The sequence below is a fragment of the Coffea arabica genome, chromosome 2c (assembly GCF_036785885.1).
Source record: "Coffea arabica cultivar ET-39 chromosome 2c, Coffea Arabica ET-39 HiFi, whole genome shotgun sequence".
Taxonomy (NCBI): domain Eukaryota; kingdom Viridiplantae; phylum Streptophyta; class Magnoliopsida; order Gentianales; family Rubiaceae; genus Coffea; species Coffea arabica.
In genome coordinates this window covers 75,985,032-76,108,493 of record NC_092312.1, presented here as the reverse complement: position 1 = coordinate 76,108,493, position 123,462 = coordinate 75,985,032, and the positions used below count along the sequence as shown (strand labels likewise).

The 123,462-nt window shown below is 36.3% G+C and overlaps 13 protein-coding genes, 2 long non-coding RNA genes and 1 other non-coding gene across 42 annotated transcripts; 5 read left to right on the top strand and 11 right to left on the bottom strand.

Moving 5' to 3' along the window:
• Positions 1-9,475: 9,475 nt before the first annotated feature.
• LOC113728173 (jasmonoyl--L-amino acid synthetase JAR4) lies at positions 9,476-14,335 on the bottom strand. 4 transcript variants are annotated; one of them, XM_027252712.2, is made up of 5 exons: positions 13,914-14,335; positions 12,292-12,607; positions 12,072-12,173; positions 11,121-11,908; positions 9,476-10,200 (listed from the first exon to the last, which is right to left on the bottom strand). In XM_027252712.2, exons 2-5 carry the CDS (start codon positions 12,591-12,593, stop codon positions 9,662-9,664), a joined length of 1,731 nt encoding a protein of 576 aa, XP_027108513.1. In that variant the 5' UTR covers positions 12,594-12,607; positions 13,914-14,335; the 3' UTR covers positions 9,476-9,661. The 4 variants fall into 4 exon arrangements, with proteins under 4 accessions (XP_027108513.1, XP_027108512.1, XP_071932726.1 ...); XM_027252711.2 differs by lacking the exon at positions 13,914-14,335 and adding an exon at positions 13,368-13,904; XM_072076625.1 differs by lacking the exon at positions 13,914-14,335 and adding an exon at positions 12,858-13,251.
• Positions 14,336-33,131: 18,796 nt separating this feature from the next.
• Positions 33,132-38,234, top strand: LOC113728172 (mitochondrial adenine nucleotide transporter ADNT1). The gene is made up of 8 exons (XM_027252710.2): positions 33,132-33,515; positions 34,286-34,334; positions 34,541-34,704; positions 34,983-35,020; positions 35,554-35,666; positions 35,847-35,960; positions 36,741-37,085; positions 37,842-38,234. Exons 1-8 carry the CDS (start codon positions 33,358-33,360, stop codon positions 37,923-37,925), a joined length of 1,065 nt encoding a protein of 354 aa, XP_027108511.1. The 5' UTR covers positions 33,132-33,357; the 3' UTR covers positions 37,926-38,234.
• A 408-nt stretch (positions 38,235-38,642) lies between these two features.
• Positions 38,643-39,514, bottom strand: LOC113723754 (uncharacterized). The gene is made up of 2 exons (XM_027246733.2): positions 38,990-39,514; positions 38,643-38,835 (listed from the first exon to the last, which is right to left on the bottom strand). The coding sequence occupies exons 1-2, from the start codon at positions 39,379-39,381 to the stop codon at positions 38,817-38,819; spliced, it is 411 nt and encodes a 136-aa protein (XP_027102534.1). The 5' UTR covers positions 39,382-39,514; the 3' UTR covers positions 38,643-38,816.
• A 7,085-nt stretch (positions 39,515-46,599) lies between these two features.
• On the top strand, positions 46,600-58,152 carry LOC140003794 (protein SUPPRESSOR OF PHYA-105 1-like). Of its 6 annotated transcripts, none has more exons than XM_072076618.1 (12): positions 46,600-46,994; positions 47,079-48,481; positions 49,515-49,672; positions 50,842-51,694; positions 52,124-52,270; positions 52,927-53,244; positions 53,329-53,388; positions 53,917-54,228; positions 54,382-54,496; positions 54,594-54,677; positions 54,776-54,874; positions 56,608-58,152. In XM_072076618.1, the coding sequence occupies exons 2-8, from the start codon at positions 47,123-47,125 to the stop codon at positions 54,106-54,108; spliced, it is 3,087 nt and encodes a 1,028-aa protein (XP_071932719.1). In that variant the 5' UTR covers positions 46,600-46,994; positions 47,079-47,122; the 3' UTR covers positions 54,109-54,228; positions 54,382-54,496; positions 54,594-54,677; positions 54,776-54,874; positions 56,608-58,152. The 6 variants fall into 6 exon arrangements, with proteins under 6 accessions (XP_071932719.1, XP_071932720.1, XP_071932722.1 ...); XM_072076619.1 differs by having other exon boundaries at positions 46,601-46,994; positions 53,917-54,288; XM_072076621.1 differs by lacking the exon at positions 54,594-54,677 and having other exon boundaries at positions 46,601-46,994; positions 53,029-53,244.
• Positions 55,077-59,599, bottom strand: LOC113733279 (light-sensor Protein kinase-like). Its single transcript, XM_072076623.1, has 3 exons — positions 58,991-59,599; positions 56,659-58,589; positions 55,077-55,605 (listed from the first exon to the last, which is right to left on the bottom strand). Exons 2-3 carry the CDS (start codon positions 58,559-58,561, stop codon positions 55,466-55,468), a joined length of 2,043 nt encoding a protein of 680 aa, XP_071932724.1. The 5' UTR covers positions 58,562-58,589; positions 58,991-59,599; the 3' UTR covers positions 55,077-55,465.
• An 804-nt stretch (positions 59,600-60,403) lies between these two features.
• Positions 60,404-65,412, top strand: LOC113733276 (CMP-sialic acid transporter 1). Of its 5 annotated transcripts, XM_027259567.2 has the most exons (9): positions 60,404-60,561; positions 60,759-60,842; positions 61,292-61,506; positions 61,617-61,695; positions 62,356-62,525; positions 63,140-63,326; positions 63,520-63,597; positions 63,952-64,127; positions 64,890-65,412. In XM_027259567.2, exons 1-8 carry the CDS (start codon positions 60,511-60,513, stop codon positions 64,093-64,095), a joined length of 1,008 nt encoding a protein of 335 aa, XP_027115368.2. In that variant the 5' UTR covers positions 60,404-60,510; the 3' UTR covers positions 64,096-64,127; positions 64,890-65,412. The 5 variants fall into 5 exon arrangements, with proteins under 5 accessions (XP_027115368.2, XP_027115370.2, XP_027115369.2 ...); XM_027259569.2 differs by lacking the exon at positions 64,890-65,412 and having other exon boundaries at positions 61,424-61,506; positions 63,952-64,342; XM_027259568.2 differs by lacking the exon at positions 64,890-65,412 and having other exon boundaries at positions 61,306-61,506; positions 63,952-64,342.
• A 3,812-nt stretch (positions 65,413-69,224) lies between these two features.
• LOC113728171 (uncharacterized) lies at positions 69,225-71,165 on the bottom strand. The gene is made up of 2 exons (XR_003457987.2): positions 70,693-71,165; positions 69,225-69,510 (listed from the first exon to the last, which is right to left on the bottom strand). It is a non-coding gene; the product is annotated as an uncharacterized lncRNA (long non-coding RNA).
• Positions 71,166-71,717: 552 nt separating this feature from the next.
• LOC113728170 (uncharacterized) lies at positions 71,718-72,464 on the top strand. Its single transcript, XR_003457986.2, has 2 exons — positions 71,718-72,114; positions 72,215-72,464. It is a non-coding gene; the product is annotated as an uncharacterized lncRNA (long non-coding RNA).
• Positions 72,465-72,674: 210 nt separating this feature from the next.
• On the bottom strand, positions 72,675-79,978 carry LOC113728169 (mitochondrial carrier protein MTM1). Of its 2 annotated transcripts, none has more exons than XM_072076614.1 (10): positions 79,508-79,978; positions 78,760-78,837; positions 78,113-78,238; positions 77,449-77,508; positions 77,157-77,327; positions 76,677-76,776; positions 75,331-75,422; positions 75,091-75,240; positions 74,451-74,522; positions 72,675-73,611 (listed from the first exon to the last, which is right to left on the bottom strand). In XM_072076614.1, the coding sequence occupies exons 1-10, from the start codon at positions 79,763-79,765 to the stop codon at positions 73,522-73,524; spliced, it is 1,197 nt and encodes a 398-aa protein (XP_071932715.1). In that variant the 5' UTR covers positions 79,766-79,978; the 3' UTR covers positions 72,675-73,521. The 2 variants fall into 2 exon arrangements, with proteins under 2 accessions (XP_071932715.1, XP_027108509.1); XM_027252708.2 differs by having other exon boundaries at positions 74,464-74,522; positions 79,508-79,977.
• Positions 79,979-81,390: 1,412 nt separating this feature from the next.
• On the bottom strand, positions 81,391-81,463 carry TRNAA-UGC (transfer RNA alanine (anticodon UGC)). Its single transcript has one exon. It is a non-coding gene; the product is annotated as a tRNA-Ala (tRNA).
• Positions 81,464-87,075: 5,612 nt separating this feature from the next.
• LOC113728168 (ethylene-responsive transcription factor CRF6-like) lies at positions 87,076-88,766 on the bottom strand. Its single transcript, XM_027252707.2, has one exon. The coding sequence runs from the start codon at positions 88,517-88,519 to the stop codon at positions 87,383-87,385; it is 1,137 nt and encodes a 378-aa protein (XP_027108508.1). The 5' UTR covers positions 88,520-88,766; the 3' UTR covers positions 87,076-87,382.
• A 4,508-nt stretch (positions 88,767-93,274) lies between these two features.
• LOC113728165 (ubiquitin-conjugating enzyme E2 28) lies at positions 93,275-97,874 on the bottom strand. Of its 4 annotated transcripts, XR_011839687.1 has the most exons (6): positions 97,635-97,874; positions 97,340-97,437; positions 95,116-95,243; positions 94,236-94,340; positions 93,979-94,106; positions 93,480-93,575 (listed from the first exon to the last, which is right to left on the bottom strand). XR_011839687.1 is itself a non-coding variant. In XM_027252704.2 (5 exons), the coding sequence occupies exons 2-5, from the start codon at positions 97,407-97,409 to the stop codon at positions 93,432-93,434; spliced, it is 447 nt and encodes a 148-aa protein (XP_027108505.1). In that variant the 5' UTR covers positions 97,410-97,437; positions 97,635-97,793; the 3' UTR covers positions 93,275-93,431. The 4 variants fall into 4 exon arrangements, 3 of the variants coding, with proteins under 3 accessions (XP_027108505.1, XP_027108506.1, XP_071932714.1); XM_027252704.2 differs by lacking the exon at positions 93,979-94,106 and having other exon boundaries at positions 93,275-93,575; positions 97,635-97,793; XM_027252705.2 differs by lacking the exon at positions 93,979-94,106 and having other exon boundaries at positions 93,275-93,575; positions 97,578-97,740.
• Positions 97,875-101,007: 3,133 nt separating this feature from the next.
• LOC113724737 (NDR1/HIN1-like protein 13) lies at positions 101,008-101,724 on the bottom strand. Its single transcript, XM_027247604.2, has one exon. The coding sequence runs from the start codon at positions 101,722-101,724 to the stop codon at positions 101,008-101,010; it is 717 nt and encodes a 238-aa protein (XP_027103405.2).
• A 2,038-nt stretch (positions 101,725-103,762) lies between these two features.
• LOC113728164 (exosome complex component RRP41 homolog) lies at positions 103,763-107,622 on the top strand. Of its 4 annotated transcripts, none has more exons than XM_027252702.2 (12): positions 103,763-103,922; positions 104,052-104,098; positions 104,464-104,524; positions 105,389-105,427; positions 105,513-105,580; positions 106,024-106,102; positions 106,186-106,222; positions 106,383-106,499; positions 106,579-106,664; positions 106,825-106,914; positions 107,022-107,076; positions 107,195-107,622. In XM_027252702.2, exons 1-11 carry the CDS (start codon positions 103,869-103,871, stop codon positions 107,067-107,069), a joined length of 726 nt encoding a protein of 241 aa, XP_027108503.1. In that variant the 5' UTR covers positions 103,763-103,868; the 3' UTR covers positions 107,070-107,076; positions 107,195-107,622. The 4 variants fall into 4 exon arrangements, with proteins under 4 accessions (XP_027108503.1, XP_027108502.1, XP_027108504.1 ...); XM_027252701.2 differs by having other exon boundaries at positions 107,156-107,622; XM_027252703.2 differs by having other exon boundaries at positions 107,144-107,622.
• Positions 107,623-107,952: 330 nt separating this feature from the next.
• On the bottom strand, positions 107,953-112,634 carry LOC113728163 (putative glucose-6-phosphate 1-epimerase). Of its 3 annotated transcripts, none has more exons than XM_027252699.2 (9): positions 112,320-112,634; positions 111,235-111,767; positions 111,022-111,096; positions 110,797-110,853; positions 110,558-110,709; positions 109,445-109,579; positions 109,161-109,263; positions 108,599-108,698; positions 107,953-108,438 (listed from the first exon to the last, which is right to left on the bottom strand). In XM_027252699.2, the coding sequence occupies exons 2-9, from the start codon at positions 111,340-111,342 to the stop codon at positions 108,254-108,256; spliced, it is 915 nt and encodes a 304-aa protein (XP_027108500.1). In that variant the 5' UTR covers positions 111,343-111,767; positions 112,320-112,634; the 3' UTR covers positions 107,953-108,253. The 3 variants fall into 3 exon arrangements, with proteins under 3 accessions (XP_027108500.1, XP_071932710.1, XP_071932711.1); XM_072076609.1 differs by having other exon boundaries at positions 112,323-112,634; XM_072076610.1 differs by lacking the exon at positions 112,320-112,634 and adding an exon at positions 112,190-112,213.
• A 3,205-nt stretch (positions 112,635-115,839) lies between these two features.
• On the bottom strand, positions 115,840-121,949 carry LOC113728161 (common plant regulatory factor 1). Of its 6 annotated transcripts, none has more exons than XM_072076608.1 (13): positions 121,715-121,949; positions 119,558-119,760; positions 119,322-119,366; positions 119,091-119,186; positions 118,836-118,932; positions 118,462-118,518; positions 118,211-118,371; positions 118,037-118,085; positions 117,885-117,933; positions 117,479-117,696; positions 116,708-116,785; positions 116,469-116,594; positions 115,840-116,370 (listed from the first exon to the last, which is right to left on the bottom strand). In XM_072076608.1, exons 2-13 carry the CDS (start codon positions 119,602-119,604, stop codon positions 116,137-116,139), a joined length of 1,257 nt encoding a protein of 418 aa, XP_071932709.1. In that variant the 5' UTR covers positions 119,605-119,760; positions 121,715-121,949; the 3' UTR covers positions 115,840-116,136. The 6 variants fall into 6 exon arrangements, with proteins under 6 accessions (XP_071932709.1, XP_071932708.1, XP_027108499.1 ...); XM_072076607.1 differs by having other exon boundaries at positions 117,479-117,699; positions 121,715-121,947; XM_027252698.2 differs by having other exon boundaries at positions 118,836-118,916; positions 119,558-119,741; positions 121,715-121,946.
• Positions 121,950-123,462: the final 1,513 nt, after the last annotated feature.

Genomic DNA, 123,462 nt, shown 5'->3' with positions numbered 1-123,462 from the left:
GACATCATTTTGCTGGCACTCGGACAAACAGTTGAGAATTGCTAGCATGCAATGGATGCAATTTGCGTAAAAGAATTAGCATTAATTTGCTTGACTCCAATAAAATATAGGAGCATTAAGTTGCTTGACTCCAAGAAAATTCTTCACTTGTATAAGACCCTAATTAAACGACTGATTCCCAATTTTTATTTTTATAACATATAAACTAACAACTAGCCTAATCCTACTTCTGATTTGTAAGCATAAGATAATCTAGAAAATTATTGGCGATTAAATATACAGTTTATAGATGAGAAGAAAGCCTATTCTTTAAATCAACGAGGCCTTTATAACTAAGTCAACCGTATTGCAAGTCAACGTTTATCTCCAATATTCTGATATCGGGATCGGGGGTAGATGCCAAAAAACAGAGGGATTATTTAAGAAACCTCCCTTCAGGTTTTTGGTAATTTCACATAATTTTCTTAAACTTTTAAAAATTACACATATCTCTCTTCAGTTTACCGTTTTGGTAACAAAAACTATTCAATGGTCAAAATTTTGAATGAATAATCCAAAATGCCCTCATGAAATTGTGAAGTTCGTTTTACCTTCTTATAAAATTCTCTAAAAAATATATATGAAAATGGCACAAAATCTCAATTCCACTTTCAACTCTCATATCTACTATTTTAAACTCTTCATATTCCCGCATCTTAAATTAATACCATTATCGCCATGATCACCACCATAATCCATAAATTCTAAAACCTCAATTTAAGTTAAAAAAAAAGGGGAAATAAAAAAGCAATTCAGCGTTGTTAAACTCAAAAATGTTACTAATAACATCATATCCCTTAAATGTTGGAATATCAACATTAGCTCCATTTTTTTTAAACCTTCGGCTTACATCTTCTTCTATTCATTTCCAGATCCTCCAAGCAAAGTCAAAATTAATTTGTAATATGTTAAAATTATGTTTAGGAAATAATTAGTTATTCCACGAGTGAATCTTATTTTTGTTTTCATTAAATGTCTAATAGTGTGATGCATTCATACAAACAATATTAAGAGCGGATTTTTTAATTGCATGAAAAATATTAAACATATCATGGTTATTATGATCATTTTGTAGAGCCAAAGAAGATAAGTGTAATATTAAAAATTTCAAGGATACTAAATGAAATTGTCCGAAACCTTAAGAGAGGTTTTTGAAATTATCCCGAAAACATACTACTACCGTACGTATTTATATGATACTAGCATGCCATCTTTTACTCTATAGTAGTCTAGTTAGGACTCGGCATATTTTGGGGCAAAAGGTCAGTGATATATCCCCTAAGATCGGAGTTGTCATTTTCGTCATTTAATGAGCCAGCCTTGCTTCATCTCATTGGTTAATTATGATGGCCGGACACACAACTTGATAACGATATGTTGCATGAAAAGGAAATTCTAATATATCTCCATTTAATGTTTAAAGGGTAAACCAACAGAAACACAAATTGATATACGCTCAATGGGAAAAAAAATGATTGCAGGTGAAGTTGTGAGAAGCGAAAGACCACCTATTGTTCTTGTATTTCTCATCATGATAAACCCCAACAGGTTCTTCTGCCTGCAGGAAGTTAAATGCTACCAATGATCAGTAACCATTTATTATAGAAACTTCTATCATGGAAGGTGAGAAATTGCAATTGCAGGTGTACAATCATGCAACATTAATGGATGGACTAGATACATCTGCTTAAAAGTTAAAATATAGTACCTGAGAAAGAATGCACTGCTGCAATGGTTCCTAATTATTGAATCACCAATGAGGGCTAATGTAGGCTTAAAATCAAGGAGTTTCACGGGATCAAAACTTGCGTAAATCCCAGCCTCTCCCTGTATCAGGGAGCCCATTCTTGATACAGTTTTGGGGATCTTCAATGTGAGAGCATGCATGTATTTGTAGGTGTAACGCGGACCGCTTGGATCTGGAACCCAATCTCCTATGAGTAAATTGCATTTTGCTGCTACAGCCACACAGCTTGATCATCAGAAAAAGTAGCAAGCACAATTCGATCTTCTTAACAAGGGACGAAGATTTAGGTGCTTACTCAGTGGAGGTGGCAATGACTTGTTTCTACAGCAGATGCTGAATAGTCGGTGGCATCAAAGGCTAAAAATTGTACTACAAAACTCGGTAAGGACAGATGATAAATAAGCAAGTCCCAGTGACAGAAAGCCCAATCCTCTGTTCGCATATTAAATCAAGACTCAAAATTAGAAATTTTCTATGTTGTTATTTAGCAGTGTTTTAGTCCAAGCTAGAGTTTTAGTAATTCTATTGGAGTCAAGTTATGGTGGTTTTATTGTTTAGCGATTAGTATTTTATTAGAAAATTTCTTCTGGTGTAAGACTTATTTATCAAGTCATTTAATCTATAAATAGAGAGTCATATTATTGTATCTCTTGAGAAGAGTGAAAGATTGAGACTTTTTGTTGTTCTTGTGATGTGATTAATAAATCATTATTGGCATTATTCCTCTTCTCCCACACATATTTTATATGTGTGTAAATTACCTCCCCACATACTTTTTTTTTTTTATCCCATATATCTCCTATATATTTTTGGTGAATTTTTTGGATTCTACATCCTCAAATTTCAAAAAAAAAAAAAAAAAAAACTGATGAAAAAGGTTTCTTGTTGCTGAGGCTGTAACTCAATTCTTTCATCCACAAAACTCTGGTAAGAAAGTCCGTTACACGCTAAATAAGAAGAGAAAATGATCAAATTCGAGGAGAATTAACTGCAGCATCTAAAAATGTGGTTTTGTTTTTTCGTCCTCAGCTAACCAATGTTGTCGATCATGATCCGACCAACAGACAAAGAAGTTATAGAGAATTTGTTGGTACGTCATATAGCAGTATTCAAGTGACAAGAAGTTAGCATGGCGTAAGTTAATGATGAGTGGCAGCTATCTGAATTTGATTTGCCAATCCTTTTAATCATTGAGAGCTGATTAATAATGTCCATGTCTCGTGTTTGACCAGGAACTGTGAAGATATTCTGACTCCAATAATAGTTGGCATGCTGAGAATTCAGAACACTATATTAAGGTACTCTGTGTTTTTTGTGATGCTTCAGTTGGACTGGGATTTGCACTCAATTAATTGAACTCTTTGTCTCTTCAATTCATACTCTTGTTTTATGCACCAAATCTATTTGTCGAGTTGATAATAATATCCGAAGTTGAAATAATTAATCAGCACATCTGACGATTGAAAATATACACAAACGCACTCGAAGCTACAAGTATTTTATCTTATTTTTGAAACTTTATGGTCTAATTTATTTGTTCTTTAGATATATAATATCTATCACTCAAGTCTTGGGTGTGCGTATGTTTCATAATGTAACTTTTGTCATTAGTGCATATATATATATTTTTTGCCAATAGTGCAAATTTTAATAAAATTAGGATTTTTTATTTAAAAAAGAAAATCATATTCCCATTTTAATTCGTTTGTAATGGTAGCCAACCTAACTACACTACCATAAAATTTGAAACTGGACCGGACTTTTGTTTTTTTAAAAGTGTCAATAGCAGGAGTTAAATTCTAACCATTTTACTTATACTCCCCTCCTATGATGGCCTAACATTCCGTTTTTCAGTCCCCATGGGGGAACATCCATTATGAAAGAGGAACATTTTGTTCCAACTTGGCCCGATTAGTAACAGAGAGAAAACCACACAGTCGAGAAGAAAATTAAGTTCGGCCCAACTCTCAAAATTAGGGGCTGCGTTCCCACAATTTTGGGCTGGAAGTGACCTTAATCCATCATCAAGACCCAACTCTGTAGGTGGGAATATTAACCAAGTGCGAACGAGGTCTTTAATAATAAGTACTTTCTTCTTTCTAAAGTTAAAAAAAAAAAAAAAAAAACTTTTTCCTTTCTCCCATATAGGGATAATAAATAGGCGATGGAAAGGTATCTAATTTAAATTAGAGTATCCCATGAACAAAATAATAATAAAAATGGGTTTGTTTGGTTAGGCACATTGGCAAAAAATTTCTTTTCAAATTTGTTCTATTTATAGTGCGAATACAATTTTCAACCGTCTCTTTATTTCACATACATCATATTATAAAAAATATTGTAGTATTATTTCAAATAACGTTCTATCCAAACGGCCCAATAATTCACAGTATAAAGTTACGGTGCATATTTGCAGCAAGTTGCGTAAAAAATACCAAACGAGACGGTAAAAAAAAAAAATACACTAATTAAGCTACAAATTTTTGTTTTATGACTTTTATCTATCTTTTACAAAAAGCACATGAACCGAAATTTAGCCACAAGTGTGGTAGGGTCAGAAAACGACTACTGGATGATGATCAGTCCATTACAAGTCAACAAAGAAGGCAAGACTTTAAAGATCATTCTTCTTGCAGCTGCAATTGCAATTGTCGGAACCGAAGGAGGAGCATGATCAGCTGGACTAGTAGGAGAAGCGTAGCATGCAGCCGAATACCATGTTTGCTTGTGCAACGGATTGAGTGGGTTTCCACTTTGATGCACATTCTATAAAAAAGAAGGGGCTGACTGATTTTTTTGACATGAAAATGGGATGCTGAATCAGATAATGAATGTTGTCGCCGCTGTTATGCTGCGTTTCGTTTTTCTTGATAATGATATTCACCTATTCTTGATGTACTTAATTAATCAGTTATGCGTGCAGTATATAGCTTGAAAGTTACAAGAGATGGCAACAGGGCATCATCATCATCATCATCCTCCTCCTCAAAGCTAGATGACTTCGGCCAAAACATGGCTGCTACATTGCAAGTAATATATATATATATATCTCATCGCAGCTGGATCAATTGCAGGACCAGACATATCCATATCCGGCCCCAGCGCATGCTATCGTGATATCACATCCGGTTACCAATTTAGCATGAAAGAAACCAACCAATACCTGCGCTTTTATTTATTCAACCACATACTCAAATAGACACTCACCCTTTATATCCTATCTACGCACGTCTCCCAACCAACTTACAGCACCGTGGAAATGCTTGTCACGTTACAGTGTTGAATAATACCGTGAAAAAGGCTGTATTCCACTCCATAATTCGTACCAGCAACTAATATGATCATTAGCCGTTTGTTTGTTTGTTTTTTTTCTTTTGGGCTGCATAAAGTTGACGGACATCAGTTGCCAAAGTTCGTGGAAGTAACTTCTTGGTAATCTATACGTAACTTCTTCACTTTAGTACACTTGGTAAAAGGAAATATTGAGAGTTGAACCTAAACGTCTGCCTAAACTATCAAGGAGAGTTTCCAAAACAAATTACAAGATTAGAAAGAAAATGGGAAACTTGAAACGTTGCAATTTTTGGTTGTGCATTGATAGCACTAACAATGCTAGGCAATGATTTGCAGTGCATTGTCCATGCCCGTAGGCCGTAGCAAAGCTAGACAATGGCTTGAAAGATGTCTTATATAGTACATGAAACGATATATGGAAATATAAGAAGCAGTTACAATCATTTACCCTTAACCTGTTTGATTCATGTATCTCTCTACATGATCTGTACCTATTTCCTCAATGAATTAATCCTATTACAAACTCTATAAATCCCGCCATTGATCTTCACAGTCTTGGGCTTTTCCTTCATCTGCCCCCAAATCCTCCTCTTCCACGTACTCCTTTCCATTAACTTGCACAAAAAAGTCACTAAAACGGAAGACCTTCTTGGTTTCTTTGATGCAGCAGCTTCTTCAGTTGCAGTTGAAGGTGAAAACAATGATGGAATCACATGATTTGGTGCATGAGAAAATCGAGAGCTCCTTCCCTGTCTTGATCCGCTAAGAGATGGCAAAACCATGATATGTCTATCGATCACATGGCTAAGAGAAACCAGTTCATATGAATCATATAAAGGGCTCCCACAATCCCATATGTGAGGAATTGCTTCTTCATCATCATCACCATCATCTTCTTTTACCTCTGGTTTTCTTTCAACACGATCAGACGGTGCCCGTGACTCTTTCATCTTTGATTATGATGCTGATGATACTGCTTGAGTGGAGAGTGGAGACTGGAGAGTAGACTGTTTCTTCTAGTAATTCAGCGCCATGTTCTTGTTTCGGCCGCCTACAGGGACAATTTTTGCCAGTGGGAAACCAACCGTATATTTTTATTAGTTTAGGTGAGCATCCAGATAAGAAAAATAAGAGTGCAAAGTTCCATAACTCTCCCTACTCTGACGGCCTTGACGTTGTGCTTCCTGGCAAGTTAAATGTCTTTTTGCACCGGACGAATACTGAGTATTAGGCTAAATCAGGGGTCCAATGTATGTGTATCTGTCGAAGAAGATGACAGATCTGCTCATTTAATATTGGGAATAAGATAACGAGGTATACAATCAATAGCCCGATGCCTGGTAGTGTGTATGGGGCTAATTGCTTAGATTATAGGTAAAAAAAAAAAACATCCGCCAAATGCACCTCTGACACGGGGTTGTTCTTGTTCTATACGTGCCGTGCTGATTCAGCACGGCCCCAAAATAAATTTCTTAGAAGTCAGAAAAATGTCAGCTTGTGCAGTCTTGTGTCAGTCCGGGCCGTGCTGATTGTGCACGGCCCGGAATGACTAAAGACCGACGGATACTGCTTTTGTCAGTCCCGGCCGTGCACATTCAGCACGGCTCCATTGAAAAAAATTAAACCATTGGTCTTGCAGCAGGTGAGAATGCCGTAGGAGTGATCCTTGGTGGAATCTTGTAAGTTTCCTCGCTCCTCGTTCTTTCTTGGGAAGGGGGATGTTTTTGTTGGTTAAGCAAAATATTTATAGGGCTAATGCTTAATGACACCTCAAATGCCAAAAGAAAAATCAAGTCTTGGGATTCTATCATCTTTATAAATTATGCATTTATAATAATATACACTTATACATTTAAATATTGTATTTATAATACATTTATATATTTATATCAAAATATATAAATGTATTATATTATATATAATACATAATATAAATATATTTTTAAATGTATAAGTGTATATTATTATAAATGCATAATTTATAAATGAATATTATATAAATGTATAAAGTAATATATTATAAATATATATTAATATTATGTGTAAATGTATTAATATAATTAATATAAATGCAAAAATGTATTAATATTATGTATAAATGTAAAATTAATATCATGTATATTAATATAATTTATATAATATATAATATTTATATAAATATATTATAAATATATAAAAATACTTTTTAAATAAAATAAAATATTTATAATATGTATAAATAAATAAATATTTAATATATAAATATTTAATATATATAATATACATTAATATTAATTATAAATATTGTAATATTATAAATATGGTGTTTATATAATATTTCAATTTGTAATATTTATTGTACATTTCATTATATAAATATTTGTATAATACATAATATATAAATATATAATATATAATTTTCAATAATACATAAAATTGTGTTGAAATATCAACAATGCATATTCGGTCAACATTCAAATTCAAAAATAATTTCAAAGTTGACAAAATATTGATAGACCGTACAATTGACTGTAGCTAGCACCATTTGTGTCATGAGCAGTCGAAGACTAGGAATTCTAAACGGCTTCACAATTAACTCCCATCAGGGCCCCATTAGTTTATCATTTCTTTACTTTGCATTATTGGCATATGTAGTCCTTAAAGCTGCTGCGAGCCAAATTGGAAATGGCAAGGAGAAATCTCGTGCTTAATTTTTTTCAAAGGAGCCGTGCTGAATGTGCACGGCTCTGACTGACAAAAGCAGTATCTGTCAGTCTTTAGTCATTCCGGGCCGTGCACAGTCAGCACGGTCCGGACTGACACAAGACTGCACAGGCTGACATTTTTCTGACTTCTGCGAAATTTATTTTGGGGCCGTGCTGAGTCAGCACGGCACGTATAGAACAAGAACAATCCCGTGTCAGAGGTACATTTGGCGGATGATTTTTTTTTTTACCTATAATCTAAGCAATTAGCCTGTGTATGGCAACACATGATTATTCTTAGGTAAGCAATTCGAGTATTGATTGGACATTACGATGGTGCTTTTGGTGAGCATGCAACTTTGTGAATCTGTACCCTTCACTTTAAATTATGAAAAAATTGGCCGTTACAATTTGTGCTTACCTTGCAACTCTCCCAAAATTTTCGCAGTCCATGAGGCATGAATCGCTTCAAATCATCTGTCCCGAATTTTGTCTCTATCGTCCTGTATTTATTTAACTTCCATTTGTATTATGCCGTTGGACTTATCGTCCAATAAAATCTTAAGAGATATTGATTGTTGGAATTATTCACAATTGAATTCTAAAAATTATTAATCAATACACGTGATTATCAAACAGGTACGAGACTGCAGAGACAAAATCTAGGATTTCAAGTAGGTACGAATTTGTGTCTTTGTGCCTCACTTGCCTAAAGACACAAATTTGAACATAGGCTTATCTCTTTATCAGTATGATCTCCCACTCACTATTAATTCCTCTTATTACATATTTCCTGATCACTTAGACCAATTTCTTATCAAACTCTAGCGGATGATTTTATGGTTTTAATTTTCAATACTAAACACCGCTTGCATGTGGGTTTAGATTAAGCATCCGATACCCTCTATCTATTACTTAAACTTAGCAAATCATTCATGAAACCATAGTTTAACAATATTCCTCTCATATACAATTTAGATAAAAAAAAAAAAAAATCACTTCAAAGATGGTGTCCAAATAGTCAAAATAAAATGAGAACAAAATGATACGAAAATTCCTTACAAGACAAAATTGCATATGCTTATTTAAACTCCCGTCCCGATCATGAAATGGTACTTTTTTTTTTTTTTGTCGACACGGGGGTGTCCGGGTCAATCCTTACGGGGCCCGACTAATCCCCTGCGGCCTGGACCGGACGCCCCAGGTACATGCTATACATATATATATATATACTTCTATTTATATTCATATGTTGGGTATTGAGCTTGTTGAGACCTCTTACCCCTAATTCTATCGGACCACCTGGCGACCACTCCTTTTGGATATCAAACCCTAGCCAATATTCCATTAGTTGCTTATTATAAGGGTGTTCACAAATCGAATATCCAATCTGTGAAATTCACAAAAATGGGACGAGCCATTTTGTGATCCGTATCTGGATCTTCTAATGCAGATATCTGGACATTTGCATTATGTGCTGATTGGATTAATCGGATATCCGATCCATATCTAATTTTTAAAATTTTCTTTTAAAAATATAAATTCCCAAGATATGGAACAAGGGTAGTTCAATTTCAGGTGTGCCTCTCACTTTTTATTTTGCAACTAGACTTGATCTGCGTTTTGCCTGAGTGAAAAGGTCAGTACGAGAAACAAAAGAAATCGACCGTAATGAAAATGACGACGACGACGACAACTACGGGACTACGAATTTGTACAACTTGGAAGCATTTTATTGAGTAACCCCGTTGATGCCCAACAGAAATGAGTAACACGACCGACGACGGCATTACTAACTTCTTATGACACACACTCTGTCTCTCCCCCTCTTACAGTTTCAGTTACAGTTTGTACTACATATAATCAGGTCTGGCTGGCCGTAATTGACAGATTCAAACTAAAAGGCAGTACTAGAGTAGCTCTTAACAACGTTATTACACAGTATTTGCAGCACTTTGTTATTGGTGGGGCCGACACATCGCGGGGTCTTGAATTGACTCACAGCAGCCCCTAACCCCACGTAATGATCCAGTATCTTGTGGAAGGTTCCTCTCTTCACAATTCTGAGCTCAAGGGCACCGATTGCTTTAACTTTGCGGGAGCTTAGGTATCCAGCATCAAGAAATGATTTATCCAGACAATTGCAGCATTCCTCTAGAACCTCGTCGCTTGCTTCCCCACTTATTTCCCAGAATATGACGTAGTGCCCCGGTTCAGTTGACGAATCAATTCGGCTGGTGAAGTCAACCACTTCTAGCCTGTTTTCTGCTAGAACCTTGGCTGCAGCTTCAACCGCTAGCTGTAAATCTTTCTCGGTATTCTTGTCTATGTTGATTGTCAGCAAGAGATTTCTCCTGCAAATAAACTGCAGTTCTGGGGTGGAGTTGTGGAACCCTTTTACCTTCACCACATCCCCTAGCCTGTAACGGTACAGCCCTGCAAAAGTTGCACCACATGCAAATTCATTTCTCAATTACATCCCACACCACGCTGGGAAAAGTGTAGAACCAATAATGCCAAAGTAACTGGAAATCGTCGAACATAATTTGCATGGTTGAAGGTTTTTGCACTTCATTTTTACACTCCTGTTTCAACCATTTTAGTCAAATCATTTGTGTGACGTGACTGACGCATGTCATCTGTCTGATCTTTTATTATACTGAAGTTTTTTACACAATGTAAGAAGTCCATCTTTTCCAAGTTCCATCCAAGTGGTATGATGAGTTGGTATTCGTAGAAAAAAAGATTCTGCCGGACAAATAAAAAGGCACGTCCCATTACAGGGTTGAATGAGAAGAAAAATATCTTTCTTTTTTCCTAGTCACTTTACAGGGTTGTTGCTATGCTGTCTTCAATCACATGAATGGCATCCATAATGTCAAAGACAATCACTACTAATTGCTTCGACAAGTAAACAACGTTATCTGTAAAGAAGATTAAAATAGTGGCAGGCACACAAAACAAGCAATGTACGATGTCAATGGTAAGGCACGAGATCTGATGACCTTCATATATTACTGGACATGATGGGGCACATGCATGGTCTGAACGGTGAGTTTTTAAACAGATGCCACCTCCTACAAGTCTGCAACACCTCATGGGAACAGAGACTCCCCCCCCCCCCCCCCCCCCCCCCCCCCCCCCCGCGCCCCCAAAAAAAAAAAGAGATCTTTGCAAGCAGTGTCATTAGTACCGCAATCTAAAAAAATTCTAGCCACTCATGGGTTGTGCAGCTGGTTTAGCATGTAATAATAGAGACGAGGTTCTTCCTATAGCCACAGCCCAAAAAAAAAAAAAAAAAAAAAACATACAGGGCGTTAACAGAAATAGATTCATAAAAAAGACAAATTTTGTACCTGCAAAACTTGTAACGATAACTTCATACTCTTCACCAGCTTTAACTTCAGCGAGACCAACAGGCTTGGCTTCTAGGCCATCGAGACTTTGCCTCAGAGGAATAAACTCAAAATAACCAATATTTGGAAGAACAGCAAAAGTGGCCATCTCAGGGGGCAATTTTGGATTGACGTTCACTCCAATCCATCCTTCAGAAGACCCATAATCTGCACTTAGCAATGGTAGCTCTCCTGCATAATGCCTCAATTTTTTCAAATACGGCTCCATGGAACCTGTCATTATCCCATATATGTACCTGGTGTTAGGAAATAGCTCTGGGATCAATCCGTACCAATTGCTCAATCCCTGACACTTGTTATGGATTAAATCAGCCAACTCAGGATTTGGCTTGAGCAATTTTGACATTGCCGTTCTAACTGATGGGACAGAAATTCGGCTGCTTAACACTCCCTCCCTGATATCAGTACACAACTCCTCCCAGTCCTGCTCGAATGTTCGGAACGCAAACACAATGCTGTGAGCAAATGTAGAGGAAATTACTTGAACTTCTTCACGCTGGATGAGTCCACATAACAGATGGCAGTATAATGATTGGTGGAAATCCGGACCAAAAATCACTTCTTCAGGGCTGCAACATGGGCTATGCATAGCCTTCATTGTTCTCTTGAACAATGGGTTGCGGTATACATTAGTGGTGGCAGTCCCTGCTGCCAAACCTCCTTTCGTTTTAAACTGCCTGCTACCATAGATGAGCTGCAAACATTTCCCATTGCCAATTGGGAATTCCCTGCAAGGACAATTATGTTATTTTCTTCCATTGCTATCACTTCGGTCATACATAATTTAAACAAGGACTACCACACGACAAGTCAATGTGGCTACGGAAAGCCATGTAAGGAAAACCAGAAAACCAATCAAATTTTCTGCTCGCAAGGAAGTGAAGCACTTGCCTGTTCCTAAAGGAATAGGAAGTTTTGTATATCTGCATGGTGGATTCCATCAGTTCATCATTGAAAGGGACAAACTTGGGCATCCCACGAGTAGTACCGGAGCTGCAATAAAATTCCAGTTTATCCGAAGCTACAAAGAGCCATAAACGGCACATGTGTGTGCGTGTATATATATTGTTTCCATTTTCCCCATGAATGATGAAACTGAAAATTGATTTACCTTAAGGAGATGGTTGTTATTGGGTTTCCGGTAAGAATTGAAGAATCATCACCGTCAACAATCCTATTGATGTAAGGCTCCAAATCCTCATGAGTGACAAGAGGAACGCAAGATTTGTAACTCTCAGGATCAGTTCTTCCATCGAGACCCCATCTCTGCAAATACTCTGTTCGACCATTTTCTTCAAGAATTTTCTTCAGTGTTTCTATCTGAACCCTCCCAGCATCTCTAGTCATTGCCTCAAATTCAGCTATGACATCTTCTGGATCCAAAGAAAGAGGCATCTCCTCCAGCATCCCCATATTCCTTCTAGGAGCTGTTAAAACGATTTAAAATTTACGATAAGTTGTGAATCCAATTACTAAAGCAAGCCACTTTAATGACAGGGCTAACCAATCAGATAGTGACACAATTTAATGATGCTTCTATGCAATAGAAATGATTTGACAGAAAAAAAAAAAGAAGATAAGTATCAACCTATTAAATTGTTAAAAAAAAAAAATCTGTTGAGGTCAAAGTTCATAAAGAAAGCAAATATGAAATGGAGAAAGTTCACTTGTAGCCACCTCTGTCCCAATTCTGTGGACGGAAAGGTGTTCTTCTTTGACGCAAGTCAACGAAGCTCAATAAAACAAGGGCCAAAAGAAAAAGAAAAAAGAAAAACCCCTCCCCCAAGAAGAGCTAAAAAAAAAAAAGGAGAAAGGAAATTCTTAAATACTGCTGTACTAAAACAGGAGAAGGAAACATCAGAGGGGGAACATAAAGCAAGAAAGAGAAATCCCAGATACATACAAGGCTTGTAGTATTATTAGAATCGGATGAATCAGCAGATTCATGAACCTTTTAGGACAGTTTTAATGCACGAGAATAAATGAGAGAAAGTACACGATTTAGTTAAAGCTGAATGCATTTCCAAAAGTTTTGAGGGAAGTTTTAGCTTGATAAATTCATAAAGTAATCTAGTATTCTAGTCTAGTATAGTAGTAGTATATAGTAGTAAAAAACTAGCTCTGTATGTGTTGTATGTAGCAGGAAAGGAAGAAAAAAGGGGTAGGGGAAGGACATGAGAATCGTACCAACTCCAAAACTTTCTGCAGAAAGGTCCATATATAGTAACCACAAAAGCAGAAAAGAAAATTTCAATTCCAAAAGCTGGACAAAAGATTAAAGATGGAAAAATGAAAAACTTAATAAGATCTCTCGAGAGATAAAGAGAGACTTTAAGACAGAAGAGATAAATTCTTGGAAAAGTGGTAACCAACAACAACAACCAAAGAAGGGAGGGAACAAAACAAAAGGTTAAAGTCCACAAATGAAGTGGGCGTTTGATGACATGCATAGATAGAGAGAATAGAGCGATGACAGAGGGAATGAATGAATCAATCAGTGGACGTAATTGTCTGAGCCCAGTGATCAGAGATAGAGAGAAAGGGGTTTCAGGCGTGCATAGGATGGCCCTCGCCGGGGTTGGCAGTTGGGGGAGAGGGATTAAACAATAAAGAGGTGGGGACCTCCTCCTTTCCCCTGAATCCCTGGAGTTGCCTCTGGACTCTGGAGATGGAGTGAGTCCGAAAGAGAGAATCAAAGAAAGAAAGCGCTGGAAGTGGCGAGGCGAGCCTTACACGGTAAAGGCGGCTGAGACAGACGATGGATATCCTCCCGAACAGATGAGGTGGAGGGGGGCGAGTCAACGAGGAGGATTCAACTATTTAGGCGGCAATCAGCTAGCGAGTAGACTCGGTAATCAGTGCCTGACTACTACTGCTCCTGCTCCTGTAGTGTTGGACCGTTGGTTTACTTCATCTATCTCCTGTGTGTATGCGCGAAGGAAACAAATGAAAAGGAGGAAGAGGGATGGCACTTGGAAGTCTCCTCAGCCCCTTATAATATATATATATATATATATACGATTCAATTCACCCCCGGTTACTGCTTACTGAGAGTGAAATGAAAGATGTCGGCTCTTGAAAGGTTAGAAATGAATGAAAAATTAGTAACAGAGGGGCAGGGGTGAGAATTAGGGAGGGAGGAGAATGAGAAGAGGAAAGAGATTTGAATTGAAAATCGCTAATTGGTTGCTAGGACTGGACCTGGGGCTGGTTGATTGGAATTTAGGGTCAAATGGCAGCAAAAGTAGCACTCACTCTCCTCTCTATCTCTCTTGTGTACATTTGTTGTTATTTTCACTTTATTAATAGCCCTGTGAATTTTTTTGAATACTGCTTGTTTAAAATTTTATTATAATTTATAATAAAAATTGTAAAAAATTTATTTAAAATATGGAAATTTTTGAATATTTTGAGAAGGATGAGAAGAAACCAGCGGAGAATGAGACAAAATGAACTGGCCATTTTTTTTTTGGATCATCTTCACTTTCTTTTATCCTTTTCTCGGTTTTGCTTTTGGTGGTCACCTGGGTTAGAGTGGTCGGATGGTCGCTGATAATTTTTGGTATAAGCCTGCTGCTTGCTGCTTGTTTTTTGATTGATATAACTCCGCTCTCCACTCTCTTTTTCTTTTCGTCTTTTTGTTGGTCCCTGTCCGAAGCTTCAGCGGAACCTCCGGCTCACACTTTTCAGGCGTTGCAGTTTTTTTTAATAGCGTAAATAATCGGAAACATAGGAATGGAGACAGACAAAGAGAGTGGGATACGCGAGAAAAATACATCATAGACTAGACTGGGTACGGATTACGGAGAGACTTTGAGAGGCAGCCAAAGATTCCGTGAGCCAAAGGGCAGAGGTGTGGCATTGACGGAGTCGGACGACGTGGGAAACGCCAACCCTGCCCCAAATGTGGGGACCATCACACCAATAGTTGTTTTTTTTTTTTTCTCCTAAACTGAAATGCCCCGCGTTACAACTTTTCTGACCCGCTTTCAGAAATAGGAATGAAGAAACCGAGACCGGGAGTGACGTGGCCTTTCAATAATCGCATGTCTACAAGTGGAGCCGTACACCAGATCTACTCAAATTTTTGCCAGTATTCTTTTATGCATACGGTTTGATGGTCAAAGCTACTCAAACATATACATAGAGAGATGCGTCAAAACTTGCATACTTTATTATATTGAGGGTCAATTGAAAAATTTCCTCTGAGATTTAACCAGTTTTGCACTTACCCTTTTAATGTTTTTTTTTTTTTTGTTTAACTTTATGCCTCACGCCGTTTGTCAATTCTAACGCCGCGTAACATTGAAATGTCAAAAATGACCATTATATCTCAGGGAGAGGTTTTATGATTAACTATTATATTAATTTATTATGTGAAGGAAATTAACAATACAAAATAGAGCCAACTTCTAAGATCAAGTTTAAAATGAAAATGTGATATAAATGAATAATGTACCTAGAAAGAACAAAATATTAATTGATATAAATGAATAATGTAACCGAACTATATTAATGCTTTTATTTATACGTTAATTAGGCACTCGGGATCATAACTCAAAGACCTCAATACTTGAAAGATAAAAGAAAAAACCCTCAACGTTAAGGGAAGGAACAAGAACATAACCGTCCCTAAGTAATGTAACAATTTTCCAACGGATTATAATTTATTACAAATTAATTATGCATTTTTTCTCATGCTCTTAAATTTCACTGTTGTTGATACGAGAACTATATTGATGGACATTCGTTGGAGTAGACCCATTATTTTGACACATATCCTCATTTGTGACGATGGATGATTGAAACCGTACCCATCCAAATTTTTCTTTTAAAAAAAAATGGTAGCTCTCGTTTGGGAGGATTGTTTCTGAAAAGCCTCCCGGATCCTTTTTCCAAACTCGTAGGGCGTATTCCACAACGGGTCCAGACATCATCCTGGTTTAGTGTAGACGAATTAAAATTTTTTTTTTTCCGTGGAAGACGAATTAAAAGAGTCAAGCCAGAAAATATTCAAGGTATTGATTCGAGATGTCTCGAAAAGATTAATCGATTGCTAAAGAAATCATATCAACTCCATGGCTTTGCAAACCCAGAGGAGCCCTTTAGTCATGGGTTGCATTGTGGCTCTCCGACTTCCCCAGATTTTTTTGGGTTCTTTTCTTTTGCGCTCTCTCTCTCTCTCTCTCTCTCTCTGTGAGTAATATTAGGCTTTCATTAATATGCCTAAAACTGTTAATCTTTTTCTGATCTGAATGCTTCTAATTCATTATCAGGCATTTCAAAACTCGATTTGTTATTTTTACAGATTTTTTCGCTGTTGATTGACTACTGAACACTCATTAATACATCTAAATCAAATTCAACCCACCATATAAATGCACACGTGAGCACGACTTGTAAATATTTGCAAGTCAAAAATTCACAAGGACTAGAAACAGTAGCATTTCTTGGTAAGTATGCGTCTGTGTTGCTTTAGTGCATAAAAATGCATTTTGATACGATAACGTGCTTATTCTTTTGGCCGCTATTTTTTTTTTTTTTTTTACAATGATAATATTTTTATAATCTAATCTATCATAAATTACAGGGAGGGGAGGTTAAAAAGACCATATTATATAAAAGATTAGTAAGTATAAAAACTTGATTAAACGAAAAGGGTATTCTGACACCTCCTTTACATTTTTTCCACTGCAGGTGGGTTCGAACTCCCGTTCAAAGAGGAATTTAGTGACTTTCAGCGATCATATGGATCACATTCTTGTGACGTATCATTTTTAGTTCTCCTTCATTGAACTCAAATCATGAAAAACTTTGAATAGGGCAAAAGCAAACAAACAATTGCGTAACAGAGAGTCCAGGGAATCATGAAACGAAATGAAAATAAAATGTACGACAAATAGTGAAGACAAAAGGAACAGTGCAACATATAGGGCGGCTGCCACATATCCTAGCTAAAATGGACGTTGAATTTGTATCAAAGGAAGCGGCGCCTTCCCTTAACCCGAGAAATAGCAACAAAAGACAATCAGTAATCAAACATATTGTGGCTCCCGGTGGCTTCTTTCTATGGTTCTTATCGTTGCGACAAAAAAAAAATCAACAATCAGCAGTCAGTCAATTGTGCAATTTGTAAGAAAATGGATGAATACAGGAGTTAAGCACAACGTCATTAAGACTAAATGTTACAGAACTCAACATTATAAGTCCCACTTCTCAATATTAAGATCGAAAGTTAAAAGGAGTAATCAATTTTAGGTTTCAAAATGGTCGACATTGTCATGCATACCAGTGACTGAGACTCGAAATATTGCGGACTAATACGCAGCCAACACTTAACTGGTCTGTTTATCACTATTATTTAGTACTATTGCTGGTCAAATTGGCCAATCCTTTATTAATTAAATTTGGAAATTGACGTTTCAACAACAGAACAGACAGCAGGATCCACGCTCATTCAATGCATGAAGGTGAAAGGAGCTCATATTCGTCAAATTCCTTGTCACGTAGAAAGGGCAATTAAAAGAACTTCAAACAACGGCTGGAATTTGGAATAGATCCGCTTGGGTTTCTAGATTAAGTGGAGGAGAGCACTATTTAGAAGCTGCAGTGGAATGGCGCAAGTAGAACCAAAACTCGTATTATTAACTTCTTACGTTTCCATTTTATATGCTAACTAGTTTTGTACCCGTTCCTTGAACGGGAATTTTCGAAAAATAATAAACTATTTAGTTAATTTTGTAAAAATGTCGATATGAAATACAAACTTAATGTCTATTTTATGATAACCTTTCTTAAGTATATTACTATATGCGCATTGCAATATAAAGTATTCTTATGATATAAATTTGAACATCTAATAATTTACTTCGGTAATTAGTTACTTTTCTACTTCTTGTAGTGATAACAATTCTTATTTACTTCGGTTCCCTATGCCGTACACAAATTATTGGCATGAATTTGGAGATATATCTAATAGAGATATTTATATCGCATTACTTTCCAGTTCTTTTTTTGGGTAGGAAATAAGAATCATATAATATTAAGAATTCCTATAGGAAATAAGAACTGATATAAATATCTAAACAAAAAAGGAGCAAGGCACGTAGGAAACTACTTGCCGTCTCGTTAAGTCACGTAGGAAAGAGAAAACATGAATGGATAAGAATGAGAATACGACTTTATTATATATATATATATATGATAATAATTTCTGGGCTGTTGACGTTACGTCTCCAAAATCAGTGAACATATATCATTAAAAAACTATCCAGTTGGAAAAATAAAGCATTTTTAAGTAGTTAGTGTCATTTTCAGCCTGCCTTGCTTGTTTGGCATTACTTAGAGGTTCAAAGTAATTAACAACTACCAATCATTAATTAACCCACAAAAAATCAAGTACGAAGCGTTGCAGTTCTCTAATGACTTCACAAGAGACCCCACACCGGGATATAGACAGAGCATAATCAGCTCCAATCTTCACGATCACACTCAACTGTTGCCTGAATTACAGTGACCTTCATCCTGTTTCTCACTCATATATTTTATTAAGAAAGAAAGACTTTCGGCACTCGAATACCAAACCTTATCATTTGACCCCGTCCAATTGTAAGTGCGGATAAGATCAGTTTGGCATTGTAAACAACAGCGGTTTCTTGAGTTTCTTCAAGAAAATGTCAGAAAAAAAAAAACAACAGCGGTTTATACCCGCAACTGAAAGAGATTCATATAATTCTAGGGAAAAAAAGAAGGGGGATGCCCTTGTAATTGTAAGAAATTCCAGGAGGGCAGTTGTAAATTATGAAAAATACGTATTTTGTCTTGAGTTCTTGAATGCTCAAACGAGGTGGATTTGACATTGATTCAGAGCTCGAATCAACAAGCCTAACTTCACATCAGTCTGAGAGAGCCAAAAGAGAAAGGAAAAAAAAAAAAAAGAAGAACTGAACCACAGGAATTTGGTACCAACCATGTTGGTGCCTGTGTCCATCATCTACACATTATTATTGTCAAAGGCTGTCGTAGCACCAAGCACCAGTGTGAATCGGCTTAGCTGTCTTGTTTCCCTGGTTCGATGCCTTCCACGTTTGCGGGCTGCGGTCTAGTAATTTTGTTGACTTCCTGGACAAGGAGAATTCGAACCCCCGCCAAAGTCCCACCCTCCCAACCAAAGTCCACCCCTCGAATGTGGTTTCATTTAATCCCATAGCCAAATTCAACAGCCTCACGTTGTTGTGTGTTGGTGCATGTGCAGTTTACACTTTACAGTCGAGAATCTAATTGCTGCTTGAGAATGGGGGCCGGGGGAACAGGTTATAATCAAGCAGCAGCAGCAGCAGCAGCATCCGGAACTGATTTGCGTAGATAGAAAGTTATGGTGGATACCAAAGAGAGAATGCAATCCGCTGCCGACATGATTTGCTGTGTTGGTGATCTTTAAGAACCTTGCAAGTTATACTCCTAGGACATGCCGTAGTAGCCTATAATGGCGATCGAGTCAAATCTTTCCAAACTTTTTCAAAGAAAAAGAAAAAGCATCTTGTCAATGTTGTGGTAACTAGCCAGGAATTGTTTGTTTGGAGGATAATGAGGTCACACATATATTTATCAGTAAAGTTTCTGATCACCGCTTGCACTTCGCAGTTTGCTTCATTCTCTCAATATGTTGCTTTAACCAAGTGCTTAAAAGTAACATTTTTTGATCGTTCGCATTGCCATACTTTTCTTTCTGTCCGGTAATCAAATGAAACCAATAATTGGAGATCCTGAAAATCATAAACTTGTGTAGAAGCAATTCCTCAAAAAAGTTGACTTTTAGGAATCACACAATTAAGAGAGAGTATGGTTAAACACACTCAATGAATTTCGTTCTAAACATGACTCTAATTCAACAGCTAAAAATTCTACGAAATCAAGGTTGACCAAATATGTTATTTGTAGATTCATCAGTACATATATACTTGCAGGAAAATAGATAAACCTTAAAAATGAGCTGAAAAAAAATAAATTTTTTTTTTTAAATTTGCAGTCACAAATTTCAACAATTAAGAAAATTGGACTAACAAATTTAAAATTTTTTCCACCTTTGCGCATCCTCAATCTTGTAAAAATTTGCTTTAATCTCACATTACCTCCTATAAAGATTAGGGGGGAAAAATTTCTTACTGATGAACTAATTTTCTTTGTAAACAAATAATTAAAACTCAGACATATGCTATTGATTCAAATGATTATTATTGCCCCCACTAATAGCTGGAACCTTACTCCACCACAACCAATTCAAGCATTTGAGAGCAAAAATGGCCGAAATGGTCAGTGTAATGATCGAAATGTAGCGCAGATATGTCACGATCAGGATTCAGCTCTCAATTGGAAGAGAAATAGAATGTATACAGGCAACGGAGAAAACAAATATCCAGTTAGTGCAAGTAAGATGTATGTGTTCTAATTCACTTCTTCTTGTTATTATTATTGGCAGTATTATTATTGTTGTTGTTGTTGTTTTGGCTATCTCCGGATGCATTAGCCACCCTTTCTCCTGCGCCAGCAATATTCAGTGCTTGATAATAACATGAATTACATCAAAAATCAAAACCAACAAACAGCGCAGCAATCGTAGGCTCCGTTTGGATTAGCTGTTTTTGGGGTTGTTTTTCAAAAACAGTACTGTAGTATTTTGTCTTTGAAATATAAATCCGTTTGGATTAGTTGTTTTTGGAGTTGTTTTTCAAAAACTATATGAAAAACTTTTACTGTAGATATTTTTTGGATTGTTTTTAGAGGTATTTTTAAAACATATTTTTGGGTATTTTTATAATTTATAATTTTTATATACATTTATGCATTTATAATACATTTATAAATAAATATATTTATATATTCGCTAAAAAATATATAAATGTATTATATTATATATAATACATAATATAAATATATTTATAAATATATAAGTGTATATTATTATAAATGTATAAATTATAAATGAATATTATATAAATGTATAAATTACAATTTATAATTTATAATTTTTATATTTTGATATAAATATACATTTATGCATTTATAATATATTTATAAATAAATATATTTACATATTTATATAAAAATATATAAATGTATTATAAATTAATTATATTATATATAATACATAATATAAATATATTTATAAATGTATAAGTGTATATTATTATAAATGTATAAATTATAAATGAATATTATATAAATGTATAAATTATAAATTATAAATTATATATTTTTATATAAATATACATTTATGCATTTATAATACATTTATAAATATTTATAAATAAATATATTTATGTATTTATATAAAAATATATAAATGTATTATATTATATATAATACATAATATAAATATATTTATAAACATATAAGTCTATATTATTATAAATGTATAAATTACAACTGAATATTAGATAAATGTATAAATTATAATTTTATTAATATATATTAGTATTAAGTATAAATGTATTAATATAAATGTACAAATGTATTAATATTATGTATAAATATAAAATTAATATTATGTATATTAATATAAATGTATAAATGTATTATAAATGTATTATATTATATATAATACATAATATAAATGTATATTATAAATATACATTAATATATATATTATGTATAAATGTACATTTATATAAATGTATAATATATATAATATATAATATATGTTATATGATATACAATTTATATAATATATAATATTCATATAAATATATAAAAATATTTATAATATGTATAAATAAATATATAAATATTTCAAATATATTATATATATTAATATTAATTATAAATATTATAATATTATAAATATGGTGTTTATATAATATTTCAATTTGTAATATTTATTGTATATTTCATTATATAAATATTCATATAATATATAATATATAATTTTCAATTTGTATAATATACATAATATTGTATATATAATATAATATACATAATATAATATATTATACATAATATACATTATTACATTATTACATATTATGTATATTATATATTATACATAACATTATTATAAATTATTATACACAATAATGTACATAATAATATTATACATTAATAATGTATATATTATAATATAATGTACATAATATATTATGTATAAATTTTTACACATTTATGTATACAATATTACATATTATGTATATTATATTATATTATGTATAATATACAATATTATGTATAATATTAATTTATATAAATATTTATATAATATATAATATATAATTTTTAATTTGTATATTTCAATTTATATTAATATAATATAATATATATATTTATATATATAATATACATAATTGAAATATACATATGTAGTTGTTTTTGATATAATATTTGGATATGGTGTTTTTGGAGTTGTTTTGGAAATACACATTTACTGTAGCATTTGGAATGTAAAAAACAGTTTTTCAAAAACAACCCCAAAAACAAGGGATCCAAACACACCCGTAGTTTTTAGATACCCAAAATCCTTTTCTGGACCATCAAAAGTCAAATGCATATGTGCTTTCTGCCTACAGTTTGAGCACACGGGACATTTTTCAGTCAGAAATTTGATTTTCCTCTCACGTTGTTGTCAATTTGTCATTTTGATTGGCATAAGAAGGACACCACCATGCATTAGTTCTTTTTCTTTTCTGTGGCAAGTGGCCAAACATGATTCGAAGACTCTGATAGCGATGAAGATTGAAGACAACAACTCGCTCTTAATGCTGCAAAATCTGAAGGGTTGAAGAAAAGCAAAAAACAGGTGGGGGAGGGGTCGGAGAATATGATAGTGATCGTAAGCATCAAAAAAATTCTGGGGACCGGAAAAATTAAACGGCGCCGATAATTTGCACTATCCGAATTGTAGCAGATGACAATCTGATCTGATCTGATCTGATGCTGCTGCTTGGGGGTGTTGATACAGTTGGTCGGTGGCCTTGTGATGGCCACTCCCTTGCTTGCAACATGTGATGCACATTGTGAAAAGGCAGCTATGCAAGTAGCATTAAACTACTAAATTGTCGTCGTTAAGAGAAAATGGTGGCATCCTACACAGCAGGAGTAGCCAGCTACTGATTACTGAATGATCATTGCAATAATCATAAATGTCTGCAAACTTTTAAAACACCCTCCTGTCTTTTTCATGGGATGCGTCTTTTTTTAACATTTACCCGTCTTATCATCTTGAATTTGCACATACTTCACATATTTAGCCCATGTTTTCCAGCCAACCATCGAGTACCTGCAGGTAGCACTGCGCCCCCCCCCCCCCCCCCCCCCCCCCCCCCCCCGCCATGCATATGGGGAAAAAGCTTGATTTGCTTCTTGGCGACTGGTGATCAGTGAAATTTTCTGGAAAAAATATGACTTAATTACCTCTAATTACGTGTGTTTTGGACAAACATATAAAGTAACTTTGTCCTGTTTTTACATGCCTTTACGTATCTAGAAAAAAGCAATGTCGTATCCCTTAAAATATCTTCCATTAGAATCCCCGCTGGAATGCTTATAAACAAAGCATCAACCTTTTAGACCTTAAAAAAAATATTAAAAAAAAAAATTGAGACCTCATAATTCATATTCATGGTAAAATTAGCTTCCTTGCAAATCGTTGAGGGTGTTTTAGACTAAAAAGCTAGGATGAAGTTTCTTTTAAGAATCTTTGAAGGTTCCGCATGTCCATCGTTCTTCCGGAGATGAACCTGCCCGCCCGCAAACCAGATAAGATTGCTATGTCCGGCGTCAGGGAGGAAAATTTTACATAATATGATAATTTTCTTTCACTGCTTATTTAAAGTTATACAGTCGATTTTCAGACCTGTATATATTTGTATCAATGTGCTCATTTAATGGTGCAGCTGTTGCAATATGCATTAAATGTGTAAGATCCAAAATTCGGTTTCAATGGCAAAATTTCTTTGATTGGAAGTTCGAACTGTCTATCTTCAACCAAGTATCTGACTATTTCACTGATTTCTCTTCAAGTTTTGAAAATCACATTAACCTCTCTTGAGATTTATTATCTTGTAGCGTTTAAATCCAACCAACAATTAAAAAATGATATAAGGAGAGGGAAGATAATATGATTCCATCATTGCTCCTCATCTACTAAATTGTTTAATTAATCTAATACCAGTCCAAATGTTAAAGAAAACACTAGAATTTGCTACTTATCATCAGAGATTAAATAACATATGACATCAAAAATAGTATACCATTCTATATATTTCACTTAATGTAAGATCCAAATTATTCTTTTTAATTATGAATCCATTGTCAAACATGATCAATAACAAATAATCGAAAAAAATCTGCAACGAAAATATTACAAGGAATGAACTTTAATACCATAAAAATTTCAACAACTAACCTTAATATATTGAGAAAAATATTTAGGAAGTTAAAGTTTGTTCTCTATAACATTTTGGCTGCAAATTTTTTGATTACTTGTTATCGATCATGATTAACAATGGGTATGTAAGTGAAAAGAATAATTTGAATCTTGCATTAAGTGAAAAATATAAAATGATATATTATTTTTTGATGCTATATATGATTTGATCCTTAATGATAAATAGCAAATTTTAGCTTTTCCCGTGAGTTCGTATCAGATTAATTAAACAACATAGTAGATGAGAGGCAATGATAGAATCATGTTATCGCCTCTCTCCAACGCGTTACAAGATAATTAACTTCAAAGAAGGTTAGTGTAATTTTCAAAACTCGGAGGAAATCAATGAAAATAGTCTGAGGGAGGTTTCTGGAATTAACCCCTTTCTATTTCTTGCACAAAATCGACATGTCAGAATCAAACGGGGTGGTGGATTAACTGTCTGGGTGTGAGTGGCAACAGTTGGCGGCATGTTTTTTTCCGACGGCGTCGTAACTGGGTAATTAGGTGGGTCTTCCACCATAACAGTCGTCAATCGATCCCACTGAGAAGGAATTTTTCCGACAGCGTCGTAACTGGGTAATTAGGTGGGTCTTCCACCATAACAGTCGTCAACTGAGAAGGTATTTTTCAGGCCTTGCAAATCCATCGTCGCTATCGCCAAGCCGTTTTCAACTCTTTTCGGCAACCCAAAAACAATTGGCAGTATCTGTAATGGTAATTCTATGGTTGGGTCCATATTTGAGTGCTAGTAGGCACTAAGATGTCCTTCGAAAAAAAAAAGGCACAAAGAAGAAGAAGAAGAAGTCTGGCCGGTTAGGGGAACGCCAAATTACGGCCGCCGAAATTGCCATGGAAGTGGAGGTACACAAAAACCAAAGGAGAAGAATGATTGAATTCCTGACGTCGTTGAGAATTGTCTGGTTTGGTGCTAAATTTGGTCTTTTATATTCAGATAACCTGTTAAAGAACACGACGATTATTTGCCCACTTTGCATTGTGCCGTTATTGGCATGTCTCATGTCCACCCCAACAATTGATACGTTAATTATTACTACTACATTAATCAACTATGACTAGTGAATCGAGAGATTCCTTCCATACTTAACAAGTAGTAAAGCTAATCAAGAGCTCATGTCAGAAAAAACGGATTAGTCAAACCATATGCTGCCGTCAAGAAAATGTCAGAAACCATATGCTGCCGGTAGAAACCGAAATAGAGAAATTTATTAGCAAAGCAACTGAATTTGATAACACGTACTTGGCCACCGTGTGAAATATAAGGTGCGGGCGGATCCGAGTGTAGGTCGATGGTTCAAATTTTTGCGCTCACGATAAAATACAATTGATGTGCAGTGATGTGTCGCAGTAGTTTAGATAGGTTAAAATCGTGTAGAAATTGACGATTAATTAAAAAAAAAAAACTTATTTGCCTTCGATTACGCACAAAAAAAAAATTATTTGTCTTAGATTACGCAAAGGAAAACAAAAATCTAGTAACATATTCCACGGAATCAATATAATATTAGAATGGAATTGCGTTGAATGCACTCCTTCCAAACCCCTTGATCATCAAGATTTTGTCCTATCCATTAACATTTGGGTTTTTTTATTTCGCTTCCACGTGAAAACCCATGGGCCATGGCACGTCGCCTCTATGTTTCAGCGGTTTGGGCGATTGGATCGGGACGATCCCGTCTGTATCATTGCAAAGCCTTCTCAAAACCGACTCCAAAGTCCAAACAAAACTGCGATTATGAAAGAGTTGGGTTACATGACTTGAATCCAGAGGTAACTCTCTGTTAACTTGTGCACTACGCAAAAATTCATGATAATTGACCAACTATGCTCATAAAAAAACTATCCTTGATTCATTTTCTCACGAGTAAAATGTTTGTGGAGCTGGGGCCTCATGATCCAGAGAAAGATAGCATGGTGACGGGAGGGAGCTTTCATGTCCCCGCACCCGGACGATGCAACAGCAGAAGAGGATCGCAGACGTATGGAGCCTTCTCATGAAAACAAATTTTTATATGTTCTGTCAAAAATTCTAAAAGTCTGTCCCATGATGCGAGCTAGAGACTTGAATTGACAAAGTCAATTAGAAGTGAAATTATGACGGAGTCTCTGTCAATCAATAACGACCAGATTATCCGTTGGAGACATTTAGCAGCCTGAAGGTTGAGCGCAGCCCAACACCTGACCTACTACCGGGGACCATGGACAGAATATGGGACAAGAACGGCTGCAAAATCAATAGTTCCGAACATTTCAACTGCGCAATTGCAACCCTTTTTTTTTTCCAATTTAACTGTTTAACTTCCATATAAAATGTGCTTCTAATTAGGCACCTACAAAACAGACCCTGAATTATATGCCATACCACAACTGACGCAAGATGTTATCGATCCAGTAATGATATCATGCAGCAGATCGCTGTACCGTGGAACAAATCCTTAATCACATGCTACAATATTGTTTGATAAAAATAATGATCCCTACATGATGATAAAACTTCATTCCATTCTAAGGTTGCGTGTGATAAAATTGATATCTGAAATCTAACGTTTGAATCCATTAAATTATTGAATTGTTAAGTATTAAATTTCATATATTTGAATACATATCACGTTCAGTGATAAATAAATAGTTTATCACTTAATTTTGGGAACAAATTTTGTCTAGAAATTCAGTGACACTTCGGATTTCACTTTTTGATTATCAAACACTATGAATATGTTAAGATCTGATTCTATTGAATTTAAGTGTTAAATTGAGTTATCAAACAGAGTCTAACGTTGCTCTTGAGAGTCGTTCAAATTGTTTAAGGTATTATATGTGATTCCTTCAAACACATCTTTGAATTTCAATTTTATTTTAGAAAAGGATATCGATATAAGCATATCTTTAACATCAACGTGAGCACACAATATCAAAGTTAGTTTGGCACAAATTACTCCTTTTCTAAAACCACACTACCAAGCAACAATATCAAACAGCAATAGAAAAAGGTTTTTAGTGTAAAAAATCCAAATTGAGAAAATTTATTAGACCTAATGCAATAAAAAATCTCCATCCGACCAAGTTGCATGCAAACCTGTTTGGATTGTAAGTTATTTGAGATATTTTACTGTAGCACTTTTTGTGATGTGATGTATGTGAGATAAAAAGGTAATTGGGAAGATAAAAAGATGTATTGAAAATTGTAATGGTGATGTAAGCAAATATTTTTGGACAAATAACTTACAATCCAAACACACTCCTTATTTTCTGTAGCCCTTTTTCTCTTCAACTCCCTCTTTCCCTCTCTTCGTTCCGCACCAAGTATGTCGGCTCACTCTCTCTTGTTTCGAAATGAAACTCGCGACTGCTGCCTGCTACTACTCCTCGCGGCTGATGATTCAGCAACTGAAAATGACGGTTTACCTAATCTCGTTAGTCAAACTTTGACTAGTGACGGTTTACTACCTATTCCTCCAGTCAAACTTTGACTGGTGACAACTGATGCGCTTTACTTGTCACGGGCAAGCCGAATAAGTTGGAGTGTTGGACCGAGCCCAGTGTTGGGTACTATCGGATCTTCCTAGGAATAAGTGATGGGTTTTGGTTTTCATGGGTCAACCAAATGAGTTCAACAAAGCCCGATGTTAGGTGCAATTGGATCTTCCTAGCCCAAAAGATTTGAGACTTTCTTTTTCACGTTTATAACCAAACACCCTACTCCTTCCATGATTGATGTGCAATAAATTTAGTAATTTTCAATGTCCGAAATTCTTGCTGCTGCTCTAAAATCACATTGGTTTAAAAGATTGTTGTTTTGCTTCTATTAATTTTCCATCAATGTATTGGTGGTTTTCCCATTTTTTCTTTGTTTGGTTAGACGACGGAGGCGTTTGCTTTGTTTGATATTGTCATCTTGAATAATTTAGTGAATTATTTGTACAATTTTATTCGCTTATATCATTAACATATTTTTTTAACTATATTTTGATCGCACATACATGATACATCATATCAAAAAAGTGCTGCATTATTTTTAAACAAAAATTATCCAAAATAATCTACTATCGAAGCACAGACCTTGGGCGTATAAAATAGATAGGCGCCGAGTAGGGATGGCAACGGGGCGGGGTTGGGGCGGGGGACCCCTCCCCCGTCCCCCGCCCCGTTGCCTATTAGTTCCCCCCGTCCCCCGCCCCGTCCCCTGCCTCCCGCTCCCCCCGCCCCGCCCCGCCCCCGCCCCGCCTTGCCCCGCTTCCCCCACGGGGGCACCCGCGGGGTTAATGAAATTTTATTATATAATTTTATTATAATTAAATTTTAATAAATAATCAAGTACTAAAATATCAACACATCACCAAATTATTATTCATTGTAATTTTACAATTAAAACTCATAAAAACAATCAAACATAAGTTATTTGAATACAATCTAATATGCTGAAATAAATATAACTAAAATAGTCAAGTTTTCACTTTTATTACAAATGCAATCACTAATTCATTATTGTGTTTGTGCTTTTTTTTTGAGAAAAAAGTGTTATTCTATTAAGTGTAATTAGAAATTTAGTATAAATGTATTAGTAAATTTAGTATAACTAATTAATAAATTCTATTAGTAGACATATATAATTATTCATATAATTGATAATATCAATTATATTACATAAACTAATATACATTATATAATACATCTAACTAATAATATCATTATCATAAGTTTATAACTAATTAACTTACATATTATATATAATTATATATATATTTTTTTTTTGCGGGTGGCGGGGCGGGGGATAGGGCGGGGGAGTATACCCCCGCCCCCCGCCCCGTTTCTAAGCGGGGGGAAAAAATTCCCCCCGCCCCCGCCCCACCCCCCGCCCCAACCCCCGCCTCGAGAGCCCCCCGCGGGGCGGGCACCCGCGGGCACCCGCCCCCATTGCCATCCCTAGCGCCGAGGCCCAGACCTTTGTTAAGATCTTGGAACCTTCACCGAACACAACAAAATGTAGGCCAAAATAATGGACAAAGGTGGATTTACACTAAATAGGCTGCCCATATCAATACGTGCAATCTTCTCGTAATTCTCTCCGAGAATTATGGCATGGCTCTGGCATATGACCTAATAACAGAACGCACCAAATTTTCCGCCCCTTCTTCTACTTCCAATTTTAATGTTTTCCTGTTCTAAAATTATGAACATATGCGGCCTGCAAATTGAAAAGGGCGAAAAAAAGAAATCATATAAGGCTTGCCCTTTACATGTTTATTAGTTTCAGAAGTTGCATAACAAAATATGGTCCTTAGTTTTTTTTCGTTGTCGCCCAATAAATTTGATGGGGGCCTTAAAAACATTAGGTTGAAAATTATTTGAAAAAATGATTTATATATGAAACGAAAAAGGTGGTTAAAATACTAAATAAATGACAGAAACGTGCTTTTGATATAATATAAAAGTTTTCAAATAATTTGTTATCCGAACACACCATCAAAGCGTATTTATCATGCTGTATATTTAGCTAAAGAGCACTCGAGATTTTGAGTACAAGTTCAAAATCGAATGTTTTTGGAATAACTTTCATATTTTAAAAGATAAAATATAAAATTTGACCATATTATCATGAATTAGCAATTGAACAAAGGCATAAACACGTTTCAGAAATTCAAAATTACACATTATTAAATATATAAATAAACAACATCATTAAATATTGAATACGTGCTTTTACTAAATATTCAATTAAGAGAAGTATTTAATAAGTCGCTGAATCTCAAAGGAGCACGTAATACATTGGAAATCGCCAAAAGAAACTTAATTGAATATCATGAAAAAGCGTCGTGTCAATAAATAATTCAAGATGGTTTGTCTCGCTCTGATATATTGAAAGTAGTGGAGTATAATTTATCATTCCAAAGAAAGGAGCACTAGAATTCCAAAGTTTAAGAAGGAAGGATGAGCGGTATCATGTGATTGGTCGGTTCTCATAAACCCTAACACCCTAGGGTTTACCTGGATTTTTAAGGTGTGAGTGAGTTGACTCAGCCAAGTTTGTCTCTACTTACATTTTAGGGATAATTTTAGAAATCTTCCCTAAGGTCTGTGATAATTGTAGCAACCTCCATTGAGATTTGAAAAATTATATATATATAAAAAAAAAAAACCTACCCTAGAAAGTGTGTTTTGGTATTAAATGGTGATGTAAGCACAAAAAGTCTAATGAATATCCGATATTGCCTCTATTTGATTTACAAAACAAATTAAATGGCAAAAGAAATCAAACATCAATAATATTACTTGTTAAGCAAAAAATTTTAAGATAGTTTTTTGCAGCAAAATTTAGGCCACGTTTAAAGGCATCATTTTTTAATATTTGAACTCCCTTCTTCCTTTGTTAAGTATGTTGTGAAGAAACTGTTTTTGACAAATGCATCACTATTCGCCCGCTATTTTCGAAACTAAGCAAGAAATTCATTTAAATGATACAGGACCAGAAAAAAAAAAGAGAGATACGGTTAGAGCTTTTGGATAAAGAAATATTTATTTTTCTTTTTCTTTACACCTACTTGTCACTTAGGATTTATAGAGCTGTCAAGGGTATTATAGTCTTTTAATAGCACTAAGGAAAGTAAATGTAATTTTTTAAATTTTAAGGGAGGTGGCTACAATTGTTAGAAACCTCAGAGGAGATTTATGAAATTATTCCTACATTTTATTATTATCAAACTTTAGCGTCAACTGGTCAACCGGCACAGCCCTGGCCGTATTAGTTGGACAATTAGCATGCATGGGCCGGAAATGTCATATTCCAACAATGGAAGTATGGAAGAGCTCTCCCAAAAAAAAAAATTACTTTATCATTCATGGGAAAATACACATACCTATTTCTTGGTGGGATTTTTTTGTTTTTAGGTTGCATCACTCCTGCAATATCATACGGGAAGTGTAACAATTGCTTGACTTTTGAAATGCTTGTAACAACTGAAACAATTGGAAATCAAATGAAAATATATCCTTGAAATGTTCTACTTTTTTTTTTTTTCCCTTTTTTGGGTTATTCTTTTTGGTTTTTAACATAGGGAAGGAATGTATTTTTTTTCGATCAGACGCGTGAATCATTTTATGACTTAATTAATTGAATCGAAAATACCATTCCTAGTGAAAAATTGAATTTCGAAAACCTCATGAAATGGAGTTCCCTTAAAAAAAAAAAAACTATTTAGATGGGCTTTTTTTGGGGTTTTTGAGGAAATTCGGCCTTTTTTTTTTTTTTTTTTAAGAGCTTGCAACTAAACGTACGTATGTAGTAACCATAATAAAGAACATACCCTTCAGTTCACCATTCTGAGCCTAAAATATTTGCTGTTGCAACCTCAAATACCATGCATCAAATGGTTCAAAGACCTAGCCAACTAAATTACAAGAGAACATCAAAGTTTATTGTTTCTAACGCATTCGATCCTACAGCCAAATTCTTCTGTTGAAAGGTTCTACATAGTCCCCCACTAATCCAAAGATTAGAGACTTAAACAGTTAAACGTTCATTCTGGTAGGCACTAAAAAAAAAACCATATGAAAAAGTATATATTTATTTTATTTCCAAATTTCCCTCTTAAAGAATGTAAATAATCGCATTCAATCTTTAATTTCTAATAATGACTTGTACTTCCACTGCACTTAAAAATTTTAGTCCAATGACACTAGACGAAATTTCCCGTCAAAGAACCTCCGCTTCCCACGCGTCCCATCGTGAGCAGCGAGTAGACTGCAGAGTAGCTCACTTTTTCCCAACTTCCAGCAAGTAGACCACCAGCGCCAGCCACACATATTTGCAATTCCACCCCTCAAGCCCGCAAAATCAACCACCACTTATTTAAAACAAATCAATAAATGCACGCTAAGATGTCTTCCATCTATACCTCAAATTACACTTTAATCCGTAAATTTTTATTTTAAATACTTTGACCGCTTATTATTATTTTTTTGTGCGAAATTATCCCTTTAATTGCTTTTTCCTTTTTTGATTTTTTCACATGTTACTAGCTACTTCATTCCCTTTGCTATTACTTGCATATTTAAAATAAATTTTAATATAAAATAAAAAGAAATATATTCGTTTATAATTAATATGTTCATAATATAGATAAACTACCAATTAGCCTGTTCATAATGTAAATAAATTTTAATTTACTTATTGTTATCGCGGACGTACAACATAAAATAAAAAGATTGACTTAACACATTAAAAAAAAAAAACATTTTGGACGTACAAATAGGAACGAAGTTGTTAGTAGCATTCGAGAAGAGACGAAAAGCAAAAGCAATATTGAAAACAAATAGAAAAAAGAAGAAGAAAAAGGGATAATAAAAATAATTAAAATAGCAGATAAATCGAGAAGTGATTAACGAAAAATAAGTTGAGGGAAATAAAGTAGTAATTGGATAATAGTTTATGGGGTATAGTGCAATTAACCCAAAAAGGGCAAAATGAGTGGCAGGCAGATCTGGTTAAGTAGGACTGTAGTAGGAGTCGTCACTTTGATCCCCGCCGCCACGCGCTCCCACTCGCATTAGCACCCCTACGCTGCCGCATTTCAATTTTCACCTTTCTCCGCCATATTCATTAGCAGCCCCCGCCGAACACCGAAAATGTTTGCCTTTTAAGACGTTCAAAGATCCAGTCGTCGTCGGTCTAGGGTTCCGGCGAGTAATTTTATTTAATAAATTATTTGCAGAGGAAGTAGGTTATCGGATTGTAGGTATTCTATGGCTTCGGAGGATGTGAAGTCGAGTGAATCGGCAGTCTCGAAGATTGTGAATTTTGCTGAAGAAGCCAAGCTTGCCAGAGAAGAAATTAAGCCCACTAGCCACGCCGTTCTCAGTATCTGCAAGTCTCTTGTCGCCGGTGGTGTCGCTGGTGGTGTGTAAGTGCTTTCTTATATTTGATTTATTAAATCTGAGAGCGCTAAGAAATTCACAAGCCCACTAGCCACTAGCTCACTGTTTTTTCCCCATGATACAGATTGATTTCATGTGCATATGATTTGTTTGACTTGTCCGTGCTTATTTTTATTGGTATGTTGTACTACTACTGAGCGAATAACAATTTTTTCTGGGAGCTTGCCAGCTTGGCACCGATATTTCTGAAACTTTACGGAGGAAATAAGTTCAGTTGAAAGTTTTTATCCTCTAGGATTTGGCAGTTTTATATAAGGATTGATAACTAGGAGAAAGGTGCTTTGGGAAAAATACAAAGGGAGAGTTGGAAAAAGTACGTCTAATATAAACAAGTTTATTTTTAATTTATCATTTAATTTATTTTAAATCAATGATCGTATGGAGATGTCTAGAGATCCATCTTTGCTTAACTGTGCATTCGCTAAGGGCAAGCCTTAGGGTCCGTTTTAGGATCAGTGACTGTTCTAGACGAGGCACGGTTGAAACTTTTATCGACTTTTCCCCCATTCTTTGCCTTATTTGAGCATTACTACCTACGAAAGATGGTTAACACAGTAGACACCTTGCTATGTAGGTAGTCAGTTGTGATTGGCTCAGCTGTTCAGCATATAGATTCTTTGCAGCTTGTTTCTTTCCTGTTTCATGTCTGACCTGTTGTAGAATAAATTTACCAACAAAAAGTGCTTCAATTAATGCTATTGTATCATCTCATGAAGTTGTTTTTGGTCCACTGCAGATCACGTACTGCTGTAGCCCCATTGGAACGGCTGAAAATTTTACTTCAGGTTAGTTTGCTTTTCCTTGATGCTATTTTATGTTTGTGTTGTGTATAAAGTTCCTATCTTGATATGTTATAAAGAATAAACTTTTGTCACACTTAATGCACATCATTTCAAGGACCCCCATTTGCATTTCGAGAACAATTTTGATTAAGTTGTGTACTCTACAAAAATTTATCAAGATTACATTACCTGCATGTAAACAATTGCAGGTTCAAAATCCACATAACATAAAGTACAGTGGTACAGTTCAAGGCTTGAAATATATTTGGAGAACTGAGGGTTTTAGGGGATTGTTCAAAGGCAATGGGACCAATTGTGCTCGCATTGTCCCAAATTCTGCAGTAAAGTTCTTTAGCTATGAGCAAGCTTCCAAGTATGTTGTTTTCAGTGATGTAGTTCCACTAACAAAGATATTTTTAGTACATGATGATTCATGAGGTGCTGTTGGTCATTGATCTTTTGGATTTTCTGTATGTTGACCTGTTGGAGACCTCGAGATTCTGGTAGCACTTTAATATGCTAAAATAAATCCTTTCATTTGGCTAGCAGCCAGATTTTTTTTCCCTTTTGTTAATTTGAGTTCGTTCAGTTTCTGGTGGTTTTATTGTATGTGTTCCCTTTGTTGACAGTTCCTTGTTATCATTGGAACAGGGGTATACTGTGGCTATATCGAGAGAAAACTGGAAATGGTATGTTCATTCTTCCTTTCTACCACGACATTGTTGAGGGGACATATCTTTTTGTGTATTACCTAATTATTATTTCTGAGTTGATCATCATTGAACATGACAATGGTTTAATATCCAAAGCAATGGATGCTTTTATTGCTCGGTTCAGTTTGTCCCATTTGTGCTTTTACTCATTGCACGTAGTTCTGTAGGTTTGAGTTGATTATGAGATCTGAATGTACTTCTGTTCTTTAGAAGCAAAACTTCTGGTAGTTCTTTAGGTTCTGGCTCCAGTCTTATTGAGATTGTCAAGATTTTGAGTTCATCTTCCTCATTTTTTATATGACCGTGTCTGCACAGGTATGCTGCTTTCACAACAGCAAATTATTTTCACTCACCAGTTATGTCAGGCAACTTGAGATTCTTTTGTGATATTAACTGATGTTTGATTCCTTTAAAATTTGTTGATTTTCATGCCATTCTGTCACAGAATGTTGGCAGTTCTATGGCAACAAGTATGGAGTTCATTTTGAATCTTTAACCTTTTTTCGCAGAGGATGCTGAACTCACTCCTGTATTGCGGCTTGGAGCGGGAGCTTGTGCTGGGATAATTGCCATGTCTGCGACATATCCAATGGACATGGTACGAGGAAGATTGACCGTACAGGTAACTTTTCACGTTTATCCTACAAATGTGATTACTTATGAAGCTTCTTACCTGTTAGCAGTTGGCCAAGAGGTGGCTATGACCTCATATCTTCTTTTAGCAGTTTTAGTCATTAATAGTCTCCATGTTACGATTACCTGTTAGCACTTCCATAACATCATATCCTTTGCTTGTTTGCAGACTGAGAAGTCTCCCTATCAGTACAGGGGAATGTTTCATGCTTTAGCCACTGTTCTCCGAGAGGAAGGCCCCCGGGCTTTGTACAAGGGCTGGCTTCCTTCTGTTATTGGAGTTGTAAGTTCTGCTTTTTGTGTGACTTACTTTATCTTTCCCTTCCAGTTAACCGTAAAGAAGTGCATTTAGCAGAGGTTTATGCTTTGCTTTGTTTCTTTTGAATTCTGGAGATTTTAGTACTGTTCATACTTCATCAGCGATCACAAGATACTTATTGTTGCAAGTAGTTCTCACTGGAGATTAACGGTAGCGTAAAATTGAAAGGTCTGTTTCCCTTTTTAGGTAATGGTGCGGCTTGGACAATTTCCAATGTACTGCAACTGATTCTGTATATTGTTGAACTTGTACTCCGACATTCATCTATTGTGGGAGAAGAAACTGTTTTATTTATGCATCATGATGTTTTTCGTCTAATGTTCTGTACTCAATTTCCTTTCGGAGTAATTGGGTGCTATGATGCTGCATTTGAATTTTGCCTCTTTCTCCATCTGGTAGAATTAGTGTGGGGCAGGATGGATGAAGGAAGGAAATATTCTATTTTTCTAAGCTGTTGCATGCTTGGAGCTGGGCTTTGTGCCTTACTCTAATTAATCACATAATTTTTTTTGGGATAATTCTTCTGGAAAGTTATAAAATTTCCTAGTCTTTAGTGGTATTTCATACTTTGAAATGTTGAAGTGGACAGCTATATCTTGGTTATGGTTTGCATAGCGTGTACTTTTCTTTCCTGAGTTAATCATTGCTGATTAGACTGCTGATTTGACGCTCAAGACTTGCATGATAATCTTGTTCCCTATCGTCTTTTCTGTGGAGCTCATATGAACAATGTCGTTTATGCAGATTCCATATGTGGGTCTCAACTTTGCTGTGTATGAATCATTAAAGGATTGGTTGGTTAAGGCTAAACCTTTTGGGCTTGTTGAAGACTCGGAATTAGGTGTTATAACAAGACTTGCATGTGGGGCTGCAGCTGGGACTGTTGGTCAAACTGTTGCTTACCCTTTTGATGTTATGCGAAGAAGAATGCAGATGGTGGGATGGAAAGATGCCGCTTCTGTTGTCACTGGTGATGGAAGGAGCAAAGCTCCACTTGAGTATACCGGCATGATTGATGCCTTCAGGAAAACTGTGAGGCACGAGGGCTTCAAAGCCTTGTACAAGGGTCTGGTCCCCAACTCAGTCAAGGTTGGTTTCTGTACCCTAGTAGCAATTTTCCTTGCTTTTGTCTCTATTTCTTCGTCCTCACATTTTGCATTTTGAGGTTCTAATTTACCTGGCTTCTGTTAAATCTGATTGATTGTGTATGTGTATAAATCTACATACTTATGTCTACACACGCACACACAGAGTGTATGCTCCTCTGTCTGATACCATCCATCTTGCATGCTATTTTCTGATGGGATGATTTTGAGTAGTATCCTAGCATGGATGGAGAGATTAAAGTTATTTACAATTTCGACAACAGATACTCATTTTTCCGATTTGGCCAAATGAAGCTTTCTTGCAAAAGATTGTGTGGAAGTGAAATAAATCCCATTCCAATAATATTTCATAAGATGTTAGGCTGGCTTACTCTAGAAATCTAAATATGGATGGAATGGAGTTAGTTTGCTTAATGTGCTTCTTCTTCTTCTATTGAGCAGTAGAATCGTAGATATCTGCTCAAAGTAACGGTTAACTTCATTTCTACACGGGGTATGGTTACTTGCATTTGGTAGATGATGTTGTTAAGCTGCCGTTGGATGTGTTTTGTTTCCCAGTTGACAGAAGACTTTCTTGAATGCACTACCTGAGAACTCGGATTTTATTTGGTTGACTGTCTAAGAAGTCATTTTAGTCTTTTTAACGTCACATTGCTATCTTTATAAGTTGACTCATTCATTATATATACCATGAAAAGTCGGATGATATGTTTGATCAACTTCATTGTTAATTATTCAGGTCGTCCCATCAATAGCTATTGCATTTGTGACGTACGAGCAAGTGAAGGACTTACTTGGCGTTGAGATCAGGATATCAGACTGACAAGCGAGCCTTGCATTTTTATTTTATTTTTTTGGGGTTGCATGTGAAATTTTTGTAGACAAGGAGAAGAGCAATCGCAACATGGTTATGGCCTCTCCATCCCTGAGAGAATTTAGAGACCTGCTCTAGTCTGTCTATATGTTGCTTCTCTGTTTAGCCATGTCTATATGTTTTGCCCTTCCAAGTGCCTTAGCATGTAGCAGTTGCCATTCAGATGATGTGTCTGTCAATAATGATATGGCTGACGAATATTGCAATAACTGCCTTGGTTGTGTCCCTGATAAAGCAGAACCCATCAGATTTATTGTGCGTCCGACTTTTCATCAGGAATTTTATTTTTGGTGGCTCATTTCAGTTTTTAAGAGATTATCCGTCGATAGTTTGAGAAAGCTATGCATATTCTGTCAAATCGGAAGATTAAGATAAAAAATTGCCTGTAAAAAGTCACTGAACATGTAGGTCTTGCGGCGCTAGAGTGCTCGAATGCAGTGGGCATCTGCATCGTCGTCTCATTAGACAGACAGAACAAATGTAGGCCTTGCTTGAGTGGTCTAAGTCACCGTTTGGGGTCATTTGTAGCCTATTTGATGCAATTATTAATCATTGAAAAGGAGGAAGGGGGAAAAAAGGCCATTAAGTAGATGGAAGGGAGAAACTTGTGCATTCCAGTGTACTTGGAGAAGAAGTACAGTCCTTCATGCATAGGGAGGAAAGTAATAATAATAACAACAGCGTATTATTATTTCCGTCAAAGCACAACACTAGCAGGTAAACAACGAAATTACACAGACGACTCCTCCTCCTCCTCCTCCTTTGAAAAAGCAAAGCTGGTGCTTGCATGCGATGCGGACTCCCGAAGGTGTGGGACATGGGCGCTGGTGGGGTGTATTTTCACACTCGTCTGAAGTGCCTGTACAACAAAGAAGAAAAGAGATCAAAAATTTTCTTATATATATATATACTTTAAGAGTACAGATTGAGAGAAGGCGATCAGCCATAAACCATATAAACCATTATGAACAAAGCTGTCGAAAGTGATGAGAAAGAGGCTCATTAGGCTTTACCTGCAATCTCTAACCTTGGTCTGAAACCTTGCAGATTGCCGTTCAGGAGGAGCTCTGAACTCGTACATCTGTCGCTTTCTAATTATCTGTAAATTTGGTGAGAGGGGATGCCTCGGTCTTGAATCTTTGTGCGTGCTTTCATCAAAATTTTCTAAATCTAAACATTCTTCGGGAGATAAAGAAAGGAAGGAAAGGAGGATGAGAAGATTCAATTCCCAGAGGGGGGATGAAGGGTTAACGCCGCTCGTACTTGTATCCGAACTGATTCTGCTGTTGATCATACCAATAATGTTATCTTCGTCCCTTTCTTCTTCTTGCAGTTCCTCCACATCTCTATCTCTATCTCTATCTCTATCTCCTCCTCCTGCAGTCATGCCAGATTCTTCTGCCATCTCTTTCCTGTCACGGAATTTGATTATCTATATGTATATGATCACCATTCTTTTGGGACGTGAATTATCAGGTTTGCACAATAACTCCTGCTTTTTGTGAAGATGCGTTGGAAGTTAGAAGTGACTAAAATTGGGACGGAGACGAGCCGAATAGCAGGCGGTTTTGACGGTTTATTCAGCTGTGGGATTTTGGTATTGATAGATGATGACACGTTTATGGAGCCAAACTAAGATTAGGGACGCTGTCTGTTAATCAAATTGTTGTTGTGCATGAATTAAGTTTTTTTTTTTTTCTGGTTCTAGTTCAAGGTTTTTGTGCCTTTTTCCTCTTTTGTCTTTTAAATTATTTTCTTCCCTTTTTTTTATTTTTTGAAAAGCCAATATATCAACATTGATTTTCCAACCATTATTCACTACATCATATTTGGTGTACTACTTTTGATACGTTCTACATCTATCCTCGCGATAGAAATTGCTCTTTTTGTTTTTTAAGTGTAAGAAAAATTACTTCTTTTTAATATAAATGGAAGGGTTTAAATTCAAGATTTTTCACTTACACTCATTTTCCTAAGGGTTGAGCCATCCAACCTATTCCTCCTGCATGATAAAAATTGCTTAATAACTATAAATACACTAGTGTGAATACCCGTGCTACGCACGGTGCTAACATTATTGAAAAAAATAAAATGGTGAACAAATAAAGGTGAAAAAATTGAACCAACAAAATTTAAATGTAATATCTGTTTAACAATAGTTTGAAATATAATAGAATGTGTATATCATTCAAGAACTGTTTTTTTTCAAAAGATGGATCCTGAAAAAAAAATTAAAATTTATATTAAAAAAGGGAATGATATATTTCTACAAATGAATGTAATTGAATGTTGTTAAAGTGAAATACTTACGAATACTAAGCATTCGATTTGATAATCTTTCTTGAACCACTTTTAGTACGAAGGCCAAAATTGATGATTTAATTAACTATGTTGAATTTTGTGGAGTGTGTATTACAAATGAAAATGCACGATCTTTGACGATATAAAAAACTACATATTTACCATGATCAGGCAAAAGTATTGGTGATGCGGATGACTGTCGAACTTGAAGAGAGGCAATATTTTCATTTCTTTGATCTATAAAATATATATTTATATATTAAATAAAAAATAAATAGTTTTGTATTTATGTTATGTGTAGTAAGTGATACATTGTATGAAAATTGTTAACAAAAAAATACAATAGTTAATATAAAAGTAGCATCAATAGAATTTAATACAATTGTGTTGTAATCAAATGAAAATTACGCACCAATAGAATTATTATTAGCACCCATAGTTAATGAAGTAACCCCTATATAAATATATTTTGGTACATGTAGACCCCCCGCAAAACTAACCACCACTTATTGAAAACAAACCAATAAATGCACTAAAATGCCTCCCATCTATACCTCAAATTACACTTTAACCCACGAATTTTGTGCGAAATTATCCTTCTAATTGCTTTTGTCCTTTTCGATTTTTTCACATGTCGCTAACTACTTCATTCCATCTGCTATCACTTGTATATTTAAAATCAATTTTTAATATTAAATAAAAAGGAATGTATTAGTTTATAATACTAGTGTGAATATCCGTGCTACGTACGGTGCTGACATTATTGAAAAAAATAAAATGGTGAACAAATAAAGGTGAAAAAATTGAACCAACAAAATTTAAATGTAATATCTGTTTAACAATAGTTTGAAATATAATAGAATTTGTATATCATTCAAGAACTGTCTTTTTTCGAAAGATGGATCTTGAAAAAAAAATTAAAATTTATATTAAAAAGGGGAATGATGTATTTCTACAAATGAATGTAATTGAATGTTGTTAAAATGAAATACTTATAAATACTAAGCATTCGATTTGATAATCTTTCTTGAAGGTGCGAACACTCTTCACACCAATCCACTTTTAGTACAAAAGCCAAAATTGATGATTTAATGAACTATGTTGAATTTTGTGGAGTATGTACTACAAATGAAAATGCACGATCTTTAACGATATAAAAAACTGCATATTTATCATGATCACGCAAAAGTATTGGTGATGCGGATGGCTGTCGAACTTGAAGAGAGACAATATTTTCATTTATTTGATCTAGAAAAAATATATATTAAATCAAAAATAAATAGTTTTTGTATTTATTTTATGCGTAGTAAGTGATACATTGTATGAGAATTGTTAACAAAAAAATACAATAGTTAATATAGAAGTAGCATCAATAGAATTTAATACAATTGTGTTGTAATCAAATGAAAATTACGCACCAATAGAATTGTTATTAGCACCCATAGTTAATGAAATAATCCCTATATAAATATATTTTGGTACATGTAGACCCCCCAAATCCCGCAAAACCAACCACCACTTATTGAAAACAAACCAATAAATGCACTAAAATGCCTCCCATCTATATTTCAAATTGCACTTTGACCCACGAATTTTGTGCGAAATTATCCCTCTAATTGCTTTTGTCCTTTTCGGCTTTTTCACATGTCGCTAACTGCATCATTCCCTCTGTTATCACTTGTATATTAAAATCAATTTTTAATATTAAATAAAAAGGAATGTATTAGTTTATAATATCTTCATAATGTAGATAAATTATTAAATTTAGAAAAGGGCGTATGTTCTTATAGGTTTCTTTTCTTTTCTTTTTTTTTTTTGGGGAAAATGAGTTTGTTCTTATAGGTTTTTTTTTAAATTTTTTGGATACAGAATTGTTTTTCAAAGATTTTGGTCCGTAGTCCCTATTATGTTTAAACCATTTTTTAATATTCAATTCAATATTGTCTTTTAATTTGGCAGCCTCTATATTTTTTAATTTATTCTTTTGGTTTAAGTTCAGTTAGAATTCGGAATTTTTCAAATACCAAGAGAAATCAATTTTTTTTTAAATCGCCGTCTTAAGTCGGGTAGAACGCCGAAATATGAGTTAGGATTATTTTCTTTATGCAATTAGTTTTCTGATATCTGGTATGATATATAATTATGTCCCTTGAATTTTTTTTTCATATAGAATTATAGATATCGTTAGGTCTTTGGCATCACTGCTGAACATAATCTAAGCTTAGAATAACGCATTTTTTCTAATCTAGTGGATGCAAAAATACAAAAATACAAAAAATGAAGGTAATATTGTGATTCAAACTCTAAAAAGTAGAATATCATCCTTCAAGAAGTTTCATGCCTTCTTTAACATCTAAAAAAGATGCAACACAGAACAGTTATTTGAATGCTAATAAACTCTCTTTCTACCAATTTTGAAAGCCCACCCATTAAAAGTGAAGTGAAAATTATTGCAGTCAATGCAGAGAGAAAATGATAAAAAAAAGAAAGGCTAGAATGCAATTTTGCCAAAAGGATTTCTGACAAGATTTTGTAAAAAATTTTCAGAAATAATGGATGATCAGAAAATCAATGCAATATCATTCATGACAAAAAGCAAAGCAAAAACAAAACATACTTAAAAAGTAGAAGGGATCGATCTGGAAAATTAAGTTGGCAAGAATATACTTCCAATTATCCGCAAGAAGGTTGAGTTTTGCTGAAGTCTCTGCACATAATATCTTCCACTACTGCTCATAAAAGAAACAAAATCAATACATTTACAAAATGAATAGAGAATCAAAAACAAATAAGAAACTGAGAGAGAGTGGGAGTGAGATAGTGGGATAGTGGGAATAGAGAATTTGTAGGAGTGGTTGTAGGATGAGTTAAAATAGTGGGATAGTAGGAATATTGATGGGCGATAAGGTGGGTTATAACCAACTACATTTTATGTATTGAAATAAATACAAAAATCTAGAAAAAAGAATGAGAAATTTAGAAGTCATTGAGAGGGTTTCTGCTAAAAACCCCTTCCTGATTATATATAGATATAGATGTTCATAATGTAGATAAATTATTAAATTTGGAAAAGGGCGTATGTTCTTATAGGCTTCTTTTTTTTTTTTTTGGGAAAATGAGCTTGTTCTTGTAGTTTTTTTTTTTATTTTTTGGATATAGAATTGTTTTTCAAAGATTTTAGTTCGTAGTCCCTACTATGTTTAAACCATCTTTTAATATCCAATTCAATATTGTCTTTTAATTTGGCAGCCTCTATAATTTTTAATTTATTCTTTTGGTTTAAGTTCAGTTAGAATTCAAAATTTTTCAAATACCAAGAGAAACCAAATTTTTTAAAAAAATCACCGTCTTGAATCAGGTAGTGTGCCGAAATATGAATCAGGATTATTTTCTTTATGCAGTTAGTTTCCTGATATTTGGTATGATATATAATTATGTCCCTTGGGTTTTTTTATCATATAGATATCGTTAGGTCTTTGGCATCACTGCTGAACATAATCCAAACTTAGAAGGACGCGTTTTTTTCTAATCCAGTAGATGCAAAAATACAAAAATACAAAAAATGAAGGTAATATTGTAATTCAAACTCTAAAAAGTATGATACCATCCTTCAAGAAATTTCATGCCTTCTTTAGCATCTCAAAAAGATGCAACACAGAACAGTTATTTGAATACTAATAAATTCTCTTTCTACCAATTTTGAAAGCCCACCCATTAAAAGTGAAGTGAAAATTATTGCAGTCAATGCAGAGAGAAAATGATAAAGAAAAGAAAGGTTAGAATGCAATTTTGCCAAAAGGATTTCTGCCGAAATTAAAAATTAATCTAATTTTAATAATGGGCGTATAGTGCCTTAGTTATTAGTAGTATCTGAATTGTTTTTCTCTAATTATAAACTATTTTTATTATCAAAATTTTTTTTTTATTTCATGCACGATCATTTTTGAAATAAAATTATGAAAATAACTATCGTAACACCTTTTTTATGTGATAAATGTGCAATAAAAAATAATTAAAAAATTTCAGTAATACAAACAAATAAATTTTTATAATATACAATTTATGTTAGAAATAGTAAAATCCTCAATCATGAACATATACCATCCACAATTATATAAGCAAGCAATACCTTATGTTAGAAATGTGATTGTGATTTTGTGTTTATACTTTATCCCACTATTGACTATCTTTGCTTTACAGTGTAACAATAAGCAAACAATCGTTCTTAGGATTTTGTAAAAATTTTTCAGAAATAATGGATGATCAGAAAATCAATGCAATATCATTCATGACAAAAAGCAAAACAAAAGCAAAACATACTTAAAAAGCAGAGGGGACCGACCTGAAAAATTAAGTTGACAAGAATATACTTCCAATTATCCGCAAGAAGGTTGAGTTTTGCTGAAGTCTCTGCACATAATATCTTCCACTACTGCTCATAAAAGAAACAAAATCAATATATTTACAAAATAAATAGAGAACCAAAAACAAATAAGAAACCGAGAGAGAGTGGGAATGAGATAGTGGGATAGTGGGAATAGAGAATTTATAGGAGTGGTTGTAGGATGAGTTAAGATAGTGGGATAGTAGGAGTGAGATAGTGGGAATATTGATGGGTGATAAGGTGGGTTATAACCAACTACATTTTATGTATTAAAATAAATATAAAAATCTAGAAAAAAAAATGAAAAATTTAGAAGTCATTGAGAGGGTTTATGCTAAAAACCCCTTCCTGAATACATATAGATATAGATAACTCAAGTTAACTAGTTCCTTCTCCCGTAACTTCCCTCTTTTTTGAATTTCTTTTGCAGTGATATTTGTTTTCTTTTCTTTTTGTGAAATTAACCTAACTAGTGCTTTTGTAACTACAGTTGTATATATATATATATATATATATATATATATATATATATATATATATATATATATATATATATATATCCTGGGAGCAACCGTCCCTATCCCTTATTCATAAATTTACCCGGCTTACAGGAAAAAAACAATATTATTTTTACAATATGGTAAATTTTATGACAACTAAAACAAACTTGAATTGCTTTGTACACTTGTTGTTGCGTGAATTGTTACTTGCTAGAAAATATAGTGTGTAAATTCTTATTTATCTTTAAAATGGGGGTAACAAACAGTTGGATCTTCATTCATAAATTAACTGCAGCATAGTGACTCATTTTAGAGTATTTTTTTAGCAAAATTTGTTACTGTAGGGTTCTTCAGGATAATTTTAGATAAAGTTTAGGTAAACTTTTAAAATATTTTTAAGTAATGTACAAATAATAGGAATCCAAACAAACCCATGGTATTAGAGAAACAAAAATTTAAGGGTTCATAACACTTTGCTCCGCTGAATTTTGGGGGCAGTTATACTTCACCACCTTCAACCTTAAAATATGCTTATATACTTCACTCCCATGAAAACTAGTTAAAGTTAGAAATGCAAAAAAAAAAAAAAAAGAGTATAATAATATTATTGCCTTTTTATTTATCAAATTATCTATAACTAACTACTATTTCCTTCTATTGCTAAAAGATACATTTTCTCTATAGAATATACTATACAAAAATATCAAATTCATCAAAGCTAAAAAGGGTTTACATTTAGTTTATTATCCTTAAATTTTGCTATTGGACTTTTATGCATTTCGTTCAATTTATTAGAATTTAAATCAAACAATAAAGATAAATAATACAGTAATAACAATAAATGCAATTAGCAAAAAATTGAGACAAAAAAGGTGATATTAAACTTTTTTATTTTTTTTTTCAAAAAATAGTTTTTTTTTTTGTTTTGGTTTATGTAAACTGTTAGAATGCATTTTTTGTTTGTCAAATTAATCAAATACTATCAAATACTTAACCAAAATTGTTGAAAAGGGCTAATATGCTTTATCCTTAAACTTAAAGGAGAAAGATACAGATTAAATCAAATTTCAATTTTTTTAAGAAAAAATAACAGTAAACTATAAATAATTTCAGCAACAAGGCAATAATGAGTGTTATTATTACACTCATTTTTTTTTTTATCAAAACGGTAACATATTATTACACTCATTTTTGTTTGATAGAATTAAGATTTTCAAATGGATAATTTTAAGGTTGAGGTTGGGAAATGGTGACTGACCGGAAAGTACAACGGGGGCAATATTTGACCCAAATTCCAATTGACAAAAAATGTTACTGCAATTAATCTGGAGAGCTTACCGTAATTTTATTTTAAAACAAAAAAGGGCGGTATCTCTAATTTAGGTATTCGCGAAAAGAAAAAGGCGTTATTTTAATTCACTCATACCAGTATCCACTATCCAGTCCATGTTTTATACTAATTAATTAATAAAACGGGGTATGGGGAAACCGGACGGAAATCCTGTAAGGCTTACAGCTTTCTGCTCCGCAACGCAACTGTTATTGTCGGCCCTTGCCTTAATGGGAGCCAAATTTTTTTTAATGCTATGATGAAGATAGTTTCTCACATTTCAGGCAAGCTCTATTCTTTATCTGGAGTTTTAGGGGCTTAGATTCATTCGGTTCTTTCCGAACTTGCTCTGAGCTTGTCTGATCCCTTTTCAGTACCGTGGAAAGTTGGGGACTTTGTTTGATTTTTTAATTTTAATATGTGATTGTTGAAGTTGGGATGCTCATTTCTTCAAATTAAGCTCTTTTGAACTGGGATTTTCTGTTTATCGTCATTTCTTCAAGGTATGATCATCCATAGTTTGTTACAAGTTTTTTCTTTATTTTTTTTGGGTCTCGACTTTTGAGTTATGATATTGTCTCGTATAGAATGGGATAGTTGCTTGATTGATGAGCTTAATTGAGAACGAAAAATGGAGCATGTTGAGGATAAATCTACCGTTGAACATAAGAGTAAAGAGCTAGAACTTGATAAAGAGCAAGAGGGCTGCAGCACTAGATCAGAATCGTCAGGATTGTGTGTATCTACCGTTTCTGACTTTCCAGGAAGCTCCACCAACTCCTACGGAGATCAATTGCAAAAGGGTTTGTCAAACAGATATGTGATGGCTCTGGGAAATCAACATGTCCCCCGTACAAAGGCTTATTCTGTAACTGATGTGGGGAAAGGGAACGCAGCTGAAGAATCTACGAAGAGAGATTTTAAGACTTCCATCTTGGCTTCGGTTAGCAGCTCAAATGATTCTGAGGCAATCAATCATAGGCAGAAGGATATGTGGCAAAATTTTTTTCGATTGGCAGGGGGGATAAGGAGTAGGAATTTTTCTGGAGCATCAGTTTCCGAGAAGCAGGGTGGAATATCATTAAGTTCGAAGGAGAAGAAGGAAATGGAGTCTGTGGGTATTAAGGAGCTTAAACCTTTGATGACAAAACAGAAGAATAAAGTCCTAGGTGGAGTTTCCACTCGTTCTGCAGATAATTGTCGCTCGCACACTCAAAGCAATCAACAGCCTGGTGGGGATGATCGTTCAAAAGTATTACGATCTTCTAGCTTTACTAATTTCTTCAGGAAACAATCTCGCAAGGATAAGGCTGTTGAATGTACAGAACCTGAAGTTCATTACAGACCTCATTCTGCAGCCATGACGCAATATGAAAAACAATTGATTACTCTTAGCGCCCAAAATTCTGGCGTGTTGGCGGACACAAAGGCTTCTCAAAGTCTGCCTCCGTTGCCTGATAAGTATCTGGTAGGACCTGTAGCATCTCATGGTAAGATCACCTTGAGAGATTGGCTAAGTTCTGGGGCTTCTGAGATGAAGAAAGTTGAGAGGCTGCGCTTATTTAAACTGATTGTGGAGTTAGTGGATTTAGCACACTGTGAAGGAATTGGACTACTAGACTTGAGGCCATCCAAATTCATTTTTGCCTCACCTGATAGCATTAAGTACACTGGTTCATCAGTTCCAATAGGATTGATGACCATGGTGAACCAAGGTATGACTAAGAAAAAGCCATTGGAGCAGGATGCCTATGACCAGAGAGAAATGCTTGTAAAGAAGCAAAAGCTTGGCAAGGACATGGAATCAATGAGACATGAATCTCAATTTTTTTCTGCCTATTGCACAGTTAACGAAACTATTGGGCCCAAGTCTGAATTGGAACCTGAGATGGTTCAAATGGAAAAGAAGTGGTATGCTTGTCCAGAGGAGCTTCATAGCAGTGGCCTGTTGTCATCAAATATTTACAATCTAGGCATTCTCCTATTTGAGGTTGGAAATATCTTGAAATATTTTTATCCTTCAAGTTTCCATTCCTTTTCTTGATACCTTTTGGTTGATTTTGTACTTGATTTTACCTAAACTATTGACGGTCAAAATTTGCAAGCTTTATTTCCAGTAGAACTTTTGAAAACTAAGATAAATCTGAATATCTGGGTTGTTTGCTTTTGGTAAATGACGCTGGAAATCGTGAATTTGGCAAGTACAACTTCATTTCCTGGTTTGATGACAGCTGTATTTTGGAGGATGATACAAACTTTAGGTCACATATACGACCTGAAGTTCCTCACTTCTGTGTATGGCTTTTCATAACAAAAGGAAAACATTATTTCCTGAGTCTCATGGAGATTTAAACATATTAAGCATATCTTTTTTTTTTCTTTGTTCCTGCTACAGATTATCTTGTTGGGTTTGCTGAATAGTTTTAGAGGAGTATTTGAGAATTAAGTCCTTGAGTACCTTTGTGGAGCGATTTCTTGTCATACCTTCCAGCAAAGTATATTATAATATTCCTGTTTAAATGGTTTTTACCCAAGGATGCAGTTCCTAAGAACCTTAGGCTATTATCTGTTGGCCTTGGGAAAGTTTCATGACTAGCAAATATCCTTTGCAATTCTTTTTGGTTGAAGACCGATCAGCAGCAATGTAATAGTAGTCCAACATGGGAATGTGATATGGGGTATTAATATGCTGCTTAGAAGTTCTTTCTACTGGCTTACATTAGATGCACATGTTCGCCTTAGTATTGCTCAAATAGGTAATTGCACTTGTCCAGACTGATACTTGCAATAGCAGCCCTTGGCCTTCAGTGCTCTGGTGGATCTTGTTAGCACTGAGTTTCCTTTCATTTCACTTTTTCTGCAGATTTGCTGTTAGGGTATGCAAGGATGTTTGCTCTTTTACCTTCTCAGATAGAAAATTGTATAGATATATGATACACATATGAAGATTGCAATTTATATTTATGATTCATTAACTGATATTAATATCCTGATTCTGCACTGACATCAGTTCCTTTTTTCAGTTACTTTGCCAATTCGCATCACCAGAGTTGCATTTCGCAGCCATGTTGGATTTGCGAGACCGAATTCTACCTGCAAATTTTCTTTCTGAAAATCCAAAGGAAGCTGGTTTTTGCTTTTGGCTGCTTCATCCTGAACCTTCGTGCCGTCCGACAACAAGGTACTATTCTGTTACTACTTCACTCCTTAGTTTCTTGCTGAATTGTAAACTTTATAAATGAGACCAAAGGAAGACAAAAATAGGAGAAAAGTAGTGTTGAAGTGACACATATGACAAGACAGCCAGCGATAAACTAGCTGAGCTGTTGGAAGACTAATAATATCATCTAACTTCCCTTTGTTGTAATTTTACTAAAAATTTGTAACCTTGGTCTTAGTCATGGGTGTTTTTATCAAGATGCTAAGAGCAACATTCATGAATCTCATGGCCTAACTATACGGGAGTACCTTGGTAGCTATGGCAGTTCAGATTTCTCATTCAATCAAATTTACATGCAAAAGGCGATAGTGATAAGTCGCACCATAAACTGGGTGTTTCCCTGATAATCTGTCAGTATGGCTGCTGCCTCCTTGTTTTTCTTCTTTGGATTATTGTCTTTCCCTATCCATAGAATAAGTAGGATATATGTCCACACATATAATAACTGCTTCAGAATTGGCTGTATGAAAGCATAAATTTTCTTTCCAACATTGTCTACACTTGCCTTAGGTTGGTATAGGACAAACAGTCTTTTTCTGTTGTCTGCCTTTACTGCACTAATTATATGCCAGATGCTTTTTCATTGTGATAAATCTGTTCTGGAGGAAGCAAAATTCATGCAAAATTTGTCTTTACTTATCCAAAAGCTTTCACACACACACACACACATCAAAAATATAAATATAAATATAGATAAACAGTCCACTGGATACTTACTTAATTGAAGTTGACTTAGTCCTGAAGACGCTTCTCAGCAAGAATACTTTCACAAGCTAAAAGTAGTATTAACTTCTTGTTACAACTCATGTAACATTTTTAGTTGGATGAATATAAGCTTAGATATGTTAAAATCTCCTAAGGGCAGGCTTTAGGGCAATGTCAGGTTGCTTCATTGCCAGGCTAATGTCAAAGATCAAATAAAAGGAGCCTCCTGGTGTGCCTGGCATGCAAGAGCAAGGCTGTGAACATTAAGTACAAGAGCTTCATTTACTCTTTGCTTTCTATTTGTTAAGTAGCAATCTATGCCTCCTTTTCCATAAAAAATAAGAAAGATATGTAATTACGTGAATTTGCAATTCTACTTAAAGTTATAATTCAGCATATTCAGAAATCAATTTGTTCTTTGAAAGGGAAATCCTGCAATCTGAATCAATTTATAGTTCTGAGGATGTCCTTGTGGGAGATAATGCACCATCAATGATGGAGAAAGAAGAGGATGTAGAATCGGAGCTCTTACTTCATTTTCTAGATTCGCTTAAGGAACAAAGGCAGAATCATGTTTCAAGTTTACTGGAGAGTATAAAATGCTTAGAAACAGATATCAGAAAAATTGGAAGCAGACATGAACAAGAATTTTACTCAGATTGGATGGACCAACGTTTAAGTGCTTCAAGGTCAAGTCTTGTTTCTAAAGATAGGGATGATATTGAAATTCTTCCAAGAATATTCTCATCAAGAAGCATGATTGAAGAAAAGTTAAATTTGATGAAAAACATCAGCCAGCTGGAAAATGCTTATTTCTCTCTGAAATCTCAGGCCCATATCACAGAGAATTCTTCCTTGGAAAGAGCAGACAAGGCCTTATTGAGTAATCGTGAGAAGTGGTTTGAGGCTCAAGATGCAAATAAAGACCCAAACATGGAAGAAAAACTGATTGATCGAGTTGGAGTCTTCTTTGAAGGCATTTGTAGATTTGCTCGCTATAGTACCTTTCAAGTGTGTGGAACAAAGTGGAATGCTGATTTTCTAAACTCTGCAGATGCCATTTGCTCTTTGAGTTTTGATCGGGATGAGGAGTATATTGCTGCTGCAGGGGTCTCAAAGAAAATCAAAATCTTTGAGTTTGGTTCACTTCTGGATGACCCTGTTGACATTCAGTATCCTATGGTTGAGATGTCAAACAGATCTAAGCTTAGTTGTGTTTGCTGGAACCAATATATCCAGCACTTTTTGGCTTCTACAGATTATGATGGTATAGTGCAGGTGTGTGCTTTCCACATATTATTGAGCATGTCTAAGAATAAGTGCGAAAATATGGCAAGCTAATCCATTATCAGTCTCTGCCTATTTGTCTTATGGTTTTTTGTTCTGGTTTTGTCTGGATTGCATGCAATTATATGAATCCTTTTGTTTGAACTTGACTTAATCCTCATCAAACCTTTACTTAAATGATGTTTTATGCTCTTGCTAGGTTGTTTATTGCTGTAAATTATTTTTCTAAGCTGCATTTTTCTGGTCCTAGAGGTTGGCTACCTTTTTACTGAGCATTACTGTTAGAGGATTGTCTATTTCTTTCTCTCCTTTTTGCAAGTTTTATCTTAATTATGGTACCATTCACTAAACATGGTTCTGCAATCTAGTACTGGACAAGACACTCTTTCTTGAATTTTGGTTGTTTTGACTCAAGCGCAGATCTGGGATGCAAGCAATGGTCAATGCTTTGCTCAATACATTGAGCACCAGAAGAGGGCTTGGTCTGTTGACTTTTCTTGTGTGGATCCAGCAAAGTTTGCTAGTGGAAGTGATGATTGTTCTGTGAAATTGTGGAGCATCAATGACGTATGATATCTCATACCAATTAACAGATTTGGCACACAATTTTCTTCACATAGTGGTCAAAAATAGAAGTTTGTTATGCTTTTAAGAGCTTGCATTGGTTTAGAAATTTAAAGATGGTGACCTAGAATCCCGAGTAAACTTATAGCTGATGGATATGAAATTCTTGATTTTACAGGAAGAATACAAATCCAATAAGCTTCATTGTAGATCAGTTGTTTATTACATGAGCATTGAACAAACATTATGCATGGCCATCCCTGCTTATTTATGTGGAGAAGACTATCAAATGCAATGCACATAAGTCGGTTAACTGTCTCTTTTGGTGGTATAAGATTCATTCTTTCTAGGTAGCATTATGCATGGTCACTAGCTGATATTGATCTAATGTGGGAGTTGTGTCAATGAACAGTTGTAATTAACTGTATTGCATGTTCTCTTCATGTGGCCAAAATACCTGCTGCTAGAGAAGAAAACAAAATCCAATTATTCATTTTATGTACATCCAAAATACTAAAGCTTGACAATTATAATGTGATTCAATCATTTTTTGACCTTATATGCAATAGTTCTGGAATTAGATACTACCATAATCCGTAGATTTTTTTTATTCAGACATGATTTGTTAAAGGGCAGAAATTTTGAATTTGCCTTCACAGAGAAACTCTATTGGAACAATATGGAATCCTGCCAATGTTTGCTGTGTTCAATTCTCTACTTACTCGTCATATATTTTGGCTTTTGGTTCTGCTGATTACAAGATCTACTGTTATGATCTTCGACACACAAGAATTCCTTGGTGTGCATTAGCTGGCCATGGAAAGGCAGTTAGCTATGTGAAGTTCATAGATTCAGAAACTCTTGTTTCTGCATCCACGGATAACACCTTGAAGCTTTGGGACCTCAAGAACACTACCATTGAGGGTTCTATTTCAAATGCTTGCAGCTTGACCTTTAGTGGACATACTAATGAGAAGGTCAGCTTTTCTGTCTTCTTATAGAATGTGCTTGAGGTGTATGTCCTCTATGTTTATCCTGACTATTATCCTCTGATTTTTCAGAATTTTGTTGGTTTATCTGTTTTAGATGGATATATAGCATGTGGTTCTGAAACTAATGAGGTAAACACCTTGTATCTTGGTAAAATCTACTTCAACAATATACTACATTTAGTTTCTAGAGACTTGGTTGAATATGGATGTTATATACGTGCGTATCTTTCTTCCTCTCTAATATGTGATGACTTGCATATCTAGAGCTGCCAAATGAAGAAAAGGAGATTATGGGAACAGGGGCTGGGGGTTGGAAGGAAAAACAGATCTTCCTAACATATTTAGTGCAGCATCTGAACTTTTGGGTATAGTTTCCATATCACATCTTATCTCATACTGCCTTGGCCTTCGAGAGGTAAAATGTTCTGTAAGCACCTTGCATGGGTGTGAGGCATGTTAGTGGCTTTGATTGCCCAACAATTCAAAAATAATGGATTCTCTGGTTCCGCATTAGATCTAAATCGTTGCATCTTCAATTCTTTGGTGCAGTTATATTATGCATTAGGTCAGGGTGGAATATAAGTATAGAGTTTTATCAGTATTCTATTACTTCATTGGACTTTTATCTTTCATCTTAAGGACTTATTGTTCTTTCAGGTTTTTGCGTATTACAGATCTCTGCCAATGCCAATTGCTTCTCATAAGTTTGGGTCCTTTGATCCTATATCTGGTCATGAACTTGATGAGAGCAATGGGCAGTTTGTTTCAAGTGTTTGCTTTAGAAGAAAATCTAACATAGTTGTTGCTGCAAACTCAAGTGGTAGTATAAAGCTATTGCAAATGGTCTGAGAAAGCTCCATTCTACCATGAACATTTGAATCACAGTTTTCTGATCACATGATTCTCGGCAAATTGCTGCAATTTTGGAACTGGCACTCACCTTTTAGCAGTTCACATGAGTTCTTCATGGTTAGCTCCGCTTAAAGTTTCAGGACTTGTATTGTTGAAACTGTTTGCATACTCGTTCAGGTCCACTTAAAGGCCCTTTTCCATTGTTGCTCAAAATTAACCAAGTTGACTGCCAATGATAAGACAAATGGTAAATGTTACACATTGCTTCAGGTAAAAGGTGAACTGCTTGTAAAGCTTGAGCATTTATAGAATCCCCATTTCATATTCTCTGAAGATTGGTGAAGAGATGTGAGATATGCTCCTTATCAAATTAAGCTCGGACAAGGTAAATTTGCAACTGACTTTTCTATATAAGAATGTTTTTGTTTAATGAAAATCATGTACTATTATCTGTAAGAAAATTTTTGACCTGTTACTCCCAGAAATTTGTGTATCATCCACTGAGTATCCGGGCTTTTTCCTCTAATCTTTTGGGAGGAGCTATTGGCTGAGTTCCATTTGCTCATGTACATTTTATCCTTTGATATTTGCATAAAGTGTATGTGAGATATAATAACTTTTTTATTTTTTCTTGCTGGTCTAATCCTAATTTTCTGCTTTGCAGTTATTGAAGTGTGATACCATGGCCTTTGTGCAGTGATAAAATGAAGCTGACAGCAGTTCAACTTGCTTGGAGCAGTTCTTTCAAGTTCAATCTTCAAAGGTCTCTACGTAAAGTAACATTAATATCTAATCAATGGTGCCTTATCTTTAGATCGTGATTGTTTGGTTCTGATGAACACATCTCGAGGGCATTTACACTTAATCTTGTTGATCCGGCAAATCCCCACAAAGAGATACATATCAGGAATGAAACCACCAGAAATCCAGGGGAAACCAAGACTTCAGAATCCTGCTAGAGCAAACACCAAAAAGATGACTTCCACCACATTTTTATCTTGGAGTACCTCACATGAGGAACTTAGTATAGTCACACTGATCTTCAAAAAATTTGGCTAAAACAAAGAACTTCTAGCTTCACAACTGAGGTCTTGTAGGAGCCTCTACGGTCTCCGGGTCTGACAGTGCATAGCAACATTGTCTTTGCATTTGGTAATTTTTTAGATTTCTATTTAATCACTTCACTCTAAGTCTCTAATACCAGCAAACTGTGAGTAATAGAAACCATGACTTTGTGCACTATCCCTAGATTCTCCACTTTGCCCAGAAACTGCGAGTGGATGTGCATGCCACTTCCATTTGGTTTGCTTTCGGGGCATATTTCTGGTTAATTTGTATACTCTCGTACAAAGAGCTATGAGAGCTCTGAATCTGATACGTGACCAGATGCTCTCCGTCTTGGACTCATTACCATTAACTGGCTTTCTGAATTCATCCTCATAGTCCGTCCACAAGAAGACATAGGAGGGGGCCTTACTCGACCCTTTGGTGTCCCTGTATATAACACATTTCAGAGATAATGTTAGTTCACCATGTTGTTCTGCTATTGGGACCTCTTTCATGTTGATACCCGTTTGTCTGGATCAACCTTGTCTAAAAGAAGAAACATTCACTACTTGATCCGTCTGTATTTTGAGGGAGTGAATGTAATAGGTGGTGTATAGAGAATATTGTATACTTTAGTACTTATACATCAGGCTTATAGAAAACGCACATAATACAGTATTTCGTCATTCCTAGGGCAAAGGATCAAATTGCTGCCTTTGTTTCATTACAGCATTCTGGTTTATGAAGTGCCGTGATGGCACTTAAAAGTTTCACACCGATCATTTGACGATGCTTGTATGTCATTTGTGTAATAGTTGTGTCCATTTTAAAATCTTAAGATGTATGTGATATGCGTCTAAACTTTAAGACTTAAGACTGAATCTGCATATCCCAGATATTTGGGCAGAGATTATCTATACAAGTTTACGATGAAGCAATTAAGTCTGGCTTAAGTGTATCTTTTCTTTATTTCGTGTTTTTAAGAGCAACCAGGCACATTCTTTTGTGCATTCTCTAGTTGGGCAAGTTCTATTACTTGCTTTCATGTTTACATTGAGTTACTGGAACACAGAATTAAGTTTGTTGATACCAGGCTTGAAATTTTTAGGTTTCTATAGGTTCTTAAGAGTTATAAGTCATGATGATATGCTGAGATAAGTTATCTGATGGGGTTACAGTTTCCCATTTGCTTTTCCCCTAGGGATCATTATGGGTGTTTTCATAGGAAAGCTAATTCTCACGCACCTAAGCGCTTTAAATACCTCCAGTGATTTGTTTATCCTAATAAAAGTAAATTCTCAGTGTCTGAATCTGTAATGCTAGGGTCCTTACTTAAGAAGCAAAATACTTATTTTCCAAGTTTTAATGGATGAGCTTAAAATTATGACCTTTATTGTTGTAGTTTGTGAGAACAGCTTTGAACATATTCTGTCCTTTTTTTCTCCACAGTTGCTTGCTGCTTGATAATCATGCATCAAATAGGCAGAGTGAAGAGATAACCTGGCTGTTTAATGGGTTTGACATCTGCTGATTTTTTGGACGATAGCATTCTCCTGTTCATAGTTTCTGGAGAGGCACTAGACCTCCTTTCAGAGGGTGATGGTAATGGATCATCCACAGTTGCACTTTCATCCCCACATGCTGAAGCATCACTTCCTGATTCAGAATTTTCTCTCTGGCTTATATTTGATTTTTCCTTCTCTGCTACCCTGTATACAAACATCTGAAAGGGAATCTCTGATATGGGCAATATATTGGATTCTGCCCAAGAAGGAAAGCTCCTCAAGATCACTGTCTCAATTTCACTGTAATCCACGAGTGGCACTGGGGTTTCTGGCTGGCTATGATCAGGGTTCATCAACAAGAATCTCTTTATGTACCGGAGAATTCTGCAGATGGATGCAAAACTTGGACGTTGGTTTGGGTCATCGTGCCAGCACTTTTTTGTCAAATTCGTCAAATATTTTGGCAAGTGAAATGGGAATAGTGGTCTTTCCCCTGCTCTAATGTTTCTGCTCATTTTATCTCCTTGGAGATGGCCATCTTCAAAAGGGACTTTCCCTGTTAAAAGCTCAAAGCAAATCATCCCAAAACTATACACATCTGCCTTCTCCGTGTACTTGGAGTTATCAGCATTGCCTGATTGTTCTTGATCTGCTAGCACCTCTGGAGCGTACCAGATGACTGGAAGCTGCCCATTCTGATTGGAATTGGATTTCTGAGGAAGGCTGACAGAGGAGGGAAGTCCAAATGCGCAAACTTTTGCATGCAAGTAACCATCTGTATTGATATTTCTGGATTTTACAAGAATGTTTGAAGGATTCAAATCTCCGTGATAGATTTTTTTTGAGTGGAGATATTCCATTCCTCTTGCAATCTGAAGCATAAGGTCAACTGCAACAGGAAGAGAAAATGGAATTCGCTTCCTTGGTCCACAAATTTCTTTTATATGACTGGAAAGATCTCTGTTCTTGAGTTCCATAACTAAGAAGCATTCCTTTCTTTCCTCATCAGTAAATGCACAAAAGATATGCATAATATTTGGATGAGTAAGTGCTAATTCTTGAGAGATTGCTGGAAACAATGGTTCAATGTCCCCAAAAAAGTGTCTCAGAGCAAAGCTTTCACCCAACCATTGAATCTCTTTGTACTGGCTTCCACTTCCTAAGCGCCGCCTGACCTGGTAATCCTTAGAGCTCACTAAGGTGGAGGAAGGCAGGAGCTTCTCTTCAACTGGTCCTGACACACTTAAGTTCTTCAGAAGAAGATCAGCGAGTCGCTGCTCCTGCTTTGTTGAACTTACTGAACCAGAAATTTGTATCTCTTGGAGTTTTCTCAGCAGAACCCATCTATCCTCATCCCACACTGAATGTAACCTATTGCAGAAATCTTGGCTAACTAGATACTCATTACCAAACTTCCACTGAAAGATTCGCGGATCTTTACAGTCTTTTCGATACTTCAACGAGTAAAGAAGTCTCTTCTTTTGTATCTCGTCTTGATCCCATCCTGACATTTCTCCAGCAATTTCAATTGCTTCAATAACAATGGGGATGCAGCAGAGCAGGTTATGTATATGGAACTCAACACAGTCTGAATTCTGATAAAGCCTTATAGCTTTAACCCACCAGTCCTTCGTTTCTAGGCACTGCCTGATGTAAATTTCTCCTTCCCTAATTATCCTGAGGAGCTCTCTTAAGGGACTCTCAAGCACCTTCCATTTCGTACTCTTCTCTTCAAATCTCAGGTTCTGTTGCATCTCCTTGGCAATTGTTTTATAAGCACGATTCATCATGTCAACCAGCAAGCAACACTGTCGCTGATTAATTTGTATGTCATCCTGAAAGACCATCAATGCCTTGAGACTTCCAATCACCTCTCCAATCTGCCTGAATTGCTCCATCGTCGTCAACTCTTACAGGTGTCTGATACTGTGTAATGATCAGAACAGAGAAGAACAGAAAGTAGAGAATAAGGAAAGAGTTAGAAAGGGAAAGAAAAGAAAGAACAGAGAGAACCAGAAAATGAGAGGGAAATTGAGAGAATTGAATTGAGAGAGAACCAGCAGTTACAACAATTCACAAGCTGCTTATTTTCGCAGATCACTTTGGCTGTTAATAGAACATCAGCCAGCGTTAGTTATTGAACCGTTCCTAACTAGCTTTTACAAGTTGCAGCAACTAATCTAACAGAATTTGGCCGGCTATCAGCATTAGTCCTTATTCAATCATTACATATTGGATGCCCTGTGTGAAATGATTATGCGACTACATCAATTTCTAATGACATGCCTGTAATTAACGAGATGATTGCGATGAAAAGTACAACTCACCAGCAGATGAACTGGGGTGTTTGGGGATGGTAAACCTCTCCTGAGGGCTCCTTGCCAACCCCAAGAAAGATCAGAAAGCAAACCCTTGATTGATTATCAGGCGATGATGGGTCTCTATGCGACTAGTTGCTGATTGCCGGCTGAAACCTGGGCAAGAACTATGAAAGAAACAAAAATCTGTCCTGTTGTACAGAAATCCTTCCAGGACAATCAAGAAAACGGAAAGCTGAGAGCAGGATGCAGAAAATGACTACTACTAATTAAGTTCTTGCAAAATCCCTGAAGTTGGCAATTGGGCTTGTAAGAAGAATCAAATTTGGCATCAAGAGTCTTTCCAACAGCGATTGCACGAGAATGAAAATAGGGTCCTCTTGAATAAGGCTATGGTCAGCAGAAAGGTAATATACATTAAGGCAGAATTGCAGGTTATTCTCTTCTTTCCATTGTCTGGATTTTTCTTTCTTTTGGAAAATGCTGTATTGCTTTGATAACCCAACACTTGGCAACCTCCATTCTGGCCGTTAGAATCCAAGCTTTTCATTTTGGCGGTTCGATCATGCCAATATTCTTGTGCGAGTTTCGTGGTTGCACGTTTGACTGAGGGCGTCATGTCATTCTACTAAAACTTGGTGCAGGCCTGAAATAAATTACATGCGAGCTTTGAATTCTTAAAACACAACAGTGTTCTTATAATTTAGTGTAAGTACTTTTGTGCACTACCATTTTGCCCCAAGACAAACACTACAGTCTATACCCCGCCCCGCCCCGCCCCCCCCCCCCCCCCCGGGTGGAGATTAATTGGAGGTAGGTATGGATGAGCTTTGAAGCCTTTGATACAATTGGTAATTGACGCGTTACTTTCAACCATGCAAACCATTTTAAAGATTCAAATGTATCAAAGTTTGGATTCTGTGTCTAACAGTTAAGTATATAAAAGAGTTGGGAGGATTAAAAAAAGTCAAAAATACTAGTGTCAAGTATAATCATATAATCATGTTACTAGGGATGGCGTGGACTGTGGAAGGGGTGGGAGGGTAAAAAAAAAAAATCAAAGCACAAGCGTTAAGTATAATAGTGTTGGGTTTTTCTAACGGATACCTAAAACACTCGTTAATATACTTAAATTCGGAACGTTTATATTTCATCCAACCTATCATGTATATATACACATCAATAATTATTACCCTCACTTGCATTTATATCTAGTTAATCTTTCTTTTAAAAAATCTAACACTTAAAGTACATCTTAATAAGATTAGGCTCACGTTAGATAGATCCAAATTGTAATGAGATAAATCCAGAGGCGAAAAAATAATTGGGATACTTCTGGAAATCGCAATAAATGAAAGGGCACAATCATAAACTTTTCTCCCGCGTAAAGAAACAGGGAGGGGGTACTTCTGAAAATACCATAAAATGAAAGGGAAAAATCATAAAATATTTCCAAGATCGATCATTTGCCGAGTAAAGAGCTCCAGTTTTGCAGATCAGCGCTGCCAAACTGACGGCGAAGGACTACAATGAAGTGGTACGTCGTCGCTTCTCTCCTCACCGTTCTCACCAGCTCTCAGGTAACCCATCTCTCTGGTTGCTTTTTACCTCTTTAGTTAATCAAACCACTTCACTCTCCTTTGAAGTTTTATGCTTTTTCTCGAGCTCTTTTTTTTTTCTTTTTTTTTTAGCTGCCAGTGCGGACAATTCTTGAAGAATTAGAGCAATATATTTGCTGGTTTTTCGTACTTTTATCTGAATATTATACCTATGGCAGGGGATTTTAACAACATTGTCTCAGAGTAATGGGAAATACAAATATGACTATGCAACCGTCCCTTTTCTTGCTGAAGTTTTCAAGGTATATTCCTTCTACTAATATTGTCCAAAGATCTGTATCTTAACATTGATACGTTAATAGTAGCATCTGAAATCTTTCGAACGGGAAATTAAATGGGTTGGTCGAAGAAAAAAAATGCCCGTGTTTGATAGAAAAGGATTCGGGATTAAAGAAGAGCTATTTTTCCAAAAGAAATGGAAGTGCCAAAGGTTTAGCTTGCACCATCCTTGTATGAAAAGGAAGGAACTACTTTGCCCCTTTTGGTCCATGCGAGTTTCTAATTTATGAATTTAGGTTTTATGGCATTCTATTTTCTGAATATGTCTTATACTGAGCCACCTTTGCCAATGGGATCCTCGTCGATTTAGAAATTAATGTTCTTCAGCGCAAAAAAAAAAAAAAATTGTATCTTTAAATTTGGGGTCAATTGGATGAGGGTTTCACTATTTATATGCGTCTATTTAATGCAGCTTCTCGTGTCTAGTTTTCTTCTATGGAGAGAGTGCCAAGGAGTGCCTCCTCCAAAAATGACTACAGAATGGAGAAGTGTTCGTTTGTATCCAATTCCGTCAATCATCTACCTAATCCATAACAATGTACAGTTTGCAACATTGACTTATGTTGACACGTCCACGTATCAAATTATGGGCAACTTAAAGATTGTTACAACGGGAATTTTGTTCAGGTGAAATAGCACCACATTTATTCCTTCCACTCATTGAGGTGTTGTTTATTACTTTCTACAGTTGATCATGATTTGTACAAATTAGGAGATATTTCTTTGTCATGTTCTAGGCTGTTTTTGAAGAAGAAGCTGTCTAATTTGCAGTGGATGGCAATTGTGCTATTGGCTGTTGGAACAACCACAAGCCAGGTGCTACTTGTGTGCTTTTAGCTTTTTTTATACTTGACTATTTTCATCATGACGCTATCACGAAATGACTTGTTTCTTCTGGTATTTGACCAATTTTAGTCATCTCAGGCTTCCCTGTCAGTGTAGGTTTTCCAGCTCAAAACTTTACTTTCTGTTATGCAATGTTGTTTTTGTGATTGACAACTTCTAACTGTAGTTTTTTTTTTTTTTTTTTTTTTGAGGAGTTAAACTTCTGCACTTCAATCAATACACTAATGTATACAGATTTAGATATTATGTCTAGGAAAATGGTGCATTTATAGGATTCTGATTGTACAGTTAGAGGATTTTGATCGACTGCAGATCAGCGGTACATTGGGACCCTCAAAGAGTTGATCTGTTGATATAGCTTGTTCTCTATATTTGTTGTTTGATATAACTTAGTCAGGTGATAAAATCTACATGATCTCCAATATATTTAAATGTTAAAATGGGTTAATCTAATTTGATTTGAAAAATGATTTTGGCTGAGTTTTCTTTTTCCTCTGTTAAACTTCTTATGCCAGTTCCTCTAAACAGATTTCTAAATGTTTTGATATCCAAATGAACAGGGAAATATATCCTTTTGCAGATAAGGCCTAATCTTACAAGCTAATATTATCTCTTCTTATGTTGATATAGGTGAAAGGATGCGGAGAGGCTTCCTGTGACTCGCTCTTTTCCTTTCCAATTCAGGGTTACATGTTGGGCATATTATCTGCTTGTCTTTCAGCTTTGGCTGGTGTTTACACAGAGTTCTTGATGAAGAAGAACAACGACAGCTTATATTGGCAAAACGTCCAGTTATATACGTGAGTTTCCCTTCAATCAGACAAATGCTTATGCAAACTAAGCACTTGTTGCAGTAACATTTGTTAAGCTTTTGATGACCTTTGACAAAGGTGTTATGTTACTCTTCTCTGTATGTTAACTCCATTTCCTCATAAAGGAAGATGCTTTGCAACATGACAAATAATATTTGTATACCATATTGAATATGCATCAATAATTGGAGACATTAATAGAAAAGGTCAATTGTACACTATGAAATCAAATCACTTGAAAAGTGTTTGGGCTTTAAAAGATTTGAAAAAGTTTATGACTACTGCCACACATACTTCAAGCTCTTCTAACTTACCAAAAAAAAAACTTCAAGCTCTGCTTGAGGCTGAAACTAAGTTTACATTCTTTCAAGGAGTTTACTCACTGAATTTCTTTGCACAACATAAATGTCTTGTCTGTGAGAAGAAAGAGCATATGTAAACTTCCGATATTACAAGAGAGTGACCAGTTTTTGATTATGCAATTCAGTTTGATGACATTGACCTGTCAATAGCACTGCATCACATTTGCATTGAGACTAGATGTTTGTAAAAGATTTTTCTTTTTACGCTAATTAATTGATTCAGAGCATTCTTTCTTCAAGGTTTGGCGCAATATTCAACATGGCACGTCTTGTTTTGGACGATTTTAGAGGTGGCTTTGAGAAAGGACCATGGTGGCAACGGCTTTTGAATGGATATAGTATCACAACATGGTTGGTGGTGTTAAATTTGGGGTCCACTGGGCTTTTAGTATCATGGTTGATGAAGTATGCAGACAATATTGTAAAGGTTTATATGTTTTTCTTTCTGCTACATTTTTCTACTTATTTGAGAGACTTTATTCTAGCAGGGCCAATATTTTGTATAAGTTTGATGTAGATACCTGATATTATTTTCTTGTTCTGGTGACATCTTTGTTTCCCATATAAAATGAAATCAACAAATTGAGATTTTTTTTTTGTCTTTTTCCTTTTCCTTGAAGGTATACTCCACTTCAATGGCAATGCTACTAACAATGGTACTATCTATCTTTCTCTTCACTTTTAAGCCAACACTACAGGTATGGTTTTTGGCTTAGTATAGCTCTGTCATTTCTTTTACTGTCACAAGACATCTATTCTACTGTTTTGAAGTTAAAGTTTGACATAGATTTATTTTTAAATTTCCTCTGCCCACGGTTTATGCTGTAAAAGTAGATCTTCTATGCAGTTGCTTTCTGTACTGTTCCTTTTTCCCTCTTGACCTATGTCTTCACAAGATTTTCAATTGCTTGTGATGATCTTTGATGCTTCTGAAGGATGACAGAATCTTTTTTTCCCCCATTTTTCTTTTTTCCTGCGTCCTCTATCCTATTGCCTTAATACTGGCTTACAAGTTTTTGATATATTGATTTTTCCTTCTTGTCTTTATGCAGCTGTTTTTAGGTATTGTCATCTGTATGCTGTCACTGCACATGTATTTTGCTCCTCCAAGCATGCTTGTGGATTTGCCTTTGACAGCAAAAGCAACTCCTGAACACTTAGTTGAAGTTTCTGTAGATCGAAGAACAGATTCCTGATGTATTATGTGCTTCAAGGCAACATTTTTTTGGTATGTTTAGCTTTTAGTAAAATGCATTGGAAAGCTGTTTTCACTTGTTCCAAGCTGTAGATGTGCTAACACTGTGTGAAGTATAGGACCAACGCAGGAAAGTAACAGAAATGAGGTTAGAAAACTATTTCTAGTTGTATGGAATTTGGAATTTTGTTGGCAGAAAAGTTTTAATTTCTTTTCCAAATTTATTACAGTTCATCATTTCCAGATAATGACCACCATATTCATGCAAGAGAAACTGGGACGTTCTTCCTCTCTCTCTCTCTCTCTCTCTCTCTCTCTCTCTCTCTCTCTCTCTCTCTCTCTGTGGTATAGTTAAAGCAAATAGAATACAATCTAATGGTCTCTTTAATTAGTGGAAAATATACTCCGAGATACAAGACTCTTTGTGTTTTTTTTAAGGACTACGAATACAAATTTCCTTGTGAGATATATAAGTCTAGTTTACTTCCCTCTGAACTCAAAGCAATCACCTGATTCTTCCACCCTGTAAGTCTGGCATACAAGTAACAGTAAAGCTGGCCAAAGAAAATGGAATTGCAGCCCCTATGGAATGTCTTTTAACAATCATATCGTTTGCTTCGCATGTGGTTCATAGTTTCAACATAGCAAAGTTATAGTATGTTTTGTTTAGCAAATTATACGACATTTGCTTCATGAAATACCTGAGCTACAGCTCAAGAGGGCAAGGTGGGGGACAAGAAATAAATTGCCATTTGTGTTCCTGTAAGTTGAACTGCTGTTTTGATTAATTTTCAGTAATTAGTACAATGGGAAGAACATCACATAAAGAAGGCATATGGGTTACATCAACTTGGTTGTGCATAGTCAGAAACATCATTCTCTGGTTTGCAGTCCTTGCTGTCCCTGAGCAATTGCTTTACCATTTGTGGCCTGCAATTTCTGTCAGGATCTTTCATTCTTTTGTAACCAGATATTTTTGGATGCAATAATGCAAGTTCATATTTATGTTTGCATTCAACGCTGAGATCTATTAATTGTCAAGCGTTTGCTGCCCCTTTAAGCAAATATGTGGATGATGGCATGCGGAAGGAACATCTACTTCTTGGCGCATTGAATGGCATGTGGCCCTCATTTCTACTGTATCCTTGCCATATTCAGCTATAAACCTTCAAACTGTATGAATTAATAATGCATGGCGGAATGCTTTGCCGTTCATGCAAGAAACTCTATATGTTCTTGAATTCAAGAGACACAAACATCAATTGCAATGCGGCAGAAATAGATAAAAGAGAAGAAGTGAAGCTTTTATTGTTGTTAACGAAGGACACAAGTGGAATTTTGTTAGCATCTCGGTTACCTCCTCTTATCGTAGTGAAGTTCTAAGGCCCAAGTTATTTTATAGGAACTCAGAAGGGTGTCTGCCGAATTGTGGTATAATATATTCAGGTGAGAAATAATGTACTACGGCAATGGTGAAATATAAGAATATCTGGCTCATCGATTTGTACAAATAATTGTAATGAACTTTAAAAAAAAAAAAAAGAAATCACATGAGGGCTACGGTCATGTAATTTGTAGGTTGATTCATCCATGTAAAATGTATAACATTTTTTTGCAGCAAACTTGAGATGATAATTGAAGGGTTATCAAGAATCATATGACCTTCATTTCGCACCTACCTGACCTCTCCAAAAGAAACTCTCTCATGTGGATTTGTCTATCCTCCTGCTTTGAGGGTAGGAGAAACAGAACAAAGGTCTGGGGTTTGGCAAATAGTACGTGGAAGAAAGTAGAACGGACCTGTTGGCTTGTCTTTTTTTTTGTTAGCAACGATATGATATATTTGTATAACCTACTCCATCCTAATCTAAGGGGGAGGGGAGCCTAAGGAGGCTGTGGTAGGGGACTAGTGGATATACAGACCCAACTAGATCAAAGGAGTGCTATGACACAATTCTTAAATTTTTTTTGCTGCTGGTGAGGTTTTTACCGCCCGCCCAAGGAGGGGCTTAAGCCCCTCCCTGGTGCTGTCTTGTCATGGAAGAGAAAATTATCTCGTAGCATCATTATGTTGTTTTGATATAGTACGAAGGGGACTATGTTCTTGACGAATCTGTTGTCTGAGATTACCACAAAACATAAACTATGATAGAAAATTGTTTCAAGATATTATGACACGGATTTAATCATGGCCTGAAAAAAAAAATACTCTGCGGTAATAATTTATTGAGAATGATTTATGTACTTGACGTAATTTATTTATGTCATTCAGGAGCTTTTGTCAAAAAAAAAAAAAAACTTGATTTCCTTCTCATTATTCTCTGAAAACAGTGTCGATAACTAACTAACCATATACTATCATGAATCAATTTATTTAGGGTCAATTAATCTTGGGAAGGGATTAAATCACCTTTTTTTTTTTGCCATGGTGATGAAAGTCGTATGAAACGTAACCCAAAAAAAAAATAAAGAATATTTGTTTGAAATTAGGGGTTTCTTGAAATAGTTAATTATTGTTATTTTCGAAATCAACTTTACAACAACCTCAACAATGCCGGCTAGTTAATTCCACAACAGTCCATTTTCTGTCAATCAACCTCTCCAAAAGTCAACTATAAATAGGGTCACTCGTGTCTAACACTTGCTACATAGACTCAAAAACTACCCAATCATTAAAAAAAAAAAAAATTTAACTTCTCTTCTGAGTAGTTGATTTCAAGAAATGGAGCACTCAATTTCAAGGGCAACCCCAAACAATATAGGCGAAGGTGCCGGTGCAGGATCAACCGTGGGAGGGCAGCATGGTACCATAGAGAGATGCGGCTTTCAAATGCCATTGCACTATCCCAGGTACACCAAGGCCGAGTATGAGACCATGCCTGAGTGGAAGCTCAATTGCCTTCTTGCAGAATATGGGCTTCCGGCAACTGGAGATGTTAACCAGAAAAGAAAGTTTGCCATGGGAGCTTTCCTGTGGGCTCATTGATTGAACTTTCTTCATCTGCAAAATCTATCCCTATAATATTATGCAGTATTACTAAGCACTATCATCTATAGTCTGTTATCTATTGTGGTTATTATATGTGGTGGCAGAAATAGAACTTTGCACTCTTGATATGAAACCCTGTTCAATGTACTGCTTACAAACTCAACTGAGATTGCTGGACTTGTTTATAGTTACTACTTCAAAGTTATTTATTTCTGGGCCGTTTGTAGTAGAATGGATTTTGACCATGAGATGTGAAGCTTTTGCATGAGAGGATTTGAAAATGAGTAGTGGCTAATGGGAGATATGTGCAAGCTACGAGTTTCTTTTAAGCGTTATTCGTTATATGATCGATCAATCATGAAACGATTTTTGGTTTGGCAAATTGGAAGAAGGATTTGTAAATTTTGGTTTCTTGAAAGGCCAACAAAGTTTAGAAACACGCCAAACAAGAGAAAGGGGCGAGGTCCTCGATTATGGAAATCAATACTATGTCCAAATTGATCAGAACTTGTAAGTGAACCAGGCGGGGGAATGATTACCTGAATTTAAACCGTAATATTTACTCTTATATATCCACCTAAAATGAAGAAGTTTAGAATAGAAGGGCTAAAGATTGAAGATACCTTTTCCGAGTGCATAATTATTTGCTTTTAAGTATATAAGCTATCAATGGCTAATTGATGTGCATAATTGAACAAAAGGAAACAAGAGAATGGGGAACTCTACCCTTTTCCTTGCTTATTCCAGGCCACTTTTTATTTGCACAGGAAATAATCAAGAAATCAAACCAAATTTCCAGCTAGCGCATGATTCCATCCAACAATTAGATCCATCCTCCTCACTCCGAAGGAAAAGTAGTAGAGATATTTATTACTTGCAATAACAAATGACTATAGAAAACCCCAATTAGGCCAATAGATGAAACTGACAAAAAAATGGGAATGTAGACACTCGGTCTAATGTCAAGTTCCTAAATGGGAACTGGAAAGAAACAATATATATATATATATATATATATATATATATATATATATATATATATATATATATATATATGGAGAGATTGCTTAGCGAATTTGGGATAATCTTTGCGATCAAGAAAGTTGAGACTTTGCACTTCCAAGAAATCATTTGTTAACGTGCTAGTATTACTCTTCTGGTTTTGTAATGTTATAAAAAGTGGGAAGCTTTGCTGTCCCTAACCCTTTTTGATTGTTCTGCTTCATTCTCACTTGGCGGACATGTTTAACCCTTCTGGAAATTGAGCTGGACTGCTTTAACGGGTCTGCCGTAAGCCGAAAATGAGCACAGACCATTTGGCTAACATCGGCACTTGGGACCCTATTGTAATTTATGGTACGAAGTTGCCCTGCTGATTGATTGAGTAATGATTGTGTTCTGTATTTGATGAGGACATATACCATACATGAGGGGCAGTTTTATTTGTATTTTGTAACCATGTTTAATTTTATTTATTAAGTTCTCGGGTTTTATGGAAAAGGGTTGGGTTGAGTGATAAGGTGAGAGGAATTATAAAGTAAAAAGTTGTGATTTAAAATCTTCTACTTAAATAAAAAAAAAATTCTCGGGCTTTATACCCAAAAGAGAATAAGGTATACTCATTTAACTTGAATTATATATATCCCTTTCTGCAATTGCACAAAAGTTTAATGAACAGGACATGATCGCCGTTAACAAGTCCATAAACATTTTAGATTTGTACTTGCTAGCTCCTCTGCCCAACCCTTGTTGCAGTCAAGGTTTTGAAAACTAGGATCACACTGGATCCTTTTGGAGTAATAGAATTAGATCATAGGTTGTGAATATAATAAATGAGAGCCTGAGACTAGAGCTGTTAAACGAGCTGAGTCGAGCTCGAGCATAGGACAATCGAGCTCGACTCAAACCTCTAATCGAGCTAACTCGAGCTCGCTCGATTAATAACTCGAGTTTCACAAGGCGCTCGAGATCGACTCGATGTACAGGTAGAAAACTCGAGCTCGGGCTCGAACTCGAGTTTAAACTCGAGCCGAGCTCATCGAGCTCGAGCTCGAGCTCGAACTCACGACAAACTCGAGCCAAGTTTTCGAGCTCGAGCTCGTTTACGAGAGACAACATATCAGGTCCTGGCAACACTCGTATTTAGGCTGACAAAAGAAGATACACATTCCCTGATTTATCATCTTCAATTCGACAAATCATGCCAAATGACAATACAAGGCAGAATCTAATACTTCAACAAGCTCGAATATATAAAGCCAAAACCTAAAGCTCCTCCATCTCCATCTAATTGCTGTCCTCCTTCATTGCCATCATCTTCTATCATTTCTATCTCTTTTTCACTCAATTCATCAGCTCTTTCTTCATTGTAGTTCAATTGTTCCACGTCTTCATTATTTTGCTCCATCACAGGACTTGATGATGAACCTTGAAATGAGTTGAATGGAGAGTTGTACATTTCTTAATCAAAACACATTTAATAACAAATACAGATTCTGATTAGCCAAAACAGAAATTTACCAAAACACAAATTTAAAATAACTTTTCTAAGAAATAAGGTACAAAAGTAATAAAACAGATTCCAAGAAATAATGCCCACTTCAAACCAATTTTAACATTTCTTTAACTTGTTCCTATCTCAATTCTCAAGCTTACATTCAAATTAATGAAAGAACAGAGGAAAGCTCTTAAAAACTCAACCAGAACTCAGTATAGTGGCATTTCCACTAAACTAAATACGAATAGTGTCATCTGAAGATGGTACACAATTCACATGCGCTCCAGTGGTCTGACTATGGCCAACCATCTTGAATGAAACTCAACCAGATCATCAGAAATCGAAAAGCAAAACAGTTTATTATCATACTTTGGTAGAGGTCCAATTGTACATTTGTATTTCATATATATTGAAAGAAAGCTATTATGCAAGTCCATAAACAAATAGTTGTAGTTACTTTTATGTACGTTAGTTATCATCCATTCTTTTATTAACATATTACCACAAATAACCCAAAAAGAGTATGAAAGGTAGCTTTTTATTTGGAAACAAGATATTAAAAATGTTAGTCTACAGTTTCAAATAGTGAAATAATGTTAAATAGCAAAAGATATAGCTATTTCATACTAAAATAATTTTGATTTTATTCCCAACCAAGAAAAATATCATTGACACAAAACAACACCTATAAATTATTTCGTTTCCTCACCACTCAAGTGAAGGTAACCAAATTTGACAAAAAAAAAAGGGAAGATAACCAAAAAGTAGTTTAGTGTCAACGTTTTGGGCATCAGCATCCTAGTGCCCAGTGAGCCCTTTAAATTTGGTTAGAAAGCCCAATTCTCGCTTTGACAAACAACTCGAATGAAACTCAACCAGATCAACAGAATAGATTGCTAGCTAATTTTCAAGAAAGGAAAAAAAAAAAGAAGTGATTAAAAAAGGAATTAAGTAGAAGAAAATCAGAGGAACTAGTACCAATTAAACACACATCTCCTAGCGCAAAAAGAAAAACTAATTAAACATACTTGTTGGTATCTTTTGAAAAGAAGACAATTTGGAGATGCCAACCTATGATCAGGAAATTGCAAAAATTGAGAAGAAATCGTTACCAGAATGCAGCGAATCGGGATATGGTAGAGGCTCCTGGCTCTATCGAGGTGGCTCCGTATGACGCTGCTCACGGATTCACAAGGAGGGTGAGGCTGCTCCATATGATGAGTCAGTGATGGTGGTGGCGAGAATAGAGGATGCGGCTGCGGTGAGAATGAAGGGTGCTGGCGCGCGGCTGTGCCTGGTGGTGAGAATGCAGAGTGCAGCATGCAGCTGCGGTGAGAATAGAGGGTGAAGGTGCGGCGTGTGGTTGCTATGAAAATGGAGGCTGTGGGGTGCGGGGTGAGAATGGAAATTTGGAGAGTGACTGGCTAATGGCTGTGGGACGGGAAAGGATAAGACCAAAAAAGGAAAGAAAAATTAGGGCTACAGACGGGAGATGACTTTGGGTTAGAGTACCAAATATACATTAAAATGACGAAAATGCCCTTAATCTTCGAGCCTAACGAGCTTAAAGGAGTATTGAGTAGAGCTCGAGCTCGGATCGTTTCTCTCTGTAAACGAGCCGAGTCGAGCTCTTACCAAGCCGGGTCGAGCTCGGCTCGCGAGCTGTCCGGTTCGATTAACAACACTACCTGAGACTTCTTTTCTTTTATTAAATATAATAAATGAAGAGGTTGTGAATTATTTCTTTTTTTTTTTTGTTGGGATGAGGAAACTACAATAGATTTTGGACTGTCATTTTTTAAAAGAAAAAAATTAACTTTTCCATAAATATGCTTTTGAATCACTTTTTTATCTCACAGACATCAAATCATTAGAGTATATTATTTTATAAAAAAAAACTTTAGAAGATAGTAATTCAAACGAGTCAATGATCGCGTGTAATAGACTATCCAATTCAATTTTCATTTCAATTTTCAAAATGCCATGGAACGACGTAAATAGAATCATTAGATGTGGTGGGCGAAGTTAAAAGATATTAGAAAATCCCCATTTGGATGGGTTGTCATTAGCTGTTGTAATTCCACGATTGTAAAATGACAAGAATTAAATAATTTACGAGATTGTAAAACGACATGAATTAAACAAGTGCAAAGTGGAAAGCGGAGAGAAGGCCTTGGTCCAGTCTGGCCGGAGAACATGATAAGAGAGGCGGCACATGGGCGCTGGGCCTTTTCGGGCAGACTCAGTTCATATACGTCTTTTTTTTATTCAAGTATCTCGTAACAGTCCCTCCTTCAAAATACCACTTCATTTTGTAGAATCCGAAGTTCCACAGCCACCACATTCCACATTCCACATCCCACAAAAGATTAGAAACCCCCTCCACATTCATCATATATTTTTTCTTCCGCGTATTGCAATGACTGTGCCCAGAGGTTTCATGGGAGTTGTGACTCTCATTGGTATTGTGATAAGCATCGGCGTTCTTACTCCTTGTCAAGCACAAGCTCCAGCTCCTGCTCCTGCCAGTGATGGTATGTCTACATCTCCTTTTTCATTTTTTTCCCCCTTATCCTTCCCTTTTCTTTGGCTTTTTTTCTCATTACATTTTTCTTTGGCATTGTTTGGCTTTAGGGATGTCAATTGACCAAGGGATTGGGTATTTGCTGATGGCTCTGGCTTTAGCACTTACCTATCTAATCCACACCATGGATGCAACAACGCCTTCTTACTCATAAACGCATTGATCGATTCCAGTTTTCTTTTTCGTTCTCCCTTTCATTTTTCTCTTTCGTTATTGCAAAGATTCAAAACCATTTGTTGGCTTGTTGTCAAGAAACTCCTCCGCTGAATTGAATTGAATTGAATTGAATTGTCGATGGTAGTTTTATGTGTTTCCGCATTTTCATGTTTCATGTTTCATTCTCCATACTCTCTACGAATATATAATTTTACAAAGTGTAGTTTGTTATTTTCCTTTATGGTTATAGATACTCAAAACACCGAAACATGTCATATTGTATTAATTGCCGTTGTTCTTTGTCCAGATGGGAGCTTTATTCTGGTACCAGATCATTGCATTTCTGTATAAATATGAAAAAAATGAACCCTCATGAGGTAGGATAGCAATCTCATCAATTTTAATGTGACACCTATTGGACTAGAGGCAGTGATCATGCAAGAATTCCTGGGAGATGGTTTCCCGCTCTATGGATGATCACCAACCACCTATCTCCCCGGTCTCCACCTAAATTTTGATGCAAAAAGACATGAAAACATTGCAGAACTTTTCTCACGAGCTGTAGGAACCATAAACATTCCCCATCCTGTTTGTCTTTTGCTGTAAAAGTCTACAAGAATAGATACTCGATCGCTTTCTTCTGGCACGAACATGTTCAGCAAACTACTGTTCCGTGTCCCCAAAGAATTCCCGTTTAAGACCGTGTACAGTCGATTGAAAACCCTGAGATTCCTTTCGCTCTCTAGTGTTTTTTTTCCCCTATGTGAACCGTGAAAGTGTTCAACCTGGCCAATCGTCAAATAGTATACCAGAAAATGATCATTTATTCCCAGCATGTCGCTGGATTCAAATCATCTCAAAGCTAGAGATGTAAGTGCAGTTTGCTAAATTCCGGTGTTGCAGTATAACCACTACGTCCCTCAAACAATTAGGAGCAAGAGTCTTCCCATGCCAAAACAGAGTGGAAAATCACCATGCAGTTTTATTGTTTTCCATCAAAGATGCACCTTCCCGGACACTGTTTGTTGCCCGACTATGCCCTGGATCCTTGCCAATTAAGCCAATGCCGCCATCTTGTTCACCAACCCAATAGATGAAAAGGATCTTCAAAAGATATGGTAAGAGTCAGAAATCGAATAAGATGCTGAAACTTCTCCTTCACTGTGTCAAATGTCTCTGCTCCAAAGCGTATTTCACAACTTCATAAAATGAAACAACAATGCCCACTGAAGGGCCTGCCCGGGCCACTCGAGGACCAACTCCTGTAAAAAGTCCCTTTATCCCTCCATCCCTGTTACAAAGTCAGGGTGAGTTAGAATAGGCCAAAAAGGACAAGAACCAAGGATTATATTGATAAAAAAAAAAAAAAAAAAAAAAATCTGAAACATATACACCAAAAAATTTAGATAAGATAACAATGCTAGTTTCTCATTCTTAAAGTCGGTTGCTGAGAACAAAAATAGAGCCTGTAGAAACAAATTCTTAGACATGAGATTTTACAAATTCAGGCCTGGAGACATTTAGTTGGCATTATGGACCAGTATAACTCAGAAAACAATCGAAAAACAGAACTCATTTCCTACAAAGCGCAATAAAGATTCCAAGAACCATTTGAAACGCGAAGAAGAAGGGAACAAAAACATCATCTATCAATCTAAGTGTTCAGAGCTCTCATTTATAGCGAAATCAGAGGACAGCATTTTTGTCCTAAACACGAAATGCATTTCGGTTCAGTAATGATCTGTCATTTTCACAATTCACATTGAATGAGCCTCTTTTTTAAAATGAATGAATGATTGAATGAGCCTATTTTACAGGCTTCATATTAAGAATATAAACAGGTATCTAGGTCAGATTCATGATATAGACCAAGGGACTATAGCAAACATTTGAATTATAAACCCTGAACACACTGCATACTAATCTACTTAAGACACCGCTCCAAAGTCATGCTACTAATACTAACCCCAAATTTGCCGGCTTTTCCTGTGCAAGACAAAGAGAAGATGATGAAATCCAGACTGAAAGAATAAATCCCAGTCTGAACCCTCTTTAATCATTTTACCAAATTTCTGTGTTTAACCATTTATACATATCATCTGAATATGCAAGCCTAAGAAGAAACAGAACCTGCAAGTTATACCTCCATATCTCAAGCAATGTTTGTCTTGTGGTCATCCTCAATGCTCGTACAGGATCTTTCTGGAAATTATGTGCAAAAACACGTTAGACCAACAATTGTAAACTAGGAAGAACGGATGCACTAGTATCATTAAGCTGTCTAACCAGCAAGTGACCTCGAAGCAAGTTTTATAGATATGAGTGTTATACAGCAGAGATGAACAATAAACCCTTTCATAATCAACCAAAAGATGGAAACTATCATCAAGTATCAATACAAAGAGATCAATCAAATATTGGCTTCTGAACCATATGAAAAGGATTTGGAAAGCATAGTAGTATAAATATCATTGAGCTTAGCCACAATTAACAAGATCCAGGAACCACTGACAAGCCCAAAATCCAAGAAAACACCAAATTCAAGTTAGCTAGCTATTAACTTTTTCCTTCAGCAGGGTTTCATGCATCAAAATCAATGCCTAACCAATTTGAGAGGATACTACCCCTTACCAACGGGAACATCCCATTGTTCAATTAGCATTATGTACTGCACACTCACCGGATCTGATTCACTAAACCAATTCTTTCGTGATTATTTTCAAGTCAACCAAAATGCTAATCCTGCAAGACAGTAGACAGAAATAACAACCTCTATCTGCCGCCAGGTCCTTGCAACATCTAAAGGACATGTAAAAGCAGCTGCAAGACTTCCTGCAGTAAACCCAGCACAGAAGTTTGCCCCAAGGACTCCACCTACACTTGTCTTGTCACCCATCAGGCCCAAAATTCTTCTTCTAACCTGCACCATTTGAGGCAAAAGTCTTATAATATCAACTTGCAACTAAACCTAAAACATATTCTACAGATAACAAAGAGAATAAGTGCTTACTGGCTCAAGTGTTGACCAGCAAATTGCAGAGAAAGGAACATCACGAACAAGCTGTGCTCCAAGTCCAGTCCACAAGATACGGTAAGTTTGAACTGCATAAACACAGGTCCCCAGAATGTGCAAACATCAGGAGTACAATTTGAAATTCAAACCAAAATCAGTAAAGACTAGAGAAAATCAATTAAATCATGCATACTACTTCTAGCGAAATTCTGGAACTGTCAGGAACAAAAAATAGGGGAAATTTGGACACTATTAACCCTCTTTGAGATAAATAGTCTTTTTTGTGCAATTCCAAATGTGAAGTAAGTCTCTGTATCTTATTGGTAAAACAGAATACTTGAAATTCAACAGACCCCCTCTTTTCTTCTTCAGAAATGACTGAAATGAGTGTATTTTTTACCATAAAAGATTGCTACCCCCAACTGAACTGTAAAACAACAGATAGTACCTATCTAAGTCAAATTCTTAATGAGACAATTAAATGACAAAACTAAGACCCTCAACAATGTTAGCTAACCATTTTATAACAAGATATTGAATAAAACTATAAATATACGGAGAAGCATGACAAAACAGTAGAAAATTACCAAAACCTAAATACTTGAATTTCTAAAACTCTTACCACAATTTCAAATGAAAAGCATATGTCAAGTCTAGAAATAGTTAAATACACTTAATATTTCTCAAATGCAATCCTTAAAAGTCGAGGAAGATCTCTTGTTCGATAATCTTAAGCATGCCAACGTAAATAAAATCTCATCTAGTGGGACTATAGTAATACGTGCATTTCTAAATAGTTAAAACATGGATAACCTCCATGTTATCAAACTTAGGTAAAGCTATCACATTTCATATCCCTGTTGCTAGGTGGTGAACTTTTTCGAGACTGTGATAGACACAGCAAGATTGCCCACTTTCAAACTGAATTGTGTCCCTAGGGCTATTCAGAGCAACTCTATCATCAAATGGAGGAGAATAGACTTCAATAAGTTCTAGGTCACAGAAAGCAGACAGATCAAAAAGCAGACCAACAGTGTTAGAACATTACCAACTAGGATGGTCGATGGAAAATATCCCATGTCAAGAAAAGAGCAGTGTGATCATGCTTAGGATGCTACGGATGATCTCCAATTACTTATAGAGTTCATGCAATGTATTAGAAGCAATCTCCCTTGTTGTGAAGATAACTGGTGATATAAGCACACACTTTATTCGATAAACATTCAAAACATATACCTAATACCAATAGAAAACTGCATTCACTAAAATGAAAAATTATCTCACATGACATCATGGAATATTCACCACGTGAGAACTCAACAATGATTTATGAGCATACATACAAGTCTGAAGGTTGTTTGTGCTCTTGATTGGAGAAATGACCCCAACTAATGTCTTCAATACTCCTGGTGGCTTCGAACCAGGCTGATGATCTCTAAATGCCTGCGACCAGAGAAGATTTCTGAAGAATCAAATCCAGAAGGAATAAAATGGACACATGGTCTTAACAAACATTACACAAACAAGCAAAAATTCTTTACCCAGAAGACTTTGAAACTAATCATAATAGACAAAGCATAACTTGAAAGACATAATTCTTCAAGTAAGCCAACCTCTCTACATTTCAGTTATTCGAAACCCTCATTCTTTCATGGCAATTATGCCATGCATCAAAAAACAGCAATTAAGTTCTTTGTCTCATATTAGAATCACTAAATGGACTCTTTCTCAGAGAGAGCTCAGATGTCCCAGTGGTTGAAAGCAAAGATATTACACAAGAATCTGCAAATTGTCACATGTAGTATTGGTATGAACGAAAGCACCTGCATTCGCGTTCTAGCTAGATCAACAGGGTAACAAGTGATGCAAGCTACTGTCCGCGCCAAGGATCCTGCAACTAACGGGACATATGGCATCACAATTGGAGCTTTCTCTGCAGCTTGTTCTTCCATAAAGTTACGGAAAATGTCATAAAGGGGCATATATATTCCAACCTGTAGAAGAGTGCTCTTAGTTAACTAAGATCCTGAGTATATAGTATTCTGTTGAACCATATAACTTCAGTAGAAAATTTTTACATTACAAGCAAATAATCACTGCAGTTAATGAACTTACAGAAGGGACTGCTAATGCTAAACTTGCGTTTGTGCCTCTCCACAACCTAGTGAATCCTTCCTGCAAACAAATGAGACAAACACGAGATAAGGATATCACAATGATCAAGTATAATGATCCGATCAGCAGAAAATGGAAGAGGATTTTTTGAAAGAATTTATGGAACCAAGCTCGTTTTTGGGGAAACCACTTAGGGGGTACAAGATCATAGACTAAGCTTCAAGACATAGCAAATCTACAATCTTTGCTACAAACATCAGGTTAAAGCGAATCTATTACCTGTTTATCCATCAAAATACATAAAAAGATAAACATATATTGCTTTATGAGAAGGCTGAGAACTGTTGATCAAAATCCATCAGCAAAACGAGGAGGAAAGCACCATATTTCTTCTAACCCTATAGTTGCTACTTATTATAGAGAACTTCATAATATCATTCCTCCATATCAAACCATAATGTAAAAACTTCTTGTTCATTTATCAATCAAATAAAAGATTTCCAACTTATGATCATTTTGTCGGCCTATACTCTCTAAGCTAAAATGCAGAGAACTTCCCACGCATATCAACATGACAAAATACACATGCAACATATAAATTCGTAACTTTCATCCTCAGAAGAGGGCAACAAGTCTATACTATATTGTAACACAATCTACTTACCTGACGTACAACTCTGTAGAGGACATCTAATGTTCCTTTATATCGTGAACCTTCTGAAGAGCAAGTTGGTACAGCATGAAAAACTGCATCAGTAGATGATGGATTGTGCTTTAAATCTGGCAGCATCTAACCACAATTCAGGGCAAAAAATCACTCAAAATTTCCAATAACAGGAAGCAAGTACAATTGTAAATCATAAAACCACCAAAACTATGTACAACTAATGGATCACGAGAGAAGAGAAAGCTGAAAGAGGCAACAATTAAACTCATTTTGTTAGCAGAGTCAACATAGCAATGCAGTTCTAGACATGAAGGGAAAAGCAAGATGATGGTCTTTCCATGAATGGGAAGATTAAAGTTTTTCATCTCCATGGCCTTGTAATGATCATCCTGATGTTTCCTCAAAAGGTCTTAGCACCAATATATTTAAATCAGACAGAAAGCCACCGTGTCAAGCACATACTATTTTATGTAACAAGACATTTTTAGGCAGCAGACAAACAGACTAAGGGAAAGGAAGCAGAAAACGAGAAGGATGAAATAACACATTTCAGCAAGTCTAATGTCCAACGGGCTATGAAAGGATCTCCACGTTTTCTACAATCATCACTAAAAGAAATATACATAAATTGCAAGTATACTTACACCATGAGTTTCAAAGCGTGATGGATTCCAAAGGTTATCATGGTACGGTACACCAGCAGCCTGAGCTTGCAACCTAGTCTGTCAATTGCAGTCATAAAGAGCATTCAAAAACTTATCCATTGGCAATATGGTCAAAAAAATGTAGAAAGAAAAAAGAGAGAGAGTGACTTTGAAGTCAACAGGAAGTTAGAAAAGGTCCCAGTCAGAGTTTCTAGGATCAAAACAAGGTAACAGTAATCTGTTAATTGGCAATACCAGAAAACCGAAGTCGGACATTTGAAGAGTAAAACAACCCAATCAATGAAGCAAACGGCAAGAATCTCAACGAAGACAAGCAAAGAAAAGAGGCTGAAAACAGCGAACGATAGAAAGAACAAGATAACAGAAAAAAAATTGCTTAGGAAAGCAGAATTCTTTTTGCATCCAACGAATATTTAAATATGACTATGCAGGAGGACAAAGCTTTATTCGACAAACAATGCAGCTCATTCATATACTGATGAATAACCAGCATAAGCACCTTTAAAATAATCCAAAGGAAACACAAAAAAAAAAAAAGGGCAAATGGATAGTCTCCAAAAGTCACCGAGGTTCCAAAATTTGATTGAAAAAATATGCCTTTCTAAAGCCTGAAAACAAGGCAAGAACCCCTTTTTTTCGCAACTTAGGGAACAAGGAACTGGAACAATTTAATGTTAAACTGGAAAATCAAAGGCCTGGTGGAGGAGGCAAGGAGGGAGTCCGTTACCTTGGCAACATCTAGAGGATTAACAATGATAGCGGAGAGGAAGGCAGCTCCAGCAGCAGAGACCGCCCTCTCTTTGAAACTCAAATCAAAATCCGAAATTGCCTTGGCACTATGTTGAATTTGGTCTTCTTTTGACATATTATCTAATTCACCACCGCTCCTCGTTTTCGACGCCGTCGCTGCAACTCTTGTCAACGACGGCAAGCCCTGCCTCGACGCACTTGATGAGGTTGACGACGATGAACCCACCACAACCATTAGTCTCCAATTTTGATACTTAAAAGATTTAGCTCTTTGTAAAAAGCTAAACAAAGAATTGTTTTTGGGATGTTTCCCTCTTGTGGGTTCAGTTTATTTCGTATCAATTGATTGGATTCTTGGTTTTGTTAGCATGTATAAATAGATGAGTAAGGAAGGGGTTTAAATAATTTTGCATGGAAAAGGGGAAGGGAAGAAGGGGTAAAGACCGAAGAAACACGGGACTCGTTCGTGGCGCGGGCAAGAAGGCCGCCAAACAACAGGAGTGTGTCTGAGATGGACACGTGTCCAGCAGTCTGTGTCAGTTCAATAGGTATGTACGGCGTAATCTCGCTCGGGAGGTTTATGTCACTGCCCACGTACGTACAACAGACTATTGGTTTTCTTGATTTTCTTTTGTGATAGAACATAGAAGTTTGAAATGGAAAATTGCTGTGCCAGTCCAAAGGTTTTTGGAATACTTAGGGGTGCAAACGAGCCGAACCGAGTCGAGCTTTGGCCTTATCGAGTCGAGCCTTAATTTAATTTCATCGAACTCGAACTCGAGTTTGAGCTCGACGAGCTGGTAATTTTCAAGTTCGAGCTCGAATTCGAGCTCGAAAAAATAAAAAATAATTATTTTATTTTTAAAAAAATAAATAATATAATATTTTTTCTTAATAAATAATAAAATATTAAGGATATTTATGTAATTTTACTATTAAAAATAAAAATAAAAAAAATAAATATATATATATACTCTAGCTCGCGAGCCGGCTCGCGAGCTAACGAGCTTAATGTTTTGAGCTCGAGCTCGAGCTCGACTCTGGCTCGAGCAGCTCGAGTTCGACTCGAGCTCGATATTGATCGAGCTCGTATCGAGCCGCTCGCGAGCGGCTCGATTCGTTTGCACCCCTAATGCAAGCTTTCAAGTTTTGACATACCCCTTTTTTTCTTCTTCTCAAATTTTAGTAATGGAATTTAAGAAGTAGGGAGGGAATAGAGGATTATAAAACTTAAGATCTCTCGCTTTTCGAAAGTCAATTTAAACAAAGAGTTACGTCTAGATAATGTAAACAATTTCATAAGAGTATATTGAGATGTGATATGCAAAATCCTTCTTTTAAATTGAAATCATCTCCTTGAGCACGTATCGCATATTTAACAATGTAAATAATTTGCTACATGAGCAAATCCAAAGGCAAAGTGCAAAAAATATATATATATATATATATATATATATATATATATATATTAAATTGAATCCCTCTTTTGTAGAAGTATTGTGGATCTAGATTTAGTTGTATAGAGATTACACTGCACTGTCATTCCAAAAAAAAAAAATTTAATCTAATATTTTCATCAAACCGTTTAGAGTGTAGAGGGAGGGATCATAAAATACTAAACAATATGATATGCAGGCCAAATGGTAGAGAGAGAGAGAATTTTGAATACAAAGTGATCTTTTTGTTATTTAGATTTTAGAGGGAGGGAGGAATCATAAAATGCTAAACATGTTGGTTTAGCATAAAATGATAAAAAGGCACTTTTTTCCTATTTAAGAAAAGACATGTTGGCTGATTCATGTCAAAATCGAATGCCTCGTAGTATTGCCTACATTATAAATGGAAAAGCAAAATCTAATTTGGAGATGCGGGGGATCGAACCCCGTGCCTCTCGCATGCAAAGCGAGCGCTCTACCATTTGAGCTACATCTCCAATTTGTGGGGCTAAGGCCCAAATTATGCTTACAATACCAATTTTCATTTAGGTGTTTGCTCAATTTTCTGGTACTAAACTTGATTCCTCTATGATACGTACTTCTAACAAGTTCATAAGCCATCAAATCCTGCATGAGCTTTGTGATATTTTACATTGGCGTCCTGTACTGCTGTCAATTATCCCCCAGTGAGTGTTCGGGTTCAAGTTTTGGTCTTTCATGCGTTCGGCCGTTCACATCTCACATCGTTTTGATTTCTTTTTTGGAATTTTGAATTCTCACAGCATTGGACAACCTTATACCAATAACTATGCAGGTCATATTCATCGAATCCTTACCAAATTGACCATTACACCTATCATGATTAACCCCTTCCATTTAAGATGTCAATATGGCTACTAGTAGAATCATCTTTCAAGAAAAAATCCAGCTTTCCTGCAATCTTTCTATCCTCGGGCAAAAGAATTTTTCTTCCAGATCCCTTGAATAACTCTGCCTAGCCCTGTACAAATCAATTTGAAGAAGAAATTACAGTGGATAGAACGACCAGTTTTATGGCTTTCCGTGCAACTTGAAACCAATTCCAGGGGTCGTATAGATTACAAATGCAGTACTGAATAACAGAACCGGAGGTTACATTATTATTTGCTGCAGTTTCTGTACCTTCTCCATTTCTCTCTTTGACATATTTCCAGGTGAATGGTGTTTCTTTATCTGCAAACCATGAATTCAGCTCTTCAAGCGCATCAACTTTTCTACCATGTCCAGGGTACTGGTTTACTCTTTCAACGAGGAGCAATCTGCTTGCCTCTAAGCAGGCAAAACACATGTACGTATGGACTATGGAGAGTTTCATACCGATTAATTAGAAGGTCAATATGATTGAAAATTTATGGTATATGTATACCTGTAGAAATACAAGCACGTCCTGGACATCTTTGAGAGAGTCCCTAACGGGAATCAGTCTTCTCCTCTCCTCTACAGTGGTCTCCGCGATCCCGCAACGAAGACCGTGCTCTAAACAATGTTTACGGAAACTGACACGTTCATAATGGATTCTTTCATTGATTCTGATGTGTAAATCCCACGCTCTCTCAATTCAGAGAACTCAGGCTTTTATTCAGTTCCATAATCACACCAAAACAATGCCGCACGGCTCTCCCATCATCTATTCCTCTTACTCATGTGTGTCGCCACTTTAAATACTCGTTTATAAATGCTCCACCTTCTACTTCTTTGTCAGAACGTTTTACCAGCTTAATTTGCCTTTTTTTTTTTGGTCGGCCAGAAAGATTGATGACGGTAGGAATGTAAGGTAGGCCTGCCCCAGCCTCCTTTTTCTGGATTTGGTATTTATTCTCACAGTTCTTTCTCCTTTTCTTTGTTGTGTCTGTGGTTTTGCTTTGGAGGGAAGTTTTGTTTGGAACTAGAAAAGGCTTAGCTTTTAATGCCCCACGGTCCTGCTTTCCATCACACGCACCATCTATGGTAAATAACAGCAAAATGGTGTCCACCGTATATGATAGTGGAACCATATCTACACACTTCTCCAGTGGCTTAGCTCAAGGAGACTAAGGCCGTAAGTTGCTCATCATCATATATGGTATGAAGCAAAAGCAGTAGACCGTCCCATATCTGTATGCTTGAAGTCGGAACCATAATGTTTTAGTACGTATTTTGCTTAGGTTTCTATTGTATACCCTAGTGTTTGACATAGCATAGAAAATTTCCTCTTCCTCTTACTGTCACAATCCAAGTAAACTATGTAATAACTTAATTTAGATATGATAATCTTCCATCTTCAGAGTTCAATAAACTTTTAATTGTTTTACATATAATAAATGTTTTCTATAACTAGCAATTGCTTAATTTTGTTTATTATATGGTTTCTTAGTCAATATTATACCAACAACTTAGTTTAAATACTATAATCTTCCATCTTCAGAATTATTATAACCGTAAAATGCACGATAAACTTTTAATTGCTTTGTATACAATAAACATTTGTACAGTTACCAATTATTTAATTTTGTTCATTATATAGTTTCTTAGTTTATATTATGCCAATAATCAAAGTTTTGCACAAAGATTTATATCTTGAAAAAATATATTCACGGGCACTACTAGTCCTATAAAGTTTATCAAAATTTCTGGCTATATACTTGTACAATCACTTGACTTTTAATGTTCCTTTCACACGCATTGCCTTTGCAATTAGTTCTCTGAACATATGCCTTAATACAGTCTTACTGTTTCTGTTGCTTTTCTCCCAGTACAAAAGCAAATGCTAGTAGTAATTAGTAGTCTTTCCTCAAATAATCATCCAATCCAGCCAAAAATCAATAAAAACAATACCTGAAGTACTTAAATATTGTAGTGATCTTGCGCACAAACAAAGAGAGCACGAAATACCTCAGTTCATTGCTAGAGATCTTTGGTCGTGGAATGCCTTAATAAAAAATAAATACCATGTTCTAGTCTGCAAGTAATGATTATATGCCAGGCTAAATAATTTGAAAATTTTTTTTTTTTGAGAAGTCAGAACATACTGGAGCGAGCATGCATTCATCTGGACCCTACTCCTCTGATCAGCTTACAATTTATCGGCAAAGAGTCTGTGTGAAAGCATTTGCTTCGTCACTATAGAATACAGTGCCATAAGATAAAAGCTGGTTAATTGGTAATTGAAAATGGACCACTTTGGTCCTACTTGTTTCTGTTCCTGATGTTTCTTGAAGATGCAAAGACGGGCAATCCACACATAATTAAATTAAAGCCCTACAAGACAGTGGCCTTAATTTGCCACATCATGCGCTTAAAAAATGAAGAATCCATAAAAAGATCATTACACCTCCTCTTTAGGATGTTCAATCTAGAGTTGCAAACGAATCGAACTGCTCGCGAGCCGATTATAAGTAGTTCGAATCCGAGTTCGACTCGAGTTCGGTTAACATCGAATTCGAACTGACTAAGTCGAACTTAAAGTTGAACTCAAGTTCAAAAAAATTAAATTCATTAGCTCGCAAGACACTTCGAACTCGATTATATATTTTTTATTTTTTATTTTAATAGTAAAATTATATATATATCCCTAATATTTTGTTATTTATTTAAAAAATATAGTTTTATTCATTTTTTAAAAATAATATATTTATTATTTTATTTTTTTTTGAGCTCGAGCTTAACATTTTGAGATGGTCGAACTAGAGCTGGAGTTTGAGTTCAAGTTTCGTAAAATTATGTGGAAACTTGATTCAATTAAGTCAAAACTCAACTTGACTTGACTCGTTTGCAAGCGTGATGCAACGATGCTAATGTAATGCACCCCCGGAGATAGCATAATAGTACTACCTATTAGGAGGTCAAAAAGTTGCTATCTTTGCTAGGATTTTTTTTTTTTTTTTTACTATCTTTGCTAGGATGGTTTCGATAATAGAATAATAGAACAGAGGCATGTATCTTTTTTTTTATTATTATTAATCTCATCTTTAAATCTTTAATGCATCATCACGTTCATTCTTTTTCTTTCTTTCATTCTCTTTTTTTTTTTTTTTCTTCACTTTTCTTCTCTCTCGGCGCATGAATCAGTTCTAGCAAACACCAGTTTCCCATGATGGATGATAGAAAACTTGTTGACGAGTTTCTCCTGTCATGTTTCTTTATCTAGATAGACCCCGCAAAGGAAAAAGCTCATTATGGTACATATGCGAATCGAACCATACCTTGAAATGTGGTTAAATTACTGTCGAACTTTTTAGCAAAATGATTAGGATATTTGAAACTATTACAGGGAAATTCAGACAACAAAGAAATAATTTTGTAGTTGAATTTTTTGACATACTAGGCCTACCACGTTACTTACTGGATTAGTTCCCATTGTCATATCAAGTTGTGTCAAAAAGCTCTTAACCAGGATCAGCTGAAGGGGCCATGCCTTGCAAGTTGCAAAACGCTTTTCCAAATTTTTCCGGCGGCACATCAACCAATTGAGTCGTAATTTGGACCATGACGTGAAGAGAATATAACGTATATTTTAATCCAGAATTAATTCTTTCATGACTTAAAGAATTGGCTCTGCCGGGCCCACATTGATTTTCTGCGCTTTCAGCCGCAAGAAGAAAGGTCGAAAGCAGAAGACAGGAGAAGAAAATGAAGCCGACAGAGCCCGACAAAAAAAGTGTCTCTTGCATGGAAAATCAAAGCTGCAAAATCTAAAGTCTGTAACCGATTCTTTGTAGGATGATGATGAATTTGTACGAACATGGAAAACAACGACGGCCCTTGTTTGTTTTGACCTTTAGAGTCTCCGGGAAGTTAAACAGGCCAAGCAACTGCCGATGTACAAAATCTGAAATGCAGCTGGCAGTGGCAGACGTTGTTCTCGTTGATGAGTGTAGCAGTACCAGTACCAGTAAATTAAAGGCAGTAGCACTCGGTATTCCCCTCCCATTAGCACTTCCTCTACTGGACCCGTCCTAATGACAGACGCTACTATATCTATATGAACAAAGGCAGCGTTACCAAGGTGGTCCTTTTCTGCTTCTCTTCTCCTCTCTTCCCTATGTCCAGAGCCCTGTGAAGATCCAAGAATGTCCAGAGCCCTGTGAAGATCCAAGAATGTGGGTGAAGATTCAACTGATGAATACAGGCTGGCTGTAGCCAGTTGGAATTACTGCTACTATCAGTCCTTCAACATCATATTTGTAGGACCTACAAAATAATGTCCAAAATGCAACAGGCCGCCGCCTAAGGATTCATACCCTTTTTGCCATCTTGGTCAAGCCAATCAGCAACTTGAATTCGTAATTAGTTGATTAACCTTGTCCAAAGGAAGGATTATCTACTTTGCCCCTGCTGTAATCAAGTTGAACTTCCATCTTTGCAATTAATTCAGAAAAGTTTTGGCTGGGGAATGTGCCTTAATTCATCAGCAAGGTAACAACATCCTTCACTTCCGCATTCATATGCAGTTACTCCCAACTGGCTATAATATAGTACCACTCGCTACTATTATTTTCTTAATCTTCAAATGTAGCTCATAACCTGAACTCGTGAAGACATTTCTATAACCTATCTAAAGGGGTGGAACCTAAAGAGGCTGTGTAAATCTAGCAAGATCAAAGGAGTGCCCTGACATCTCCTTTGAATTTTTTCACTGTAGGTGGGGTTTGAATTTCAACCTACAATTCAAAGAGGGCTTTTGAGTCAAAACTCAGTGGTTAATATTTTTAAAATACTAAACTAGTAGTAATTTTTTTCAGCTTAGGACCCCGAATTGTTTCGATCTACGTTCAACTGCAATCCACTTTTGGCCAATCTTGATTCTTCCAGCTGCTAATATTCTTTTAACAAATTTAATGAAACAACCTGATTCTTCAACCGTTTCCATTCATTCTAGTGGGTATCCGCGAATGCCAACTGCAAGTCTGATGTAGTAACGTTCTTGTCTTGACGATCAACATGCGAATTAAGCAAAAAGACCGTTCATTTCAATCATTTCATTCATCAACAAGCAATTAGGCCGGAAATCAAACGTCGAAGAATCCTTTGTTTCAAGGAAAACTGCGGAGTAAAATCAACAAATATACCATCAAGAAACCCTCGTTGCTACTACGGTGACAATAATTTATTTATTGAGGTACCAAATATGGTTCGTCCAACCCCATCTCCACATTTAAATTACCCAAAACTTTGGAGACATCATCCTAAGCTATTATATGCTACTCAACATCACCTTACCTTACCTTGAATTTAATTTACACACTTAAAAAAGACGCACGCACTGCTACTAAAAAGTAGCACTAGCTAAAGGCCAACCAGATCATTAGCATGGGATTTTACCAAATTTCTAAAGTTATCCAAGATCGAGGATCATATAGGAGGGAATATTCCCTTGGAAAATCAATTCCAGCCTTAAATCACACTAATAACAGTTGATGATCTTCCAAGAAATCATTCACGTCCCATGCACCGCAAGAAGTCCCAAAATCATCCCCGAAGCCAAAATCCAGAGGCATATCATCATCAAAGTTCCCTTCTTCTAATTCCAAAACACCATCATCGTGCCCGATAATTTCGTTGTAGATCAACGGTGACGGAGACTTCAAGTTGAAAAATTCATTCAGTAAACACTGATCTAATAACAAAGAATCATCATCATCCAGAGAGTTACTAATCCCTTCGCTTTCCGCGCCCACCGGCTCAACCGGTCTCCAGTCACCTGCCCACTTGGTAGCACTAGCACTAGCACTAGCAGCAGTAATTGGATTTCTTCTTGTCGCAGAGCTGCTTTCTTTGAACTGATCATTCTGTTGCGGCGGTTGGTGCTTGTCCTTAAACCTCAGAACAGAGGTCGGAGAGCAGAGGTTGTTGTTCTCCGACTCCTTCCCAGAATCATATCCGGAAACCGACGTGGCATGCACCTCCGCTAATTCCTCCTCGGTAGTGGTATAATCCGGTCTCTCCGGCTCCGGCGGCCTTATAAAATTCGTCAAAGCATCGGGCCCGCGTATTTGAATCGCGGCTCTGTCGTAAACCATAGCAGCTTCCTCAGCAGTATCATATGTCCCCAACCAAATTCTAGCCTTCCTCGCCGGGTCCCGAATCTCCGCGGCCCATTTCCCCCACGGCCGCTGCCGTACGCCGCGGTACTTTTTAACATTTCCCACAGCTTCACCGGCAGTGCTATTACTACCAGTACAGCAGTTGGGATTAATAAAATTGGAGAGCGGCCTCTTTTTCTTCTTCGGCGTCGTCTTGGTCTTCATCAGGTCGTCCTTCACGGCATTCTTGACCTCGTCGACGAAAGTAGCCTTGCGGGGGCATGAATATTTTTTCTTTTCAATAACGATCTCGCTAAGCAGCTTCTTGATTCGGGGAGGCCGGAAAAAGGGCGACAGGAGGCGGCCATCGTCGTCGTCGTCGCCGGAGGAATCGGTGGCATCGCAATCGGTGAACTGTATTCTGACAACGCGAGGCATGTTTATGGCGGTGTTATCTAGTATTTTTCGGTGAACTGTTTTTCTCAAGGGTTGAGATAATTTGTCAGTATCCATTCTTGAAGAATTTGTAACCGATGATGGAATCCAAGAATTCAATAGGAATTCAATAGGAGGATTCAAAAGAACCAAAAAAAAAAAAAGGGAAGAAACTCAACGACTAGTAAGTGTAGAATTGATTGAGAAAAGAGAAAGAAGGAAAAAAAATGGCAAAAGAGTGTGGAATTGAATATGGGTTTGTGGCAAAAGTGAGTGGCGATTAGAAGAGAGAGTTTTAAAGAGAGAGAAAGATTCACAGAGAATCAGAGTCGTATATAAAGACTCTCAACTTCAACTGAGGACTGAGGAGGTGGGAGTTTTGTATAGAACATCCCTATTCTTATATTCTTGATTCTTCTTTTTTTTTTTTGGGGGGCGGGGGGGGGGGGGGGGTTTGGGGTCAGGTCAATTAACATTTTATTTTATTTATTTAGATTTTCTTACTTTTTGGGTTAAGATTTTCTTCGTGAATTAAGGTTTCTGCTTAATTTGAGTTATTATGGGACTTTTATTCTCTTTGCAGTTGGTACTTTGGTAGTAGCACTGCTGCTGCTGCTATTTTCATGGGATGGACCGGTAGTGTTTTGTTTGCTATTAATTTGTTTACGTGGTAATAGGCTAAAGGAAGGAGTTGATGAGCCAAAGTAGTTGTAGAAATTGTAGGCACCGACTAAACTAAACGGAGGAGTTGAGAGATTCTCCCCAGCGACTCGCCGCATCCCGATTTCGACGACTTATACTTTTACACGTGGCCACACAGTGGACCCGGTAAACGGCCTTGATTTAGAGATTAAAAAAAATATGGCCAATTGGCCGGCCCCACTCTCCGGTTCTAAATTAAGTCTAGCTAATCTATTCTCAATTAGTAGTATTTTGACGAAATTGAGTCTCGAAAATCGTTTGTTTTTTTTTTTTTCGTGTCCTTTTCAACCTTTAGAGCTTTTCTTTTCAGCTTTACACCATGGATTATTTCCTTTCAAGCATGACTGCGCAACCTTTTCGAGGAATTGGTTTTGAGTAGCGCAAGGCATCTCATATGAATTTCTTTTCTTATAACTCTAAATTAACCATCTCAGCATCGTTAGATAGTAGTGTGTTTAACAGACAATCAATTTGAATGAATATCCTTTTTTCAAAAAAATTTGAATCAATAATTTGAATGTTTGGCATGAAATCTGAATGGAGTCAGATAAATACTGAACTGTTACCAGATTTAGAGGTTTTGAATTCAAATCTTTCTTTCCCTTTTCCATTTTTTGAATTTCACTCCTCTTATCTCTTGTTGGGAAAATATTTTCCTTTTTTTTTTTTATCCATTGCTTTTCTTCTTGTTTTTTCAGTTTTAATATAGTGATACGCTATTTGATTTTCAAACTCATACTAATTGATATATACTTCCATAACATGCATGCTCGATTAAATTGTCAATCATAATTGTGCATCTGAGATTTGTCTAAAGCATTAGTCCATACATGCTCCCCTCCATGCCATTTTAATAGGTTTAGTTTTTTTTTTGTCACACAATTTTTAAAAAGGTCTAATTTTGTTGGAAGAATGAATCTAATTTACTATCTTCCTAAATTACGCTTATACTATTAGATGGAGTATGACTAATTAACTTTATATTAAATAAATTAGGCTATACTCAATAACAATCTACATTAAATAAGCACATTTTAGAGAAGTTACGAGTTAACTATATTTTTTAATTGAAAATACGAACTATAATTTGGAACGGACCAAAAAGGAAAACAAGCCAGCCTAACATGGGGAGTGTAAATGAAAAATCTAGTTTGAACCCTCCCACTTACATTTTAAAAAAAATATTTAAACAAAAAGGCTAACAAAGTGGGACAAAAGGAGTAATTATTTTCTACTATTGATAACTAATTCAACTGGTCTCCAATTAATTGTTGCCTCTGATAACGTTATATCGGTTGACTACTTGACATAATAACTTCAATTTCTTGCATACCGCATCCATGAAAATTACGACTTGCTTTTTTATTATGTCGCGTGTCTATTAGGTTTCAACTAATTAACCGAGAGAACGGATAAATCACCAAAAAAAAAAAAAAAAAATTGGAAAACGAATAGCAGTAAAAAAGGATTGGTTATTATTCTGATTGCGCCAGCATTCCATTCATTCATAATTATTGTTATTAACTGTACATGGAAGTTTGCTGAAGATTTGATTCTTGCACGCCAAGCTCTATCGTACTAGTTAAAATTAGCTCTAAATAAATGTTTAACTGAATCGCAAAGGGCAACGCAAAATCATAATCCCACCTATCAATGCCTAAATGCCAATCCCACACTTTAAAACATTTATTAATTAGCCATAAAACGGAACAAAAAATAAAGGTCAGAAATTTAAATATAAGACAGGATACAAAATTGGCTAGTGAATAGTGATAATGCCACAGCCCTTTTTTTGTTTCTTTAATTGATAAATTTGTCCTTTGCAATGTGTATCTAAAACTCTTGATTAGTGAAAGAAAGGTAATAATTATCACATTAATAGAAATTTGCCGCCGTGGAATCGGTTTTTTTTTTTTTTTGTTTATCCATTTTCCAATTAATATACTACTGGATTGTCATCATCATCATCCAGGTTGTACTTTTGTAGTGCGTCAAAATGCTTGGGCTCCAAGCAAAGGGAAAACATAGGTCAGAACATCGGAGAGAACAAAAAAGAAAGGCAAAAAAAAAAAAATTACAGCCACATTTTTACTGTTTCTCACCACGTGAATCCTCCTGCCTGCCCCCAAAATGGCCTGTCCTCTAGTGTTGATTTACGCGTAGTCAATTTTAGGGTCTAAATCACATTTGCAATTAAACAAATTATTCGATCCATATTTATTTTTACCATTAAAAAATAGAAATTGACCCAAATCATATTATTTTTTCTCTTAAAAAACTAGAATTAGACCAAATTCACATTTTTTTTTGCCACTAAAAAAGTTGAGTATGGCCTTTTTATACAAAAAAAAAAAAAAAAGATTGCATATGGATTATATGGTGATTTCAGGCTAAAAAGTGGTCAAAATATTAGGCCTTATTTGGATTGCGATTTTACGTAGAAAAATTTCTTTGACATATTTCCCAATCACATTTTTACTCACATATATCATATCACTACAGTATATTTTTCTACAAAATACGTGCAATCCAAACGAGCTCTTATGTTGGTACCAAAATTTACTAATTTGAATTTGTAAGGGATGCAAAGTTACTAAAAGTTGAAACTGATTTTTGAAAAGCTAATATTTATATATATAAATAAATATAATATTACGTAATTTCTAAGGGTGCTGGTTCTAATAATTGATTTTCTGCCATCTTGTTGGAACGAGGAGAGCACAGGACAGCAAAGTGACAACTGATTGTAAGTTAGATATGTCATATGTAACACATCATCATAATGATGGTGAGAGTAATACAATCAATAAATTAACTCACAAATTGCAAGTAGCAAAAACTCTGGTCTAGAAGCTGTGAAAATTTTGGATGCGTAAAATTGAGTTTTAAATGTCAATTAATTTATCAATTTAATTAATTGAATAATGTAGTACCGATTACTTTTGCTTGTCAACCAAGCATGTAACTATTCCAATTCCCATAAAAGATTTCTTCCGCTGTCTCTGCTCTTCTTTCCATGTAGCCCAATCACCAAGTTTTTTTTTTTTTTTTTTGGATCCAGGTGAATAAACAGATCCACTACTTTTTCTGGACTCGAGAAAACAGACCGGATAAACAAGTCAACTGATTCAGAAGTGAAGTCAGATATCAGAAGAAGACTGCCACTGGCTGAAAAATTAATAATGTGTTAATGTAAAATGTCGGGGGAGCAATGGAAAAGCTTGGGCTTCAAGCAATGGAAAATTAATTCACTACATTGCTCCCCAATACCGACGGACCATTTGTCTCTGTTTAGATTGAAGTTTTTTTCTTTTTTTTTCCAGAAAAAAAGTTTTTACGTTTTTCGTAACTATATTTTTATTTCAAATACATCAAATCAATACAGTAATTTTCTACCCAAAAAAAAATATATAGAAAATAGCAATCTAAATGATTGAGATTTATTATGTTCCAAAAAACAAAATTACTTCTATTTGTATTAAAACTGTCATTTTTTTCCAAAAAAGCTTTTACGTTTGTCATGAACATATATGTTGCAGGCACATTTTTATCTTACATAATATATCAAATCGGTGCAGCATATTTTTCTATATCAACTCTATAAAATAGCAATCCACGGGGGTCAGAAAGTTGAATATTAGTAGGTAACCAGAATAACATAATAATGAGTAGAAAACCGGTTCTAACAAAGCAAATTTGTGAAAAGATTGTACGAACTAGTAGTGTACATCAGCTCAATTATTCGAGATATTTATTAACTCAATGAGAAATCTCATAGTCCGATTTTTAAACTCTCTTCTCTTCAGTCTTTCCCTTTGTCAAGCCTTTAAAATCTACGCCGCCCCCCCCCCCCCCCCCCAAAAAAAATAAAAGGATTCATCTTATTATCCGCAGGCAACCATTTACCAAAAAAATCATTTTCCATTTCTTAAGGGAATCTTTCTCAGATTTGGAGCTCCAAAAAATTGCCAATCTTCGCATGAGGCACTTTTCAACCAAACTTCATCTTATCGAGTGTTTGAAGCAAGATGGGGATAAAGTGCTTGAAGTCGTTTGAGCCCTCAGCAGATTTGCAAACGACCAAAGGTCTCTTTACTAGGATGCAGATTTCAAGAGCAGCAACAAAACAGATTGACAAACACGATTGAAGTTTCCTGTGAGGAATTCGAGATGGAGGAAATGTTTTAGTTGTATTCTACATTTGTTCATCAGAGAGGTACATGAGAAACAGACGGAAGGCGTTTTTACATTGATACAAAGGTGGTTGGTGCCACCACCCTTTATCAAACTAGCCCATCGCATACTTCTGGGTCCAGCTTCTTGCAGTTGCCTCATATTTGGCCCTGTCTGTCTTGTACATGTGAGCAATCTCGGGCACCAGAGGGTCATCCGGGTTCGGATCCGTTAGAAGTGAACAAATTGAGAGCAACACCTGCAGAGTTATACAAGAATCCTTCCCTTCTTCAGACAAATTACATACCATGGAAACAGCAATACAGCCAGATAAATGCATTGTCCACCCTTAATGCTAGGAGCTAAGGGGGTTTTATCAGTGCGGTGTAAGCAATATTGAAAGATCCATTTTACAACATAATGCCAGACAACTTGCTATGGTTGCCCAACAGAACAATGGCAGAGTTGATTTAACAGAATGAAATGCTTAAATTAAGAAACTCAGCTCAAATCAAAATCCGCCTACACAGATGAGCCTATTTGATGTCAGCAAAATGAACTTAGTAATGAACAAATTACCAAGTAATGAAAAAAAATTAGATGTCCATATCACTCATATATCCAGGATATTTGACGACAGTGGAAGATAATGGCATTTTAACCTGTCTCATCCAAGAATCGGTCATCCTCATGAAGAGTCCATTGGCTTTTAGTAATGAACATATTACATGTCCATATCACTCATATATCTAGGATATTTGACGAGAGTGGAAGAAAATGGCATTTTAACCTGTCTCATTCAAGAATCAGTCATCCTCACGAAGAATCCATTGGCATTTAGAAAACCTTAGCAAATGAGACTCATTATATATTTGAACCCAATTAAGACCTGAAACTTGGGAGGGGGAAATTTTTTAACCTTAGATATAGTCAAGGCAGGGCTCCATTGCTCCTTCAGGATATCAAGGCATATACTACCATTGCTATTTATGTTTGGATGAAAAACTTTTGTCCTGAATGCTACCTGCAATAATAGAAGTAAAACTTAATGAAAACAAGTTCAATTTAAACTTGATGAAAACAAGTTCAATTTTGCTTATCAAGTTGAAACCTATAGAAATTGTAGTACTCCTAATCATCACAGAGCACATACAAAATGTTTTCTGCCATATAACATTTAGAGAATCGGCACTGAAAAATTTTTTTGCATATTCAAAATTCTAGATAGCTGCAGAGTTATGATATATGAACAGTATGCAGCAAATAGTTGCATATGTTTTAGATGTTCCATCTCAAAAAAGAATGCCACCAGTAAGGTGCATTGCACGCTTATCCTTTCTCATAGCATGTACAAAAGGCAGTTGCAGAAAATCCCACAGACCAGTTTTTCTCATCCTGGTCTACATACTGAAACCCAACCACCTTGCTGCATACTGACAATATATAAATGTGCTGAATTTCAGAATTTGTTGAAGACCAAAACTCAGTCCCAGTGAAATTAAAGATGTAATCCATTAAAACATACAGAAGCAGTTTCCTGAAACAAAGACATCCTTGGCTTCTTAGCTAGTAAACTCCGGACAAATTTAATTGTACAATAACTCAAGATTCATTTAAATGTGCTTCGCTGTAGGCAGCAATTATTGCCAAAAGATGACACCACATACTTATGCAACTACAACAAATACTCAAAACAAACAAAATAAAGAAGCTAAAAATGAAATATGGCTGTTCAGTAAACGGCAAAATCCATGAGTTACAATCAACAGCTGCTAAAACTATCAGAAGCATGGACATACCTTGGGAGGCTTGAATGGATAATCAGGAGGAAAGTGAATAGTGACCAAAAATACTCCCCCTGCATAAGGACTATCAGGAGGGCCCATTATTGTAGCTTGCCAGTGAAACATGTCCTCAGCAACAGGACCTGTAAATTTACAATATACAAGCGGAAAACACATGTTAATCCTCTTCTCTTGAAAGAGTTTTCAAGCAAAAAACAGACCATCGCATTCTCCAGGTCAAGGATGTAAAGACCAGGATGTGGAAAGCATTCGGCCTTGGAATGCATAGAAAATAAAATCTTTGATGCCTAAAATTTGAAGTGCTCAATCATATACCATTTACTGCACCAAGATATAAAATATCACTTTATAGGTCAACCAAGAATGGAATTAACTTACAGCCTAAAAGTTTCTTTGAAAAAAAAAAATACAGTAACAGACTAAGCAAGAAGATTAGCAATCTTCGGTTAAGATGACATAAGACTAACTAAACCACTTTTCAAATATCAGTAATATCAATCACATTGACAAAATCAACTTTAAAATTCATTTTAACCATGTAAGATGTAATTGAACCAATCCTATATGATTATGTCTTACAGATATACTTTCGGATTACCTGAACACAGATTTCTAAAATTACCGACTCATCACATAAAATACCAATATGTCTACTCAATGAAAAATTTTGAAGTTATATTGCTCCTTGCACTATCAAAAGTACACAGAACCAGATGCTTTCACATCCCACAATGAAAACCAGTAACTAATATGTGTTTAGTGACTTAAAATGGCACTAAAGTGCCCATTAACCACAGAGAAAAGAAACCAAACAAACAGTGCAAACCCTCATATTCAAACACAATGACCTTGTTCCATATCTTGGCCCTGTAAGTTCCCAAATATCAAATGGAAACACACAAAGAACAAGTCTGGTTATATCAATTTATGGAAACAACTTAGCCATAGTATTCCTCAAATGTTACCTTGTAATCTCTACACTAGGGCATCCAACAAGAAAGGAGGAAGAAGGGAGGTATGGAGGGAGAGAGAGAACTTATGTTTTTACTTAACAAAAGTTATAACACTTTGCTTCTTGCAGCTCATAGCAAAGGAAAGAAGGAACAACTATATGTGCTTATCTGTTGCCTGAGGTGTTTTAGAGTATCCAGCCACAATCCACGATATAAAAATATTTGTACATCATCAAGACCTAAAGGATAGTTGTTTATCTATTGGCTGTCAAAGCAATTACATCAATCACCAGCAGTGATGTTCTTTTGGCTCTGAAAAATGATAGTGCATATTGGTTGTATATCTTGCTAATTTGCAAACATCACAACCACTTCAATCGATAGTGATTAAGCAAGTGCAGTCCTTGTAAGTATGCCTTACTGTTGGTTTGTGGGTTTTAACACCTTTTGTTCTAATAATGTGAAAAGATGGAGGGAAGTACAAAATTGAAGAACAATTTTGAGCAAGATTTCAACATGCAACATTTGCACATTTCGAGAACAATTTTTAACAAGATTTCAATGCTACCACAAAGTAACCAGCTTATACCAAGAGCATCCACATAGCACAAGTTTGCCCCGCTATTGGCATAGTTTTGGCATCTAAAGACAATTTGTTCTAGAATAGTTTTGAAGACAGGTCATAAAAGGTCATCCTACGCATTTTAATCATGAATAGGGTAATGAACATGTGCTCTCGCGAAAACAATCTAAAAAACCATAAAGCAAAAGATTTAGCAGTACAAGCAAAAACTAGAACACTTACTGTTCATCGACTTTATTTTCTACCACTCCATTTAAGTTTCCATTCGTAAAACCAATATGTCCAACAAATAATTGACCTCCATCTTCCCCGGTAACAACAACTTCATGCAAAGACTAAAAACCACACACGAAATCCAAAAGCCTCAAAGTTTACAACCTGATCCATACATGTAGTTCATGTATGTTCATCTGCAATTAGATTCAGCGTCAAATTCAAATTGCTATTCCTTCGGGAGAAAAAGGGAAACACATAAAAGATCCCATTTTTACACAAAACTAACAGACAAGAAGCACAGAATTTCCTTCACATACCACAATGTCAAACAACAAAAGCAAGTCGACCCAAATATCAGACATACAAAACATGCAATGAAGTGGAAACTTGTAACGTACCAACACATCCTGCCACAACACATCTAGACTACAGATATAGAAAGATCAAAAAGGGGTGATAGTGATACCGGCGCTACAAGACGTAGGAGGATCTTTCTGGAGATCCTTCAGCTCTTTCAAGATTCTTTTTGAAGCCATCCTACGGATTCAACCCCACCCACCAGTCCTGCAGATCTGACAGATGCATAAAAAGCGGAAAACAAAAGCAGAGAAGTTGCAAAATATAACAAATCCAAACACCCACAAACAAACAAACAAATATACTACTATAACATGGGTTCTTTACAACTCTGAGCTTTAACAAACCTGACTGTGATTGTGATTTGGAGATGGGATATGAGTGCAGAGATAAATTACTCGTACCTTGTCCAAGCTGCCGATTTTGACTCTCAAGGTTGTGAATATTAGTGCCAGCAGACTTCTGACTTTCTTATTTTGAATTTTATTTTGTTATTCTCTTTTGTTTTCTCAGATGAAGGAAAAACTGATGGTTGAGCTTTATTTGATACGACGTGGGAGCGAATTCGGATCCAGCTGGGCAGCTCTGACTGGTGGGATGGGATTCCTTTGTGCCGTGGGGCCCCGACCCACCCGGGATTTCGGATTCACACCCGTTATGTGTATTTCCAAATTCCAACCCCCCAATCCCTTTTCTCTTTCCTTTTTCTTTTCCCCTCTCTCTCTCTTCTGTTACCTAGCGCTCATTTCTTCTTCTATCAACACATTTCCAAATGGTCTGGTGTAAGAGCAATTTATGAAAACTATTCTTATTTGTATTTGGACCCCAATATTTTCTTCCTTATACGATCTTCTTGAAAAGAATTTTTGGTAGTCAGACACTCTATGTATGTATATATGTCCAAATAGCAAGGGTAACAAACAAAAAAGTCACCTGTGATAAATCTAACATACAGAAAAATTCCTCGTGGTTTTAAAATATACAACACGCCATCCCGTACTTTGAACTAAATTGTAAAGGTGACGGAATCCGTTAAACTTAACGGAAATGGAGGAAATGACAAAAATGCCCTGATATAATTAAGTAAAAGACAGTTCAAAAAAATCATTTATTTTATTCTTTAGATAGAGAGAATTGAGGGTGAGGGTGAGGGGGTAAAATAGGTATATTTGTTAAAAATTATGTATAAAAATTTTTTTTAGGTTCCAATGAGTCATTTCCGTTAAATTTAACGGATCCCGTCACTTTTTTAATTTAGTTCAAAGTACGAGGTGTCGTGTTGTATATTTTGAAACTATATGGGACTTTTCTGTGTATTAGGTTTATCACAGGGGATTTTTTTTTTTGTATTTTATCCAAATAGCAATTACACCCGCGATGTTTATATCTCTCCATCCATATAACACTCAAATTTTCACCTCTAATTCTTCCATTTGTCACCGGCGAAATATATCGAGGCGTTTCTGAAATGAACAAAAGGTCACATTAACAAGACTAAAGTGAACGAATGTTTAAGAAAAGTACGGCTCTCATAAAAAACTGTTGCAATCCACGAGCGCTTTTTTTTTTTTTTTGGTAGCACTAGCTAAAATAGCATAGTCCATCTTTCGAGCATTCCAATCTTTTTTTTGTTGGGGTTCAAATTTCTAGCACTACAATCACTGCTATGGAGTGTTAAAGTCAATACGGTGGTGCTTCACTGCTGGCACTGCATGTAGTGATGGTTAGGACATGGGAAAATCAATTCCAAAACTTTGGACCATGGATAGTTTCGTTATCAAACTTTTTGACGCAACCAACGCATTTAGCATTCGAAGTATTAAATTTTGATCGAGTTCATTCTCAAATGAAATATTAATCAATTTGAATCCAAATTGTGCATGTAATGGGATGAACCTGTTACGTAAAAAGCTTGCACGATTTAAAATCAACAAAATAAAAATGGCTATCTTTACTTTCCCAGCTCTAATACCTTTCTTCCCAACTTCGCGCGAATTGGTTAATTTCCCGTTTGAGGATGAAATTAGTCAAAAATTGATAGTTCAAATATTACATGTGTTGTGCCAGAAAAGTTTGAAAACAAAATGTGTTGATGGCCCAAAGCTTAAGCATTGAAACTAGCATTTTTCCTCCAGGACTTCCTTTATTTTTATCTATTATTTAGTTATATCGTATTCTTAGAGTCGCTTTTTATAAGTGAATTTCTTAAGAAATTCTTCATTTTCTAAGTTCTTAACATTTTTTATGCCAAAGATTATTAAAATTTCGATTCAGAAGCATGAATGGGATTGAAAATCCAGCCCGCACCGACACCGACGCCGACGCCGTCTTCAAAAACCAGTGCACCATAGAGAGGATCTCAATTTCTCAATACCCCTACTAGCAAAAGTATAGCAAATAAAGCTATGACCGGAGTGCATAAGAAGTAATCTCTTGTAGGTCTTAATTTGGCGTTTGGCAGAAGTCGGTTGATTCTCAAGAACACAAATCCATCCAAGGGTTTGTGGCATTCGGTACAAAGCATGATGATCAATGTCGCCAGCAGAGGTCTCCAGATCATTTATTATTTCATAAAAATTAAGGAAGCGGGTAATACAGCACATACGTAGCTTGACGAGGTAGCAATTTCCTTCTTCATCTTAAAGAGTCCTTCTCCATGGATGTCAGCTGAGGAAGAAGTAGTAACAACTATCATAAGCTGGAAAGTTGGTTTTTCAGTTTAGCTCACCCTGCTCATCGTCATATCTCAACCTAATGCCCTTTTCCTTCCTTCAGAGGGAGAAAAGAAGTGATAACAATCTGCAGTCTCTTGTCCAAAATCTAAGGAACCCAATAACAAATAATTTACTATACGTAGGTAGTTTCTTCACTAGACCAATGCCAAACAGCCAAATGATCAGTCTGCAGTAGTTATAAGAAGTACTTAATATGATTTTCCATACAGCAGAGGTGAACACTAAAGCCTATGGAATATCACTATTTAATTAAGAAGCCAACACTGGATAATTTCCAAGGGTGATACCCGGCCCATGCTAAGCAAAGCTAGGTACTTGTAATAACTAGTAGTAGTAACATATGGGTTCAAGTGTGAGAAGCATAGGATCAATGCAATGCACTGTGCTTCAACCATAACACCAGGCTGTATGTGAAGATTGGCAATAAGGGTGTGGCCATCGTCAGTAAGTAAACTTGGCTTTCGACAAATTTCCGGCATCTTGAGATCACATGATGAGGTCCATGATCAAGTTCAAGTTAGTGTATATTAATCCTGTCAAGAAGCAAAACAAATTTGGACTAATCCTTGTTAGTACTAATATTTAAAAGAAAAAAGAAGTCTACAAATCATCTATTTTGACTTTGCTAGCAGTGTGTGCCTCAACCAGAATGATTAGTGGATGACTGTAGGTATTATTAACCTGTGACAATCATTCTCTTAAAGTACCCAAATTAAATGGTAAGGACATCACATCAACCAGTATATTTCGCAGGGAAAATGGACCATGAAAGGTGCATCCTCCCGAGTAACGCAAGACGTGCACACTCCCGTGGCTTCTTTGCTCTAAATTGTGGTCGAAAGTTCACAAACATCCATCAATTACACATTTTAAAGGCCTTTGAATTCGTGTTATTAGGACTCAAATTTTCCACAGAAGTCAAGAGTTTTGTTTGGTTTGTTACGATGCTATGTCAGTTCTTAAATGCCTTGTACTTGTAGTATGAAACAAATCTACCTTGATCAAGACCGCAAAAACTGTGAGAACTTTGGGAAGCTTGTACTTACAGGCGGAATACAAAAGCCTTGCATTTGGGCATGGCACCTTCCTGAATGTGCTTCAAACTGGAGGCTTCGCATGCTAGTTTGACCTCAACGGTGCCAATTTTCAGTCCGCTTAAAACCATCCCAATCCCAGTTCTGACCTCCACATGAGTCATTAAGCTCTTGGCCCTGATTCTATCCGTAACCTTCTTCACACTTGAACCATCCAGAGGCAGATTCCCCTTCATGGAAAACTTGGCAACCCTCACATTATTTGGCTCTTGAACGAACCCTGGCACTGTGTCTTGACCAAGCTCCCCTGAAGCAATGTCATCACTGTACCAGGACAGGGCTATCCTGTCATACACCATCTTGATGTTCTTATTTGCGTTCTTGAACTCTAAGCTGGCAGACATTTTTGAATGGAGTGTTGGCCCATCAGCGGTGCTGGTGATGTTGAATTCGTTGACCTGGAAAGATTTCAGGGAGAAAAGGGGGGCTCTGGGCTCGTACCAAAGGTAGAGAAATCCCCCAAATGAGATGAAGAAGAGAGTGAGGAGGATAATGAAGATGAAGAGGCAGCAGCAGCATCTGCAACAACAACCCCTGCGCTTCTCCTCCTCTGTGTAAAATGAAGGTGGAAGGTTTCCTTTTCCCAAGGGTTCTGGTGGCTTCTGAACTGGGAGGCCTGGCTCTCTGTATCCAGGTGGTTTTGCCAGAGGTGGTGCTTGAGTCATTCCTGCAAATATACCAGTATGCAAAGGAAACTTCTATTAAATGTTTCATCGGCACGTCAAACAATGGCAATCCATGAAAACAATTGCAACACATATGAAGGATAGCAATGAAAAAGAAGAGGGCTGGTATTCAAATCAAGAACCCCCAGCCTCCTGGCTCTCTCTCTCTCCCAAAGGTAGTACGTTTCTAAGATTGGAGAAATTGAGGTTTTAGGCGGATTTTCGTCAAGAATGATCGGTGCCTGACGTTATGCATGCAAGATTGGATGAACAGGAATCTTAACATTGCTAAGATGATGCATATAATTAGTGAGTATGTTGGGTATGTACCTTGGAGGATGTATCAAGGTTGTCTCAAAATTTGGTTGATTACCAAATTATGAGCCCGATGGATCAATTAAAGATTTCTGAGGTAAATGCTTAGGTAGTGAATGATAAAAATGAGATGGATAAGAAATTAGTATGAGGTGATGGTGAAGGTGAAGGTGGTGGTTTAGGAAGGAAAGGGAAGCTGGGGAAGGGGGGAGGAGGAAAAATGGAGAAAGGGGAGGGGAGGAGGGGATTGGCGAAGGTGGTGTGGTGGCGGAGGGAATGGTTAATTTTGGAGGGGTGTTTGTTTAAAAGACTTGGGGAGGAGGACAGCAAGGGGTGTTGTGAATTGTGATTAGTGGCAGAAATTTAACTGCGGATTCACGCGCGGTTCTAATTTGCTGACCATTTGCCAGGGGATTTCAACTTAGATTTACTCCTTAGTCCTTAGTGGAGCACTGGCTGGTTGCTTCAGTATTTGAGTAGTATTTGAGTTTAGCTCCTCTAAAACTCTTAAATAGATTGAATTTTATTCAATATAACTTTAACGTGGCCAAAAGTTGGTTCACTATTTAATTGAACTTCAACCTAGAACCTATCCAACCTAAAACCAATAAAATACTAGATAACCAGGATTATTAATTTTAGGACGACTCATCCTAAAATTAACAATCTAACGATGAGTCATTCCATCTCATCCAGTCCGTGAATCAGTCGAACCTCTAAGTGGAGCACGGGTTGCTTTAATATTTGGGAATGTTGGATACAAGACACAATTCATGTAATCCAAAATTTCTCAAAAGAGTTATTGATCTGCTTCGAAAGGAGTTTTTACCACTCTTTTGACTCGGCCACACAAACCGTTAAGCTGGTTAAACATTTGGATTTGATAACTTCTAAGTATTTTTTTTTTTTTTCAGTTGTCACTTATCTACTCTACACCTACTTCTACTCTAATCTATTTTAAAGGAGAGGGGCCTATTAAAAAATTGACGGTCACTGAACCACCATCGAACCAACTGAATGCACTGTGCATTCATATAAATTTAGAGAAAATCAGTTAAAATGACAAGTCACGTGCAGTAGCAAGCTTTAAAGCCTTGTAAGTAGTAGAAAGGCAAGGCAATGTCGCTATGTACTAAAGACTCTTTTCACGGGATTTATAAAAGGAACTGGCATCAGCTAGCCACCACAATTGAAGGGGCTTACTAATTAAACAGCCACAAAAGACGAAGAGGTTTTAACCCAGATAATGAGCTGCTAAACAAGGAAAAAGGAGAGAGAGAATTTTCATGAAACAATAAAAAGGGAGCAATACTCGGATTATTAAAAAAAACTTGACTATGCGTAGTTCAATTGGCAATGGCAAAAATACCCAGAGAAAAAAAAAAAAACAATTGTAGCTTTTATGCCTTCAATACCGTATACAAGCACCGTTTTTTTGGAAGAGTTGGAATGGATTAAGTAATAAAGTAGAGAGGATTGCAAGTAAAAGTCCTAACGTCAAAACTTTTCACTTAAAAAAAAAAATGCATCATTTAAACTCTAAAGAGGTATAGTATCTGGAAGGGGATAGATTTGAGATGGATCATACTGTACCCTTTGAAATTTGGATTGCTAGAAAGAGGTAGTGAGCCGGGCTGGAGCAACAGATTTTGGGCTGGTCTTATCACCGAAATTTTCAAGGCCCATTTTTAACTCGTAACATGACCCCTAAAATACATCTCACAAAAGAAAGAGTCAGTACGTGTATTTTAGTAAAATTTACAGAGTGAATCCCTTTCCCTTCCCTCCACTTCTTTGGAAGTTTAATTAACGGGCAACGGGCATCGGAGATGGAGTACGTGAACCCCGAAGGTCTTCGCTTAGATGGTCGCCGTCCATTAGAGGTTTCGGTTCTTCCCACTTCTTTTCTCCCTTTTCTTTTCTTGGCTTCCCAAGGCCCTTCGTATTTTCATTCCAAGGCTTCTCTTTGTTAATTTGCTATTTAATTCGATTGCGTTTTGTTCCAATATCAGATGAGGCAGCTGCGTGCGGAAATAGGGGTGGTTGCCAGAGCTGATGGGTACTCAAAAAGTTTATTTCTTTATGTTTTTTGCTCTCAGCGGGAAAGAGTGTGTGAATATGTGTAGATGAGACGTGGGGTGTAATACATGGAAAACGCCAATGGTTGTTCTAAAGAAAGATTGTTTTTTTTACAACTTTTTTGGCCTGGAAAACTGGTGGGTTTCATCTGATTAGTTCTATAAATCGATGCAGCTCTGCTTTTTTCCGGACCATCAGTGCCTTAGCCTATGAGTTTGTGTAGAGACTATTATTTGAAGTTTGCATATGGAACAATGGCTAAAGTCCCTCTCAATCAAGCATTTTTTAGGACTTTTTTGGACCCAAAAGAAAGTTGGTTTTGTCTAATACTTGCTGTGCTTGCAGCTCTGCTGTTTTTGAGATGGGAAATACTAAAGTTATTGCTGCTATATACGGTCCCAGAGAGGTATATATTGCCCTCTTCAACCCCGTAATTTTTCCCCTAATTTTAGTTTTATGTGTGCTTTTTTTTTTTAATTAAGTTTGTGGCTGGTCTGTAATTATTTCACTACAAATGGGCTTTAGAAGTTGTCTAAAAAGTTATGTGAAGTTACTGTAGAGGCATATATCCTTGACTGCATATACTAACTACTGCTTATTTCCGAGGTTTGTTTTGTTGGAGTTGTGTTTTGGTTTCTGATAAAGTAAATTGCTAGAGTTACTGTGGTTGCAGCTTTACAATAGAGAGTTTTTTTTGAACATTCAAGATGTGCAATGCAATTACTGATCTGATTTCTCCACTTCAAGTATGCTGATACATGTATGACACTATGAGTATGCTGATCTGATTTCTCTTCTTCAAGGCATATAACCTTGAGTGCATATACTAATTATGAGTTTTTGTTGAACATTCAAATTTGCTGATACATGTATGAAACTATGATTATAACAACCTAATATCGGAGTTTAGTTTTTCGTATGTAGGCACGTATTTCAGAAAGTCTTTTTAGAATCCATGCAACCTGATCTTTACTTGAGCGAACAACGAGCTTAAGAGTCTCACAGTCATAACCCCTTGTGGTAGTTCATGCAGAAGTTTCTTTGCCTGCCTCGTGCCTCAAGTTTTAAGAGTATACGCCTTCTTTTTTTTAACTTCCTGACAGTAGTCTGAGTATCTCTAATCTCCATTTTGAGGTTCTGGTTTGACACATTAAACTAATTCATGTGCAAAGAAAGCTGTTTGTGATGTTAAGCAGCATTACTCTTTTTTTTTCCCCTTGGGAAGATAGAATTTTTCTACACAATTCAAATTCTGCTTCTTGTTTTGTAGGTCCAAAATAAAAGCCAACAAATAAATGATCAAGCAGTGGTAAATTATCTTCCATCATCACTTCTTAATTGGTAAGACATGCATGGTTTTTCTCAAAATTTTATATTCTAGTCTTTTTGTTTAGGTGCGCTGTGAGTATAGCATGGCTAATTTCAGCACTGGTGATCGCATGAGGAAACCAAAGCATGATAGGTAATGTTTTTCAGTTTTTTGCAATTTGTCCAAACCCCCCAGTTTTATCCGTTTTGTAACTTTTTGTATTTGGTTTTATTGTACAAAATTTGAGTTAGTCTCATATATGTACCGCCTTCTATATTTTCATCAAGATATGTGCTTTTGTCAAACCATGTAATGTGTTCTATTGACTCTTTCATTTCTGAAGAAAGGAACAACACCCAAAAACTGTGAGTTCTTGGATGACACGTTAGTGAGCTCTGTATTGTACTAAAAGTTGGAATTTGAGAAACCCTGAGAGCATTTTGGATAGCAAGCTGTAAAGTTTTGTATGCTTCACGAATGGAGAATTGTTACAGACATTGGAATGAGAAAAAATATATTATGACACTTGCTATTTCTAATTAACCAAGAATGACAATGAACTGTTGTTTTTATAATTTGTGTTGCTTGGCATGCAGGAGATCCACGGAGATATCACTGGTTATTCGGCAAACTATGGAAGCTTGCATATTGACACATCTAATGCCACGTTCTCAGGTTCTACAACTCATAATGCGTATTTCTAAATGAGAAGGTGTCATTTTATTATATTTTTCTGAAACCATGTATGTGGTCTGCAGATTGATATTTTTGTCCAAGTTCTTCAGGCTGATGGAGGTATGGTAAATCCAGTTGGGCATACATTGCGACATCATGTATTTAAACTCTTTGGTGCTGTTGTGCTTCTGTGCTCCAGGGCCTAGCCCCAGATCCTTCTAGAGTTATAGTTTTTCCATCTTACAGTATCATACAGATGCTGATGCATAGCATTGTTCAGGAACAAGGTCGGCTTGTATAAATGCTGCAACTTTGGCACTTGCTGATGCTGGAATTCCAATGCGTGATCTTGTTACTTCCTGCGCTGCCGGATACCTTAATACCACTCCTCTTCTTGGTAAACATCACTAATGAAGTCTGAATACTTATTCATGCTCAGTCTTTGTTTGCTTATTAAATGATTTTTCTATCAACAGATCTCAACTATGTTGAAGATAGTGCTGGAGGCCCTGATGTCACAGTTGGAATTCTACCAAAGTTGGACAAAGTGACCCTTCTTCAGGTTCTTTCCAACTTTTTTTGCTTTCATTCTTCTTTATCAGTTGTAGTTATTCCTACACAGGGAAACAAATGCATGTGTGTAAAATAATAAAAGTTAAGCCAAGCAATAGCTTCTTCTGCTATAACCTGGACCATTCACAAATAGTGTTTCTTTGACATAGATGGATGCTAAATTACCACTGGATACATTTGAAACTGTCATGCAACTTGCTATAGAAGGCTGCAAAGCAGTGGCAAACTACATTCGCGAAGTAAGAGAAATCACCTTTATGAATTTGTTGTTGCTGCTTTCTTGCCATATTTACCAGCACCTTTGTTGAGTGAATTTATCAGGAATTGATAGTGCCTTTGTTTTCAGATATTACTTGAAAACACTAAGCAATTAGAGTTCCGCAGGGGTGTATAGTTCACTAGTAAGGACCTTCAACTGTGATCTCATTATTTAGAGTTCCCGAATAGACTAAATTAAACTTTAAAAAGTGTAAATCGCAGGACTATGAAGATCCATCACTTGTTGCTGGACTTGTGCAGGTATAGCAATGGAGCTCAGCCCCTAACGATGGGATTCTGCCCATTGTTGTGAATCTATTGACACAGCTTATTGGATGGAAGTTGTCACTATTTAGGATTCACAATGCTTTTACTTCCTCCAAAATATAGGAATCAGCTCCCAATCTAGCGCTGGCTTGACTTCTCTTTGATCTTTTTGTACATGGCATGGCGTGGGCAGGATTCTCAGTTACTCTGGGTCCAAGAGAAACTGTCCAAAGTGTTCGAGCATTAACTGCATTAGAAATAGTTTGATATGCATGTACGTTAGCCATGACCTTACGGTCCAAACATTTTTTCATGGCTTGCTTTTGTTATCTACTTTAGGTTTTTCTTCGTTTTTTTTAGGGGTTTATTGATGTTGTGAATTTCTTTTCTAAGTTCAAATATATTGCTGCTTTTCTTGAGAACTAGACCCTCCTCTATGTCAGATATCAAAATAAGTTGGCTCTGCAGCAATGTTCAATAAATTACGCAGGCGGCCACCATGTTCCCTTGCATTAATTTTTGTGGCAGCTTACTTAGTGATAACCACTAACATGATAAAAAGCAGCACGTCTTTTTCCTTGGACAAGAATCTGTTCTGAGTATCAACTATTCGTTGGATTCTGCATAATAATCTCCATCTTCTCACTTTGAAGGTATGAAGGTGTATATGAAAAAAATAAATAAATATATACAGAAGCAAAATCTGTTAAGAGAGACCTTTGAAAGCTTGAAGGTGCATGTTGAGGCAATAGTTAAAAGAAAGGCATCGACATCAAGAAGGAACCTGATATCTCTTAACTAGATTTCTCCAAAATCAAATAATGTAAAGAGCAGCCATTTTTAAAAACTATTGGCCATGCCAGGCTCATGGGAGCAGTTTCAATGATCCTAACAGGGATATACAGCATTACACCAAGTAACATTTCAGTCTAGCTCAATAATCAGGACCCCAAAAAATAAAATTTAAAAAAAACATTTAGCCCAATAAAAAACTTATAGGCCAATGCTTTGATTACTCTCTCTCCAAACTTCAAAAACACCTTCCATAGAAATTTAATCATCGCTGCAAAAGCTTGATGGCACAACTGCAAGTTCTAGACGTCCTGTCCATTCCTCTCCTGGCTTCAGAATGATGGGTTTCTCTACAGCTGCCGCATCAACGCAAAGCATCTGTTTGTACTCCTCATCACCCAAATCCACCATTGCTTTGGATTTCTTTTCCCATGGATTCCACACCACTGAAAAGTAGAAAAGACAAATAAATTTCAAGGACCCGATACCAGCATTAACCATCTAAGTAACAAGACTTTTTCTAATCCTCCATAAAAGAGGAAGTAGTAAACAAGGTTCACATCTTTCCATGTTTAATCAAAGCATATTTTCAGGAAAGAAACTGACCCATATCTGGTAACCCCTCCTTTCTTATCACGTATGTTCGCTTTCTTTCATGATCAAGTATTGCGATGCAGTTAGGTGAACTAAGATAGATGCGATCCACCTGCAACACAAGTGCCTGGGATTCAGCTCAATACAAGGGCATGATCACTTATCTAATAAGCATACAGGAGACTTGAAAAAGTCCTTTACTTGCAACATTTTTTCAGATCTATTACAGTTCTTCCATAATAACTGAAGAGGCATGCAAATTGACATGTACAAGAGAGGGGTCGACAAAAAATAGCGAAAACCTGCTCCCACAATTTGATTTAAGCCACTTGACATTTAATCCAAGTTCTTTCTTTGCTCAACCAAAAAAAACTACCAGCCTAACTAGGGAACTAAGCCTATCTTTTGTGCAAGTATCTAAGGACAAAAATGAAAGAAAACTAAAACACTAGACCAAGTGAAATACTGAAACTATAACAATTATAGCATCCAGTAGTCATGCCAGAGTTCTGCCCTCATTTTTTCTTTTGACAAATATACAGGAAATCCAACCAATATGCTCAAGAAACTTCACCTCAGATTCAAAAGTTATTGCATCTCCTTGCTCTGTGAAGCGTTCTCTTTGGCAAAGGTTGTCTAGATAGTCCAGTGTTTCCAATCCTTCTATCCTTACTTCACTGTGGAAAGGAATCAATTTGAAACTTTTTACAAGGAAATGCAAGAAAGTATCGGATTTATCAAGTGACTTGTTCTAAAATGTATAAAACTTTAATATAGCAAAATAATTTTACTTGATTTAGGAAATAACTAAAAAATTGAGCATAAATTCTAGCACAAGAAAGAGATAAAATTGCGTACCTTATGTCAGAGACAGAAAAATATGTATGGTACGCAAATGAGAAGCTATATGGTTTCCCATTGACGTTTCTAATGCGTGATATCAAGGACAAATTACCATCAGATGAAAGTGACACCCGAAGACGAAACTCAAAACTGTAGATAAAAGAAAACCTTGCATTAGCAACATCAAATGTTACTCTGCAAGGATAACAATTCCTAGTCTTTAGAAAACAAACAACTATGACAGACATAAGAGCACGGCTGCAGGAGAAGAAATTATTGTCGTAGTCCAAATGTTTCCATCGAGAGTATTCCATAAGAATCAAACACTGCAAGTCTAGTTGTAAAAAGTAACACCTGTAGACTATTTTGGCATTAAGATATGGCTAAATCTTTAATACATTGACAGTGTATAGACTAGCAGATTTAGATGCATGCCACATAACTTCATAGTCTGTTTCCTAAAAGCACTTTATAGTATGTAAGTAAATGCACATATTAACTTCTACATATTTAAGGCAATGCCTTAATCAACAACCACCTACATTTTTATGACAAACTTGTTCATCACAAACCAGTTAAAAAATAATATGTTTCATGACTTCATTAGCTGTCAGACAAAGAATCATTTTAAAACACCAAGTATAAAGCTTACAAAGACAGTTGCTGCTTATGTAAAAAATCCAAATGCCCAAAGACTTAAATTCAGAAGTTTCCCCGTTATATGTGTGCCACAATGATGAGGTACCATTCAGTAAAAACTGCTGGGAAAAATTCATCAAATTGAAACTCTCTGTATCGTGCCAAATTTAAAGATCTTGGACACTGAGAAAGTCAAAGTTTGGCTGCCCATCCAAATCATCAGAAGCATATCAATATATCACAAAAGTGATGATACAGAAGAAACATAAAATTTGGCTGAGCGAAGTGCATTGTTTACATATTGTGAGAGCATACCCAGGAAAAAAGTGTAAGCGAATACCATTCAATAAAAACATGGCAACATGTTGGAAACCGGACTACCCAACAAAAGGAGTTGCTTAAAATCCACGAACTAACTTTCTTCTGGAGCTAAACTAGAACATATATACAGGACAAAGACTAAAGTCTCTCAAGTTGAAAAAATCAAACCTGTGAGGCCAGCACTTCAGATCATCTTCTGATGATTTCAGTAGCAAGTCAACGAATGTATCATTTGGATGAAAAGGTGGAGGGTTATCATCAATGGTCCAAACTTTGTTCCTTGCGAAGCCATGTTGCTCAAGCGATCCACAATCTCCAAACTGTGCCACCATAAGAAAACAGCCACATAAAGGGGAAACACAAAGTGCTAGTGATCAATCAAATGGTTAGCATAATACAGAATATACCTGGGGGAAACAAATAGGAATTCCTCCACGCATTGCTTTTGGAGGCTTAAAAATAGCCTACATTACATCAGAAGCAGTAAGTACCACGAGCTTCTTTCAAGCTAACTTCCATAAATCGAATGGCACATCGAAGATGTTTCCAAGGAAGGAGTAGCAAAATTGCGTAATAATGTGCAAGAAACTCAACTATGCATAGGATTGAAGAATAAATCTATGATTACCCACCTTACTGCTAGTAAATAAGAGTTCTTCACCTCGGTCATTGCGCCACGAAGTAACCTGTCCTCCATGCAAACTAACCTGGATTATCAGTACAAAAATTAACAAGACTTGTCACATCTCCCTAAAAGTTTGAACTGTTGCATAGGCAATTCATCAGAAGAGTTAACCAGTTTAACAAACTCAATCAAAGCAAGTAAGCAACCACAGGGATCTAACCCGAGCAGAGGCGCCTTGAGGGTTCCGAAGCACTATCTGATCAACCCCATTCCAATCCTTCGTGATCTCAATTGCAGCTCTGGGATCCCAAACTGCCGCATGCCCCATTTCAAAGCCTAAAACCCAATATGTCTTTCTTGCCTATGCTCAAAAAAACAGCCCACGCTCTTTTATATGTCCCAGTTTTCCAAATTTGAACTCCACTAAAGAGCGAAAACTTTGCAAACCAGATAACAAAGACAAAAGGTCACTAGCACCAGCCGACAACTTCAACTACATTCACCTTCTTCCTTGCGAAATAATTCAAAAGGGCCAGAACTCATAGTAAATAGCTCTGCCCAAGACACCCCTCAGATCCAAAAGCCTACCGCAGAGCTAGACACCCCCCAGGACGTTAATGAGTGAAGAGTAAATCCCAATCTCTGAACCCACCAAAAGAGGATCCCAGAGAATGTCACATGTGGCAACCACCTAGCAATGCTTCAACATTTTTTTCCCCCAGATTCACTCCAACGCATCATCCCCCGAGAGAACTGTGACAATTATAACCAAGAAAAAGACAACAAATACACTATTAGTAGCAGCAGCAGCAGCAGTAGTAGTAGTAAAAGAAGCCTTTGACTACACTGTAAAGCATTAGTCAAATGCTCAAAAAAAGCTCTAAGCCCTTTTCAGAAAACGAATCTCCGACACAAGATTAAGGACTCAACCAACCCCAAGCAATAATGCTAATTCAAGAACTAGCACTCCGTATATTGCGGTAAATTATACGCGGCTAGAGAAAATAGTACTGTAACTTGATCTAACTTTTGGAGAGAAATACTACCAGCTCAAGGATGACTGTAAGAGGAGAAAATGTACAGTTCAAACAAGCCCAGAAAGGGAAGCAATAATGAGATTCAGTTAAATACAAGAAGCAAGATAATAATAATTTAAGAAGAGGAAAAAACTTGACTTTAGACGATCCATGGCGGCCGTAAAGGTGTCGGGAGATGAAAGTGAATTATGCATTTTTAATTAGATATAACTAACTGTAGCTATTAGGAGTAGAAATGCAGACAAATAAAACAGAGAATTGAACCCACCACCTCTGCCCGGGGATGGGTGCTTGTAGCAGGCAGGAAACATGAACGTGTGATGGTGTATGCTCAGGAATCAATTAAATACGGCAAGGTTCTTCTTTTAATTCAAAACTAATGTACGTTATTGATTACTGTACGGGATGGAATACGAACGTATTATGGTTCTTTCTAGTAGTAATTTACTAGGAGTAGTTAATCCTGGCTCATCTCGTCAGAAAGAAAGAGAGAGAGAGATGGGGAAGAACGAGGAGACACGTTCGTTCCAGAACTGAACAACCTTCTTGTTGCACCAGCGGTCAAGATTTGGAAAATGGCAGTTTTATCAGCAGATTCATGCGGCACTTCGACCTTCGTACCCGTTTGGATTATTTATTTATTTATTTTGGAAAATTTTATAGAAAAATATAGCTTAATGAATTATTCATGATTTTTTTAAAAAAAAAATTTTTATACTGTAATATATGTGAGATAAAAAAAATTAATTGAAAATTGTTTTGATAAAAAAAAATTGGTGTTTGTCTCGCTTTCTGAGTAGCTAATTGGCCATCAGCCTTTTTTTTTTTTTTTGTTGACAAGACAAAAAGCTAAGAAGAATTTTGATTGCCAGAACAATTTGTTTGAGGTCGTCTTCTCGGAAGGGAGGAAAATAAATTAAATTTACTGCTGGTTTTTATTTTTTGAGGTGATTCATTGGAATTGTTTCTGACATATCCAGCTATGACTGTGAGGTAGTGTGCCATTAATAATACCCAGAGGAGCGTGAACGATAGTACTAATTAAGCATTTAACCAACTTGTCGACTTGTTCCATGCATGCATGGATATTAATGACAATAATTAAAAAAAAAAAATTCCTCCAACGCTAGTCTTTTCCTGTCAAGAAGTCAATTGACTCTTACTGACTCAACAAACCTAAACCCCAGAGCATACTCCAAAAGCCGGCAACTCTTGGAGCAGCCCCAGGAGACTTATCTACCCAGCAAACCCCAACCCCTTCCCCGATGTGGGACTAGAACTCACACAACCACCCTGCTACTAAGAATTAACTAACCCCCAAGTGAATTGAAAATGAGCTTCGTCTTTTTCTGTCAAGAAGTCAATTGACTCTTACTGACTCAACAAACCTAAACCCCAGAGCATACTCCAAAAGCCGGCAACTCTTGGAGCAGCCCCAGGCTCCAACGCTAGTCAAGGCTCTATGAATCTTCGTATTCATATTCATGCATGTATGACCTAATAATAATAATATTCATTAGGGACTCATAGAATTGGAGAGCTAGTCTTTTGGCCACATGTTAAGATGAATTAAATTTTGGGTATTCTCAACTTTATGTGCACATGGAGCCTTTGGATCCAAAACTCAATTTCAAGTTCAAACTAAACAAGATATAAAAGAGAAAGTATGTCGCCGTTAGTTCAATTAACAAAAACAGCAAAACGTGATGTACTAAAAGATAAGTTGGATCCGCGCACACACACAGTTGTATATATATATTCGGATTACGCGGAGACTTGGACGTATTTTATATGTACAAAAAGTAAACGTAAAACTTGAATTAGAAAATAGAGAGAGGTTTCATAGTAGTATTAAATAGAGAAGAAGAGAATGCATCGTGTTGTTTGTGGAGAAAAGTTGGGGTCACGAGCCTTTGAGTAAAATCAAAAAAAAAAATGGGTGGGAGAATTGACAAGCGACCAAGAAATAAAAAAAGAATGGTGGCTAGGAATGGAATCACGTGACAATGAAACATAAACAAACTTCCAGTGACTCGCCGACTTGACCAGAATCCTAAGACCGTTCATTAGTCAGACCGATTCCAAACCCACCACTCCGCCTCTTTCGTTCCTCATCGTAGTGCTTGTGGGCTCGCTCGCGCGTGAAGACAAAACTTCATACCAATTACCAGACTAATGTCCCTACTTACAAAGGTTACCAGTGAAATCCTGTGACCATTCATGTTGAACATGCGAAATATCTATTCCGGAAAGTTGTGTCAGTTTACTGAGATAATCCTCCGCAAGATTTTTCTCTGAATCGAATTTTGTGTCACTACTGCTTTTTGGAGTACAAGCTTTCATCCTAATTGTGCTTTGTTAGTACAACTTAAAAGTCAAGTTGGGTAGATAAGTCCCTAGGAGGCCCTCAAGAGTTGCCGGCTTTTGAGGGTTCTTCTGGGATTAGGTTTATCAAATTCAACAAAGGTCAATTTGCAATTGTTGATAAAAGTACGACTTAAAAGTTGTTGCTCAAGGCCTCTTTTTCTAATATAAAACAAAAGTTGTTGCAAAGAAGATTGGCTACCTAGCCGCATATATTTCTTTTGTGCTATCATAAGTCGGTTCAGTTGGCAAAGACAGATTTTTTTTCTTATAAAATTTTTATATCATTCACGTTGTTGATATAAGAACTGTGTTTATAAGCGATTTATAGGAATTCTAGTACACAATCTAGGGTTCCAGGGGTATGTTTTGACTCGTGGCGGTGATCGAAACTAAACCCGACCAGACTTTTATTTTACCGACCCAAAAAAAAAAACAATTCTTTTATATTGATCAACCATATTCTGATCAAACTTTTCCCTTTTGGTTATTGAAATTATCTCTGTCCAAGCACACCACCACCCCCCCCCCTCCCTCCCTCCCTCCCTCTGAAAAAAAAAAAAAAGGAAGTGCTTTTTTTTATCATCAATTTCTATCGACTATATATACTCCATGGAAATTATAGAAGGCAATTAGTGGTGCCTAAATCCCAGTTCAGAGTTCTAACAGTCGATTCTTAAGGGGAAAACCAAAATTTTTTCCATTGTAGGATAGACTTGTAGAACGTGCGGTCGTCGTTGATGATTTTTGGGCCTCTCATCTTGCTCCATTCCAGTTTTTTCATTACACCAATCATGAAAGCAAATGATGAGAATATGTTCTTGATGGACCGTCAGTCTTGAGACCTACACAGTCGTAATATGACATCTTACGACTGGGCTTCGCCCCACTGCTATCAAAAGTCCACCTCCTCTATATCAATTACTGAGAATCTCACGATGACTAGCCGCCCAACTCATAATTTGTGGAGATGGGGACAGTTTGCCATATTACCATTTGATGAAGAAAGGGTTGCATAAATTTAACGCTCTTGGGGAGGAAAGCAGATACAGAAGAACAGCAATTCCTTTGTCCTCAACTTCTCTAGAGGCAAAGGGACCAACATTGCAGATCATCTTGCAAATATGGGCCTGAGATTACATCCAGGAATGACCAGGTCTAGAGATTCACCGGCGTTGCTGGGAAATGATGCAACTTGGATTCCACCAATAAAAATTTTTCGGAGAAAAATTGCAATCCAAACAAAGATGTAACGGCATCCAACCCTGGCAGCTAGTTCCTCTCATTCAACCTCGCGAGACGCTTCCTCTTTGCCCATTCACAGACAGAATCATCACGTTAGCAGGGAGACACATCCATGAATCGATACCCGGGAGCACATAATTAACTTTTTTTTTTTTTTAAATAATGCTTAAGCTACAGAATTAAGTTAAAGCTAAATCTAATATTACATGCCCAACCAAGCTTTTTCTGAGATTCTTCAATTTACAATCAACTACCAGTACCAGTCACGGCGGCCATCCCAGCATTCTGAATTCAAAAATACATCTCAATGCTGTCAACAGCTCGATTACAAATTTAGACTAGAATATTTCTTAATATCCTGTGCAACTATTTTTCTTCTTTCTAATGTCAGTCGTAATCTTGGACTTGTAATTATGCCAAAATCACACCATCTACTTTGTTATAAAATCCAGGCAACAGCCACGAACACCGTCTACTCAGCCAGCTGCCACGGCATCCGTGCGGGGGTTTGCATCAAGCAGCTGGCGAAGCTTTGCCCCGGATTTTGTATTCTCGAACACCTCACCCTCCTCGTCATTCCTGTCAACAGAACCAGAGTTGTTTACCCTGGCGAGTAGATTTGCCGTGCCAACTGGTTGTAGTCGCATTTCATCAAACTTGCTTAAACTCAAATTTCCAGTCTGCCCCAGTTGTGGGTTTTTCAGTTTCTCCTGACAAATTCAATTCAATGTTTTGCTTCAGCAAGACAATGCATCAAGAAATCACCAATAATAAATAAGACATCAAATTACAGGGAAGAACGTCATACCATCATAGTAGCATTTTCAAGCTTCAGCCGTTCAGAGCTCTCAGTTAATTTGTGTATTTCAGACTTCAAACTTAGGTTCTCGGCAGTCAGTGATTGAACTTTTTTAGCTAGTTCTTCAGTCTCAGCCTGAATATGAAAAGGCCAGGCAAAATGAATCAGATAAATGGCAAGCGATAGATATTAACAGGGGAGTACTTCTATAAGGTCATTCAAACCAAGAACAGCGTACTCATGCTTACCTGTTTCCTCAATCTTGATCTCCTTGCAGATTCTCGATTTGACTGTTTCCTCCTTTCCCGCTTCAGCTCTCGCTCGTTCTGAACACGGAAAACACAACATGCAAGCAATAAAGGTGATGACGAGTCCCAACCAATGACTAGGTCACTACAGGTTTTTTACCAAAAAGGTGAAGCATCATCAGACAAATGCAGACAAACATTTAGTTGTGAATAACTAACATCTCAAAAGCATAGATGCTGTGTTGATACACTTTTAACATTCAGTTCATACATACGAGAGTGGAGCTGTTAATCGAGCCGAGTCGAACCGAATATTTGGCTACCAAGACTGGAGCCAGGCTCGAGCTTGCTCGACTAGACAGACGAGCTTTAAAATGTGTTTGGACTCGACTCGCCAAATGGGACATGTGGCTCGAGCTCGACTCGTTCATCACAGACGAGCCGAGCTTGCACGAGCTCGAGCTCAAGCTCGTGCAAATTAACCCCAATAAAAATCTATAATTTTCAATTTTTATACTTTTGAATTATGAAATGACATATTTACCCTTCCTTATCGAGCCTAATCGAGCTAGTCGGATAACAAACGAGTCGAGCTTACTCGGCTTGTTAATTAAACGAGCATATCTCGAGCTCGAGCACGACTCGTTTACCACAATTGACGAGCCAAGGTCGAACCTTATCGAGTCGAGCTCAATCGAGCTTTCGAGCTGCTCATTCCATTTAACAGCCCTGTACGAGAGGAAAGATAAAGAATGGAACACAAGGCAATACCTGCAGCCAGGCTTCACTAACAGGACTTGTCTTCATATTTCCACCAGAAGGGTTTCTAAGTTCAAGAGTCGAAGTCATATTCGGAGAAAGTACACTTCCCATGACCTTTTCAACTTCATTAGCAGTAGCAACAGTCATGCCCATCACTTTGGCAGAAGTCCCATTCACTTCTCCTGTACGAATCGGACTCTTTGGGGTCAGATTCTTACCTTCCCCAGCTGCTGTAAGTCAGACGATGCAAAACCAAGCAATGAAACAGGAAAAAAAAAGTGAGTTTTGCCTCAAATTCATGACATATACAAAATCACGAAGCAAAGCAGTGGCTTTTTACAGAGAAATAATGATTCAGAAACTTTGGATAAGGCTATACGTGGTCAAACAGTGAAAGGTAAATGACAAAGGTTACCATCGCTAGGAGTTCCTTCGCGGCTTCTTTTCTTATTATTTTGACCCACCTACAGCACAATAAGAAAAAGCACGGTATATATTATGCCTCAGAATGAGAATAATACGACCAAGTTATACATTACCAACTACAATTCTGTTGGAAGTCCTCACCTTTGTTGTGTTGCCATTACTACCATCACTTGACCCTTCAGTATCCTCACTGTGTCAGGACACAAGTTTACAGCATTCAAAGGAAGAATCAGATGCTAAATATACCACCTTAATCTCACATTAGTGCTAGTTTGATGAATTTAGCACACTATCATGATGTGTTAGTCAACAAACCTTTGTGAAATCCCATGGTCTGATCCTGCTCCAGCCCGGTCACTGCTGCCATTACCTATTGACATTGCAAGCCCATCAAACCCTTTCAACTTATTCGTAAAACCTTTGTCTGTATTTGCTGATGACTTGACAGGTGTATCCAAGCTCAAAGGAACAGCAGCCTAAATCATCACAAACAAATCGAATCCAGCTTGCTTAACGGCTAAGGTGCTTAAATTGCAAAATTAATAATGATCAATTAACTAGATTACCGTTGCTTCAGTCACAGTAGGAGATGGCAGAACCCCATGACCATTAGCATGTGAACCCTATAAATAAAATGCAAAGCCAAAAATGATGAACTTGTCATAAAACGACACCTATCATCTAACTAATTTCAGTTCATTAAGAGATTTTCTGAACATGGGAGTGACATTGCAGGCCAGTAGTAACAAAGGAAGTATAATATTATTCTAAACACAACTCATGACTGCTAAGGCCAAATGAGTGCCAAAGAGAAGACCTAGGTGATTAAGGGCACTAAAATCTTTCAGAAACAGTAAGTCAGACCTAACTGCAGCATATTCTGCATCTACACATTCACAGCCATAAGTCTTAATGAATAATACAAGGAATGAGGACTTACTAAAGGAACTCCAGGATGAGCATAAACTCCTCCATGAGGGTAGATTGCGGCATATGGTGTCCCATAAGGTGACATCATAGGCTGGAACAGTAGATGGCTTGCATCAATAGGTATTCGTAAGTGTGAAGTCTAAGGATCTTGTATCCAGTAAAAATTCATACAAGGTGATATTCTAATCCAAAACAGAGATTATGTGAGGACAAACTGACTTCAAGAGGAATTCATGATCGGAAGCAAAAACGATAATTACAATACCTGTGCTGGACCCCACATGTAAGGATGAGGGGGGTGACCAGATGCAACAGCTGAATTAAAATATGGTGGTACAGCAACTCGAGGACCATAGTATGCCTAACGAAAACAGAAGCCAGAATCACCACAAGCAACTTTTTGAACAAAACAAGTTCAACAAACCTTTGTTAACTTATTTACAGAGACAGATACAGAAAGTAAATGCCCAAAAAAAATTAATAACCAAAAAAGAACCTGCATTGCAGCCCAATCAGGATATACATGAACATTTGCCTGGTCCTGTCAAATTGAAACACAGAAATCAAAATTAACTTCCAGTGAACACTTGCACAAATTAAACAAAGTTTCTTGCCGTGGCAAGACCAGCAAATAATGATTCATCTTTTTGTTCCCTGAATATCACCCTCAGCTATTCCAGCAAGATACTTCTAAATCACAATGTAAAAATATATCATATTAAACAGACATACTGGTGCTGGTGAAGAAGATTTCTCAGGCTTGGATGACTTCGCCTCATCACTATTTCCCATGGCTAAACACCAAAACTCCTTAACAACTCAAACAAAGAAGCTAGAAGTTTGTTCCAAAATCACGTACTCAGCACCTTAGAGAATTAGCTGCATAACACCAGGCTTTGACTGGCAAAGTAAAAACCTGCAGTAACAAAGCGAAACTGACATGCCATGTGGTAAACATAGATAAAGTAGGAAGCAAATTCAAGAAATAATCTTCTGGAACAAGTATTAAAAGTTTGATTTCCCAAGAACAGAATTCACCACAAGGCAATTCAAAAAAATTACAGTCCCCACAACAAACCCAAGTATGCTACCATTAGAAACTTACAAGAATTAACCTAATCATCATCAATCATACTTTAAGATCCTAATCAATATCCCACTCAAACCAACAGATGAAGTCCTTCAGGTCACCTGACTAAGAAATCAGCTAAACACTAGCCATCAACACCGACAATACTTGGATTTCTGCCCATCCTTTCTTAAAATGTCATATCAGGATTCCTTATTAGCTTCCCGACTTTTATACTAACACTCCACAAGGATCAATATTATGGGACTAGGACCCAATTTTAGTAAAATTCCAATAATTTGCCATGAATGAGTCATGAGACACTTGAGTCCAATAGGAGATTTGTTGGAAATTATAACTCATGGGATTTTATAACTTGTAACTCGAAAGATTTCATCTGTAAAGATAGAAGAATGAAACCAGATTTCTAAAATTGGCCAGTGGGCAACAAGTTATTTCGATTCATTTGTTCCGTATTCTTTTCCTAACCTAACAGTAAATCCAGTATCATTAGCAAATTCTGAACAACTCTTCTCCTGCAATTAGGTTGCATTGGTTTGGCTTTATCAAGGACCCTACAGTCAATAACAACAAGCAAACTAGCACCATCAAACAATTTTTGAGATTAATCTTTGTAGACTATTTTACATCAGCAACCTTGAATGTCTGCCTAATGTGCAAGAGGAGAATTTTAAGCTTGAATGAAGATTGTGTGTCATTTATCTAAACCTCCTAATGCCTAGAAAAATTAGAATCACATACAGTGTAGGAAAGATTAATCCAAACTTTTTATCAATTCGTCAATTATGTCATCATCCTCTTGTCAATGAAGCCTTTCTAGGTCATGCGCATGAAAAGTTCAGCACACACCAGTATAATTCCCCAAAACCAGCCCAACACCCCCCTCCCCCAAGAACCCTTTTCAACCCCAATTTCCCCTAGTGGTTGGAATATGTGAACAAACATTTCCAAAGCTGAAAACAAAAAAACAAAAAACAAAAAAAAATCAAATCAAGGAGGAAAGAATCCAAAAGTTAAAGGGTTTATATCTAAATATGTTTAAACAGAAACCCATTACCTTCAACCCACCCATAAAGCAAAGATGACAGCTCAACTAAAGCAAATAGTAACACTGTATAGTAAATAATTACGCCAAAACAACCCACCTACTAGAAACCAAGGTGAAGCTCAGGAAAGAGAAGGCCAGGGTGATCGTTGGACATTTACTAACTACCGGCTCCCAGCCAAAAAACAAAACGATCAAGTTGAATAGTTGATCCAGTACAACCCATTATATAATTACAAAATTAACCCCATAAACATTTCTAACTTTTCATTTCTTCAACAGGGAAAAGAAAAATAAACTGCAATTATCTAAGTTTCACTTCACTGTAACTTATAACTTTCTACGAAATTTTCAAAATTCATACAGTCCAGCAACTTCCGGCCCTCTTTCTTTTTTCTTTTTCTTTTTTTTTTTGAATCATTCAGGAACGAGCTCTTCCAAGTTTCAACTCAATCCTGCTCTTCCTCTCGCCCACTTCTTCTACCACTCTCCACAAATTAGCAACCATTAAACTAAAACCAGAATAAATCGCATTACAGAAAAACAGACAAAAAACTTTAAAGAATTCAAACTTATGTAGATTACATGAAGGAACATAAGAAATTTATTATCCAAAGCACATAAAATTGGACAATTCGGAAAGATCAAGAGGCAAATGAAAATCTAGCAATCATGCTTCCGGAAGAACAAAAAACTCTCCATAAATGTAAAAGCCAAACAAGGGGAAAAAAAAAACTTCATAATTTGCACGCACCTTAAACTGAGGAAACGGTAAACAACTCGTCGGAAGAAGACGAATAATTTTAAAAATATATTTATCAACGTCGAAATTTTGACGCTAGCTTTAAAACTCCCGCATTTTCTCACTCTCAAAAGAAAGCAGACATGACATGGCCAAGGGAATGAAAGCAAAATTAAGAGTATGAGTCTGCAGAGAGAGAAAGTTAATAAAAGGGAGAGAAAACCACAAAGGAAGGAGGAAAGAGAGAGGCAGGGAGAATGGGGCGCCAAGGCAACGTTCCACGTCACTCTACACGTGTAAATTCGTAAATGACCTGTTCTCGTATACGGATACGTATAATTAGATGTGAGCATTATTTAAAAAAAAAAGTACCCAATCTGATTCGATTTTGTTTGATGTTAGTCATCAACTGTTAATTAAATGCATTATAAACAAGGATTAATTTTTTATGCATGTATAGTGATTTTTTACGGTAGTAGTTATAGATATATGACACATATATATTATTTAATTTTTAAATTTAAATTCATATTATGTGGAATGATCGAAACTTGTTAATATAAAAAAAAGTATATACTAATAGTGTATAAAAAAAATATATTCTATAAATAAAAGCAAATATTATTTGCACTCCATATTTTTTAATCGCACTCATATCATTTATTGTATTACATAGTTTAATATATGAAAATTATATAATAAAAATGCTAGTGAGAATGTGATTAACAAAAATGATAGTGTAAATAACATTTTTCTAAACAAAATGCTGATTTTTTTTGTTAGTTTTCTAACTTTAGCTTCATGAGTTTAAAAAAAAAAAAAACTCGTGGTTATAGTTAAGATATCTTAACTTGAGTAAAACTAACTACTAGGGGTGCCCCAATGGATAGTAGATGACTCTTATACCCCTCTTGGACCTGATAGTTGTGGGTGAAAAGAAAGTAGAAAAGCATGAGAGGGAAAAAAGGGGGAAAAACTTAAGTTAAACTATAATTAATAGAAGTTCATAACCTTTACTCAATTCTCTACCTAGGCTAATTAGGGCTCCAAATTGAGTCCTAATTTTTTGTTGGCAAAAATGTTTTAACATTTGGGATGATTCTTGAGAAATGAAATAAGAAGGTTCGCATACAGAAAGTTTGGGATCATCTTATGGAGAAGGTAGTCAACGAATTTATCCTTACATTTTGGCGCTTGTATTGCACAAGTTCTAGTTATTTCATAGATTAAGAGCAAAATTCAAAAAAAAACTTTTCATAGTTTGGGATGATTTTTTGAAAAAAGAAATGAGCGAATTCAAGTTGAAAAAATAGTGGGCAAATTTACTCGTACGTTTTGACACTTATATTACTCGAGTTTTGCTTATTTCGTGGATCAAGAGACTAGTTAGTTAGAGTGGTTAATTTGAGATAAAAAATTATTTAATAGTCAAAAGTGATGCAGGCAGTTAATTTTTTTATTTTTTGGCCCTAGATGCTAACATGGGCTGGTATACATCTACGATGATTATACGATAACCGTTACATTACGGTTGTTTTGAACATACGGATTAGGGAGAAAGAGCAAAAGGTCGGGTTGGTGAGCTGGCGCATGGATAGTCGTGTAGGCCAAAATATTTATTCCAACGTCACCTTAGCCGTACACGTGTCTCCTAAAGAATCGATCTACGCGTCCTAGTATAGGAGGTCATGCAGGCCAACTAATGCCACCAGTCAAATGGCTGACGTGGTCAGTTTTTCTTGGGAAATATAATTAATGAT

What these genes read in the sequence shown, in the direction of transcription:
- LOC113728169 (XM_027252708.2), bottom strand. Translation starts at nt 79,765, where the DNA reads ATGGTTGTGGTGGGTTCATCGTCGTCAACCTCATCAAGTGCGTCGAGG. An exon ending in CACGCTTTGAAACTCATGGT is followed by an intron (nt 78,239 to 78,759) that starts GTAAGTATACTT and finishes AATTGTGGTTAG; the next exon opens with ATGCTGCCAGATTTAAAGCA. An exon ending in TAGCATTAGCAGTCCCTTCT is followed by an intron (nt 77,328 to 77,448) that starts GTAAGTTCATTA and finishes ACTCTTCTACAG; the next exon opens with GTTGGAATATATATGCCCCT.
- LOC113733276 (XM_027259567.2), top strand. Translation starts at nt 60,511, where the DNA reads ATGAAGTGGTACGTCGTCGCTTCTCTCCTCACCGTTCTCACCAGCTCT. An exon ending in CCGTTCTCACCAGCTCTCAG is followed by an intron (nt 60,562 to 60,758) that starts GTAACCCATCTC and finishes TACCTATGGCAG; the next exon opens with GGGATTTTAACAACATTGTC. An exon ending in TTGGAACAACCACAAGCCAG is followed by an intron (nt 61,696 to 62,355) that starts GTGCTACTTGTG and finishes ATGTTGATATAG; the next exon opens with GTGAAAGGATGCGGAGAGGC.
- LOC113728163 (XM_027252699.2), bottom strand. Translation starts at nt 111,342, where the DNA reads ATGGGGCATGCGGCAGTTTGGGATCCCAGAGCTGCAATTGAGATCACG. An exon ending in CTGAAGTGCTGGCCTCACAG is followed by an intron (nt 109,580 to 110,557) that starts GTTTGATTTTTT and finishes TTTTATCTACAG; the next exon opens with TTTTGAGTTTCGTCTTCGGG. An exon ending in CAATAACTTTTGAATCTGAG is followed by an intron (nt 108,699 to 109,160) that starts GTGAAGTTTCTT and finishes CTTGTGTTGCAG; the next exon opens with GTGGATCGCATCTATCTTAG.
- LOC113728165 (XM_027252704.2), bottom strand. Translation starts at nt 97,409, where the DNA reads ATGGCTTCAAAAAGAATCTTGAAAGAGCTGAAGGATCTCCAGAAAGAT. An exon ending in TCCTACGTCTTGTAGCGCCG is followed by an intron (nt 95,244 to 97,339) that starts GTATCACTATCA and finishes GTAAATTTACAG; the next exon opens with GTCCTGTTGCTGAGGACATG. An exon ending in ATCCATTCAAGCCTCCCAAG is followed by an intron (nt 94,341 to 95,115) that starts GTATGTCCATGC and finishes CTATTATTGCAG; the next exon opens with GTAGCATTCAGGACAAAAGT.
- LOC113733279 (XM_072076623.1), bottom strand. Translation starts at nt 58,561, where the DNA reads ATGGAGCAATTCAGGCAGATTGGAGAGGTGATTGGAAGTCTCAAGGCA. An exon ending in CAAACCCATTAAACAGCCAG is followed by an intron (nt 55,606 to 56,658) that starts GTTATCTCTTCA and finishes TGTTATATACAG; the next exon opens with GGACACCAAAGGGTCGAGTA.
- LOC113728172 (XM_027252710.2), top strand. Translation starts at nt 33,358, where the DNA reads ATGGCTTCGGAGGATGTGAAGTCGAGTGAATCGGCAGTCTCGAAGATT. An exon ending in TCGAGAGAAAACTGGAAATG is followed by an intron (nt 35,021 to 35,553) that starts GTATGTTCATTC and finishes CTTTTTTCGCAG; the next exon opens with AGGATGCTGAACTCACTCCT. An exon ending in GAGGAAGATTGACCGTACAG is followed by an intron (nt 35,667 to 35,846) that starts GTAACTTTTCAC and finishes GCTTGTTTGCAG; the next exon opens with ACTGAGAAGTCTCCCTATCA.
- LOC113723754 (XM_027246733.2), bottom strand. Translation starts at nt 39,381, where the DNA reads ATGGCAGAAGAATCTGGCATGACTGCAGGAGGAGGAGATAGAGATAGA.
- LOC140003794 (XM_072076618.1), top strand. Translation starts at nt 47,123, where the DNA reads ATGGAGCATGTTGAGGATAAATCTACCGTTGAACATAAGAGTAAAGAG. An exon ending in TCGTGCCGTCCGACAACAAG is followed by an intron (nt 49,673 to 50,841) that starts GTACTATTCTGT and finishes GTTCTTTGAAAG; the next exon opens with GGAAATCCTGCAATCTGAAT. An exon ending in AATTGTGGAGCATCAATGAC is followed by an intron (nt 52,271 to 52,926) that starts GTATGATATCTC and finishes TTGCCTTCACAG; the next exon opens with AGAAACTCTATTGGAACAAT.
- LOC113728161 (XM_072076607.1), bottom strand. Translation starts at nt 119,604, where the DNA reads ATGAGGCGAAGTCATCCAAGCCTGAGAAATCTTCTTCACCAGCACCA. An exon ending in CTGATTGGGCTGCAATGCAG is followed by an intron (nt 119,187 to 119,321) that starts GTTCTTTTTTGG and finishes TGTTTTCGTTAG; the next exon opens with GCATACTATGGTCCTCGAGT. An exon ending in CTCATCCTGGAGTTCCTTTA is followed by an intron (nt 118,519 to 118,835) that starts GTAAGTCCTCAT and finishes TTTTATTTATAG; the next exon opens with GGTTCACATGCTAATGGTCA.
- LOC113728173 (XM_027252711.2), bottom strand. Translation starts at nt 13,398, where the DNA reads ATGGACCTTTCTGCAGAAAGTTTTGGAGTTG. An exon ending in ATAACAACCATCTCCTTAAG is followed by an intron (nt 12,174 to 12,291) that starts GTAAATCAATTT and finishes ATTTTATTGCAG; the next exon opens with CTCCGGTACTACTCGTGGGA. An exon ending in TATCGTTACAAGTTTTGCAG is followed by an intron (nt 10,201 to 11,120) that starts GTACAAAATTTG and finishes CAACTTTTGCAG; the next exon opens with GGCTGTACCGTTACAGGCTA.
- LOC113724737 (XM_027247604.2), bottom strand. Translation starts at nt 101,724, where the DNA reads ATGACTCAAGCACCACCTCTGGCAAAACCACCTGGATACAGAGAGCCA.
- LOC113728164 (XM_027252702.2), top strand. Translation starts at nt 103,869, where the DNA reads ATGGAGTACGTGAACCCCGAAGGTCTTCGCTTAGATGGTCGCCGTCCA. An exon ending in GTGGTTGCCAGAGCTGATGG is followed by an intron (nt 104,099 to 104,463) that starts GTACTCAAAAAG and finishes CTGTGCTTGCAG; the next exon opens with CTCTGCTGTTTTTGAGATGG. An exon ending in ATCTAATGCCACGTTCTCAG is followed by an intron (nt 106,103 to 106,185) that starts GTTCTACAACTC and finishes TGTGGTCTGCAG; the next exon opens with ATTGATATTTTTGTCCAAGT.
- LOC113728168 (XM_027252707.2), bottom strand. Translation starts at nt 88,519, where the DNA reads ATGGATACTGACAAATTATCTCAACCCTTGAGAAAAACAGTTCACCGA.